This window comes from Mercenaria mercenaria, chromosome 1, assembly GCF_021730395.1.
Source record: "Mercenaria mercenaria strain notata chromosome 1, MADL_Memer_1, whole genome shotgun sequence".
NCBI classification, from domain to species: Eukaryota; Metazoa; Mollusca; class Bivalvia; order Venerida; family Veneridae; genus Mercenaria; species Mercenaria mercenaria.
In genome coordinates, this window is record NC_069361.1 from 2,567,929 (window position 1) to 2,712,107 (window position 144,179).

The 144,179-nt window shown below is 34.9% G+C and overlaps 3 protein-coding genes across 8 annotated transcripts; 1 reads left to right on the forward strand and 2 right to left on the reverse strand.

Moving 5' to 3' along the window:
- Nucleotides 1-15,561: 15,561 nt before the first annotated feature.
- Nucleotides 15,562-59,273, reverse strand: LOC123545171 (solute carrier organic anion transporter family member 4A1-like). 5 transcript variants are annotated; one of them, XM_045331500.2, is made up of 14 exons: nt 59,124-59,273; nt 38,474-38,595; nt 37,333-37,487; nt 36,720-36,893; nt 36,189-36,404; nt 35,365-35,467; nt 35,007-35,128; nt 34,415-34,533; nt 33,867-34,005; nt 32,916-33,111; nt 19,914-20,061; nt 19,075-19,256; nt 18,498-18,562; nt 15,562-17,901 (listed from the first exon to the last, which is right to left on the reverse strand). In XM_045331500.2, the coding sequence occupies exons 1-14, from the start codon at nt 59,133-59,135 to the stop codon at nt 17,618-17,620; spliced, it is 2,037 nt and encodes a 678-aa protein (XP_045187435.2). In that variant the 5' UTR covers nt 59,136-59,273; the 3' UTR covers nt 15,562-17,617. The 5 variants fall into 5 exon arrangements, with proteins under 5 accessions (XP_045187435.2, XP_045187433.2, XP_045187436.2 ...); XM_045331498.2 differs by lacking the exon at nt 59,124-59,273 and adding an exon at nt 52,378-52,506; XM_045331501.2 differs by lacking the exon at nt 59,124-59,273 and adding an exon at nt 52,272-52,420.
- A 509-nt stretch (nt 59,274-59,782) lies between these two features.
- LOC123545167 (zinc finger and BTB domain-containing protein 14-like) lies at nt 59,783-91,752 on the reverse strand. The gene is made up of 4 exons (XM_053538014.1): nt 91,710-91,752; nt 73,150-73,249; nt 68,724-68,880; nt 59,783-65,896 (listed from the first exon to the last, which is right to left on the reverse strand). Exons 2-4 carry the CDS (start codon nt 73,237-73,239, stop codon nt 64,776-64,778), a joined length of 1,368 nt encoding a protein of 455 aa, XP_053393989.1. The 5' UTR covers nt 73,240-73,249; nt 91,710-91,752; the 3' UTR covers nt 59,783-64,775.
- Nucleotides 91,753-106,439: 14,687 nt separating this feature from the next.
- On the forward strand, nt 106,440-113,208 carry LOC123544576 (uncharacterized). Of its 2 annotated transcripts, XM_045330650.2 has the most exons (3): nt 106,440-106,871; nt 108,068-108,203; nt 109,234-113,208. In XM_045330650.2, the coding sequence occupies exons 2-3, from the start codon at nt 108,195-108,197 to the stop codon at nt 110,635-110,637; spliced, it is 1,413 nt and encodes a 470-aa protein (XP_045186585.2). In that variant the 5' UTR covers nt 106,440-106,871; nt 108,068-108,194; the 3' UTR covers nt 110,638-113,208. The 2 variants fall into 2 exon arrangements, with proteins under 2 accessions (XP_045186585.2, XP_045186586.2); XM_045330651.2 differs by lacking the exon at nt 108,068-108,203.
- The last annotated feature ends 30,971 nt before the right edge of the window (nt 113,209-144,179 follow it).

The window sequence follows — 144,179 nt, forward strand, 5'->3', positions numbered from 1 at the left end:
ACGAAGAAGTTGAGTTTATACAGACCGGAATAGAAATTCTTGTTGAAAACATTGTTGACTTTTTGCACGATGAAAACTTTTGTCTAGATAATGGCACTAAACAAGAAGGGAAGTCGTTGATGGAAGTCTATTTTCCGACAAAAATCGAGAGTGAGCTTGATAAGCTTTTATATGGAAGAATTCCAAACATTAGGAGTCCTGTTATCCCTGTTGGGAGTTTTTATGAAGAAACAAAGAATAACTATCCAGATGAGTTTGATTTCATTTTTTTCTTTACTGCTTAAGAAAAGCACCAACTGTTCTACCGAACTATGACTTTTTGAATATATTTCGAATACTAACAGAGAAACATGCAGCGTTTTTGCATTACACTTCTGTAGGAACTGCAGACGCCATGAGAAAACTGAAATTTGTTCAAATAATGAAAGAACATGGCCCAGCCATCAAATTACAGTTTCTTTACGAAACTGATACTGGAGAAAAAAGAGAAATATATGCAGATATAGTTCCAGCGATAAAGATAATCCCCAGCAATCTTAGAAAGGTCGTTAACGAATGGTGCGGTCTTCAACCATTTCGTAAAAAGATATGCGGTACAGGAAGTGTTTTGTATACACACAATGGAATAAACTTTTCATTTACTGAAACTGAGTTACATTTTATGCGAAATATGTTATCGTCAAATCATATCAAACTGTACAGGATTCTCAAATATATCATAAATGGGCATGGTGATGACGACAGTGACGAGTTTGTTTATAATGGAGTCAGACTAGGTGTTTCCTCTTACATAATCAAAGTTACAATCATCTTTCATCATTATGAATGCACTAACCCTGACAAGGCAGACATAGGAACGTGTTTACTACAGGTGTTAGATAAAATGAGTAATTTTCAATATACACCTACATTACTTGGCACGGGTCACGTACATATGAACGTTTTTACAGTAGAACGTTTAGTATATAATTTAAGAAATCTTTTAGAGCTAGTGCAAAATTTAGAGTTTCCCTATGATTATAGTGATTTCAAAAGTATAGAATCTGTATCAAAGATATTTCTAGGCTTAAATTTGCAAGGGTCACAGAAGATATTTTGGCCTGGGTTTTTTTGAAAGCACTATTATTCTGCACTCTCCAATGTTAGGTTTTGACAGAATCTTGTTTGGTTGCAGCAAAATAAATTATTGTATTTTATAATATCCATAAAGTAACCCCGCTGTCGGTAAACTAACCAAATATCTAGAGAATAACAATTTCACAAAAGAGCTAAATACTAATATCAGTGCTAGGGATCAGTGCTTGGTCCAAAGAACTATATCATGTACACTAAACCCGTGGGTGCCATATGCAGACGTCATGGACTTCTTCATCATTTCTACGCTGATGACTCTCAATTATACCTATCTTTTAAGCCGATAGAGGCTGTGGCCAGAAGTGAAGCTTTGCGCCGCATTGAGAGCTGTCTGACTGAAATTGTCTCGTGGATGAATTCCAACATGCTGAAGCTCAATGCTGACAAAACTGAGGTAATGCTATTGACATCAAAGCGTAACTCCAAGTACATTGATGACGTTTCTGTGAAGGTCGGTGATTCTGTGATAAAATCCACGAAATGTGTTAGGAATCTTGGAGCAGTATTTGACAGCGGTATGGATATGGAACAACAAGTCAACTCGGTGTGCCGGGCTGGATATGCACAACTTCGCAGAATAGGTCACATCAGACGGTATCTTACCAGTGATGCCACAAAAACCCTTATAAACAGCCTGGTTACTTCACGGTTAGACTACTGTAATGCCTTGTTAAGTGGTATACCAAACAGCACACTTAACAAGTTGCAACATGTCCAGAACACTGCAGCTCGCGTAATCACTAAGACGCCCCGTCGCAATCATATAACACCGGTTCTGAAGGAGCTTCACTGGTTGCCAGTGAAATACAGGGTGCAGTACAAGGTTCTGACCCACACCTTTAAGGCGTTACACAATCAGTCCCCTGCCTATATTAGGGATATGCTAGAAGTGTATAAACCGGTCAGGACCCTAAGATCGCAAGACACGCTGTCACTGGTTATGCCAAAATCTAATACCATGATGTATGGCAATCGCAGCTTTTCGTGCACTGCTCCAAAGCTTTGGAACTCTCTTCCTGTCAAAATCAGGGAAGCTGACACGCTAGCTGCTTTCAAAAGCCTGCTCAAAACCCACTTTTTTGTACAATATTTTGTTAACTGACCGATACATTTATTTTTTTTTTTTTTTTTTTTTTTTTTTTTTTTTTATCTTGTTTTTTTTTTAAATTATACTTGTTTTCATTCATGATTTTTGTTAATGTGGAATGCATTATCTTTGTATACGTATTTGTTTGTATTTTTGCAATTTATTCTGTAAAGCACTTTTGAACGTGTACAAGTGCATGAAAAGAGTGCTATATAAATGTGGTATAATAATAATAATAATAATAATATCTATATACATATATATGCACAAAAATTACCCCTATGAGTGAGTATAAGTCCTTTCGAAGATTACAAGTGACGATTTTAGGTACAACTTGCTGATGTCCTTTGTTTTCACAAAGTTAAACGCCACATAATCCTTTTTTTCTGATAGAACTTTATTTCTGTGACATCTATTACATAATAAAAAATATGTCGCTTACAGATATAAAATATCTGAATGAATTAGCCATCCTCTGATTCAGTCATGTGTATTTAGTTTACAAACTTCGTCCCAGGTCCACACAGTATATTCTTTAAACAATGGAATTGGTATAAAAAGCTTTACCGAAGTTGCCTGCGAGAATGTAGCATTCTCCCTGGCAAAAGTCTTTTGAATTAGGACAGTTAGTTTGTCATTTGTCATATTATGCAGTAAAGTATATACAAAGTAGAAAAATCGAATGTACTTACTGAAGATACCTTGTAATTATTAATTTTAAACTTATCCAGGATTTCGTTTAGGTAACGTTGATACATGACAGGTCGTAGATTTTTCTCGATTCTTCCTTCCATTTACAATTTTTGTTATCTTTGCCAAGTTATCCCAAAGATTATTGTTTGTAAACATGTATATTTTCTTATACGTATGGTGGCTGATTTCTTCAATTTCGTGTTAGCGTATTTGCGGGGCGAACACACGACACATTCTACGCGAAAACTCTACGTTTAGGGGGCGCCGACACGACTAATTTATCTGTCGAGTTTTTCGTATTGGCGGGTACGAATATGTCGTGTTGGCGCCCTTTATCTGTCGTGCTGTTGTATTGTTGTGATTTCGCCCGCCGACACGAAAACACGACAAATATTTTTTTATATCTTATTTGTCGAGTTTTCGAGTTTTTTCGTGTTTTCGCCAGCCGACAAGAAAACACGACAAATACTTTCCAAAAATCGTAGAGTTATTCTGAAGCCAGTGGAAGAGGATTTGAGAAGCATCAGAATTTATTTATATTCACTAAAGCTGCATTAAGAGATTTGAGATTATAAACAGTACATAGATATGTCAGTTGTTTATTTAACGTTTTAAGAGTACGAAGTGTATGTATGATTAGAAAAATAATTTTGTATATGCGAGGGTCTCGAGGAAAATGAGTTGCCTTCAAATAAGATTTTATAATTATGATATAATTGTTCTTATAAAACACTAAACGTATGGCAGGGCGCACATACAACCAGATCATTGCAATTCTGCATTGTCGTCATGGGATTAATATCAGGTATATCGAATTTTTATCATGCAGTTTTATAATTATGCTAATATCCTCCATATGCACTGTATGGTAACTACAACGGTAGCCGTGTGTTTGGATTTGTCCAAACAAAACACAACGTAACGTCATGTAAGTTCTTGAAGATATTTACTACGTTTCGTTACCAAATTCTGTTCAGTAACACTGGTAATGTCAAAATAAGTAATTACCGGACTGACATTTCGATCGAAATCGTATTTAGCGTAGAAATATCTTATAAACTCATGGAAATTGTTCCATGTCGCGTCAGTTGTTCCAAAATTTCATTTTTTTGGCAGGATTTTCGAAGGAAAATCCGGCTTGTACGTAGATTAGGTCTGTCCAGGCGGATGGACGGGCGGGTGGATGTGCGGATAGATGGAATAATGAGTTTCATGTTAACCTATTTCGTTCATTCAACTTTATATGTATGTTGGTCTTGATGTGTACCTGACCCCCATTGATTTCAGGATCAAATGTCAAGTTCACAGGGATATAAACATTGAAAATGTTGTGGGTTTTTTTTACTTTTATTTTTTTTACATCAATTTATGTTTTTAATTTCATTTTCTACCCGTCCATTTCTTGTTTTTCCCTTTTCCTTCAATATTTCTTATTAATTTGGGGGTTAATTATTGTATGCTACTATTAGAACTTCAACTCATTATAACCTAATTCGGAAAACCCGGCCAAAACGCCGTTATGCATTAGCTGCTTGTATTATCTATAAAACAAACTATTTGGACTAAATGGATGTAAATATACTTTATGATAACCTCAATTGTAAGCATGCATAAACTGTGATATGTAGAAAGCACATAAAATTCAAAAGGACACAACAGTGTCTTGAAAAAAATAATGGAACGGTTTGGATAACAAGTGTACACCGGTTTGGATGTCTTAAGGTGGAATGCGCCCCAAATTTTTTTTGCCGAATATTGTCCTGAAATTTATACTGTACAAAATTCAGGATATATGCGATTGAGTTCCGGTTTTACTTTGTCGCCATATTGTTCGTGTTTTTTTGCTATTGTGTCACAAACATGGTCCCTGACGTCAGTTTTTGTGCAACGCCCAGCTCCGAGTGTTTTCGGCATTTTTCCTTTCCTGCGCTCTGAATGTCATTTAAATGAACAATACAAAATAATGTTCATTTTGCATACAGAAAATACAACTAAATGGTACAAAATTCAGCGAAATAAGATTTACACTTAGGACGTCAAAGACGATATTGTGACGTCAGAACGGAAAAACGGCTATAAATTTTGCCTTAAAAGCCAGTTCATAAAAAATCGGCTCGATAAAAAAATAACGTATAATTTTGGTATGTTGTTTCGCAATGTGTGTACGTCTAGTAGACACATAAATACCTATAGGGATCACCGACTTCATTTTTTCGCAATATGATATAACTTTACCCCCACCCCAACATAGTTTGAGGCTATATGACGTTAGAGTTAATTAGAACGTGTTTTCGGCTTACACAACTCACGTTCGTGTTAAAAACGAGATGTATTTATTATAAGAAATGTTCACGATACATCCGATTTGAACTGCAGATGCCATGTACTAGTGAAAGAAAACAACTCTGACAAAATGTATATCCTGCACTATTGTCCGTAAGTATTTGACCTGGCTTTCATTAATCTCCGCTAATATTTTCCGGCGTTTTCGTTACTGTACGCAATATTGTATCCTGAAAAGATTCATTGGTACATAAATAACCTTTATAGTTAACCGTCTGACTTCCACGCACGTTACCACGGGTTCGAAATTACCTCAGACCATTTTTTAAATTCAATGTAATATAGAGTTACCGTATTTGCTTTTATTCTTACAATATCTTTTGCAACGACTTTCACGAAATTTAACTGTTTTCTCTTGTGGCATATTTTGGGAGTATTTGTCTTTTTGTTTAAGATACCTTTAAAGATTTTTATTCGACACTTACTACAAAATATATTGAATACAAGCGTATTTCTTTCAATAAATGAACCATACAAAATGAATAGATAAGTATATCAATTTTCCGTCCGGTAAAATTTGGAGATAAAATTTTAAAAAATGTGTTAGACTGAGGACTAAAACCCACAACCCGGAGATTGATGGCTAATCGTTTTGTCTCCGCAGCAACTTGCACATGCGATTATTTTTTAATCATCAAGAATACTTACGCAGTAGTTATTTCTCTGTTGAGGACCAGGTCAATACTTACGGACAATATCCACTTTTTACTATCCATTGGTTATTCCTATTGATGTTTTCAAAATGCAGATTCAAAGCTTAAGACTAGATGTCATTTCTCTTACTACCCTTCTTAGTCTAATGCAAAATGCAAAATGCAAAATGCTAACTTAGCTTTGTAAAAAAAGCTAGTATGCGGTCAATTGACGATCTAATTTCATAAAAAAATGGTACTTTACATGTTTGAAATATTTAGAAATTTCGTTCATATGTAATTTTATGATATGAGGGTTTGCCTGATTCTACCAGAAATATTTATCGACGCATGTCGGACTGTTGCACCATTTCCCATGTATAATCAGCACGAAAATAGTATACCAGATCCTTTATCTTATATGAAATTAATATTTTTACACGGATTAATTTATTGTGAATCATGAAACAAATTCTACCAATTTAGACATCAATCCCCACATCTTATTCATGCGAGATTACGAGTTGAGAGAAGAGTCTGTTCTATACGCAAAATGCTAAGCAACTGGTATCATTTTTTCACATCCTTGGTAAACGACCAGCGATCAAAGTCCCGACCTTCCGCACGAGAAAGACAAAGAGACAAAGACAGTGATGTCATAGTAAGGCAGTTTAGCTAGTCCATCTAATAGACTTTATTCTTTAAAGATAGATCTTCAGATGACGATAAAGTATTGCAGCTGGTCAGACGCAGAGAATCTATTCTTGAGACAGTGTCTTTTTATAACAATAAAGCACTGTAGGACCACATTTGTAACAAATCGCATTTGTAACAGATTTTGTACGTATCCGATCGCATTTGTAACAGGTAAAATGTGTTACGAATGTGTTTGTCCAACATGGGGGTTGACATGAGAAGCACATATGTATCATGTTGAGTTTTATACTGCAAATGTTCAATCAGTTGGTTGTCATCGCAACATGATTAAATGACTGCCATAAGCACCATCAACAGTCAGCGTCGTCGTCGTCGACGTCAAAAAGTCATAAAATTAGCCGCATCATGAGAAAATGGGCGTCGGGAATCTTCGAGGCTTTGCAACCAGTGTGGGTCCAGATCAGCCTGTGCATCCGCGCAGTCTGATCATAGAACACTCCGTTCGTTGTTATTTCAAAGAAGGTTTATTCTACCTGCATATGAAGTTTTCTGACCCTAATTCAGATGCATAAATGCCAGGTCAGGCTTAATATACAGTTTCCGGAAATTCACAAAAAATTTACGAATGCCAATTTTCCCGTGACTTGGCTCAATTTTATTATCATTTCTGCGTCCACTGTCACTACCACTATAATATGACTACAACTTCAGCTACTTCTACTGTTACCCCGACTAGCTGAAATGAAGACCCATACGCTCAGGTCACTGGTTCGAATCCGGTGGCGACATACATTTGTAGCTATCTTCCGTTATCCAGAGCTGTCTCATGTTGGGTGACAAACAGGAAGTTGCTATGTCCTGGGACAAATTATATACAATTTGTCATGGACGGAGTCGTTAGCCTTAAGTCTAGGAGGGTCCGACCTTGTGCATGCTGCGAACTAATGTCTATGAGATTTTAAGAAAATACACCTTAGTTTTTAATTACCCTCACACCACTGAGCTCGCTTGTAAGGAAATAGGCCTTCGTTTATTATAATCCCGCGGTGAAATAGCGGAGTTTGTGCGTTCGTGCAGATATATATAGGTTCTTGTCCTGGTATAACTTGCCCATGCATTGTCAGATTTTCAAATTGTTTGGTACAAATGATCAGCACGGACAGAAGGTTTGTTGCGATCATGATCCATGTTGCTATATCCAAGCTCATGGTCACAGCTTTGAACTTAGATTTGTTTTGTTATTTTGTTGCAATATATACGTTTGTGTCCGGATCATAACTCGCTTTAGTCAGATTTCAAAATACCTTGGTACAAATAACCACCATTTATTGACAATCTGTAGTGATCATATTACACCTATTACTGCAAACGACTCAAATTTTGGCACCCTGTGGAATTATTTTGATGAATATTATGTTTGTTTGTTGGATTCAGAGCGCTTGTTTTCAACAGTATTTAGGTAATACAGTTTAGGGCAGTTAATCTTACCGTTGATCCTACAACGGACCAGTCCAAAATAATGATGATGATTATGATGATGATGATGATGAAATAATGATAATAATGTCAAAAATATCAAAAATATCAAAATCAGTACAACAGTATCTTTATGTTAGTAACAGACAACTTCCCAGCTTGAAACAGCACCGATAGGCGAAAATCGCAACAGATACGTGTAGTTATCACCCGGTCTCGAACGTGTATCCCACGACACTCTAGTCGATGGTTAGTTCCTCCCATTAATATTAATTGAAATTATACCCTGGCTCATATACGAGTTTACACTCATACAATCGTTTACGGGTCTGGTAAAACGCACCGATACACGTAAAGTCTTAACTGGGTGGATGAGAGACACAATACCTCTGGAAATTCCGGCCCTGACTGGGAATTCAACAGGCTCCGCCGGTTTCGTAATCTGCAAAACTATCCACTGCACCATCCTCACCGATGGAGTTACTTGTGCCACTCCTATAGAGATACAAAATAAGAGTGTTTCCATATGAATATATGAATGCAGTCACCAGGCCAGGCAAGAAAACTCTCTTACTCACTCTATGTCGTGAGTAAATCAATTATTCACTAATTTCATGTTCCTAACTACAAAAACAACAAACAAAAAATATAGGATACAGGTCTTAGTATTTGACAGCATTGCAATGTACAAAAATACGAATATATTTGTCTTGCAAATGTCAGATGGTACGATGTTGTGCGATGTGGTGATGAGCAATCAGATGTACATGAAAATCTAAACTGTAAAAATGTGTTTTCTTTTAGGTCCCGAATGAAACAAATGTAATAACTCGAACTCATCTAATCTGGAATAGTTAAACAGCATATAAGATGGCCATTCTGGTCTCTCAGCTCAGCTTCGTTGAACAATCACAAAATAAGAAAAATGTGCAGTGTGTAAAACATAACATTCTTTCTAGGTAAAATCAAAATAAAATGAAAACTATAGCTCAAAAGAGGATAACGGCAATTTCCATTTGATAACGAAAGAATAACATTGCATGGGAAAAAACAGCATAAAATATATTGATATAGAATTAAATGCGTACTTGTGAATGTTACTTTTCTAAATGTGGATACCGAGTCTGGCATGAAGAATTCAAATTCTCATATAATGTTAAATGTATATCGGCCTTTAAAGTTCTAGTAATACATGAATACTCAACAGTAATAATTATCAAGGAACTGTTCATGTCTAAAGACCCTTGAAATATAAAGTACGTAACTGTGAACCTTATTTTCTATCAGAACATAAAAGAGACGTAATGTCTGACCTGAGGAATCTCTCTAGAACTAAATTATTACTCTTATTTAAATCACAGTCAAAAAGTCAAATCTGCCTTTAATATTCGAATACTGCTACAAGCCATCAGCAATAACTATTAAGAAACTTGAAATGTCTGTAAGGGTGGGTCGGAGGGAATAAACAAATAATCAAAATATTTGTTATGCTGTCAAATATTCAACCTCGAGTGAAGAATTATATAGTGCACTGAAAACATGAGAAAATCGTGAATTGCAAGCAGAAAACGCGGTAAAATAACTACCGGGAACTGGAGACAAAAATAGTTAGCAGACGATGAAAACGTGAATAATTTAATTTAGTAAATACACGGGGGAGGAAATGTTACACGAAGGATGGAGTTCTACTGATAACCTGTCATGTTTTCTTCTGATAACTGTTATGGAGTTCCTGGAAAACGTTACAGTGTTCTTCTGACATCTGTATGACAAAACAAGGAATCGGTCGGCAAAATGATAATTATCAATCTTTATAAAGAGAGAATGGGATGTAAAACTAAAGTTTGATGATCAAGGTTGCTTAATGTTTTGTGCTGTGCGTCAGAAAAAAACTGTTAAGACTAATAATCAGCGCCACTTCATTGAAATCAAGATATTTTGAGTAAAATATCGAAATCGTTTGCTTATTTATACATATTTATCTACTCATTCACGTTCTTCATCCTCCCCACACGCAATATCCTAATTTTAGTGCAAGGATGCAAACATTAACCACTATCTAACAATTTTATGCCCGAGTTTTCAAATGTTACGGAGTTCAAGTGATAACTCTGAAGATGTCACAAAGTTCTTATGCTAACTTTTGTTACTGCCAGGGTGTTTCTTGAGCTATGTTAAGATATTTTTAGCTAATTTTATTATCAAGAAAGGGTGTTAATCATGTTGTAGTGTAATATTTTTATCCAAGGTACAGTATTTTGGTTATATGATGTATGGTATGTGTGTTTTTGAGTTAAAATGATAACGTTTTAGTGTTATATCTTTAATTCGAACTAGATGTTACTTTTAACGGGACTGTGTACGCTCATAATGATGATCTAGCAAACTATTCCTCTTACTTTAAATATTTCCCAGTAAACTCAAAATTCACTTCTGTTCATCTTATAGCATTTTGGCAAACGCAAAGGTCGTTTTTGGTGAAGGATTGATATAGATAGCACTTTATAATTCACATAAATATGCATTATGATATTCTTTAAGACAAAAAAATATGCATGTATGAGGATGACAAACCCCTTTTTGGTACTCAGTATTTACTTATAAAATTCTATTATATGAAGGATTAGAAGAATTATGATGGTAAAGTTATAATTATGTTACTGATAATATATAGCATTATTATTATCATTATTACATTATTTATGCAAAACTATTGATATGAATACAACTGTATACATAGTATGCGAAAGCGTTCGGATTAAGGTCTATAATTTAATGAAAATGGTCATGCGATAAACTTTAACAAAATCGCATACACACAATTATACTTGATAAATTATATGAATATTGTCATGTACATTTGAAGCTATAATTTTGGTGTGTTTTAGTATAATTTTTGTCGCCGTTTACATATTAGTTATTGTACGACTTTTGTTGATTATGGAGTATAATCTACTGTCGCGTGGCAAATTATGGTCCCTAATCAACAGATATCATACAATAACAATTTTAATTTAGAATCATTTCCTTCTTGTCATAACATGGTCATGCATGAAAAGACGCTGATAGAACGAACAATATAATTTACTGCATTTGTTACCTTTTTTCGTATTTTACTATATATATGTCATTATACTGAACATAGTTTTAAACTTTACAAAAGACTCATATCATACATTATATAACCACAATACTGTGCCTTGGATAAATATCTTACATTAGAACATGATTAACACCCTTTCTAAATAATAAAATTAGCTAAAAAGTATCTTAACTTAGCTCAAGAAACACCCTGGCAGTAACAAAAGTTATCATAAGAACTCTGTGACATCTTCAGAGTTATCACCTGAACTCCGTAACATTTGAAAAATCGGGCATAAAATTGTTAGGTAGTGGTTTATGTTTGCAGTTTTGCACTCAAATTAGGCTATTGCGTGTGTTGATGATTAAGAACGTGAATGAGTAGGTTAATATGTATGAATAAGCAAACGAGTTCGATATATTACTCAAAACGTCTTGATTTCAATGAAGTGGCGCTGATTATTAGACTAAACAGTTTTCTTCTGGCGCATAGCACAAAACATTAGGCAACCTTGATCATCAGTCTTTAGTTTTACACCCCATTCTCATTTTTTAAAGATTGATAATTACCATTTCGTCGACCGATACCTTGTTTTGTCATACAGATATCAGAAGAAGTCTGTAACGTTTTCCAGGAACTCCGTAACAGTTATCAGAAGAAAACATGACAGGTTATCAGAAGAACTCCATCCTTCGTGTAACACTTCCTCCCCCGTGTGAAATATAATCCAATAAAGTTCACGTCGGGGTTATTCATTTGATGTATCCATTGTCGTCAGTATAAGTTTTTTTTTTTTTATTTTTGATGTTCAAAGCAATGCGAATTGACAAAAATAAACAAAACGATAACGAAAAACATATCTTGCAGCGAACCCGCGCACGCCGACGATACATGATCAGAACAATAGCCATGAACAGTCTTCGAATAGTCAAGCTAGTTACTATTTAAAAGTATACATAAACGTATTTATGACCAGTTATGGGAGAAATCAACAAGCATAGAATGTGGTTTAATGGTCATGAAATGACCTTGTTTATTTTTACAGAGAAAAACATATAACATGTTTATTGTATGACAAACAGGTTTCTGAATTTTTTTTACCAAGGAAAATAAATTTATAAAAGTAAATAAAGTAAATAAAAAGTGGAGGTTTCTTTAGAAATGACACTGACCAAATGGAAGCTTGGGATATCTCTCTAACTGAATTTGATTAAGTGTGGAGATGGGGTAGGTGGTGGGTAAAATCAGAAATTCCTTTGTGTTTATGCAAATGACATGTGACAAATGGTGCAATACGGTTGTTTTTGAAAGGAACCGAGATCTTATAGATATATAAGTTGTGTGCAAGTTTAGTAAAAATAAACAAAAAATGTGGTCTCTATTGCGTTCACAAGACTAAAATCAGTAATAATTGCCATCTCTGGGGCAATAACTCCAAGACGAATAAGGTGATATGGCTGGCTTTTGAAAGGAACCGAGATATCATAGATATATACAGGTTCTGTGCAAGTTTTGTCAAAATCAAATAATAAATGTTGTCTCTATCGTATTCACAAGAAAAATGTGAACGGACGGACGGTCGGACGACGTACAAAGGATGATCACAAAACCTCACTTTGTCACTTCGTATAAGTGAGCTAAAACATGTTACAAATGTGTTTCAGATGTAAAAATGCAATTTTTTTATTCATTTTTCCGATTGAAAATGACATGTGACAAATGTGATCAGATGTCACATCAAAAATCGGCATCGATCACATTTGTCTCAAAAATTGTTACAAATGTGCTTGATTTCTGTTACATGTGCGATCTCATTTGTAACACCTGTTACAAATACGATCTGTTACGAATGTGGTCCTACAAAGCACAACTGCTGGTCCGATGCAAATAATTCATTTATTAGCGGGAACCTTTTGATCAAGTGCAGTTACAAACACTTAGTAATAAATACTAGAAAATATGTTATAAAACCCTCACCAGTTGCAGCGGAGTACGGAGATTTAGTAAAAGCCATATCTGTTTCTCCGGATGCCCTGGATTTAGAAACTGTAGTTTCGTGTTCACAATCTGAACACTTAAATTTAAATAATCGTAAGTTATATCAAGGAAATGTCGTTTACTTGATTTACACCCTTCTTTAAATATCTCAATAAGATATTTCATATCTACAATTCTTCTTTTCGGAACATGTCCGTAATCACCTGAATGTTTCAACTTATTACATGTTTTTTTTTAAAAAAAGAAAAAGAAAATCGACTTTTTCTTTTACACTTTCCTAGCAAGTCTCACCACTTCATGTCGATTCATTTCATGAATTAATTCCCAATGTACCGTATATACATGCAGCTTCGCATACTTTTTAATTATTTTTTTTTTAAATAAACGACGATTAAACGTGTCATTTCTTAATGGGGTTGGGGTAAAATATCGTCAAATATTGAAAAATATAAGTCGGTGACCCCTAAGTATTTATGTGTCTACCAGATGTACACACATTGCGAAATAACATACCAAAATTATACGTTGTTTTATCGAGCCGAGTTTTTATAAAACTGGATTTAAAGGCAAAATTTGTAACAAAACTTGATGCGAGTTTTTCCGTTCTGACGTCACAATACCGTCTCTGACGTCCCAAGCTTAATTCTTATTTCGCTGAATTTTGTACCAGGTAAGTTGTATTTTCTGTATGCAAAATGAACATTATTTTGTATTTTTCATTGATATGACATTCAGAGCGCAGGAAAGGGAAAATGCCGAAAACACTCGGAGCTGGGCGTTGCATAGACTGGCTCCCGTCCCTATGTTTGTTCTTATTTAAATATATATGTTTATTCATTAAGAGGGAAGTAACTCCAGCAGGTTGTTTCTACATTGACATTTTTTATTGCCCCTGGCCCCGAACATAGGTATGGTTCAGCCATCAGATAAAATGCGCTATTTTAGAGGCTTAAGATTTTCTTATTTTGCTTACAGTATCTATATAAAAAAAAATAACCATGCAGCCAGGGAGCCAGGCTAGGCGTTGCACAAAAAGTGACGTCAGGGGCCATGTTTGTAACACAATAGCAGAAAACACGAACAATATGGCGACAAAGTAAAACCGGAGCTCAATCGCATATATCTTGAATTTTGTAAAATATAAATTTCAGGACGAAATTTCGCAAAAAAAAAAAAAAAAAAAAATAGGGCGCATTCCACCTTAATCTCTTTGAATGTTTTGCAGTTTGGACTAACATATTTAACTGCTAATTTTAAAATAATGTTTCTATTAAAGTAATGTTTTCATATTTTCAAAATATGTCTTCCAGCAAACCAAGCATGGCCTTAAATTATTTATATTAGATTATTCTTAATGTGGGACTTAATAGAACTGATAGGATATGAAGAAAGTGTAGCTTCAACGTTGTCGAATCTGAATATCACTTTTTATTGACTTGTTCAAAGTATAGCCATATTCGCACTAAATTTTTACCAAATACATCGTGGCCAAATATTAACCTTTTCAATAGACTGATTTCTTCTATACTTCAAAAACTGGGAAAGTGAAGAAGCTTTGTGTTGAATTGTATAATTTATATAAGGTGACCACAATTATATTTGATAGATTGTCTAGATATATTGTTAAATATCTTCATGTATGTGCACATTGTGATTAAGATGTAGATTTTTTTTCTGTTCATTAGCCAAAGGCAAGTTATTGTCGATTTTTGCTAATAAATGTGCTGTTGTTGTTGTTGTTGTGGTTTTTATTATTTTTAATGTACATTGTATATGCTTATAAAATAGGGATGTATAATTCAAAGAAATACACTCATATGTTGATCAATATGAATGCTAATATGAATGCTAATTTTTCTAGTGTATTTAATCAAACTGATATTACTGCTAACAATAATGAAACCAATCTTTTCCAGAATTTTTGAAATGAGTATGTATACACATATCCTTGCTGATGACCGTGTCGCGTGTTCACAAAGCAGTCTTCGGTCTCAGCTGAGTTTGAGCTTGAAATTTTATTATCAACTTTAACATTTCAAGACTTAATTCCAATTGAAACTGACCATCAATACTGAAAAGTCATTTGAAAATAGTTATTAACTTAAAAGTTTGTTTTAAACATGCTATTTAGATATAAATGACAAATAAAGATTCATTATCAAACTCAGCTGAGACTGAAAATGTTTTGTGAACATGGAGCCAGAACAAAATGTGTCAAAACTAAGCATTGACAAGTGATCAATGCATGCTGAGGATTGTTTCAATTCGCTACACATTGACACACACCTTGCTTTCCCATACAGTGATAGTATATATTAGCTAACAATAAAATCATCAAGAGGGCGCAACCCGAGTGAAATAATTGGTATTACGCATCTAAACGACAAACAATGATTTTAATCACGCGCTAATCACTATTTCGATTCTAACACGTTATCAAGAAGAAGAAGAAGAAGAAGAAGAAGAAGAAGATTTTATTCAAGACTTGAGCTGAAAGCTCCTCATCTAAACATACAATATATCAAATATATAAGGTCAAACTATACAACAAATAAGTATCCACACATTCAAAAAATAAACATTCAAAACGAGAGTAACAGTTCATAAATTACAAAGCTTCAAAGCATTAATAACTATTTCATGTTCTATCATTTAAGAAATTGTCTCTAATTTTCAAGGCACAATGTATATAACATGCGAGTTTATTTACCACTTTTGCGTTAATTGATGAGATCAGATGTATAATTTTTTGCATACTATGGTGCTGAAAATAATATTTAGCAATATAACGCTTTCTGATTGTTTTATATTTCGGACACACAATTATAAAATGATATTCGTCTTCTATGTCATTACTTCCACATACTTCACAAGTTCTTTCAGATCTGTCAATTCTATACCGACCATATCTACCTGTCTCAATACGAAGTCTATGAGCACAAAGCCTAAACTTTGTTAATAATTGTCTATATAGTCGATTTTGCACAACACTTAAGTATTCCTCATAACCAAAATTTTCTTTAACATATTTATACACAAATAGAACACTATTTTCATTCACCCCATGTTTCCAGTTCTGTATAAAACTATCAACAAGACGCTGTTTAAAGTCAGAAATAAATACATTTACGGTAACATTATATGGATAATCCCATACATAACCAAAACCGTTTGTAGTAAGCATATCTTTAACATTAGATAACCAGTTTATCTTGCCACTAAGCAGATCATTTTTTAACATAAAATACACATTTTGTAAACCAATATTTAACTATACGAACAAAGCTATTTATATACAATGGAAAGCGACCTAGTTCCCCATAAATTCCAACATTACTTGTAGAGATTTTTACATTCAACAACTTTTTGCAAAATTTTAAATGTATTCTTTCGATGTCTTTACATTTAGTATATCCCCACACTTCTGAGGAATAATTTAAAATAGATGTTACAAAAGAATCAAATAGGCTACACATCGTCTTAGGTGTAAAATTAAATTCTCTAGTATTACAGAATAAAGTGTTCATAGCTTTCAACGATTTCCCAACAAGCATCTGCATATTTGAGTTAAAATTACCATAAGAGTCAAATACCACACCTAAATAATTAAAACTGTCAACTATTTCGAGTCTTTTACCATCATATGACCACACTTCATTATTACGAACTCTTCCACGACGTCTGAAAACCATCACTTTTGTTTTGTCCGTATTCACTTGTAAACTCCAACGGTTACAATATATACACAAGTCATTAAGGCTTTGTTGTAAATCATCAACATCATTTGAGAAAAGAACCATATCATCTGCGTAAAGAAACATTATAAGAGTAACATCATCAAAATTTAAACCACTTCCGGGTCTAGACCCAATATATAGTTCAAAGTCTTCTATAAACATAGACCATAGTAACGGTGAACAAATCTCGCCCTGCTTTAAGCCTACAATTGTTTCCATAAAATCTGAGTATTTATTACAATGTCTTACTCGACAACGGACATGTTCATACATAGATCTAACTATTTGTAACATTTTCCCACTAATTCCTAGTTTGTACATTTTAAACCATAATGCATTTCGGTAGACACTGTCAAAACACTTTTTCATATCTATAAAGGTTGCGTACAAACGTTTGCCATTACTTAAGGAATTTTGAATTAAACCGAACAGTCTAAAGATGGCATCAGTTGTTGAATATCCCTTTTTAAAACCAAATTGCGAATCAGATATTATGTTATATTTAGAGCACCATTTTGACATTCTAGTATTTAATATGGATGTGAACACTTTTGCGATCACGCTCACTAACGTTATCCCTCTATCAAGGAGGACAATTATGTACGTCCTTGACGATATCAATCAAATATGTGCCTGATTTCTGCTGATTTCTTATCCAGCGCGCTGCTATGCCGTCTAACGCCATGATGTAATAATTCTGAACGAAAAATGATTTTACATACTTGAATGTATTATGTCTATATACATTTTTATTGAATAAAGATTGTCATTGTTTTCCTCACAATTTTGTAAAGGTGGCTTGTTCGTTAGAGATATTTGAAACGTGAGACACTTTTACAGTCTGATCGGTACTCTCCTTGGGCGGAGGCTTATAAACTATTGACGCTATCAGGAAAAGGAGAAATCCACACATCTTGAGGACCATAAACCACAGCATTATCCGAATACCCATCGTGCTTTTATCATAAACCCAGCACGAGCCTTGTGTGCCACATGTATCTTGCCATATCGTGCACGTGCTGTCTATGATGGCGCCAAGCAGGATAGGACCCGGGGTTGTTCCTGAAATCATAAATAGTAATAAAAGTCAACTTTGACCATATCAATTTCTTTTTCTGAATGGCCAGTTCCATCATCTTTAAAAATTTAATAGCTAAATACTTTATAGATCTAATTTGACTTCTTTTTAATGTAAATCACAATTACCGCCCGGATATTCTTAAACGCTAACAAAGGTAAAAAGAGGTCAGCTTGATACAGTCTGTTAGGTACACCATTTAATCATCGCTGTAACTCGATGGGACGTTTCATCCCTTTTTAAAAATGTTCAAAATGACGTTAAATGACCTGTTTAAACATAATTAGAATGAGGATTTCTGACTATTTTCTCGATAAAGGGTCTGTATAGCAGGATGGGTCACCATGACATATTTCATTCCATGATCGTTTTAAAATAACTAGATTCTCGCCGCCCTTAAATCTCGGTTGACATGAATAAGGGTTCATCAAAAATCATGACTTTGTAAGAAGAAAAATAAGAAGCAGCCGCTAACTTAGTATTTTCAGGAAAATAGAAAAATTGTCTTCATTTTGCACAGTAATACGAAAGCAGTGTGAGCCATGTTACTTACATTGAAAAATGATGTTACAATACATACCAACAAGTCTAACAAACAGAAGATTCACACCAATACCAACTGAACGCTGCTTATCTGGCACACATCTGTAACAATATTAGATCCGTCAAGTTTACTGAACAACAAAACAATACATGTAATAAAACAATGACAACAAAGAGGCACATCCCACGTGTAGCACAAGATTATACTATCACAGATCTGTATCATGATATAACTTTAAAAACATTTCTCAGATCTCTAGTCTCAATAGCTCAGAAAAGATGTTGCTTCTTAATTACTAGTTACGGCGTCGTGCCTGACACTGCCAGCCTTCAATAACAAAGCAAATATCATCTGAAAATAGCCACAACTAAACTTTTCCTAGGTGTATTACAGACTTAGGGAGCCCCTCTGATTCGGAACCTCTGGAAAGCAGAAATCCCAACAAAATGAACAATTTTCTTCATGAAAACGTTCATTCTATTCAAACTAACCCCCGCTCAACACTAAACGTTGTTCGTTAGAAAGGGGTTTCACTGTGCTGGTTTGTGTTATACTTAACTTTCATCCAAAAAGCATCACCAACATCTGCCATAAGTAAACAGAAATGTTTTACCTAAATAGTGCTGTTACACCTGGAGACATTGTCGCAAATGTAAGGATCATCACTACTAGGAACAGCACACAGAAAACCCAAACCCAGGCACATCTGCCAGAGCACAATCCCGGGGTCATACTATAATCGGAGGTGTAGTTAGTCATTGTGGTGCTTGTTAAACAGGAACAGTTGAAATAATCCTGAAATGTGGATTACGACTTTCTAAGATTTAGGAAATAGTATTTTGATTTATCTAACTAAGCCCTACGAAGAGGTTTCGTTGCTACATAAAAATCTGCTTGTTGCCATAGTTTTAAATTTTTCAAAAAGTGCATCTCGTGTTGACAAGGACCTTTTTAAGGAAATCTTACTACTGTGTGGACAGACGACACTATAAAGAATATGAACTTTATTTTTAACGTTTCAACCCCTTCCCCAGTCTAACTGGAAATTGTTACATGCAGATGGAAGACAATATGGAGATCACAAACGCCAATTTTTATCTATCAGTCAGTGATATATTTTAGTCCGTCCGTCTGTATGGATGTCAGTTACAAAATAAGATGTTTTGTTCAATAGATGCGTACTTTGCGGACATGTTTGTATTTTAATGGTTGCAATCAAAAACAATGTGATTCCTACAGCAATAAAATAGTTAATATACGCCAAAATATATCTTGCAATGAATCTGGTTAACAGATAGGCAGATAGAAAGCAACATAGAGTATAGGCAGGTCATGTTTTACATGTTATGTAATGACAGTCAAATATGTTTAGATAAAAAATTATATAGATCTTTGTTTTCTTAAATAAACAAACTTCATAATATGTTATTTAAACTTGCACAAACAACTCACTTTAACCCCATTCTGTGTATCAATCGACAAACATCCAGCATGACAAGGTGAAAAATATACTACATCCTGTACACAGACTGGTTCAAAACCTTCTGTTGAACAACCACAGTCCAGATTGCAACTCGATACCAGTCCAGACGCTGACTTCCTGTGAAAAATGACGAAGTTTTATAAAAACGAAGGCTATCAAAATGAAGAAATATGTAGTTCTTACTCGATACTTCGTAAAAGTGATAGTGTGCTTTTAAATGTGAAATTAAACAGAACAGTGAGAATAATTAGATATATGATTTACACGCATGCTCGGTATGTATTTGTCTTACTGCTACAAAAAGTTCTCATAATGACATCCCACCAGAAAAGTATTATCTTGGTGAAAAAGTCGCTCACAGTTGATCACAAATCGAACTATTTGAAACGTTGGCCAATTTTAAGATTAATCTCTTTCTTCTATCCAATTAAAAGGCAGAAACAATCAGTGAAGTCAAGCATGTATATTTTCAGACAAACCTTTGGAGTGCTAAAATGGTCTTTTCTTTAACTGCATATTTACTTTGTTTACAGACTAAAATAGACTGCAAATGTTTAAATGGATCTCATTGCATTGGGGCAATTCATATTAGGGGCAGCTGGTTTCTGTAAACAGATGGTATTTACCCTACGTTTGCCGGTTATATATACAAAAGCATCAACCAGCTACTAATCCTTATCGTCTTAATAGTGGGTTGTGAATGGTGAATTAGTTTTAAATCCTCCTGGATTTTCTGAAACTGGGTTTTTATGAATGGATAACCTCTCATAAAAAAGAAAAGTATCATCCTCAAATTTTTATGTCACTTTCATGGCGGCCATCTTGAAAAACAAAATGGCCGCCATTTTTGCTTTTAATACCTTCTAAATGTTGCAGAAGAAGGGTTTAAATGCATATATGCGCACAATGCTCTTGTTTTAATGATTTGTCTAAGCTCAGATACAATGCCAATTTTTTATCAACATTTTAGGTCATTTCAGCCATTTTTTATTTCAAAATGGCCGCCATTTGCTTCGAAGGACCCTGTTTTTCCATTATTTTTCGAACAATGCATCTTGAATAAACAAAAGGTTAGTTTTGGCTTGGTATAAATGCTAATTTATGATATGTGGTATATTCAAGATTTTTAAAACTGTGTGACAATAGTTTTACATCACTATGTAACTGCTGTAATTTACGCTACAAGAATCTATGTTACACAAATATGAGTTTTTGTTTTAAAAGAAAATTTTACAACTAGTGTCATAACTGTGTTATTCTGTGCAGGATTCATTACCTTTGTTTGAAAGCATATTTTCTAGTACAGTTACAATGTACATACTACTGCATCATGTAATGTCCGTGAAAATAATACGTTACCAAATTATTACAATAACATGAGTTACCAAATTATTATAGTACATGGCGATTTGTGAGGATATGGGCCGCCGTGAGAAAAAATATTAAAATATGTAGAGACCTATGCCACATTGTAGATTGAAGTAAGTTATTGTTATTTCCCATGTATCTCTTTCTGGACATGCAACTAGAAAAAGAGAAAATAAGAAAGGCAGAAAATGTATGACCGTGAAAAATTACAGATGGCAACGTCCTTGAAAACTATATATTTACTGAAGGTAATGTTCATTCTATTCATTCTAGCAGATAAAACACTTTTATGACATAGAAGATGGAATTTATTATGCTTAAAATTTTAAAAAATATCCAGGAAAGTACGAAAATGACTAAATAACGATATTAAGTGAGCAAATATTTGTTTAATGACGCAGTATGTTCGATTAAAATAAAAAAAAAAGTCTTACGTTTTACCTAAGGACATTTATAGTACTAAAGCCTAACAACTTGGGTCCTTCCAATGAACAGGATTTGGCCACTCCTCACATCCCTGAAGTATGTATTTTTAAAGTTCGCAGAGATGATCTTAGATTCTTAATTGCATGTAAAATCATATTAAGCTCGCTATATAGATAATTTAACCTCTTATACATGTCCAACTTCTAATTTATCTAATCATTTAATTTCGCGTCGAACTGCTATTTTACACAACGTGAAAAGGTACTGCGACTAAATTTAGGCTAATTCTGCTAAAACATTCTTAATCCGTATAAAGTCTTGCAAAATCTAGAAAAATTAAAATCCAATCCAATTCGGTAGTTTCATATGATTTCTTTGCTCTTTACACCTACTTACCAAATAATCTAATGAATGAGAAAGGAACTGTTTTTAAAAATTAATAAGATACACTTTTTGTACATTTAAGCCTTTTTCCATGTGAACCTGTGAGGCAGTATGTAAATCCCTCTCCTTTTTTGAACAACATTTATGTCCGGTTAGGGAATGCAATTCTTGGAGAGGTAATTAATATTTTGTGAGAACTATCTCTACCTAGCTTGACACAGACTTTTTCGAATGAATTAGGAAACATTATACAGGGTCAGGTGCGATTTCTTTATTAACAATAATGCATTCGTCATGATGTTTTTAAATACGGACAATCCGTTGTTGCCCAAATAATTGATATTTTTATGCCGGGGAGGTGCAGTTATTAAATGAAACTAACAATGCAAAGACTACAGTACTGCATCGCATGTGATTGACATATCTCTATATCAAAAATCATTTCAGTTCACAGATTTACTCGATTTTTTTCTCTGTTTAAATGGGGATGTTGCCCATACAAAATTTTGAAATATATCAGCCCAAGTAAGTATCTAGTATTAGATACCTGGTTTGCTGCACAATAGCTTTATAGGTTAGTGTAGGCGTACATTTATTAGCGCGGCAAAGAATTAGCGCAAACGCAATTTTTGATGAAATATCTAATTAATGCGTGGACGTGAATTAGCGCTCCCGTTAATTTCTAATTTTAGCGCTGTCCGAGATGAGGCTCTCGGAGATTTACGGAGATTCACGAAGATTTTCGGAAATAAACTTAACCGTCGGCAATTTTTATGTAATGTGTTTCTGCTGTAATTATTGTAATACGAATCTGACTGTTGACCCTATGTACCAATTATGACTTTAAGGTAGTGTGCCGTGATGATACTTGTATTTTTTCAATGATACTTTCAACTGTGCTGTAGCTTTATGTTTACGTACAGTATATAAAGTATAATGGGTCTATGACAAAACAGCGACAGACAAAACATCGACATGACAAAACGCCGACGCGACAATTGAACAATGCGACAAAAGATCGATATGTCGCATAGTGTCGTGTCGGCATTTTGTCGCATTTATGGTCGAAAATAATTTTGATCATACGATTATCATTCATAAGCATTTACGTGCTCTAATGCCCTAAATGATCCGAGTATTGAACATCTTTACAATAAATTGACCGAAAATAATTTTATTATCATAATTAATAATTCATAACTTTGATCATACGATTATAATTTATAAGTATTTAAGTTCTTGTAGAATTAGTCTAAGAGCATGTATAATCGAACGATGAAATGCTCCAAGTATTGGCTTTCTTTATCGTCGCAATAGAATGAATATAATCATGTACAAAAAGAGTGAAAACACTTTCATCTTCGTCCATAGTGATGGAGTTCGTTACTTCACAAAAAAAGAAAGTTACAACTTGTGTTTGATGGATATATTTTTAATAAGGACAGAAGTCGTAAGGATAAAGTAGTAAAAACGTATTGGCGATGTATCATACAAGAATGTTCAGGTTAAGCTGTAACCATCGGGGAACCACCGAATACCGAAGATGCTCGAGGAACAAAACGCTATACCATCATAGAGGCCCTTAGAATTACCAATATCTAATAAACAAACTGAAAAAGAAAGCAAGAACTTACTCTTAAAGTAATTCATAGCGGCAATAAGCACGTTATTATTGTAATTTTTTATACGCGATCCGTTTCAGGCCTGTACCACCATAAATAACCGAACATGAGCGAATATGGGTTTTTTAAATGTGTATTATATATTTTTGGATTAAATTGATCATAGACATCAAAATACATGGACGATCATTTCTGAATACATAATATTTTTATAAGTATACTAACTGAATTACATCTGCTGAAAGTTTTTACCTGTGAGATTCGTGTTCGTGGACTGAAATAAAAACATTGCAAACTTTGGGCTTAACAAGCTATCAAAGAACAATAAGTGAAGGCAAAAAAAACAAACTAAAAAGGTATATATATATATAACTGCACTTGAAAAAAGACAACGCCGATTATTATGAAATGAATACCTTCCTAGGAGATATAAACAGGTGTTACAAGGAAGTTACTTGAAGGTTATCTATCAATCATGACATGATGACCAAAATTAACGACGTTTGAGACAATGTGGCGCGGCGTTAGTGAAATTCTATAGTTTAACTACAGGAAGTATTCGGTGGTTATTTTTTGACAACTCGTATAAACGGTTATGGCGTTGATTTATAACAATAACTCTTAGGCTAATGTTTCCATCTAAATAATCAAATAGTTAAAAGCGATAGTATTGTATACAGGATTGTCAAATTATCTCTGTTTTATTGTTTTATGCTTTAGTTCATAATTACTAATATATACAGTTCAACAACTTATGAATGACAAATACATCGGTTTTAACGGTACAATGAAAATCAATCTATTTATATAAAGTTTGCTATGATCAAAGGAAATCGCACAACTTGAGTCGATACATTCTCGCATACCAGAGGTCTACCGTGGTTCCCCGGGATTTTGACGAACATCTGATGGATGAGAATGGAGTCGATACTGACATTTATAATCCACTAAATAGACGTTTTGTTGTTTTGCCAATATCTTAAACCTTACCGAAATAATGTCTTGAATTTTGCAGAGTAAGGGAACGTATATGTTTTTTTTGTCATACTTCAATTAATTGGAATGAATTTAAACCATATTGCTAACATTTTTCATTATTGACTAAATTACAATTATCTTACGAATATGAACATACAGAAATGCAGAAATGAGCCGTGATCTGTAACATAGAATGATATTATTTGACACGAAACTTGTCTAGTATGACCTAGTAAGTCCAAACTAAGCTCTTTGTCATCAAAATTGAGTTGTTGTCACATAAAAGATATCAGTGTTGCACTTAATCGAACTGGTATTAACTGTGTAAGTTTGGTCAGTACCTGACAACAGTTTTCACAACTGCACATTTTAATATCACCACCCATTAATTGAACATTAACCGTAAATGTTCGAGTCTTGATCTTGATTGTCTGAAGATTTAGACCGAACCTTGCAGATATGTGTAAAAATTTCAAAGTAATTTAACCCTTGAAAATGAAGAAAAAGTGTAAATAAAACATATGTCGATGTTTGTGTCGATGTTTTTTGTCGAGCTTTTGTCGCGTTCGCGTTTTCTAATGTCGGCGTTTTGAAATGTCGATGTTTTGTCTGTCGATGTTTTGTCGCGCTCCCAGTATAATATTGCCTACGTAACTGTATTGTCTTCATGTATTTAATTATAATAATCTGCGTGCTTTATATTCTGTATACTAGTTATAATTTTTATATATATTGTGTAAAAATAGTTATAAAAACGAGATTATCACACATCCCCTTTGTCCTACATGCATTGTGTCTTAATACAAACGTTCACACCTTTCCGTAAACGAGCGACTGCAACAACGGACATGCCCGAAGGTGATACGGAAATCGATAACAACTTGATCAAATGAGAAAAAAACACACAAACTACAAGCTTAAATATTTTATTTTGCATGATCATATATTTAAAATAATAATATGAACAATAAACAGGAATATCATACGAACCTTAAAATATTAGCAAGCAGTGTAACTAGTGCAAACTCTCAAGAGTATTTATTTGATCTTTAATAAAATAATTATGAACTATGTGTCTTGCTAGTTTACGTGCATTCTTATCTTTTCATTATAAGAATTATAAGAATACTTAAAGTTATTTCACACAAACATTTATTTAACTTAAAAAAAAGAGAAAAAAAAAAACCTTTTGAAGAGCGATCCTACCGGACAATAGTAAATACCAAATCTCTGTCTAAATTTCGGGAATCAATGTCGACAGCTGTGCCAGTGGCACAGATCAGAATTTAGTCGTATGTTTCCCCGTTTCAATTGGCAATACATTGGAAAAAAAGATCTGCCATATACCAGTAATTGCATTGTATGAACAGATACAGCTCAGGACATTAACCGCGAAAAAGGGATTTTTTTTATATAAGTCGCAAAACAAACTGATGGTTGATAAAAAGTGCTACAAAAGTTCAACTTAAAGAGAAACAATTAATCAAAGGCATGAAATTACAAGTTCGAAAGAAATGCATTAACAGTTCTAGATAAAAAAAGGAAGTATTGAAATGAATTTATCCGTTGATGGTACGTACGGGCATAATTCACAGACAAGTAAAAAATCTCGATAACTTTATGGTACAGTATGTTGATGGTCATACTTAAATGTCAAAGTATAAATTGTATGAAATAAACCGTAAAAAGAACATCTAAGGCAGCAAGAATGTAACCGAGAAGAATATAGTAGACGATTTTGGCGGAGTCTATTTTTAGATTATGAATATTTAGTAATTCGATTCTACAATATGACATGTAGATTAGGAGTTAGATAATTTGAAACTATTATGTTTTTGGAGGTCTGTTTATACAGCTGTATTCACTAAAGATTGACTTAAGATGCGTAAAAACATTGGCAAGAGGTTATTCTAATGGTATGATGAGTACAACTTTGTTCTTACATACAAATTAATTTTAAACAAGTTAATATGATAATAATAAAATAAAAAACGCATTTCACTTCATTTAATATACTGAAATGAATGTCAGTTTGTAAGCACTTTAAAAATATATTTTTTTTCCATGCTTTCTATTTTTTAAGATAATAGTTAGTTTCATGTACATGATGTTATGCTCGCCTAATATACATGATTCTGTGTATTTATATTGTTTAATGTCCAGTTCTTATGTAAAATTAAAGAATAATATAGTGTTGATCATATTTCATATACTATGCCAAAGAATTTAAAACACTTTTTTTATAGCTCTTTGACTATGCAAATAAAGAATAAATACGTAATGTGTTCTTTTTTTCGTTCCGTATTTTACATTATGAAAAACAGAATTAAGCCATTGATGACTTATTTCTGTTGCTTGTTTACCGGTACTCAAATTGGTTGTAAAATAAATCACCTTCCCACTACGTTATTACAGGAGATCTCTAATCTTAATTCTTGTTTTATTATGATCGCTCCTGATATGATAAGCGGAGATAGCCGACCTAACGATCTAAAAATATCCGATAGTGATGATATTAGCTGACGGTCGAAGGAGACAACAAGGTATACGTTGATCTCATAAAAGGAAGATAATAGATCGATTTTTGCCCAATTCTTCAGTATGATGCCTTTGATGATACCCTTAAATCCATTACCTGCTCAGTCAAGTGTGACATGTTCACCATAAGTGTTCCTTCTCTTGAGAAGGAACAAAAATAAAATGTTTTACCTAACCCGCATTTTTTTGAAGATACTGTGCATTCAGCCTTTGTCAGCGGATGTACACTTCCTCTTTTATGTGTCTAACATAAAAGTGAACAACGCCTGATAGTCGTTAATAAACTGGTATGAAGCTGCTTTTATATATTTCTGCTTTCCGATTCGTCGTATCTTAAATATGTTCTTCTTTCTGCAACGGCATGATAACATGCGTAATGGTTTGTAAACAAGCTCTAAGTCCCTTGAAAGTATGAATAAATTAATCAAAGTAACAGAAGACTTGGTTTGACAGAGTTTGTTCATGACAGGTTTAGAAAGGAAGATGAAATACCCCTTGCACCCCAGCACCTGCTTTAGCGGAAATGAACTCCAGAATGTTAAAGGAACAGAGGGTTTTTTTTATATAATTATTTACCACATCATTTTTGTGTTTCATATAACGTGCCTTTAGATATCCTTGCGTGAAAAAGACATTCAGCTGTCAGGGCTTAATTTTATGTATACTGTTCTATAACATCGGAATATGGTTGGGATATAAGTGTGAGTATTTTTGCCAGCCTAACGTTTTAAACATACCAGCATTGTTTTGCAGGCCTTGCTGCACTACATTTCTTTATTTTTACGTTTTGATCTTGCTGTCTATGTGCTTTACTTTGATCATGTATTTATCATGTTCTAAAGCTGCAGTGTTATAGTTTTAAGTTTAATGAAAGAAAGATGATGAAAAGATTTCTTCATCAGTACAATCTGCCCCTGATGCCCTTCCTTCTGCAATAAGCTGACTGTAATCGCGGAAAGCCCAAAACATTTGAATGTAGGGGTAATAAATAATACTGTGTGTAGATAGCTTTGTTATTGCGGGGCTGATGACGAATTAAGTAAAACACTCTTAGTGTTGCTGTCAAGTTTGAATAAAATTAACCAGTAATTTTGAGTAATTAAAAGACTTCCATGAATTTAACACTTGCATTAAGTTAAAAACTTCTGTATAACTTCTACTGGCATAATTGTATTGATCATGTTTAAATCTGATCAAGATAAAATTGCAAACAATACATGTAATTTGTACAATTTGTATAATTAGAGCATAGACAACTGCTTGTACCGACATTGATATGTGCTGAATGTTCGTCAAATTCCTTTTCTTCGGTACTTATCTAAAGCAGATATTGATCTAAATCAGATATTGGTAACTTATATTCCCTTATTGTATGTTATATTTCTTTTAACTTTCGGTGATAATCATGTTTCAAATTCAACACCATAAAAATAGTTAAAAACATTTCATAACAAGAGGCAGAAGCGATGTATAAATGCATTGTGTGGGTGGGGTAGAAAAAAGTCTTCAGATAAATTAAAAAAAAGTTTTTTTTCTGGTAAAATGTAAATTTCATTTGAAATGTCACATTGGTTGGTTTAATGACATGATATCCGATATTATAAGCAATTTTCAGCAGTATTCACTTTCGTAATCGGTTGCCATATTGATAACGTCATTTTCAGATCCAGTCGCGGTCTCTAGAAGAGATACATACATATTATATTATGTCTTAGACCAAGGAATAATTTGGTATATGTGGCCATTCTTCTCAACTACTTTTGAGTGGGGTAATAAATGGCAGTGGACCATTTTATTTGATACCATTTGACACCTTCACTGACTAAAACTTACGAAGAAATAATTTGTATAACTTTCATACATGCCAATTTTAGCGAAATTTGGTCATACTTTTACATTCTCATTAATAATCATAAATATGTTAATTAGTTAATTTACATAAAATAACTAGAAAGGAGAGGGTAATGGTTTAGGAACATTTTGATATTCTTTAGGTTCTTATATACCTAAAATTGACCAAGACATGATTGCACAATGGATTTTCGTGTTCAGGGGTCAATTTCTTACCACACCCACTAATGGTTGAACTCAAGCCTGCTATCTGCTAGATATGACCATAAAAAGATAAAATATCAAGAGTGTCTTACCTTTCATTTGATACCATTTGACTACTTCATTGACTAAAACTTACCAAGAAATAATTTGTATAACTTTAATATAATTAAGTCCAATTTGTATGCGAAATTTAGTCATATTTTTTACATACTCATTAATACTCATTATATATGCTGATTAGTTAATTTACATAAAGCTACTTGAAAGGGAAGGACAATGGCTTAGGAACATTTTGATACCTGTTGGGTTCTTATATACCTTAAATTGACTAAGTTAAGTTGACACAATGAATTTTCGTGTTCAGGGGTCAATTTCTTACCCCACCCACTTATGATTAAACTAAACGCTATGTATCTGCTAAATATGCCCATAACACGGGTATGAAACGTTGCCTGCGGCACAAAATGTGCCGCGCTGAAATGAAGGCATCGCGCTTCCGACGGCGCAGGCATTGCGCAGGATGTTTACAAAAATAACGAGCACGGTGAGTAAAATTGAATGTTTTTGGTTATTGTCTTGTTACAGTAAACACATTTTAGAAATCGGGGAATGCAGCGGGATTTAGTTATGTCTTGCCGACAAATCCATGCCCAGTTTGTGAAGAAATGTGTAATATTGTTATTTTGCGCGTGTTTTTTTATCGGATACAGTAACGTGAAAATTACAAAAGCAGTGAATATTCCGAGTCATTTCACATCCTGCAGAAAAAGGAATGATGCATTTCTGTAGTATATTATAAAAAGACATGATATCTGATCGATTGAGATAAAATACATGTCAAGGAAAAGGCATATTCCCTCGTTCTGCCGACTTTTCAGTCCAGTGCCGAAGGCATCTCGATGGTGCCGCAGACATCGCGAGGGGCGCAGTCATCTTGAATACTATTGTAGTCAGTAGTACGTGTAATTTCGACCACCTAACATGTATTAAAGTACAAAAAAAATCAATAACAATGTTGTTCCTCCAGTTATTGTGTAAGACAAATCTTCTGAATCCGAACTTTATAATATTAATAGCTATTTTAAGAAGTTTGCAGTATTCTTTCTCGCTGTTTTGGGGAATGGGGCCAGGTCGATTCCAGTTGGGAAAATCACGTCATTTTATATCGAACTGGGATTATTTTCTCCTAAAATAACAATATTCAATTACCAAACATTGCCATTAGTAACAATCATTGATGCTTACTTCAAACCAAGGTACGAAAACCAGCATTAGAGCACAAAAACTGTCATAACTTTGTCATTTTTCAGCCAGTTTTGATGTTTTAGTTTCAGCATCAAGTATTGTTGTTTTTATTTTCTTTACAGTTTTGGCGTACTATTTTGATTAGCGATGAGCTGAGTTCCCCCACCCCAACCCTAACAAAAAAGAAAGAAAGAAGAAAAAAAAAAGAAATGGCGAAAAAATCAGTTTTGGTTTTCCGAAGAAAAGGAACTAAACAAGACAAATTAAAAACAACGTAAAACACGAAACTTCCCTTACAACGATACTATTCAGAAAATTTATGTGGAAAAGAAGCAAATTATGAAGTTAACGATTGTTAAGTATCTTGTTAATTTTATATTTTCAGATGAATGTGCATTCAGTGTATATTAAAAGGGAAAAGAAAATCATTCAGAACTCCTTATCGTCAGACGTAAACTTTATGTGTACAGTCAGTGCACAGACCTAAATCATATTTGAACGACAAAGAGTGAGTAAAGTACGTTAATATTTTTGTAGAATTTCAGAACAAGTTAAGACCCATTTTGGACCCATTTTTCGAAAGATCTCAACTTCATTGGTTCTTTTCCACACAAAACTTGGGAACAGTAATTTTAAATATTCTTCGTTCGTATTTAAATATCTTGACCTAACAGTAAATTTGGTGCTGATGTACTGTTACAGAAAAAATGGCTCGAGATGAGCAAAAGAAGTTTCACGTTTTTACGATTTTTTGTTTGTTTTTGCGTTCCTTTTTTTTTTTGGAACGCTGGAACGCAATAACAGCGATTCTCACTTTTTTTTTTTTGGGGGGGGGGGGGGGGGGGAAGATGGAGAGGGATTCAGCTCACCGCTTATAAAAAGTACGCCCGAACTGTAAAGAAAAAACACTCGATGCTGAAACAAAAACAACAAAATTGGTTGAAAAATGACAAATGTTATGACAGTTTTTGTGCTCCAATGCTGGTTTTCATACCTTGCTTTGAACTAAGTATCAATAATTGTTACAAATGGAAATGTTTGGTAACTGAATATTGTTATTTTAGGAGAAATAATCCCAGTTCGATATAAAATGACGTGATTTTCTCAACTGGAAGGGATCTGGCCCCATCCCCCAAAACAGCGAGGAAAAATATTGCAAACTTCTTAAAATAGCTATTAATATTACAAAGTTCAGGTTCAGAAAAATTTGTCTTACACAATAACTGGAGGAACAATACTGTTATTGATTTTAATACATGTTAGGTGGTCGAAATTACACGTACTACTGACTACAATAGTATTCAAGATGACTGCGCCCCTCGCGATGCCTGCGGCATCATCGAGATGCCTGCGGCACTGGACTGAAAAGTCGGCAGAACGAGGGGATATGCCTTTTCCTTGACATGTATTTTATCTCAATCGATCAGATATCATGTCTTTTTATGATATACTACAGAAATGCATCATTCCTTTTTCTGCAGGATGTGAAATGACTCGGAATATTCACTGCTTTGGTAATTTTCATGTTACTGTATCTGATGAAAAACACGCGCAAAATAACAATATTACATATTTCTTCACAAACTGGGCATGGATTTGTCGGCAAGACATAACTAAATCCCGCTGCATTCCCCGATTTCTAAAAAGTGTTTACTGTAACAAGACAATAACCAAAAACATTCAATTTTACTCCCCGTGCTCGTTATTTTTGTAAACATCCTGCGCAATGCCTGCGCCGTCGGAAACGCGATGCCTTCATTTTAGTGCGGCACATTTTGTGCCGCAGGCAACGTTTCATACCCGTGCATAAACAGATAAAATATTAAAACAACATTGTCTTACCTTTCATTTGGTACAATTTGACTTCTTCACTGACTATAACGTACCAAGAACTAATTTGTATAACTTTAATATTTGTCCATTTTTTGTGAAATTTGGTCATATTTTTTACATACTCATTAATATTCATAAATATGCAAATTAGTTAATTTAAATAATGTAATTGAAAAGGGAAGGACATTGCTTTAGAAACATTTTGATACTGTTTTGGTTCCTATATACCTAAAATTGACCAAGATATATAGTTCTCTTTGGTTATATCACCGAATTCTATGGCGGCCATTTTGAATTCAAGATGGCCGCCAAAATATTGAGATGAAAATTTGAGGATGATACATTTTTTGAAGTAGAAGTTTCATAGAACAAAATAAACCCACTTTAAAAAAATCTAGGACGATTTAAAACTTGACCCCAAATTTTAACCATTGAAAACCCACTATAAAACCAGTCACTAAAAGTTAAAAAAATATATTCAAACGTCCAGACGTAAGTTAAGCTTGTTGTATCAGTACCTACTCTACTATGTATGCATGGTCCAAACCCGCAAACGGGTCACTGGAACAGTGCGCCAGTAAGAACGGACCAAAACAGAATGCTGCGAGCATAAATCCTGCACACATCCGAATGATTCCACGGCACTTGAGTTGGAACTTTTTCACAAGATATCCTCCTAGCAACATCCCACCTCCTGACCCAGGAATAGTTATTATGCCTACAGATAGATAATAACCATTTTATTAGGACATTTTGGAAGGCACACTTTTAATGACAAATGCTATTTGCCAATTACCTAAAACCAATAATCGAATGTAATAAGGTAATTTTAAGTGATTAATTCAAAATACAAAATGTGGAACAAAATAACGCCAAATACTTATTGCTGAGTGCTTATTTCAATAAAGAGCTGGATATACCATAAGATGAATGCATCCTTGAAATAGCCATTGGCTTTCTCATTTAGATTTTATTTTTTTGTAAATAGTGTCAGTTCCATGTTCGTTTGACCGACAGAACATGCTATTGCTTCGAATCGGACTGGTAGAACATTATATTGCGTTTTCAAAAGACATGTAATTGAAACATTACATTCATTAGTTAAAAGACACTGACCGATAACTCATAATGTTTTAGAATTTGGCGATTAGCATTCCTCATTTTGCAATCAGCATTAAATATTTTATATTTGGCGTCCGACATCTAGCATTTCGTATATTAATCATTTAGAATAGCGCACTGGCCTACCATACGCACCGTCCTTCTATAGTAAAAGAATAGCATTTTCATCTTATATAATTTGCGCGTATTACATGCTTGAAAGATAACAGTATGTAAAGTATTTAAACGAGAATTGTAATATTTTATATTTAAACATCATAGGATATTTCTGATGGTGTAGTTAAGTTATAAAAGTGTCCATGTTAGAAACATTTATAAAGTGTCCTACAACATAACCCAAACTAACTTTACCCATGACTGTGCCTGCCCACGTAATGTCAACATTAAACTTTTCTTGTATCAGTTTGGCGCCAAATGTTGCCATCCCCCCTATGATCAGGGCCTCCACTGCTGCACCGCAACATATAAACACGTACGTCGGATTTGTAACCTGTGGGAGTAGCCAGAGAAATATTTCTAAAATGTGCTTTGCTTAACTTTTTGTGAAATGTAACATGAAATGGAAAAATAAGTCCATTCGTTTCACTAAGAACGTTCTCCGCTATTAAACTGCTATGATGGCGTGAAGACAACGAAAGTAGAATATAGATAAAATCCAGATTCTGTGTACAGTTGAAGACAGTCACAGTATGCTTTCCTTGACTTATACATTGCGCATGCGCATAGCATATATTATAGACTTTCATATTTAAAGGAATAGAGGCAAGCTGTCTTTGACACCTAACAATTCCGGTAAATTACGTGTATTTACGAAAGACGTTTAAGTCCATTAATCATATTTGGTATTTTGGTAAAAAATCAACTTCAGTTGCTGCAACATAATCTTGTAGAGATCTTACCAGCAACCATACAGATCTCGGAAAGTCTTTCCAACTTTTTCCAAAGTTCGCCTGAGCTGTTATTTCGTCTCCGCCACCATGAGCTTCCACTGCACGTTGTATTTGTACCTCTGTATAACCTGCATTTTATATTATAAACACTATAGTAAGACTTCATGATATGAGCCGTGCCATGAGAAAAACAACATAGTGGGTTTACGACAAGCATGGACCCGCGCAGTCTGGTCAGGATCCATGCTGTTCGCTAACAGTTTCTCTAATTACAATAGGCTTTGAAAGTAAACAGCATGGATCCTTACCAGACTGCGCGGATGCGCAGGCTGATCTGGATCCATGCTGGTCGCAAACCTACTATGTTGGTTTTCTCATGTCACGGCTCATGTATATAATAACCAAAAGTGTTATTTGAAGATGCATCATCTGGCGTCGTGCAATTATCTGTTGTAAACAATAACTTGAATACTGACATTATATAAAATTTGGTTGATCGGAAATATTTTATTTGAACAGCTCCCCCACACATACAGATCGGCCGACTATACATCGACTGGTCTAGAGTCTAGCAGAGCGCTTATACACAACTATAACTTACTCGGGAGTCTCCGTGGGTATCCGTATAACGGCATCACCACGACCAGGAAGCCTAGCAGAGCTATAAGTGGAGCTATCCACCATGCTCCAACCCACTGTGGGTCCATAGGGGTTAGAGGAACACTGAAACAGTATAAGATATTCTAAATAATATTTTTAATAAATGAATAAAATGGGAAACAATATGAACCATTTTGGTTTTTGTTGTAAACGTCAGTGCTTATTAAAAATAAAGTTGTGATTTCTTTACAGACCTAATATTTATCCAACATGATTTGAATGGGAAACTCTTAATTAAAGATTTAAAGTTTGAGAACATCATTTTACTAGAATTGCATGCATAAATGAGCAGCGAGTACCTTGCTGGATCCACTTTATTGATATCAACGAAAAGACTTAAAGTTTGACCTCCAACAACGTAACCAATGGCAACACCGACCGCTGCGGCACAAAATGTCCAACCTGAATTATATCAATGCATTGTTCATACATACAGAAATAACAAACATTGTACAAAATATCATTTAAAAAGGTATGATATGATCCCCGTCGAAAAGACTGATCATTTAAACTGTCGACTGTTGCCCTGCAACAAAAGTCTGCTAATGGATGGGACAGAACATTTTGTCACATTTGCTGCAATAAGAACAATATTTTTATTATCAGAACCGGCATATACTCCAAATGATCTACCATCTAGGAATCAGGTCTCATGGAAAAAAATCCTGTATTTTTGAATGGTTTCTACAAATCTTTCTTTTGTGACTGGCGGACAGGCAGGCAGAACGGCGGCCTAACAGAGAGAAAAAGGGAATAAAATAAAATGATTTGTATATATGTAAGAAGAAAACCTCTTACTCTTTATAGATATGACAGAATCCACCATTTATGACTGACAGAAGAACATATCGATGATGGAACCGATACAAGTAGACAAACGGAAAAATATGATAATGTACATTTTTATTTTCCTTTTTACAGAATTTTATGAAACAATTTCTTGTAATATTTAAGTCATATACATATACTGTAATCAAAATTTTCGTCCGATTTTAACTCGCTTTTTTCATCATAATATAAAAGACCAATGGTTAAACACTGGCGACACTCTTGTAACAAGGACATTATCATTTAGATGTTGGCAACAATCCTGAACCCAGAATAGTACATTATATATACTTACTTATGTAGAAAGCAGTCAGTTTAGCCTTGCAATTTTCATCTATATATGAAAGACCAATAGTAAACATTGGCGACGCTCCTATACCCAGCAGAATGTTGCCAATCATCAGTAGAGCGTATGACATTGTATAGCTCTCCGGCACATAGTCCACACCCAAGGAGCCGCAGCTACCTGTTGTATTGCTCCCTATTTTGCACGTGTTCTCTGTGGCGTTCTCTGTGCATGTGGGGAGATACAGTGTGAATATTTTGTAAACAAGCTTCAACAAGTGTAAGAGTATTGTATGTCACTCCATGCTAAATGTTTAAAGATACCTATGCCAGTGTTATGCTTTTATAGGACTCCGTGTTTTTCCACAATATCAAGACTCGGGAATGCGATGTGCGATGGAAAGGACTAAGATAATGCAAGAAAGTCTGAAAATTAAATGAGTTTGAAACAAGTTATAACAGATAAAGGTTTGTAAAACATATACGTGCATGTTTCCTTTCCAGCTGACAATAAATATTTAACAAAGTCATTTAACATTACCTGTAGACAACGTGTAGTGATAGTTGTTCCCAATGAAATGTGGTAATGAGAAGACGAGACAACCAGCTGCCATGATGAGTACACCTGTACCTATCAGTCTGGGTTTGTGACGCTGCTCACCGAAATATCCAACCAACACAGAACAAATAATTGACCCGAAATCATTGCTGCTTGCTGATATAAACAATACACTATTGTTAACATTTTAAGCAAGACGTACATTGGCATTAATTTATTCTGGTTTGTAAGAAAATAGTTTCACTCTGTTGCAAAAGACACGACTGAGACAAACATAGTCATGACTGTACAAAACTTTTCAAATTCACAGCCTTACTTACAACACCCGTTTACTTTTCAAATTTCATCAACTAAGCTTTTCCAAACTCATTTTAGATTTGCAATTCTCGTTACAACTTGTTACAGTTCATTACAGACTTTGTCATTGCAAGATTAGCCGACTTACATGCTGCATAACTTATCTATCTAATTAGACTTCGCGAATCGCATTGACTATATATAAATTTGTAAAGCTGGAAGCTTAAACTTGTATCTACATGTACATCATAGAACACGGGTATGAAATAAAATAGACGATACCGGGTCTGGAACTAACCTATTAAGCCAGATTTAGAGCTTGGCAGGGAGTAACGTTTCTCGAGCGCGACGAGCACAACGTTAATCACACCATTCACAATAAATCCTTCGAAAAAATTGAAGACGCACTGCCAAATCACGTGACATCGGATATTGTTCATGCACTGGAGACAACTGAAAGGTTTAAATTAGAGACTTTGCCATATACACTGACAGCAGCGTATCAAATAGGGCATTTAGCCTCGACAATATGTATTATTTTTAATATTGTAGCATTTTACAGTAATTGACGCCAAACAAAGGTATGACGAGTTATCAGAAAAGTGGGTGATTCGAGATTTATACTATAAGATTCTTTCACTGGTTGTAGGTGCAGATAGGAATATCCGGCCTCGAGGGTAACTGTTTAGGCGGTAACGAGGCTCCCTGCCGAGTTACCGCCTAAACAGTTACCCGAGAGCCGGATATTTCTATCTGCACCTATAACCAGTGAAAGAATCTTTTTCTTGCATACCGATTTAAAGAAATAATAATAAAAATTAAATCAATCGAACGGCTTTCTTTTTAGAACTATTTCTTATGGCAGTGTATTTAAACAAAGCGCGGGAAACCAAAATCCGTAAACAGGAAAGACGTCATGACGTTTCAAAACAAACAACAATGTTTAGTTCCGGTTTTGTTTTATCAGTTGCAGCGTAACGTTATGAATTTTTGAAAAAATAACGTGATTTGAATAGAGAAATATACTATCAGGAACCAATAGGAACTGACAAGGTAATGAATTTTTATTCCGTTTTTTAAATAAAACATAAATTACTACATAAATCTTCTATATATATATATATATGTAGTACATTATACGTCATTTACAGCACGAGAGTCATCTTACACACCCCGGGGTGTAAGATGGATTTTTCCAGCACCGGTGAAGATACCGGAAATCCCCGTCTGGTATGCAAGAAAACGTTATCGAGAAAGTAAATTGAAATAACGAATATGTATTGGTCAAGTCATAGACAGCTGCCATTACAAATATTCCTCAACATTTAAAAGTGTCATATTCCTCCGCACCTCCTCAAGTGAATGGACCAGTACCTGCTTGTTTGATAACTATGCGACGCTTCCGGCAAGAAAATGGAATTATAACTAGACGTTCTAACCTTGGTTTGAAAGCCAAACATCCATATTTCTCGTCCGCAACATCTTCTTGTTTCTTTATCTCACCTTCTCGCGTGTCTTCCATCTCAGCTACTGTACCTGGTACTTGTTCAAGAAATGGGTCCTACAAAGAGCAGAATAATACACTAAACTTGCCTTTAATTAAGTAAATCAATTTATGTCTTATGTAACAAGTTAATTATACCGAAATCGAATAAACTAATAAAACGTAATATCAAGCTCTTCCTTTTTATCACTATCATAATGATAATCATCTTCATCCTCGCAATGATCACAGTCTCCGACCAGCGGTGCAAAGAAATTCCTTTTTCTTAATTCACTCTCTAATATTTCTGCATCACTGACGGTTTACAAATAAATGCTCCACGTCCTTTGAATTATCATCTGTATTAATAAGGTAAATATTTAGCCAATTACCTAAAAGACTGTAAATATAGATTTCTTTGTTACCTTCACTCTGCAAGAGTCCATGGTATGTTATGCATGCATATATGCAGTTAACATAAAGTAATTATTTAAAGTACAATACATGCAACAACTTTAGCTATACAGATATTAATATACCATAAATACATTTAGCATTCTCAGTATTTACAATATAAACAATGGCATGAGAATATTGAAGAACACATTCAATAACAGTTGGCAAATATCAACTTGCATAATTTTGCAAAATGAGTCGGAAAAACTTACACCACTGACCCAGTAACTTGCCGAAGCGAAATACAAGTTAGATGGGCTGTGGGCAGTGGTCAAACATCCCACAAAGAAATTTCACAAGTACTAATACATTGTACTGTGGGCAGCTCGTTGATTTAAAATGTTTGAATGTATACACAAATGTCTTTGAATATATCGACAATGTAACGAGACTACATTATAATTTCACAAATTGAAAGTAAAGCAAAATTTACATTATATAATCATACAGAAATCTAAAGCGCCTTAATTACTGACAATATGTAAGCATTCCACAGATTCGTTTTCAGACAAATGTTGTGGTATACCAGAAATAAGATAACTCAATAAATGTTGTCATACCGTATTGACCAAATATTTTTGTCCACATTGTTTCCTTTTACACAGAGTTCATACAACAAAATAACACTGTATAAATTGCAAATTACATATCCAGTAAGTCATTACCGTATCCTACCAGCAGTGCGAAGGAATTCTTTTTTCTTAATTCACTAGCAAACGTTCCTGCATCACTGAACTGAAATGACGCGGTTTATAAATTCAATGCACCGCGTCCTTTGAATTATTACCTGAATGGATAGGTAAATATTTAGCCAAGTACCTAAAAGACACTGCAAATAACACCATATTTTTATGTATGCATGGATAAATAAAATTTGCATATATTGACTTACAATTCATGTACATAATGTATGATGAACTTGTGATACATGTATATATTCAGACAATCGGACATTGACAGGCGGAGATAAGACTTGATGACCAGTTTGACCAGCGGCAAAATTTGTGCGAAATTTGTCCGCAACTGGGGGATAAACGACAAAAGAACGAAATTCTGCAACTTTTGTTTTAAACTTCTATAACAGTCAGAAGACCCTCATCGATGTGGGTTCAAGCCTCACTCGGGCGTTGAATTCTTTATGTGAGGAAGCCACCAAGCTGGCTTTCAGAAGGCCGATGGTTCTACCAAGATGCCCGCTTGTGATGAAATAATGCACGGAGGGGCACCTGGGCTCTTCTTCCATCATCAAAGCTGGAAAGTCGCTATATGACCTAAAGTGTGTCGGTACGACGTTTCAAAACCGAACAAAAAAACAAACAAAACAAACAGAAAAGCTGATTTGTAATAGTTTTATAGATTATTCAAAGAAAGTAATACTTAATATTATAGTTGTATATACATTATTGTTCAAATGTAACGTAGCGTGGCCATTCAATACAACAAACATAACTTTTTAACCAGTTTTATTTATCATAGCAACAGTCTTTAATATTCAAACATAACATTTTTAGCTAGATATTATTAAGTAAAGGTGACCTTATCAATCTAGCATCTATAACCCATCTTTCTCTCTAACTCTCAATCTAACTCCTCTGACTCTAGATAATTATATTTCAGCATATATATTTAATTAAGCAGTCTAGCCGCTATGTAAAAATACACAATTCGTCGTGCCTTTTTCCTTAACATATCTAACTTTGATCCCGGAAGTAAATGATATAAACAACTAAGTATACCTGTTTATTTGACAATTCAGCTTTTCAATTTAGATTCAAGTATTATAGTTTATCATCTTTCTACGTAGCATATTAAACAATGACTTATAGAATATACAATATTCCGAACCTTTCAAACCTGTTACATTACAAATCCCTTCATTTCTTCCACAAACAAATAATAAAAAAAGATTAATAGTAAATCTAAGCTATAACAAATCCTTAATGTTGATCGTTTAGAAATGTTGCCGAGGGTTCGCCAGGTATAATTTTAGTAAACATAATTAGCTTTTGAATGCACGACTTAAACAGTTGGGTAATTTTACACATACATATTAAAAGACAATTTAAAGTACATAATATTACAGATAGATACAATTTCTCAGTATTTAGGCATGTCCGTCCTTTAATGAAGAAAGAAAAAAATATATACCACTGAAATATTACCGTAGGCCAAATATTATTAAATTTAGAGAACTACTGTCAACTACCGACACGCAGCTCCTGACCAGATTGAGTATTTTTGTGAAAAAAATTATTCGCCGGTTCTCAAGAACCTAAATTTTATTTATGACTTGATATTTTTACAGAATCGTTATACTGTTATTGTCATGTAAGCTTCTACTTTATATGTAAAATAATGATGTTTAATTGGTTAAATATGGCCATGAAAAACACAAGTGGCTGATGTAATATTATTAATACATTGTATTTCATTTGAGTCACATCCATTTAGATGAATCATTTTACATAAACGTATAAAATACTGTACATAAAATATAATGTAAATGACCACTCTAGCAAGTACAAGATACTTTACACAAATACGTCACCATTTTGACATATCAAACATAATAATTATGATTTACAATAATTCGGCGAAGTCCCAGTTAAATAGACTAAATATAATGTGAATTAACAATTATTGTTCTCGAAGTATTAAATTCTCTCATTCATTATTAGATATTATTATGCAAAAGTATTAACTAACCTTGCAATTAACCGGATTAACCTCATTCCAACAGAGCCACGCGTATTTTGTTTGTAAATTCATTGACGGGTTACTCTAGGTCAGAGTAGCCAGTCAACTGAAACCGCGAAATTGGTCACGTGATGTGTCAATCAATCAGAAAGGCGGGCTACTCAATATTATGCAAATACGGTAAATTGACAATGTATGTTACTAACATTTTGAAATACGAAACACAGCTGTTATTGTTGTTGATTTCTTTTTTTTTGTTGTTGTATTTACTTTTTGCTATAGATATTATGCTGTCCTCTAGTAGTAGCCTAGTGTTATGATGTAACACTAGTACTTCATTCACTATTCATTTACTTATTCAGTCCAAGATCATATCTCATTTAAAATATTGTACATAGTCTTAAGAAACAAAAAGTTTTTTTAGTTGATTAATGACGATGAGGAATAACAAATTGAAATTTATTTTGATCTGATCTGTTTCAAGGAAAGTTCTCTTTTTGCCTACCTGTAACAAAAATTATAAATAGTAGCTGAAAAGTAAGTGCACTGACCCATTAATATCTTAAGAAAATTATGTATTACTAAAGGACTTCTAAATTGAATTAACATAGATATTCATTTCTGTTGATTTAAAATGTGTGATCACCATCCCCACATCCACGTTGATCTGTATCCACCTATGTGTATATATATATGTATATTTGTTCACATGTTATTACAAAATGTATGTTTTGTAATCTGTGTTTATCAAATAAAAGATCTGTTCTGTTCTGTTCTGTTCTGTTCTGGCATCAGAATAGTTAGTGCAAGCATAATACAAATATAATCGAGGAATTTCTTAAAACGTGATGATTTCTTTCATACAAATAAAGTGCATTATATATCTTTTTGATCATTCGTCTGTAGTTTTACAATATTATAACATTATACATTGAAATTAAACAGTATTCCATTTGCGAGTCACATCTGTCTATATTTTCACGATTACATGTATATAACAGAATATAGATATGATATATATAACTGTGCAGTATCACGTTTGTCAGATAAGCGTCTGTTTATTTCGTTTTTCATTCATTTTGTGGAAATTCCGTCTTTCTGATGCATCTATCAGAGCTTGTCATACATATAAAACATAATTGGTTCTGAAATTAGAAAGCAAAATTACATATCTGGTTTCAAATACTACATGTACATGTTTATAGATATCAACAGCCATAAAATCACATCTTCTATAGATACGATATATCTTTTGAAACATGCTAATATTTTAAAATTAAATACGCGGACTTGTATAAAGTACAGATTAACGATCAAGGTATTTTTATGCCTTGAACATGTATTTTTTAATTGCGCTCATGGTAGAAGTGTATACGCCGAAAGTCGGATATCTAAAGCACACATTTAAAAATACTGAATATTCTTTCAAAAGTACAAATTCTGAAAGACTTGTATCTAGAGTATACATTTTATGAATACATTTGTATGCACTGAAAACATTTTATTTATTTATTTTTTATAAATTTCCTTTCTTTCTTTTAAATATTCAAATGAAATAAACAATAAATGATACAAGGTTTAAACAAATCTGCCTCCAACATCAGCCAGTTCTCTGCAGAGTACAATCATCAATTGTCCGCAAGTGGTACCAAGTCTGCTGTTTCGCGTTGTTCACATCGGCGTCCCATAGTTCCGTAATAATTCTCTGTTGTGATTGAATTCTATATGCACACATCTTGTTGCGGAGTAGCGGAGCAGGTCGTGGGATCCTGAATTTGCTAATCACTAAAATTGTCTAAAATACTTCCAGTTATATAGTTTCAAATTGTTGAATCATTGCAGTTTTCAGCTAGGGCAAAATAAAGTCTTTATATCAGCTGGGTAAAATAGTCTTCATAATCAATTGAATTGCAAACTGCGTCGGGTATTTTCAATAAGAATTGCATGGGGAATAAAAGTATAATACTCTGACGAGAATCTGACATCGTGTAAATATATCTGTTGCTAAAATGTTTCTTTTTTCTTTGTTGTTTTCTACACAGAATTCCAGATTTTTTATTCATTTTAACATTTTTCGTAAATTCTGTCTTAACAAAGTTTCTTTAATTGTAGATGGAGAGAAAGATTGATATATCATTATAGCTCGAGGTTATTTTTCGTTGATTGTTGTATTATTCATGATTTTATCTTTTATCACTTCGGCGTTCCACCAGGAAGTTGCTGATATAGTTGACTGATAATAAGTCCTTGAGGGCTGTTATTGTTACGCAGTTTCTCATTGGTCAATATCGTGCGTTCAACCGTGAATTTGTCAGTTCCCTTTTGCATATGTAGTAGAAACTGTTAGCTAACTGGCATTGTCTTCTTGCTTGTATTGTGTGCAGACGTGTTTTAGAAATTTTGTTTGAAATTTAATTTAATTTCCACGGTGACCGTAATACGAGCACTCAGGTATAATAAAAGGATATAACAATGGACAGGAGGAATGATTACACGTATTCAAGTTATTATAAGGTAAGTACTTTATATGTTTATCTTTTAACTGATATAAATTGTTTTAAATATAAAATACTCTAACATTTAATTTGCATTTGCAAACAGACTTATATTTTATGAATTATTTCGCTAAAATTATTCGGGCAAGTGAATTTGATACATAGTTAAATTAATAACAATTTTTATACTGGTTGCCGCATTTTTCTTTTTATTTCACAGCATTTGTGACCATGTTTACTTTATTAATTTAAAATTAGAACAATATAACTTTAAAATGAATACTTTAAGGAAATGAACTTTGAAACATGTATATTTGATACAAAAAATAGAATTAATACGATTACAGCAATTTATTCATTTTGTGGAAATGTATCGCGGTAAATGTGCTTTAACTATAATTGCTAGTAAAATAATGTGCTTGTTCTCACAAAAAAGGTATGAGAACACTAAATCTAAATCAAAATAAAAGTAATTACGTTTTTGTAAGCCTTACTTATTCGGCTTATTCTAGGATATATTATTAAATTGTTGTTATGCTTCTAATTTTTAGTCGTATCTGCATTTTACTATTAAGAAAATTTACGTGTAAAAATTTCAAATATCATTAGATACTGGCAAAGCGTACGTGCTTTTAATAAAACATACATCTCGTATAGAAACTTCAAATGGGTTGAATATAACTATTTCTTTTTCTTAATCTAAACTAAAATCTTCAGAAATACGTTTAAACAGGTGCTAGGAGATATTTACCATGACACCGGATTTTGTAACAGGTGCGTGTGTAAACCTTTCATGACACCGGTTTCTGGAACAGGTGCGTAGAGAAATTTATCATGACACCGGTTTCTGAAACAGGTGCGTGGAGAAATCTATCATGACACCAGTAAATGTAAACAGGTGCGTGGAGAAACTTATCGTGACACCGGTTTTAATACTCTACAGACTGCAGCTGACATTTAATTGCAGAAACAAAACACAAAATATACATTAAAATGTTAGCCAGGCAATTTATTTTTACTTTATTGTAAACATTAATCAATAACCATTATTGTAAATCTCACATTATGACTGTTTTCATGCGTCTAACAATACTAAAATATGCTTAAACTAGTGAACCTCACGGTATAATTGTTCTCACAGGTCTCAGAACACTAAATGATTTGACATTAAAATATTCTGATAACAATAATTACAAATGTGAATAACAGCATAGATATTCTGTTCTAAACAGAATTAAAGAAAAAAATGTTACTTTATGGTTGTATCATGTATTTTTTTTACTAGCCTTTTACTATGCAGAAAATATAACTTTGTGCATTAGGAATTTAACCAACACCGAACAATTATAATAATAAATGTATGAACAATAGCTTTAATTGAAGATATTTACAAAAACAATACAGTGTATATGAATATACACCTTGGTGAAGTCATTTGGATTTATCAACGTCATCATATAGCGCTACTTTTCTTACCAATCTCTTGTGTATCATGTTATGCTATAAATTAGCAAAGTATTCTCTAAGATAGGACCTTCGTTTAAGCCCTGAAACAATGTCTAACAGTTATGGTCTAAAACAATGTCTTTAGCAGACCTTGCATCATGTCATTTTTGTTTTTTTCATTCTCAGCCATTTGATTTAACATCATATTTTTGCTTTTTTCACTCTCAGCCATGTGACTTAATATCATTTGCAGATATTTTTGTTTGTCATCAGTATCATGTTTCATAACAAGATTAGGTGTCTTTGTGTGTCTTGTAACATTTTCAATAGCCATGTTACTTTGATTATTTTCAGACTCGTTTGACAAAGACTGTGTATCCATGTCATCTGTCTCTATGGACTGATCAGAATGCGAAGCACCTGATTCCATACGGGATTCATTATCAAGGTAATTGTTTTCTTTTGTATTGTTACCCATACTAGCTGAACTTTCGCCAGTATTGCTTGCTTTTTGTTCAGTTTCTGTGGCATTTTGTTCCCTACTCTGTTCTCTTAAATGTTTTCTTAACTGAGCTAAAGGAATGTTATCTTCTGAGGAAGAATTTTCACGTTCTTGACGGACCCTATTTGTGCTTTTAGGCATTTTAACTTTTCTGATTTTGTTTGATATTTCAGTATCAGAAACATCAGATTCATCATTACTGCTTGAGCTAGAATCATCAGGAGGTATTACATAATTAACCCTTCGTCTTGGATAACCTTTGACAGCTTTGCGTTCGGGCCATTCAGCAATGTCAGCAAGCCTTATCTGATCTGCATGTACTTGAACAACAGAATTGTCAAGCTGGTTCTTAATAAGGTATGTAACTGGACCTTTTTGTTCAAGAATTCTGTAATGCGATTTCCAGCGATCTTCAAGCTTGTTTTTTCTTTGATAGTTCTTATAATAGACAGGATCATTTATTTCGAACTTAATGTCTTTTGCTTTTTTGTCTACTTGTGCCTTATGTTTTCGTTTCGAGCGTTTTAAATGTCTAAAAGCAGTAAGGAAACTTGCATGTTGTTCTTGAAGAACTATCTTGTGAAACTCTTCGCCATGGTATTTAGCTCTAGGCTTTAGCAAATTATCAATAGGTAAAATCGGGTCTCTGTTGTAAACTAAATAGAAAGGTGTGAACTTTGAACTTGAAGAAACATTGTGACGTATGCCTGCTAAAGACATATTAAGATGGAGGTCCCATTCACGTGTATTACCTTGAATTCTTTTAGCTAAAATATCATGCAGAACTCTGTGCATTCGTTCTTGCTTTGCATTACTTTCAGGGTGGTATGCTGTACATGATACATTGTCAATGTTTAATTCTTTCAGAACTTCCCTAAAGGCAGAACTCGTAAATTCTGACCCTCGGTCATGAATTATCTGGAGAGGACATCCATATCTAGGATATATCTCGTTCAAAAGTAAGTCAATAACTGTATTTGTACTTTTATCAGGAGCCGCGAAAGCTTCTGGAAAACCACTGAACATGTCAACAAAACAAATGATGTAACGATTGCCGCTAAGTGTTTTCTCATAAGGACCACATATGTCTATTGAAACAATAGCAAATGGAAATGGTGCAATATTTGTTTCTCTTAAGGGCGCTTTAACCTTTGTCAAATTTCTAGACTGGCAATCAACACAAGTTGTTACATATCTATGAAGTTCTTTAAACATATTTGGCCAGTAGTACTTTGTTTTTATAGTTGAAAACATACGCTGTGTACCAGGGTGACCATTGTTGTGATATTCTGTTATAACTAATGATTTCAAATGACTAGGAACATATAGTCTCATAACTGGTTCCTCATCTGGGTTCGAAATATAGTAAAGAATATTGTCTACTTCTAAATACTTCTTGAATTCAGCCTTATTTGGGTCACCATGCTTAAGTTGCATTTTCATCTGAACAATTGCAGGATCCTTATCTTGTTCTAATCTCATATCTAAATCTGCAAATGCTTGGACAGTTTCTACTAAAGAATCTTCTTTTTGATACTCTTTATTAGCTACTTCTTTCGGGTTTAAGTTGTTAGAGTTTATAACATTTATACTTTTAACTTCATATTTGTCAGAAACTTTGTAGGTATTGTCGTTAATATCTGGTTCGATTTCCTGCTCACTTTCTGTTTGTTTATTTTCAGATTCTGGTGGCCGTGAAAAGAAATCAGCAATAACATTTGCCTTTCCTGGAAGATACTCTATCCTACAGTTGTAACCACTAATAGACAATGCCCATAACTGAATTTTCTTGTTTTGCATTGGACTTTTTAATAAATACTGAAGCGGAGAATGGTCGCATTTGATTGTAAATTCAGCATTGTGTAAAAAGAAATCTAGACGTTGCAAAGAATAAATATGGCATATGCCTCTTTCTCAATAGTGCTGTATTTCTTTTGTGTTAGTTTATGAGACAGAAAGTATATAGGCCTTTCTTTATTTTCATCTGATTCTAGTGAATTACACGCTTGAGTTAAGCACGCTGCCACATGACTATCGCTGGCATCGGTATACAGTGTATACGGCTTGTTTGGATCTGGGTAAGATAAGAAAGGAATAGCTGTTAATTGTTCTTTAATTTTCTCAAAACTTTTCTGACATTCTTCTCTCCAAATAAATGGAGACTTTTTCCTTGTAAGGTTTATAAGAGGTTCTACTATTTCTGAAAATGAGGGGATGAACCGTCTATAGAATGAGGAAGCCCCGATTATTTTTCGAATTTCACGCACATTTTTTGGAACCGGAAGTGACCTAATAGCTTTAACTTTATCAGGATTTGGTCTGATGCCATCTTCATCTATGACAAATCCTAAGTATTCGGTTTTAGGCTGCATGAATTGACACTTTTTCAACTTAAGTTTAAGCTCTCTTAACCTTTGAAAAATAATGTCTAAGTGGCGTTTATGTTCTTCTAATGTTTTACTGAATTTTAAGACAGTCATCTAAATATGCCACAGCAAAATCTAATCCCTCTAGGACTTTAGACATTAATTCCTGGAACACCACCCGGGGCATTAACTAATCCGAAGCACATAACGTTAAATTCGAATAGACCCCTGAATGTGGTAAATGCAGTTTTTTCTTTATCTTTTTCATCAATCGGTATTTGCCAAAATCCTGAGCGACAGTCTAGGGTAGTAAAGTATTTTGAATCACCTAAAAGAGCCAATATATCATCGATATGAGGTAGAGGATATGCTGTGGGTCTCACCAGGGCGTTGATCCTCCTAAAGTCTATACAAAATCTGGTACTATTGTCGTTTTTCTTTTTAACCAGCACAACAGGACTTGCATAAGGGCTTTGAGAAGGTCTTATTACGTTAGCCTTAAGCATTTCATATATAGCATCACTCATAATTTTTCTGTCATTTAATGGCACTCTATATGGTCGCTGTTTTATCGGTTCATGTTCTACAGTAGGAATTTTCATTGTAATCGTATCTGTCTGTGACAATTCTGAGTCATTATTCGCAAAAACGTCCCTTTTTGTTTGAACTAATTTTTCTACATACTGAAAGTGTTCTTTTGGTGCTATTATATCTTTTGTATTTCTATTTGATTTTTCACCCTTAATGTGTGATAATTTATTGACATCAGACATAGAAGCTATATATTTTTCATCAATTTGTTCAACAGTTGCGACAGCACATCCTTTTCTTAGTTTAATTGTTCTATTTGTAGAATTTACTAACATAACAGGAAACCTACGATGTTTTCGTAATTTTATGACTGAATTAGCTACCATTAAACCAGGTTCTGTACTAAGATAACCATCTTCAACACTCTTTAATTCATATGTTTTAAAAATCTTTAGTTTAGAGTCTTTTCTTAATTGTCCTGAACAAATATGCACTGTCTGAGGTTTAATTACAGTATCTTTTTGCAACCTAACTACTGAAGCAATATGTACATCTTCTTGTAATGTGACATAGCTATTTTTAACTCTCATTGATAAAAGATCAAAATAAATTCTGCATTTGTTCTGAATGAGAAAGTCCCTTCCAAGTATTGCTTTTCTATTCATATTTGAGACCACATAGAATTTATATTCTATTTTTTCTCCACCTATTCGAAAAATAAGATTGGTGTATCTATCTACATGCAGAGAATTACCATTTACAGACTGTAATGAAACTTTATGATTTTTAAATAGTTTTGGCTTCCTATTTAATGATTCATATGTCCTCCTATTAATTAACGAGACTTCTGCTCCAGAGTCTACTAATGCCCTAATCTTCTGTTTCCCTATTCTTATTGTACAAGAGTTTGGATTTCCTGCTAGCGCTATAAAATACGTTGATAAATCATTTTTCCTACCATCGACTTCTTTATGACAGGAAGATCTTAGTTTAAAGGCCTAAATATGTTTCTTTTAGGTCTCAATACACTTCTACATTCTCTCATAAAATGTCCTAATTTCCCACAATTCCAGCAATCAATTTATTTTTTCCAATTGTAATTGTTTTGAAATTTACTTTGGCTTAATTTCTGCATATGTCTAGTGGCTTTCTTTCGTAATAATACTGCATGAACATATTTCTGACGTGTCCTACATTGCTTGACATTATGACCTAGCCTTCGGCAATATTGACAACGAATTTGTGGCTGAATATGATCTAACTCTTTAGCTTTTTGACAAGTTTCTGAAACATTTTGCTGGCTAGTAACATTTCCGAATCGTAAATTAAACCGATCTCTTAAATTTTGTTCATTCATAGCTGACGTAACTGCAGCCTGTAAAGTTTTCAGACAATTTTCTGTTAATCCATCAATAAAATGACCTATTAACTGTTTCTGAATAATTGCTAAATTAACGGTATGATTTTGACCTTGATCCTGATTTTCATAGGCATCTTCTGCCAGAGTTAATAATCTTTCAGCATAGACATTTACATTTTCATCAGGTTTTTGTTTTATACTTTGCAAAAGAAATAAAGCATGCTGTGAGTCATGTACTGTTGAAAATCTAGTAAATAAAGCATTTTTCAAAGCAGCCCAAGTACAATCTTGATTTCCGTTCATAAATCTATGTATAAAATCTGACACTGGCCCTGTTGCAGTCTGATAGTAAATTAATTTCTTTCTTTCATCATTTAAATCATTTAAAATAGAATATTTTTCTATTGATTTTACCCACGACTTAAAATCTTCAGATTTACCATCAAATTTTGAAATCATATGTTGTACGCTCTGAGTTCCTATTGCGGTGGAAACATTTTTTAATTGAATAGCCAAATCTTGAAAAATTTGCTGAATAGAAGCGTTGTCTGCCATTTAAAATAAATTATTTAACAAGCAAATAGAATAGACAGTTTTCTAATCTTGTTTCTCGGCGTGATCATCTAGTGGTATTGCGTACTTCATCGTAGTGCCCTGACAACATTCCAAAGGTCCATCCTGGTCTGCGGCTCCAGAAACGCGCATTGTAACGTAGCGTGGCCATTCAATACAACAAACATAACTTTTTAACCAGTTTTATTTATCATAGCAACAGTCTTTAATATTCAAACATAACATTTTTAGCTAGATATTATTAAGTAAAGGTGACCTTATCAATCTAGCATCTATAACCCATCTTTCTCTCTAACTCTCAATCTAACTCCTCTGACTCTAGATAATTATATTTCAGCATATATATTTAATTAAGCAGTCTAGCCGCTATGTAAAATTACACAATTCGTCGTGCCTTTTTCCTTAACATATCTAACTTTGATCCCGGAAGTAAATGATATAAACAACTAAGTATACCTGTTTAACCCTTGGGCTACATGTTTTGTGACAAGTTTGACAATTCAGCTTTTCAATTTAGATTCAAGTATTATAGTTTATCATCTTTCTACGTAGCATATTAAACAATGACTTATAGAATATACAATATTCCGAACCTTTCAAACCTGTTACATTACACAAATTTGTATAAATACTAAGAGAGTGTAAGCGTTTATTTTCATTAAGAGTTATATAACACGGATATGTGCATCCTGCATGCAACGTACCGAGTGTGGAATTATGCTTAACCAATGCATCACTTAATTTCATCAAAAAATTACTTCCTTGTGATTTCTGACATTAACCTGTTTTAATAAGACGTTGACGTCGCCGGTTTTCTTTTCGAGTTTCTTGTTGCATATAATGAAATGTGAAAACGAAACATACAGAATCTGTAGCTTCCATCTTTGACTAAAAAATCTTGGAAAGTTACAAAATATAAATGACTTACGTGACATTTGACACCGAGAAAAAAATGTAAAAGTACTTCAAACGAGATATGGGTCCGACAGGTGGGCGGGGGATATGTTTTATCATAAACTACTATGAAATAGTTACTCATTTCTGGATTTGGCGCATACAAAGTACTTTCTACATGGGTGGATAGGATGTGCATAATCTTTTTGAAAGGTAACTGCCACATTTGTAAATGTGCGCATAGCTGCAGTGTGCTGAATGGGACTCATTAACTCCCTGAGGCCGATATCGTAACATATCTGCTGCATGGAGATAAGAATTACCACCTAACGTCGAAGAACATTTTCTGATCTTATCACAATCTCACGCACATGCAGTCAATTGAAATCATGCAGGGAATCATGGGTGATTAAAATAAATTAAAATAAACTTACAAAATCTTCAAAGTTTGAAAAAATATTTTTATATCCTATTTCATCCGTAACCTATATCCAAATAGAAAAATATTTTAACTTCGAAATATTTACAATTTTAACGAACCTTCTGCGTTGAAAACATTTGAACGTTTCTGGTTCGCTTACTTTTCACATGTAAAGGCATTGAAATCCAATAAATAGAAATACAATATTTACAAAGAACATTTACATAATCATACTAAAAATTGACACCCGTTTTTGTGTGAATATCGATCATGGTTAAATTTGGTGTGTACACAAACGTTTTATGACACGTACTGAGACAGTTAAGTTGTAATATTTACATTTACCTTTATAAAATACAAAAACAACGTGACTACATAAACATATGTCACGTTGTTTTTGTATTTTATAAAATATGTTTTGTTGTGTTCATGTTTTTCAGTTTGTATTGTATTCGATGTAAGTGTACGAATATTTCAGCCTTCTAAAGCTTAACTTTTTCCGACCATTCATTTAACTGATAATGGAATTTCAACGTCTGAATCATCATCGGACGGAACTAATATGTCAAAAGCTGCATGGTAATGAATATTTTCTTTATTTTAAGAAAGATTTTTGGCAGACGACATTATTTTACTCCTTTGAAATACAGTATGAACGAAACACAGTGGATTTCGTCTTTACATGGCCGCATAATTGCAAACACTTATTTTAACAAGGGAACTAATTAGCACTAATTATAACATCTAAGAAATAATACCCAGTATGCAAAAATAATTTTGCTTTTGCCAAGATTATCAAAAATTAACAAGTACATATCACAATCAGCATGATCTCGGTGCCGCGACTATACTCGTCAATCGCCGTCCTGGGGAGTCCTGATAACGCGCGTATAGTCGGAAATCGACGCTACGGGGGTAGAAAAAATTGCGCCTATAGTCGCATTTCGGCCCCAGGGAGTTAATGAGACAGGTGTATATATTTTGCTGAATTTTAATTTGTATATGCCTCGTATATGTCCATTTCCATGTCCGTTGTTAAATGACTGTTTTCACTGAATAGTATGAAAACATTTTATTAACTTTATGTGATTTTTGATAGATAATTTAGTCTTCAAAAATCTCTTTACCAGAAAAAAGAAACGTTACTTCTTCGTCAAGTAGGTGTCCGTTCATAGTTTATGCTGCACGAGACCAAATACACAGCAGTGAATAGGCACCCCAATTACGGTGGATATCTACCCGATATCGTATGTACTCTGATTTTTACGTTATAGATTATGTTCTCAGATTCCAAAGTCATGGGTTCTCCAAAATATCATAACGCTGCTATCCTTAGATGTCAGTGTCTCATTGTTTAATTATACTACATTCTAGAGTTAACCTATCAAGTGTTCTGGACTCTGAGCAAATAATATAGGTTCTAACATCAATGTTGTACTATCAAAACAAACACATTTCAAATAATCGCAAACTGAAAGTTGGACTGATGCTGTCAGATTTCTTTTTTATTTTTAAAGTTGAACAAAATTTATTTCATTTGTTTCAATGTCATGTCCAAATATATAAAAGCATCCGTTCGTTATGATACAAAATCAAAGGCTGGACTTGATTGAACATTTCATTTTCAACTTTTAACTAGAACTGTCACAGGAGTGACTCATACCCCCACTATACGGTCTTGTCACAGAAGAATGGCAACCATAAGAAATCTTAACAAGAGGGCCATGATGGCCCTATATCGCTCACCTGTTATCATTGCACTTGAGGACAAGAAGGTCCTCAGAAAAAACATCTAAGTCCAAAGGACAGGAACAACAAAGGGAAGAAATTAAACCAAAAAGAAAAAAAAATCTTACAAGGTATAGGTATGTCATATACACCTAAAAATTTGAGGTACCATCCATGTTGTACCACAGAAAAGTGGTCTCGGTTTTTCCCTACGGCCAATAATAAAAAAGTTACTAAAAATAAGCTATTTATAGTAATGTAAAAGGGAAGTAATTAAAAAAAAATATTGTAAGTGAACAAAAGAAGGATCTGCCAAATAAATCTGTTGACATAAATGAAATTTCAGATCAGTATCTTCATTAGTTATGGAGATATACCCATTTTAATTTGAAATAAAGGGAGGTAATTTGACATAAAATCAGTCCATAGTTATCTACCCTGATTGTCTCAGTCCAACTAATAACAATAATGAAACTTCAAATAAGTCCTATAAGTACTTACTGATATAAATCCATTTTGATTACAATCAGGGGAGGTAATCAGATATAAAATAACTCTGGAACCTACGATTGGATCTGATTTGTCATTGAATCCAAGATTTATTGTTGTTGAAGATATTTTGGAAGTTTGTATCAAATTAAAACCATAAATGAAGTCTCTATATGGCTGCAAAGCCAAAATAGCCAATTTTGGACCTTTAAGGGGCCATAAATCTGGAACCCATGATGGAATCTCGCCAGTTCAAAAAAGGAAGCAAGATCTTGTGGTGATACAAGTTGTGTGCAAGTTTGGTTAAAATCAAATCATAAATGAAGCTGCTATTGTGCAGACAAGGTCAAAATAGCTAATTTTGGCCCTTTCAGGGGCCATAACTCTGGAACCCATTATGGGATCTGGCCGGTTCAAAAAAGGAACCGAGATCTTATGGTGACACAAGTTTTGTGCAAGTTTGATTAAATTCAAATCATAAATGAAGCTGCTATTGTGCAGACAAGGTCAAAAAAGCTAATTCTGGCTGTATCAGGGGCCATAACTCTGGAACCCATGATGGAATCTCGCCAGTTCAAGAAAGGAACCAAGATCTTATGGTGATACAAGTTGTGTACAAGTTTGGTTAAAATAAAATCATAAATGAAGTTGCTATAGTGCAGACAAGGTCAAAATAGGTAATTCTGGCCCTTTCAGGGGCCATAACTCTGGAACCCATAATGGAATCTGGCCAGTTTAAAAAAGGAACGAAGATCTTATGGTGATACAAGTTGTGTGCAAGTTTGGTTAAAATCAAATCATAAATAAAGCTGCTACTGTGCAGACAAGGTCAAAATAGCTAATTTTGGCCCTTTCAGGGGCCATAACTCTGGAACCCATAAAGGGATCTGGCCAGTTCAAGAAAGGAACCGAGATCTTATGATGATACAAGTTGTGTGCAAGTTTGGTTAAAATAAAATCATAAATGAAACCACTATCGTGCAGACAAGAAACTGTTGACGGACGGACTGACGGACGCACGGACACACGACGGACGAAGGGTGATCACAAAAGCTCACCTTGTCACTATGTGACAGGTGAGCTAAAAATACTTCGTCTTTGGAGTATTTCATCCTGGGCTTTCACATATAAGTAAAAAAAATTCTCTAATATTAGAGATACACTAAAAGTGAATACAAAAAAGTGTCTAACCAACCCATGTTACCGCAGAAAAATGTATTTACTTTTTACATAGGACTTATAACAAGAGGGCCATGATGGCCCTATATCGCTCACCTGTTATCATTGCACTTGAGGACAAGAAGGTCCTCAGAAAAAATATCTAAGTCCAAAGGACAGGAACAACAAAGGGAAGAAATTAAACCAAAAAGAAAGAAAAACTTACAAGGTACAGATATGTCAAAATACACCTAAACATTGGAGGTATCATCCATGTTGTACCACAGAAAAGTGGTCTCGGTTTTTCCCTACGGCCAATAATAAAAAAGTTACTAAAAACAAGCTATTAATAGTAACGTAAAAGGGAAGTAATTAAAAAAAATGATTGTAAGTTAACAAAAGAAGGATCTGCCAAATAAATCTGTTGACATAAATGAAATTTCAAATCAGTATCTTCATTAGTTACGGAGATATACCCATTTTAATTTGAAATAAAGGGAGGTAATTTGACATAAAATCAGTCCATAGTTATCTACCCTGATTGTCTCAGTCCAACTAATAACAATAATGAAATGAATGAGTCCTATAAGTACTTACTGATATAAATCGAGTTTGATTACAATCAGGGGAGGTAATCAGATATAAAATAAAACAGGGGCCATAACTCTGGAACCTGTAATGGGATCTGGCCAGTTAAAAAAAACCGAGATCTTATGGTGATACAAGTTGTGTGCAAGTTTGGTTAAAATAAAATCATAAATGAAACCACTATCGTGCAGACAAGAAATTGTTGATGGACGGACGCACGGACGCACGAGACGGACGAACGGACGGACTGACGACAGACGACAGATGAAGGGTGATCACAAAAGCTCACCTTGTCACTATGTGACAGGTGAGCTAATAAAAAAGTTAGAAAAATACCTAAAATATTGAAAATCTAAAAATAGGATTTCTAAAAATAGGCTAATTCCTGGAATTTAAGGGGAAGAAACTCAGTACAAAAGTTAAAAAAAGGTTACTTCCCTTTGGCTCTAAGCCAATCACAATGAGATATAGTGAAAATACATCAAAATTAACCTTAAATTCTAGGTAAAAGGGAACACAATTCAAGAAAAATTGGTGTCAGAGTTATGCACCTTGTGTCACATGATGTGGGTGATGAGGTGGGACATCTATTTTAAGTCTGAATCAAATCCATTCAGTAGTAACTGAGATATAGTGAAAATACATCAAAATTAACCTTAAATTCTAAGTAAAAAGGGGCATAATTAATGAAAAATTGGTGTCAGAGTTATGCACCTTGTGTCACATGATGTGGGTGATGAGGTGGAACATTTATTTTAAGTTTGAATCAAATCCACTTTGTAATAACTGAGATAAAGTGAAAATACATCAAAATCAACCTTAAATTTAAAGTAAAAGGGAATAATTCATAAAAAAAATTACATCAGAGTTAAGCACCTTGTGTCACATGATCTGGGTGATGAGGTTAATATTAAGTTTGAATCAAATCCATTTAGTAATAACTGAGATATAGTGAAAATACATCAAAATTAACCTTAAATTCTAAGTAAAAGGGGACATAATTAATGAAAAATTTGTGTCAGAGTTATGCACCTTGTGTCACATGATGTGGGTGATGAGGTGGAACATCTATTTTAAGTTTGAATCAAATCTATTCAGTAGTAACTGAGATATATTGAAAATACATCAAAATCAACCTTAAATTCTAAGTAAAAAGGGGCATAATTCATAAGAGTTAAGAGTTAAGCACCTTATGTCACATGATCTGGGTGATGAGGTTTATTTTAAGTTTGAATCAAATCCATTTAGTAATAACTGAGATATAGTGAAAATACATCAAAATTAACCTTTAATTCTAAGTAAAAGGGGACATAATTCATGAAAACTTTGTGTCAGAGTTATGCACCTTGTGTCACATGATGCGGGTGATAAGGTGGAACATGAATTTTAAGTTTGAATCAAATCCATTTGGTAATAACTGAGATAATAGATTTCGGGACGGGACAGACGGGACGGGACGCGACAAAACTGACTCCTATATACCCCCCTCAAACATGTTTGGTGGGGGTATAATTATATTACAAGTATCATGCAAGCTAATTGCTCATACAAGCTTTTTTTTTCTCTCTTTGGAACCATAAGATATGGCCTGTTCTTTGGAACCATAAGAGATGGCCCGTTGATGCTGTCAGATTTCAAATAAGATGTGTATACATGTTTATAATTTTTCATTACCCTCACTATATAGATAAATATGTTAGAAAAAAACAGCTGTAACAAGCATTGTGAAAAGAAAAAGAAAACCAAAACACAAAATTTGTTTCTAAACAAATAAACCACTCTAGGAAGGTCCTGGATCAACTGAAATACCCTGTGGTATAGAGTTATCCTCCTACATATGTCACAAGTACATGTCTTTCAGCAAGACTTTAATTATTTGTCAATCTTCCATATCAAAAGAACCAGGTTTAACTGCATCAAAAACACCAACACTGATCTCATCAATGACACCAGCACCGATCTCATCAAAGGAACCAACATTGATCTCATCAAAGACACCATTACTGATCTCATCTAAGGCAGCAGCTGTGATCTCATCAAAAACGCCAGCACTGATCTCATCAAAGGCACCAACACTGACCTCATCAATGACACCAGCACTGATCTCATCTAAAACATCAGCATTGATTTCATCAAAGGCTCCAACATTGATCTCATCTAAAACATCAGCATTGATATCATCAAAGGCACCAACATTGATCTCATCCATGGCACCCAACACTGATCTCATCAAAAACACCTGCATTGATCTCATCAAAGGCACCAATATTGATCTCATCAAAAACACCAGAACTGATCTCATCTAAGGCAATAGCATTGATCTCATTAGACACCAGCACTCATCTAATCTAAGGCAATAGCATGGATTTCATCAAAGGCACCAACATTGATCTCACCTAAAACATCAGCACTGATCTCATGAAAGGCATCAACATTGATCTCATCTAAAACATCAGCATTAATCTCATCAAAGGCAGCAACATTGATCTCATCAAAAACATCTGTATTGATCTCACCAAAGGCACCAACATTGATCTCATCAAAGACACCAGCACTGATCTCATCTAAGGCAACAGCATTGATCTCATCAGACACCTGCACTGATCACATCTAAGGCAACAGCATTGATCTCATCTAAACAGCATTCATCTCATCAAAGGCAGCAACATTGATCTCATCAAAAACACCTGCATTGATCTCATCAAAGGCACCAACATTGATCTCATCAAAGACACCAGCACTGATCTCATCTAAGGCAACATCACTGATCTCATCAGACACCTGCACTGATCTCATCTAAGGCAACAACATTGATCTCATCACTCAGACACCAGCACTGTACTCATCAAAGGCACCAGCACTGATCTCACAGATGTCTCATATAAATGTGTAAAAACTGAACCTGTTCTTCCATTCTTTAGTTTCCTTCAGAATTTTTTTTAATTCCTAGGTCCTACAGTTCAGATGCAATGCTTATCTGCACATTTAGAAGTTTTTTCCCCCAAGGTTAAAGAATGGTATCTCTCACATATGTACATCTTCCCATAGTATTATTTGCAGCAGATTTAATCTTATGATTACTTATCATAGATAACTGGTTTAAATTCTTTGATAACCACAATATTTATCACATTTTATCTTTTCAGACTGACTGTTACCACTGTTAAAGATTACATGTGTCTTAAACATGGCCCCTTTTTTCGTTGACAGCGGACACCTGGATTGTTTGATATTTTATATCACCTTGTTTACTTTGTTAAATAAATAACTTTGAGACAATTATATATGTACAAAGTCCAAGTTTCATATGCAGTCTAGTCTAGTAAAAATGATACCTATGTTTATGGGTTACAGGTAATTTGTAGTACTAAGGAATCCCCTACATTTTGTTGGAAACTGTTCCCTGTCATTCTGTTTTTTGTTTAAAATGCTTCATTCAAAATGGCTGCCATAATGTTTTGCCAGTCCATACAAAAAGGTAAGCAGATTCTAATACTATCTAACAGGCTACATGTGATTAAGCTCTGTAAAAGGAGGTACAATTAATGTAAGTATTGGACGCTTCAGTCAACTGTTTATTTCAGACTTTTATTTTACTATACTTTTATATGTTTAATAGATAACATTGACAGTGCTAGAATTCTAAATCTCGAAGAAGACTCTGAAAGGTTTTAAAAGAAGCAAATACAGAGGTTATTATATAATGAAGCATTACCCTCTTGCATGCAAGCTGACACTCGTTATTCTATAATAGAGTTATAATTTTCTTTTTGAAACAAAATATTAAAGTTTGTGTAGACTGTATAATGAAATAAAGCAACACATCGGCCTAGAGACTTTTTAAGATATGAAACAAATACAAGAATGAATTTTTTTCAACAATTTATACACAATCTCATTCGTATTTATACTGTCCTTGAAAAAAAGGACTACAAACAATACAACTGATAATGACTAGATATAAAAATGTACAGTTTCAAAACACATCATAACCAAAAATCTATTTCATGATAAATTATAATTTATTATGACACATATAATATACATCTAACTGATAAAAATTCAATAAATAATTCATAGCATATTACTCTAAATTATTTTAAACTCAACTAGAATTGTCCATTAGACACGAATGCCCCGACATACTGCGCCATCCCCTAAATAAAGTTTTTAATACAGACCATCTTCACATGAAGGATGTTCAACTAAAAGTTTGAGGCAAATTGTATTCAGATAAGATTGTGCATCTGAGCGAAGTGTATGAGCAATTGAACACACCAAATTTCTCCACTATGGCATATTTTGTCAAATTCAGAAAAGGCAATAATTATTGAAAAACAATAGCCACAAAAATGTCCATTATTTATGGTCATCTTCACATCAAGGTCCTACATCTGTGAAACTTTCAAGAGCATCCTTTCAATAGTGTTTAATGAGTTGGACACACAAGAGTTTTCTCTATATTCTATATAGCAAAACTATCAAAGGGCCATAACATAAAAATAGTTACAGAAAAAATCCTTCCTTTATGGTCATTTGCACAGCAAGCTTGTTCATCTGTGAAAGTTTGATGCAAATCAGGCTTATAATGTGGGAGGAGTTGGACACACAAAATTTTTCCGTATTTGTGGATTTCGATAAGTCTTGCACTAAATGGCAATGTGTGAACCAATTTCAAAGTCCAAAAAGGGCCATTATTCAGCCGAAATAGTTGTCAGAGTTATGTAGTCTTGCCTACAGATGGAAATCATGATGATAAACAAGTGTTCAATGTTAAAAAGCCATATGTCAAATAGTTTTGACAAAACGTGGACTTGTATGAAATCAGAACCAATTTCCAAGTCCAAAAAGGGCAATAATTCAGCCAAAATATATGACAAGAGTTATGTACTCTTTCCTACAGATAGAGACTATTATACTGAACAAGTGATAAAAGTTTCAAAGCCATATGTCAAACACTTTACACAAAATATGGACTGGTACGAAAAACTTAACCAAGATTTCTAAGTCAAAAGGGGCCATAATTCAGCCAAAATCCTTGATGAAGTTATGTACTATTGCCTATAACTGGACATGGTGATGGTAAACAGGTGTTTAAAGTTTCAAAGCTTTATCTTCAAAGACTTTGTCAAAATATGAACTGGTACGAAAAACTTAACCCAGATTTCTAAGTCAAAAAGAGCCATAATTCAGCCAAAATCCTTGGTGGAGTTATGTGCTCTTGCCTATAACTGGACATGGTGATGGTAAACAAGTCTTGAAAGTTTCAAAGCTTTATCTCAAGAGACGTTGTCAAAATATGAACTGGTATGAAAAATTTAACCAAAATTTCTAAGTCGAAAGGGGCCATAATTCAGCCAAAATCCTTGACAGAGTATGTACTCTTGCCTATAACTGGACATGGTGATGGTAAACAATTGTTGAAAATTTCGAAGCTTTATCTCAAAAGACTTTGTCAAAATATGAACTGGTACGAAAAACTTAACCATGATTTCTAAGTCAAAAGGGGCCATAATTCTGCAAAAATCCCTGATGGAGTTATGTGCTCTTGCCTATAACTGGCCATGGTGATGGTAAACAAGTGTTGAAAGTTTCAAAGCTTTATCTCAAAAGACTTTGTCAAAATGTGGACTGGTACGAAAAATTTAACCATGGTGTGACGCCGACGCCGTGGTGAGTAGGATAGCTCTACTTATTCTTCGAAAAAGTCTAGCTAAAAACTGTAACATAAAAACATCTTTCCTTTATGGTCATCTGCACATCAAGCTTGTTCATCTGTGAAAGTCTGAAGCAAATCTGGCTGATAAAGTTTGAGGAGTTGGACACACAAGATTTCCGGATGTACATACAGATGGACCGATGTACGGAAAGCAGCAACGCTATATGCTCCCCAACATAAATGCGGGGGGCATAAAAAGGCTATCTATATCAAAAACATAAAATTGGAAATTGTCATTTTTGCCTATAGCATAAAATCGTTAACTTAAGACATACACAGTTAGACTTGTTAATATAGAAGTAACAAATCATAAAACATTTTGGCAATGTGCAGTGAGTGGGAGCTTATACATTTGTCAAGGTTAACTAAATCTATCTTCACAACAAGAGCTGTCGGAGGACAGCAACGCTCGACTATTCAACAGCCTTGTCGCTTGAATGAATAAGAAAGTCGAAAAAGGGGCATAATTTAGTAAAAAAGTAAAATAGGGTTATGGAACCTGCATAGTGCTTATCAGCTCATGACAGTGGACAAGTGTATGAAGTTTCAATCCATTCCCATTAGTGGGTACTGAGATACCAGCTTACATATAAGAATTTAACCCAAAAACTCCTAAGTTCAAAAAGGGGCATAATTTTGTAAAATGCAAAGTTGAGTTATTGACCCTTTGCACTGCATGTCATATCATGACAGTGAACTAGTGTGTGAAGTTTCAATCCTTTCCCATTAGTGGATACTGAGATACTAGCTTACATACAAAAACTTAACCAAAAATTTCTATGCTGAAAAAGGGGCATCATTTTGTAAAAAAGCAAAATAAAGTTATGGGACCTGCTTTGTGCATGTCAGTTCATGACAGTGAACAAGTGTGTGAAGTTTCAATCCATTCCCATTAGTGAGTACTGAGATACCAGCTTACATACAAAACCTTAACCAAAAAATTCTAAGTCGAAAAAGGGGCATAATTTTGTAAAAAAGCAAAATAGAGTTATGGAACCTGTGCAATGTAAGTCAGTTTATCACAGTAAATAAGTGTGTGAAGTTTCAATCCATTCCCACAAGTGGTTACTGAGATACCAGCTTACATACAAAACCTTAACCAAAAATTTTTAAGTCAAAAAAGGGGCATAATTTTGTAAAAAAGCAAAACAGAGTTCTGGAACCTGTGCAGTGTAAGTCAGTTTATCACAGTGAATAAGTGTGTGAAGTTTCAATCCATTCCCACAAGTGGTTGCTGAGATACCAGCTTACATACAAAAACTTAACCAAATCGGGACGCGGACGCCGATGCGGACGCGGACGCCGACGCATGGGCGAGTCCAATAGCTCTACTATTCTATGAATAGTCGAGCTAAAAATGTAGGTGTTTTTTTTTTGCCTCCAACTATTTACAATTAAATTAAAGAATATATATGGCACACAATGAAACAGGAACATTTTAGTAATCCCAAAGAAAAATCTTGAGATATCTAGTAGGACAGGTTTTTGTTGCTTTATATTTCTTTTTATGGCAGTTATTGTGTACCTAAATGCCAATTAACAGCCAAGATTAGGCAGAAAATACCCAAATTTACATTTTGTCTATTAAATATGTAATGCCACCTGTACAAAATATAATAAGTTTATAGAACAAAAAAGAAAAAAAACACAACACAACATTCATAATTACCTTTACTTTATAAATATCATACTTATAAACTGTGCTACTAATTATATATCTCTGATCAATTTGTATCACCCTATTTGTAACAGAACAAATGCCAAACCATTTAAATATGTGTATCATGTGTATGGGAAATATTAAACACAAATGCGCCTCAAATCTAAGATAAACTCTACATGACCTCAAATGAACCAGAAATTAACATTATCTAAATGGTCAGCTGGAATGCTGTGATGTAACTATGGGCTTGAATACCTTAACATCAATAGATCTAATATAATCTACATGGTCAGTCTGCATGGAGACAGGCTAACTTAGGACTTGTTGACAATTCATACACAATATTCATGAATGGAACTTTTTGGAAGCGCATGAACATTTATTTTTCATGTGATCAGGAGTAAATTAAAGATTCTATGATTATCAGAAATACACTTTAACTTTAGTACTGGGTAAACCAGCCCCCAAAAAATCAAATTCAATTTTAAGCTCTAAAGATTTTTTTTCATATGCCTATCAGGTGCTCACTCCAATAAATACATTCAAATAACAACAGAAAATTTAAGTCAGTTGGAGAAATATACAAAAATCACATTGTCTAAATCACTTAAATTACAAAATTCAGATAAGAACTGTGATAAGTATAGATTTAACAACTCTGTTTATAGCAGTTTATCAACTGATATCTGGTATATTACTGGTAATAATATTAAATCACATTTTTTCAAAACTTTTTCAACACATAAATGAAATAGCAATACAAGCCGATTATATCTTATTAAAATTTAATGTTTCCTTATTATATCTTGGTTGTGAATCCAAGTATCCTCAGTGATACAAGGGCAGTTGACTAGACACCATCAGTTTTATACCCGCTTTACAGATACTTTTCACCACTATGGTAATTCATCTACTAAAAAAACATTAACTTCCATCTATAGGTGTACAACTCTTAAAGTATTTCCCTATGAAATTATTAAATTGATGAAATATTATTTTAATTTAAACCTTCAAATTAAAATCCACAAAATCAAACCAAGATACAACCATTCAGGCAAATGCCAAAAATATCATGCTAATGAAATGAAAAAAAATTCATGCCCATAAAATAAAACAAGTAATGTTTTTAAAGTTTTTAGAAGCCAGTTTGCTTAATTATCATTTTTATGCGACTAATTTCCTTCAGTTGTTTCACTATCGATAGTGTCTGAGCCAGCAGCATTATCTGGAATGATTTGGTTTGAAGTGTCACTCTCCTGAGGATTTTCTGTTTTAATCTCTTCACTCATTTTATGCTCTTCACTCGGTTCTGATTTCATTACGTGGTGAGGTGATCCATGTTGACTCTGGAACATCTGTTGCTGACTATCAATGAAAGCACTGTCTGCCTGCTGGCTCAGTTCCTGCATTTTTGACAAGCCTGTGTAAAACTGTTGTTTATATTGAGGTACTGTTGGCGGAAGTTTATGCACGCCCCTCTCATGCTGCTTCAGATTTGAACTATGAGCAAATTCTTTCCCACATAAAAAACACTTAAAAGGTTTCTCGCCAGTATGTGTACGCACGTGAACACGTAAATTTGTTTTCTCACGGAATGTCTTTTCACAGAAATCACATTTATACATCCTAAACTGACGTGGCAATGCTTGTCCACTACCTCTATTAAATTCTCCATTGTTATAACTAACATTTGACCCCAAAGTCGTATTCAAAGTGTGTAGATTTTCATTCATTTTCTTTGAAAAACCTTGATTTCTGTCTGCACTATATAGTTTAGATATACTGCCGTAGTTTAAGTCGGACAGATGTGAGTTCATCTCATACATGTTATCAGTGTCTAAGTGACCAGCGTCTGTGGAGCAGACAGTACCACTATTCTGTTCAACCTTGACTATAGACAAGTCAAGGTTATTCTTACCATAGTCAAGGTCATTTTTACTAAAGTCAAGGTCAGATTTATTCTGCTCATTCACTGCATAAGAACCTAATGGGTAATGTTTTTCTTGCAATGAATTGTCAGTTAAATCATTCCTCATGATTTCCTGGCCGACAGTTTGATTCAGTTTTTGAAGATAATCTGAAGTTGCCCTGCTCAGGTCTGGTAGAAGCCCTACAATGTTTCGCTGTGTTGCAGAACTACTGTACGATGTATCTTCACATCCAAGTTTAGCGGCTTTTGATGAAGATCTGTTTAAGCTGCTATCACTTGAGACACTGAGTTTTCTCTTTTGCTTTGGCAGTGAAGCATCCTTTGTGTTATTTTCATTCAAATCATCCGAAGCTGATAGGTTCTCTGAAGATAGATATAATAGAATACCTATATTGAATACAACAAAATGAAGTTAACTGTACATTTAAATGCAAATACTGGTATGGTATGTATGTCTTTCTTATGTTTGATACAATATATTGCTGAAAAATTCATTAAACATAAGCTGAAAGAGGTCACAAACTGGAATATTTAATTAATGGTCAACTGTAAAATTTCCTGATGTGACTTTATTGTTTGTACTAAATGCCACATAAAATACATAATGCATGTATAAATATGTTCTTTTTTTCTAGTTCAAACATCATTTCAGAAAGCTATATTGTGTAAATAACAAAATAGCCAAATTTCTATATGTGTAGCCAACTGTCTTATATGCAATTAACAGACACATTTACAAAAGTGACAAAAAAATAACCACTGAAAAAAGAGCTGTCAGACGAGACAGTGCAATCAACTACTTTAGTTTAAACATATTTTATTTCAAACATATGTGCATACTACAATTTACAATATTGTTATCATACATGTTGAAAAAGGATTAGATCCTAAAGCTAAGCTTATAAAGGTCTTCTCCTACAGGTTAACTACTTTGACTCTGGATATCAAAAATGGACATATCTGAAGCAAAAAGAGCTTGACTACTCTTACAATACTGTTTTTACAGAAGAAACAAAACATTTTTTTGTGTGAAGCGCCTGAATTGGAAAGCTAAATATAACTAAATAAAGGAAGTTTAGGGCTATAGGTGTTCCCCCACCTTCATCCAAGGAAAAAAATTCATGCACAATTACACTTCATGGACCTTATGATATATGATGTGGGTGAGAATACTACAGATCAAATTGCCCTTTCGCATTTTTTTTTAATCGATGACTTTTACCGTTACGTCACAAAAGCAGCGATGATGAAGCTATTTTTGGATCTCATCTATACAGGTAACTCCGCCTTTCCTATACGAGTGAAAAAACACACTGAATGAACTTTACACTGGCTGCATGACCGAGAATTTTACAAGATAAAATGCCTATTATGGGTTGGAACGGATGTTTAACTGGAATGTAACAGATGTACACCGGAATGTAACAGATGTACACCGGAATGTTACAGATGTACACCGGAATGTAACAGATGTACACCGGAATGTAACAGATGTACTAATCTTCATTTCAAATACCACAATGGACACTACGTCTAGGTAGCGTGGATGTGAAAAAAGACCCCCTCTTGTACATTACAGTCATTTTTCTACCTAAATTCCAGTACCTTTTGCTGCAGACTTTTCTTTTAAATAATGTATCTCGTGTTTAGCTTTCACAATTATTATAAAACGTGACTGACTTGTGGTGTTCAGGGTTCGAATTTAGCCAGATTTTTTACTTGCATTTTTTCGCAAGTGGTATTTTTTTTAACTTGCTAAATGAAAAAAAACAATTTGCATTTAATGATTTTCCGCGACTTGTCACTTTATTACATCATTAACACAAACATCCACGTGACGAGTCAAGCCAATCGTATCTGCCCTATGTAAATAGTAACTTATTATTACCAAAAAAAAACCACCGAATGCGGTAAACGTCATCAAAATTAGCGCAGGTACTTGTCAGCAGTTGAAAAGACATGCGCACGGGACATGTATCGAGTGTAAACTTCTGTTTACGACGAAAGATGAAAGAGTGCTCCGAAATTCGTCCTGCAAATGACAATGCGCTGCAATGACCGCGAGTTGTTAAAGAAAGAACAGTGTAAGATCGAGACGACCGTTAGAAATGCACATTATTCAGCCAAAAATTTTCACTCGCAAAAAAATGCTGATGTCTGAAATCTCACCTCGCAGTTTGAAATTTGCACTCGCATTTCGCGAGTATGCGAGCTTAAATTCGAACCCTGGTGTTGTTGGATTCGCTCATCATTGATTGAAGGGCATAAGTTCGATTCCCGAAACCAATCATGCCTTTTCAGTTGAAAAAAGTCGGTAATTTCTTACGGAATATGTGAGTCTTAGTCTAACTAATTTGACGCGATTCTAGGAAACAGTTACGAGTTATTTTCTCCACTTGAAAGAAATTCTCATTGCTGGATTTGGGTTAAAATGCTGATTTTGTTGCGAATATGAGATAAATTCAAAGAAAACTTACGTGTATCAAAAGGGGGATTCAATTCCTCATTAATTTATGTAAAAAATATAATTCCCCAAAATATTAAATTTCTGGAGATATCATAACAAACAAAAAAACACTGTTTTCATATAAACGTAGTTGAAATATTCTATATTCTACTTTTTAGAAAACATTATCATTACTACTTTACAGCGTGACGTCAAGATAAAGAAAAAAATGACGCATTCAACTCTTTCACGACAAGGTAAATGAATAATTTATTGCAGATTGGACGGGGTAAACCTGTCAGGATTACTTCATAAATAGCTTCAGCTTCACCGCTTTGTGACGTAAACGTGCAACTTTATTGATTTCAAAAAAGTTTGAAGGAGCAATTTAATCTGCAAACAGTAGTATGGAAAAGTTATTATATTATTATATGCTTAAGTTTGAATCAATTCTCAAGTAGTATTAAAGATACAGTAAAAGTGTATCAAAACTTTGAACAAAAACTCTTAGTAAAATGGAATCATAATTCATAAAATTACTAATATTGGTGCCTGTGATCTTATGTCATGTAATGTGGATGATGATGAGGAACAACTATTTAAAGTCAAATCCATCAGGTAATAACAAAGATATAGAGAAAGTGCATCAAAACTAATATGAAGCTTGTACAATGAAGATGGGGCGAGTAGGATAGCTCTCTATATACTTTCTAGAAAAGAGTAAAAGTAGCATAAATTATATACTTCTCAAGCAGAATCCAAGGAACTTTGACTTGATTGCCTGTTCTTTCTCCAGGAAGATTTTACCATACTCTGAGCCAAGATGTGATAATGTGCCCTCTGTAATGTTTGCTGACAGAACCACTGTTTCCTCACCTGTATGCTCACTCAGCTGCTCTACCTACAGTAGAATAAAACACGATTTTGCCTTCATTGAAATCAAAGAAATGGAAATTGAGCTTTAAAGTTTCTCAAGAAAAAAAAGGACCCAAATGCTGAAATCACACATGTAATACTTAAACTAATTTACAAGAGAAACAGTTGTAGATTATCAAAAGTAACTTTATAAGTTGAAACTGACTTGCTTGTTATGGCGTGGTCACACTACACGTAGTTAATCGTAGTAAGGAATGATCGAAGTTGATCGTAGTTGATCGTACTAAGCGTAGTTACACGTAGATAATCGTAGTCAAACGTAGTAATGATCGTAGTTCGAACTTATGATTTGTCCGTAGTAAGCAAATAATTTTTCGACATGTTCAAAATCTGACTACTATTAACTACGATGTTTTGACCCTACTGTGACCATAGTTTGAACGTAGTTGATCTTAGTTAAACGTACTTGATCGTACTTAACAGTAGTGTGTATCGTTTTTGATCGTAGTACAAGAAAAACACATCGACAGTATGGTTCAACTACGATCAACTAGGACTCCACTACGGCTAAACTAAACTAGGGCTCCACTGCGGCTAAACGCTTTTCCGTAGCTCAGCGTTGGTGATCGTAATTTGTCGTAGTTGTTCGTACTTCGATCGTAGTATATACGTAGTGTAACGTAGTAACTCGTGGTAAGACGTAGTGATACTCTAGTTAACCCTACCCGATTTACTCGTAGTTGAACATAGTTGTTCGTACTTACACGTACTTCAACGTACGACAAACTACGTTTAAAATGAACTACGACCACCTACGTGCGTGAACGTAAATGTGACCATTGCTTAAGGCATCAACTGTTTCATGTACCTAATCTGTGGCATGGATTTTCATAAATTTTTGCTTTGTTATGCACTGTCTAGATACAAGTTGTATACCATTTTAAATGTTTCCAGGAGTAGTTGTTTGAATTTTAAAGATACCTAGAATTATCTCAGTATTATGGCCAAAAATAATATCTTCCCTGCCTACAAATTTGACCAAATCACTATCTAATTTTTTTCTTTAAAATATCTACATGGAGATGTTGCTTCTATTCTTACTATGATATCCTGAAAATTTTATAACAATCTATAAAAAATATAGACACCATTTAGATTTTATTACTTTTTGGTATCATAAATGGCTGAAGTTTTCAATGAAACAGGAGGGCCATAGATCTCACATCTGAGTTTTACAGCCTGTCTGGACAGTTCTGGCAGTAGGTCATGCAAGGAAAATATCTGCAAAATTATTTTGAAAAAGAGACAGTGTTTTCTAACAGCTCCAGTTTAATAACTACGGATAGGTTGTGTGTGTGAAGGGTGTGGGTAACGGTGTTGGGGGAGGGTTAAGAATGATCAATACAAAATAGTACTAAGAGACAAGATCAAAAAAAGTATTGTTTTTTTTGTGGGGGGAGGTGTAAGTTGGCAGGGGGAATGATGACCTGTTAGAGACAATATCAACCATATCAAGAAACTAGTGGGACGACCGTATTTTTTAACAAAACAAAATGATCTGAAGGAATTTAGTAGAGGTTCACTTAAGGAACATTGCTAAATCAGGCCACTGGTTTCAGAGATTTTCAAACTTTTCCACGATTCCATATAGGGAAAACATGCCCCGGAATTAGGTAGAGAGTCAACCAAAGAAACATTGCTTAGGAAATGATTTCAAAATCTGGTTACAGAAGTTTTGAATTTTTCCTTTGGGTTGCCATGGCAACCAGAATTCTGCATGGATGACCTAGATTTGAAGAAATCTAAAAGGGGACCACCCAAGGAACATTCCTATGGAAGTTTGGTTGAAAGTGGTTTCATGGCGTAGGAAATGTTCCTTAACGAAGATGTAGGCAACATCCGGATGACAGAAATTCAAAGATCCAAAAGTTTTGTTTAAATTTCCTACTATCACCCGTGGAGGTCTTAAGGTTGAGTATTCTATTTCTATAGAAAAACAAAGGATTGACCGTGTTACAGAACAAGAGATTCAATAAGCAGCGCAAACATTTATTCACATATAATCATTTTCTAATGCAAAGTTTTATCTGGGCTTATTATGGCTAGTTTTAGTACATTCTGTTATCAAAGAAATATCTCAACTATATCTGGGCATGAATTTGATACAATTAAATTTTAAATGCACTTAAAAATTTTGAGTAATGGCTGAAGATTATACCAGCATACTTAAGGATTGTTCATTCTGACTATACATTCACCTACATGATACAACACTAAGACTGAATTTGTTTGGCATAAGTAACAAGAGCTGTCGGAGGACAGCAAAGCTTGACTATTCAACAGCCTTGTCAATGAATGAATAAAAGTCGAAAAAGGGACATAATTTTATAAAAATGCAAAACAGGCTTATGGAACCTGCACAGTGCTTATCAGCTCATGACAGTGGACAAGTGTGTGAAGTTTCAATCCATTCCCAATAGTGGGTACGGTCCGCTTACATACAAAAATTAACCAAAAACTGCTAAGTTGAAAAAGGGGCATAATTTTGTAAAAATGCAAAGAAGAGTTATTGAACCTTTGCACTGCATGTCATATCAGTTTCAATCCATTCCCATTAATGGATACTGAGATACCAGCTTACATACAAAAACTTAACCAGAAACCGCTAAGTGGAGAAAGGGGCATAATTTTGAAACAAGAGCTGTCAGTGGACAGCACGCTCGACTATTCTCAGTGCTTGATAGTATAATATAAGCAATAAGTAAAACTTTAACATTACAATAATCATATTCTAAGTCGAAAAGGGGCCATAATTCAGTCAAAATGCTTGACAGAGTTGCCTCTTCCTTTTTACAGACTGGGGTCATGATGGTAAACAAGTATGCAAAATATGAAAGCAATATCTCAATGGACTTTGAAAATATTTGGGGTGGTACGCAAACTTTAACATTTATTCTAAGTCGAAAAGGGGTCATAATTCAGTCAAAATGCTTGATAGAGTTGCCTCCTCCTTTTAACCAACTGGGGTCATGATGGTAAACAAGTATGCAAAATATGAAAGCAATATCTCAATGGACTTTGAAAATATTTGGAGTGGTACGCAAACTTTAACATTTATTCTAAGTCGAAAAGGGGCCATAATTCAGTCAAAATGCTTGATAGAGTTGCCTCCTCCTTTTAACCAACTGAGGTCATGATGGTAAACAAGTATGCAAAATATGAAAGCAATATCTCAATGGACTTTGAAAATATTTGGGGTGGTACACAAACTTTAACATTGATTCTAAGTCGAAAAGGGGCCATAATTCAGACAAAGTGCTTGATAGAGTTGCCTCCTCCTTTTTACAGACTGGGGTCATGATGGTAAACAAGTATGCAAAATATGAAAGCAATATCTCAATGGACTTTGAAAATATTTGGGGTGGTACGCAAACTTTAACATATATTCTAACTCGAAAAGGGGCTATAATTCAGTCAAAATGCTTGATAGGTTTGCCTCCTCCTTTTTACAGACTGGGGTCATAATGGTAAACAAGTATGCAAAATATGAAAGCAATATCTCAATGAACTTTGAAAATATTTGTGGTGGTACGCAAACTTTAACATTTGTGTGACGCTCATGCTCACGCCGATGCTGGGGCGAGTAGGATAGCTCCCCTATTCTTCGAATAGTCGAGCTAAAAATGCAAAGTAGAGTTATGGGACCAGCACAGTGCATGTCAGATCATGACAGTGAACAGGTGTGTGAAATTTCAGTCCATTCCCATTAGAGGGTACTGAGATACTGTGAAATCATTAATATTCGTGGGGGACTAATTTTCGTGGATTTCGTGGTTGAGTCAATCCACAAAATTTAATCCTAACGAACAAGTAAAATTCCCATTCATTTTATGTTCAACTGTTGAAATCCACGAATTCATATGCCCACGAAATTGCCATTTTGACCAAAACCATAAAATTTCATGCCCAGGAAATTAAATGATTTTACAGTACCAGCTTACATACAAAACATTAACCAAAAATTTCTAAGTCAAAAAAAGGGGCATAATTTTGTAAAAAAGGAAAATAGAGTTATGGAACCTGTGCAATGTAAGTCAGTTAATCACAGTGAATAAGTGTGTGAAGTTTCAATCCATTCCCACATGTGGTTACTGAGATACCAGCTTACATACAAAAACTTAACCAAATCCAGATGCGGACACACGGGTGCGCCCAATAGCTCTACCTATTCTTTGAATAATTCAGTCGAGCTAAAAACTGAAAAATTTCCTAAGAGAAGACTGCACGATCTTACCAGCATTTGAATCTGTTGTCTTAGTACCGCCTTCAGTATAGCCTTGTATCCTGGGAGATCCTGGAGTTCTTCTGTATTCATAATTATCATCAGCAAAAGCCTGAAATAAAAGCCATGTAAAATTGTATTTTTGTTCAGTTTAAAAGTAACTTCTTTTGATGGTACATGAGTAACAGTCTGATTCATCAGAGTTTCCCAAAGTTTCTTCCTTATTTGCTGGAAAATATTACAATTTATATATCATTATAAAGCAGTGGCAGAAGGAACCTTCTTGAACTCTGACATTATATTTTATCATTTTCATTTTATAAACAACTACATGTGTGTCCATACCCCACTATTGCCCCTGTTTACTTCCACTGCTGACTAACTTTTAAATAACCTCATTTTACTTTATTTTGTGTGAGTGCACTGGGGTCAGGAAGGGGGACCAGTGTACTGTGTGTGTGCTTTTAAATCTCACGAAAAATGGCTGGTCCATAACTTTATATGCTTGATAATATGCCTATAAAGTTTCATGACTCTAGGTCAAATTCTTTTTATTTTTTGAGATATGCATGGCACAACCTTTATTTAATCTTTATCATACAGTCAAGGACCATAACTCTGGTCCAACTGAGTAAAGTCCCAAATAAAACCTCAGGTGCACAACTTCACATGCTGATAAATTCTTAATGAGTTTCAGATATTTTTCGAAACACATGCCGAACAAATTTCTAGGCCCTTCTATGTATGTTTTAATAAGGCAACGGCTGTCACTCTGGTCTTACTGAATCAAACCCCAAACAATGCCCCAGGTGCACAACTTCACATGCTAAATAACAATGCTATCATGTTTGATGACTCTAGGTCACATATTTGTTGTGATATGCACAACACAAATTTGGACGGATGGACAACCTACCAATTACATATTTAATAGTTTCAGGCAAGAAGATTTTTAAAGATTTTCCTATATAAGTCTATGTAAAACTTGGGACCCCTCGATGGGGTTTCTTTTCACCTGAAGGGCATAATTTGAATTATCTTCGTAGAGGAGCATTAGGCTATGCAACATACCAAATATCAAAAGTGCAGACCTTGCAGTTTCAGATAAGAAGATTTTTAATGTTTTTTCCTAAACAAGTCTACCTAAAACTTGGGACCCCCGGCCAAGGGCTCCTTTAAATCCCAGGGGCATAATTTGAATAATGTTCATAGAGGACCTCTTGAAGATGTCACACGCCAAATATTGAGGCTCTACGCCAGGCAGTTTTGGACAAGATTTTTTTCCCAGTTTTTCCTTTCAGTTGCCATGGCAACCATAGTTCTCTGTGGAATTCAATTCTATGAATAATTTTGAAAGGAAGCCACACCAGGATCATTTCTGTGAAGTTTGGACTAAATCTGCCCAGCGGTTTTGAAGGAGATCTTTTTAGAAATTGTTGACGAATGCACGAAGGACATCGAGCAGTCACAAAAGCTTACCATGTGCCTTTGGCACAGGTGAGCTAAAAACAGTTACATGTGTATTTAGTTCTTCTTTTTGATTGCGGGTTTATCCCGCTACCAAAGTTAAGTGTATTTCTGACAATCATGTAGCATCTTTATTTGATTCCAAATCACATCCAAAGGAATTTGTTCATGTGCTACACAAAGCAGTCCCATTCATGAACAATGCGGATGAATTATCAATGATCAAGCAGTTCTTATTCATCCTCTATCCATTCACACTGGCCATTTAGATTATATAAGATCTGTCAATGATTAGGTATTCCAGTCCATGGTTACATCACTGACTTCCAGCTGTTCATGCAAGGTCAGGCAGAGTTTATCTTAGATATGAGGCACATTAGTATTTGTTTCTTATACATCAATTTCTTTTTAAATGCCAATCTATAAATATACATGTAACATGTATATTTATAGACTGGCATTTAAAAAGAAAATAACTCTAGCAAAACCCGCAACCACCAGACATCTCAAGGCTTTGATTTTTGTCTGTCATATTGTGGATCCAAAATCTGTCAACTTCTCCCTAAAATCAAAGCCTATCTTAAGCCCTGATTTTGCAATTTCTGCAATAAGCCATTACTAAATTAGTCTTATGCAATGATAAATTTCACAAGTGACTGATTCTTAATGTGGAAAAACGCGCATTTTTCAAGTTATAATTTATTTATTTATTTATTTGGGTTTTACGGCGCACCAACACAGTATACCGGTAGGTTATATGGCGCCAAACAGGACTACAAATTTTGGTTCCACATCTCATTTACATCGAAATAAAAACATGAGGTATGGAATCAAAATTTGCATACCTGCTGGAATCATAGAGTTACTGCAAAACCAAGTGTTAAGACCCTATTAGTCGCCTCTTACGATCATGCAAGGGTAAGGCAGTGGTTCCAATTCTTTTCATACACAGATCGTCCCAGAACCACATGGTAAAAAACCAGCTGAAATAGATATGTTTGTAAAAAGGGTGGAGGAAATTATAGCTTTAAACCCAATATACCAAACGCTTCTTGTTATCAGTAGAAATAATAATTTTTCAAATATGACTTTTCTTATTTTGACTGGGGCAGTCTTTTTAAAAATAGTCAAACTGCATGCAGGAGTTGCTTCCCTTCAGCTACAGAAATCTCAACCTATAGGTAAGAGAGCTCACTGTGCAGAAGATTGACAAAAAGAACTATTATTTCAATAGTCTGATTTCTTTATTTCTAAAGAATCAACTTCAAATACTTATCCTGCATTATCGTTTATTTAATACATTTAAATGCACAGCAAACGAAAATTCCTTTTATAAAACATTCACCAAAAACACACCAAAAACACACTATGTGCAGTAAAATGCGCAAAATGCCACTTTAAATGATTTATCACAAAATACTCATTACAGTATTACTGCTGCATCTAATAAAAGCATATGTCTAGGGGTACAGATCCGTACCTCCAGAATATTATTCTAAAGGCATGGATCCGTATCTCAAGACAAGCCTGTTAGGGATTGTCTAGGGGTACGAACCTCCTTTTCCCAGATGTTGTGTGTTATTTACATCTTTAATTTTGTTGCAAATTAACTAACAAATAAAATTTAACCAATATTCACCTAAAACTTGAATCTAAATGGTTTTATGGCTACCAGCATTTACCCAGTTGTTAACATTCTAACTGAGGAACACCAATAAATCACAGGGAATCAAACTGGCACAAAACAGATTAGCCAAAATGATGTTTAATTATGTTTTAACAGACCATTTTTTTTTTAATATTAATTAGGGTATTAATGTTCACATTTGGTGACCATTATGAGACACTTGGAAAGATCACACGAACAGTTCCTTCTGCTCCTGTTAGTTAACTGATTATAAAACAAATTGTTCTGTACCAATTGTTTGTTGTGAAATAAAACATGCATAACTGCATGTGCCTTTTCATATCGTTAAGTTTGTTTATATCAATCTATTTGAGTTTTTTTCACTGACTTTCAAATATAAATTGTTTTAGGTTTCATAGGTACAGTCTTGTTTGAAAAAGTTGAAAGAAAAGTAAAAAAAAAAAAAAATTTGGGGAACTTTAACTTTGAAATAATATTGGGGAAAAACCCATACTATTGCCACTGGGACTGGGGCCCAATTTCAGTTTACGTAAATAGCGATAATAGCTGTTGATTATTTCTTGTGCACATCAAATCTTTTTAAAAATGTATGTTCATTGAAAGTTTTAGATTTTTGTCGGTTATATTCGGATGCACATTGTCCTGTAACCCTTTCACTCAGTATCAAAAGTACTCAGTGTAAAGATAATATAATACAAAAAGTTCCAACCATTAAACTTTGGGATAATGCAAAATCTAATTGTTTCATATGTACCAGTAATATCGATATAATGAAAGTACAGTCGATACAGAGTAAGTTGCAAGAACTAGAAGAGAATAACTCGTTTAACCAAGAAATGGCGGATGATGTGGTTGCATCCCTTTCAGATTTGTTTCTAAAGACATCACAAGAATCTTTTGGTTTTCATCCGGTTAATTTTACAGAAAATAATAATAACGATAAGTCGGGAATTTGGTTTGGACCACAGTGTAAAAAAGCAAGAAGGGACTTCCATAGGGCTAAATACTTGTATAAATTATGTAAAACTGATCATAATAAAACAAATTTGAAGATAAAATGCGAAAATTATAACAAGAGGGCCATGATGGCCCTATATCGCTCACCTGTTATCATTGCACTTGAGGACAAGAAGGTCCTCAGAAAAAATATCTAAGTCCAAAGGACAGGAACAACAAAGGGAAGAAATTAAACCAAAAAGAAAACAAGAGGGCCATGATGGCCCTATATCGCTCACCTGTTATCATTGCACTTGAGGACAAGAAGGTCCTCAGAAAAAATATCTAAGCCCAAAGGACAGGAATAACAAAGGGAAGAAATTTAACCAAAAAGAAAAAAAAAATCTTACAAGGTATAGATATGTTAAAATACACCTAAAAATTGGAGGTACCATCCATGTGGTACCACAGAAAACTGGTCTCGTGTTTTCCATACGGCCAATAATAAAAAAGTTACTAAAAATAAGCTATTTATAGTAACGTAAAAGGGAAGTAAATTAAAAAAAATATTGTAAGTGGACAAAAGAAGGATCTGCCAAATAAATCTGTTGACATAAATGAAATTTCAGATCAGTATCTTCAGTAGTTATGGAGATATAACAATTTTAATTTGAAATAAAGGGAAGTAATTTGACATAAAATCAGTCCATAGTTATCTACCCTGATTGTCTCAGTCCAACTAATAACAATAATGAAATTTCAAATAAGTCCTGTAAGTACTTACTGATATAAATCCATTTTGATTCCAATCAGGGGAGGTAATCAGATATAAAATAACTCTGGAACCTATGATTGGATCTGATTTGTCATGGAATCCAAGATTTATTGTTGCTGAAGATATTTTGGAAGTTTGTATCAAATAAAACCATAAATGAAGTCTCTATATGGCTGCAAAAGCCAAAATAGCCAATTTTGGACCTTTAAGGGGCCATAACTCTGGAACCCATGATGGAATCTGGCCAGCTGAAGAAAGGAAGCAAGATCTTGTGGTGATACAAGTTGTGTGCAAGTTTGGTTAAAATCAAATCATAAATGAATCTGCTGTTGTGCAGACAAGGTCAAAATAGCTAATTCTGGCCCTTTCAGGGGCCATAACTCTATAACCCATTAAAGGATCTGGCCGGTTCAAGAAAGGAACAAACATCTTATGGTGACACAAGTTTTGTGCAAGTTTGATTAAATTCAAATCATAAATGAAGCTGCTACTGTGCAGACAAGGTCAAAATAGCTAATTCCGGCCCTTTCAGGGGCCATCACTCTGGAACCCATTGTGGAATCTCGCCAGTTCAAAAAAGGAACCGAGATCTTATGGTGATACAAGTTGTGTGCAATTTTGGTTAAAATAAAATCATAAATGAAGCTGCTATTGTGCAGACAAGGTCAAAATAGCAAATTCTGGCCCTTTCAGGGGCCATAACTCTGGAACCCATAATGGAATCTGGCCAGTTCAAGAAAGGAACCAAGATCTTATGGTGATACAAGTTGTGTGCCAGTTTGGTAAAAATCAAATCATGAATAAAGCTGCTATTGTGCAGACAAGGTCAAAATAGCTAATTTTGGCCCTTTCAGGGGCCATAACTCTGGAACCCATAATGGGATCTGGCCAGTTCAAGAAAGTAACCGTGATCTTATGGTGATACAAGTTGTGTGCAAGTTTGGTTAAAACAAGAGCTAGTCGAACACGAAATGCCCCCCTTGATGCATTTAGTAATTGCACAAGGAACAAATTATATGCTCACTTATGCATGTGGTTCAAATTTGAAGGCTGCAGCTTGAAAAATGTGAAAGCAGGTCACTAGGTCAAAATCAAGGTCAAATTTTATTTCGGATCACAAAACTATGCAAGTGATCCAAATTTGAAGCCTGGACCTTCAGAAATGTGAAAGTAGGTCACTAGGTCAATCTCAATCAAAGTAAATTTCAGTACACAAAACTATGCTTGTGGTTCAAATTTGAAGGCTGTGTCAAATTTTATTTTGGAACAAAAAACTATGCATGTGGTACAAATTTGAAGTCTGTACCTTCAAAAATGTGAAAGTAGGTCACTAGGTCAATAACAAGGTCAAAGTTTGTTTCAGTACACAAACCTATGCATGTGGTCCAAATTTGAAGGCTGTAGCTAAAGAAATGTTAAAGTAGGTCACTAGGTCAAGATCAAGGTCAACTCATGTCAAGGTTCATCTTGCCACTCAAAACTATACATGTGGTCCAAATTTGAATGATGTAAGTTATGGACATGAAGATTCTAAGTTTTTCCCTATATAAGTCTATATGAACCATGTGACCCCTGAGGCGGGGCCTATTTGACCCTAGAGGGATAATTTGAACAACCTTGGTAGAGAACCACTAGATGATGCTACATTACAAAATATCAAAGCCATAGTCTTTGTGGTTTGGACAAGAAGATTTTCAAAGTTTTTCCCTATATAAGTCTATGTAAACCATGTGACCCCCAGGGCGGGGATATATTTGACCCTTGGGGAAAAATTTGAACAATCTTAGTAGAGGACCACTAGATGATGTCATATACAAAATATCAAAGCCCTAGGCCCTGTGGTTTTGGACAAGAGGTTTTTCAAATTTTTTTCCTATATAAGTCTATATAAACCATGTGACCCCCGGGATGGGGCTATATATGACCCCAGGGAAATAATCTGAACAATTTTGGTAGAGGACCACTAGATTTTGCTACATACCCAATATCAAAGCCCTAGGCCCTATGGTTTTGGACAAGAAGAAACTGTTTAACTGTTCCTGGCCAATGCGACCTTGACCTTTGACCTAATGACCTCAAAATCAATAGGAGACATCTGCTGGTCATGGCCAATCTAACTATCAATTTTCCTGAAACTAGGCCCAAGCGTTCTAGAGTTATTGCTCGGAAAACATTTAACTGTTCCTGTTCACTGTGACCTTGACCTTTGACATACTGACCTCAAAATCAATAGGGGTCATCTGCTGGTCATGACCAACCTGCCTATCAATTTTCGTGACCCTAGGCTGAAGCGTTCTTGAGTTATCATCCGGAAATCGTTTAATTGTTCAGGGTCACTGTGACCTTGACCTTTAACATACTAACCTCAAAATCAATAGGGGTCATCTGCTGGTGATGACGAACCTCCCTATCAACTTTCATGATCCTAGGCCCAAGCGTTCTTGAGTTACCATCCGGAAACCGTTTTACTATTCAGGGTCACTGTGACCTTGACCTTTGACACACAGACCTCAAAATCAATAGGGGTCATCTGCTGGTGATGACCAACCTCCCTATCAACTTTCATGATCCTAGGCCCAAGCGTTCTTGAGTTACCATCCAGAAACGGATTGGTCTACATTCCGACCGACCGACATCTGCAAAACAATATACCCCTCCTTCTTTGAAGGGGGGCATAATAAAATCATAAATGAAACCACTATCGTGCAGACAAGAAATTGTTGACGGACGGACGGACGCACGCACGCACGGACGACGGGTGATCACAAAAGCTCACCTTGTCACTATGTGACAGGTAAGCTAAAAAAAATTCTTACAAGGTACAGATATGTCAAAATACACCTAAAAATTGGAGGTACCATCCATGTTGTACCACAGAAAAGTTGTCTCGGTTTTTCCCTACGGCCAATAATAAAAAAAGTTACTAAAAACAAGCTATTTATAGTAACGTAAAAGGGAAGTAATTAAAAAAAAATGATTGTAAGTTAACAAAAGAAGGATCTGCCAAATAAATCTGTTGACATAAATGAAATTTCAGATCAGTTTCTTCATTAGTTACGGAGATATACCCATTTTAATTTGAAATAAAGGGAGGTAATTTGACATAAATCAGTCCATAGTTATCTACCCTCATTGGCTCAGTCCAACTAATGACAATAATGAAATTTCGAGTAAGCCCTATAAGTACTTACTGATATAAATCCATTTTGATTACAATCAGGGGAGGTAATCAGATATAAAATAACTCTGGAACCTACGAATGGATCTGATTTGTCATGGAATCCAAGATTTATTGTTGTTGAAGATATTTTGGAAGTTTGTATCAAATAAAACCATAAATGAAGTCTCTATATGGCTGCAAAAGCCAAAATAGCCAATTTTGGACCTTTAAGGGGCCATAACTCTGGAACCCATGAAGGAATCTGGCCAGTTCAAAAAAAGGAACCAAGATCTTGTGATGATACAAGTTTTGTGCAAGTTTGGTTAAAATCAAATCATAAATGAAGCTGCTATTGTGCAGACAAGGTCAAAATAGCTAATTTTGGCCCTTTCAGGGGCCATAACTCTGGAATCCATTATGGGATCTGGTCGGTTCAAGAAAGGAACAAACATCTTATGGTGACACAAGTTTTGTGCAAGTTTGATTAAATTCAAATCATAAATGAAGCTGCTATTGTGCAGACAAGGTCAAAATAGCTAATTCTGGCCCTTTCAGGGGCCATCACTCTGGAACCCATAAAGGAATCTGACCAGTTCAAGAAAGGAACCAAGATCATATGGTGATATAAGTTGTGTGCAAGTTTGGTTAAATTCAAATCATAAATGAAGCTGCTATTGTCCAGACAAGGTCAAAATAGCTAATTCTGGCCCTTTTAGGGGCCATAACTCTGGAACCCATAATGGAATCTGACCAGTTCATGAAAGGAATCGAGATCTTATGGTGATACAAGTTGTGTGCCAGTTTGGTAAAAATCAAATTATAAATAAAGCTGCTATTGTGCAGACAAGGTCAAAATAGCTAATTTTGGCCCTTTCAGGGGCCATAACTCTGGAACCTGTAATGGGATCTGGCCAGGTCAAGAAACGAACTGAGATCTTATGGTGATACAAGTTGTGTGCAAGTTTGGTTAAAGTAAAATCATAAATGAAACCACAATCTTACAGACAAGAAATTGTTGATGCACGGACACATGAGACGGACAGATGGACTGACGACGGACGAAGGGTGATCACAAAAGCTCACCTTGTCACTATGTGACAGGTGAGCTAAAAACACCATGAAATTTCATTATAATAAACTACAAAATACAAATGTTGATAAACTACGCAAAATGTGTAGACTCTGATAGTAATTAACTATTTTAAGTTTCAATTCAATAGCTTTGATAATTATAACAGAGATATTTGACTTTATCAAAAATTTTAATCAACGCTGATGCTGGGGCGAGTGCAATAGCTGTACTTTTTCTTCGGTGCCTCAATGATGCTAATTTGTACGCTACACTGTACGTACTTCAATGGCGCTTCTGACTATACTTCACTGGTGCTTCTAACTAGGTACTTCAGCTGTGCCTCATCCTAATTTCTGTTGACGCTTCTTTGTACGTACTTCAATGGCGCTTCTGAAGGGGTACTTCAGTGACACTTCTGACTAGGTACTTCAGCTGCACCTCATCTTAATTTGCACACTGAAGTACATTTGAAGCACTTATTTACATATTTCAGACGGGGACTTCAAATGCGCTCCTGCATTTCTTGGCTTAAGTAAATATCTGCTGTAGATGAGAAGCGCTTTAGAAGCAGGGGGCTTCAAAAGTACTTCTTTGATACTCCAGGGGGAAGCTTCATTTGTACTTCAAATATGCTTCAGATGCGCTCCTTTTGTGGCTGGAATAATTACAATATTAAATATTTTAATCTAGTGAAAGATATATACCCTTTCCTGGAAGATCTGCCAAAATATGGAAATGATTTTTTGAATAATAAAGTAACTAGAAAATGCTTTTGTAAAAAAGCGCATGTCTCCCCCAATGCAAAGTCCTATAGGCAAGAAGTCAATAGGGGTCAGGAGTGAAAGTCAAAGAGACACTGATGGTTGGCTGCAATAGGGATCATCTACTTGGCATGTCCAGTCTTCCCGCTAAATTTCAACACTCTTGGCCTAGTGGTTCTCAAGTCACTGTTCAGGCTCCTGTGACCTTGACCTTTGATCAAGTGACCTCAAAATAAATAGGGGTCATCTACTCTGCATGTCCAATCATCCTATTAAGTTTCAACATTGTAGGTCAAGTGGTTCTCAAGTTATTGATCGGAACTGGTTATCAATGTTCAGGCCCCTGTGACCTTGACCTTTAACGGAGTGACCCCAAAAACAATAGGGGTCATTTACTCTGCATGAACAATCATCCTATGAAGTTTCAACATTGTAGGTCAAGTGGTTATCAAGTTATTGATTGGAAATGGTTTTCCATGTTCAGGTCCCTGTGGCCTTGACCTTTAACAGAGTGACCCCAAAATCGTTAGGGGTCATCTACTCTGCATGACCAATCATCCTATGAAGTTTCATCATTCTGGATCAAGTGGTTCTCAAGTTACTGACCGGAAATGGTTTTCAATGTTCAGGCCCCTGTGACCTTCACCTTTCACAGAGTGACCCCAAAATCGTTAGGGGTCATCTACTCTGCATGACCAATCATCCTATTAAGTTTCATCATTCTGGGTCAAGTGGTTCTCAAGTTACTGACCGGAAATGCTTTTCAATGTTCAGGCCCCTGTGACCTTGACCTTTAATGGATTGACCCCAAAATCGATAGGGGTCATCTACTTTGCATGTACAATCATCCTATGAAGTTTCAACATTCTGGGTCAAGTGGTTCTCTAATTATTGATCGGAAATGGTTATCCATGTTCAGGCCCCTGTGACCTTGACCTTTGACGGAGTGACCCCAAAATCAATAGGGGTCATCTACTCTTCATGACCAATCATCCTATGAAGTTTCAACATTCTGGGTCAAGTTGTTCTCTAGTTATTGATCAGAAATGCTTTTCAATGTTCAGGCCCCTGTGACCTTGACCTTTGACTGAGTGACCCCAAAATCAAAAGGGGTCATCTACTCTTCATGACCAATCATCCTATGAAGTTTCAACATTCTTGGTCAAGTGGTTCTCTAGTTATTGATCGGAAATGGTTTTCAATGTTCAGGCCCCTACAGAGTGACCCATAAAAGAATAGGGGTCGTCTACTCCAGCAGCCCTACAACCCTATAAAGTTTGAAGGTTCTAGGTCAAATGGTTCTCCAGTTATTGCTCGGAAATGAAGTGTGACGTATGGACGGATGGACGGAAGGACGGACGGACGGACAGGGCAAAAACAATATGTCTCCTGGGGGAGACATAATTACTGTCAAAAACATGTTCTGGAATGTGTTCATAAAATTCGCACAATTAAGCTTACAATGCCCAAACTCATGGAGTAAATTTCGCTCCTTATCTGTCTGGTACAACAGTATGTTTAAAGTTGGAAGAACAAGTATTTGTTTTCCGAGATTTGTAAGAAATGGCATTATTTTAGTTAATGATTTCTTAGATGGAAATGGAAATTTCTTGTCCTTTAATGACTTTATTAATATGCATAACATAAAACACAATTGGTGTCAGTATTTGGAATGTGTCGGATTTAGGCAATGTTACTCTATGTAGAGTTATGATATTTTATCAAGTTTAGGTAGTTCCATATTAAACATTGTTAATGTAGTCTTTGCAAAAGCCATAGAGCTTGTATGTTATTATATTTATATGATTTATGGAATAAAATATATGCCCATAAAAACAAGAGCTGTCCGTAAGACAGCCAAGCTCGACTATTCGAAATATTGTCCCAGAAGCAGGAAAATATTACCCAAAAAGGTTAAATATCAAAAGAGTTTTAAGTTTAAAAGGGGACATAATTTGACCAAAATGCATATCAGAGTTATGGGACTTGATGCTATCAACTAGTTTTATAACCCCGAAGGCACATGTGAAGTTTCAATTCAATATCTGCATTAGTTTTGGAGATAGTAACTTGCATGTAAAACTTTAACCAGAATTTTCTAAGTCCAAAAGGGGGAATAATTTGCCCAAAATACATGTCAGAGTTATGGGACTTGACCCAATGAGGTTGGTAAATGATCTAGAAAAAGAACAAGAGCTGTCAGTGGACAGCGCGCTCGACTATTCTCAGTGCTTGATAGTATAATATAAGCAATGAGTAAAACTTTAACATTACAATAAGCATATTCTAAGTCGAAAAGGGGCCATAATTCAGTCAAAATGCTTGATAGAGTTGCCTCCTCCTTTTTACAGACTGGGGTCATGATGGTAAACAAGTATGCAAAATATGAAAGCAATATCTCAATGGACTTTGAAAATATTTGGGGTGGTACGCAAACTTTAACATTTATTCTAAGTTGAAAAGTGGCCATAATTCAGTCAAAATGCTTGATAGAGTTGCCTCCTCCTTTTTACAGACTGGGGTCATGATGGTAAACAAGTATGCAAAATATGAAAGCAATATCTCAATGGACTTTGAAAATATTTGGGGTGGTACGCAAACTTTAACATTTGTGTGACCCTCACGCCGACGCCAGGGCGAGTAGGATAGCTCCCCTATTCTTCGAATAGTCGAGCTAAAAAATAAGTTTCAAATCTATATGCCTTTTAGTAATAGCTGTATGTACTTGCACGCAAAACTTTAACCAGGATTTTCAAGTCCAAAAGGGGGCATAATTTGGCCAAAATGAAGGTCAGAGTTATGGGACTTGCTGCTATCAACTAGTTTTATAACCCCGAAGACACATGTAAAGTTTCAATTAAATATCTGCATTAGTTTTGGAGATAGTAACTTGCATGTAAAACTTTAACCAGATTTTTCTAAGTCCAAAAGAGGGCATAATTTGCTCAAAATACATGTCAGAGTTATGGAACTTGACCCAGTGAGGGTGGTAATTGACCAAGAAAAAGAAAAAATAAGTTTCAAAGCTATAATGCCTTTGAATGATAGCTGTATGTACTTGCATGCAAAAACTTAACCAAGGTGTGACGCCCTCGCCGACGCCAGGGTGAGTAGTATATAGCTAGACTATTCTTCGAATAGTAGAGCTAAAAATAAAAAAAATATTTTTTTAGAATTGATTCTTCTATCTTGGACGATATAAGTCATAAAGCAATGAGATCCATTTTTAAACAGACAAATGTAATGAAATACTTGCCAAGAGAAATTTAAACTGGTGAAATCAAGGGACCAGATCTCCTTTTGAATGTTCCTACAGTTTTCTAAATGACAAGCATGCATTCTGATAAAAGACAAGGATATATAAAAGTGTAGTAAAAGTTTCACGGAGACAGCATAAAATTAGACACCACTGAGGGTACCTCGTTTGTGCATGTTATAGCGACATCATTATGATAATGACAGCTAAAAATACAGTTTCTACAGAAGTATCAGTGTTGTGCAATTTCGATTCAACCAATATCCGTATTGTACAAAGAATTGGAGAATTTTTAGTCATGGTGTGCGAAACCGGGTACAAATATGTCTGAATAATGGGACACTTTATTGCTATATTGGAGAGCTACCAGTGGTGAGCAGTTATCACATGAAGAATAACCTAGTACATAAATAAAGAGCCATGTATCTACTCTTCTGCCTGAAAATGCAAAATAATAAATTGCTTCCACATATTTCAGTTTATTTCACGAAGTGTGTAAAAGGTGTGCGAAACCAGGTACACTGACTCTACATTAAAAAAATCTTTCAATATTGTTTTATAAAATGTAATGACTGACACAAAATAAATTGACAAACACTTGTAAATTATCATTTTAAATGTATAATCTTTCTTCCTTCACAATATTTGACAAATAATTCTAAGGTGGTCAATTAAAATTCACAATATGTTTAACAAGAGCTGTCTGTAAGACAGCCAAGCTCGACTATTCGAAATATTGTCCCACAAGCAGGAAAATTTTACCCAAAATGTTAAATATCAAAAGAGTTTTAAGTTCAAAAGGGGGCATAATTTGACCAAAAATGCATATCAGAGTTATGGGACTTGCTGCTATCAACTAGTTTTATAGCCCCGAAGACACATGTGAAGTTTAAATTCAATATCTGCATTAGTTTTGGAGATAGTAACTTGCATGTAAAACCTTAACCAGATTTGTCTAAGTCCAAAGGGGGGCATAATTTGCTCAAAATACATGTCAGAGTTATGGGACTTGACCCAGTGAGGTTGGTTACTGACCTAGAAAAAGAAAAAATAAGGTTCAAATCTATATGCCTTTTAGTAATAGCTGTATGTACTTGCACGCAAAACTTTAAAAAGAATTTTATAAGTCCAAAAGGGGGCATAATTTGGCCAAAATGAAGGTCAGAGTTATGGGACTTGCTGCTATCAACTAGTTTTATTACCCCAAAGACACATGTGAAGTTTCAATTCAATATCTGCATTAGTTTTGGAGATAGTAACTTGCATGTAAAACTTTAACCAAAATTTTCTAAGTCCAAAAGGGGGCATAATTTGCTCAAAATACATGTCAGAGTTATGGAACTTGACCCAGTGAGGTTGGTAATTGACCTAGAAAAAGAATAAACAAGTTTCAAAGCTATATGCCTTTAAATGATAGCTGTATGTACTTGCATGCAAAAACTTAACCAAGGTGTGATGCCGACGCCGACACCAGGGTGAGTAGAATAGCTAGACTATTCTTTGAATAGTCGAGCTAAAAATGAGTTATAAATTAGATTTAGAATACTGGAATAATAAATAAATCTGTTTAATAATGAGTTATTAACTACAATACCTTAATAATAAATAAATATGTTTAAAAATGAGTTATTAATTAAAATATGTACTTTAATAATAAATAAATCTAAAAAAAAAAAGCAAATTTGAATTTCACAACATTTTGAACCAGCATTCATTCTTAAAACATCTACAAAAGAATTACAATCTATTGGGAAAATGTCAATGATTAGGCTAAATATTCTGTGTTGAGAACCTACAAAAATACACAATTAACTTTTATTTCTTTAACCATTTTAACAGTTTCAATCTATTTCATTTACCATCAACAGTGGATTAATATTGCACATTGCTACAAGCATAACTTTTAATTATCAATTACTCAGAATAAGTGTGACATACACTTTCTATTTAATCAAATCAATTATAACTTGAATAATCAATATTGCCTGCACAACAGATATCTATAGCATATAAATAAAGGAGGTGTAAAGTCCTAGGGTGTAAAGACCTGGAGGAGTAAAGTCCAAGGGTGTATTGTCCCAGAGGTGTAATGTCTAGATACCCATTATTTGCGGTCTTTATTGCATAATCGGCAAACAACGCTCCCCATTTTTTAATTTTCTTTTGCTGCTGCACCTTTACATATCTTGTAGAATCCAAACTACTTCCACACTGGTGGTATAGTCAGGGTTTTCCCTTGGAAATTTTGATAGGGGGTCATTATGACCCCTTCATATTTGACTTTGAGGGTCATTTTCAATTTCAAGGGGTCATTTTTTTTAAGTTTTAAAAAAATGAATAAAATGGTATTGAAATCTATATAAAAAATCCAAAAGTAAACAGTGTGTTTATGATAAATTAACTTGCAATGTACTGTAAAGAACAAAAAGAAATACGAGTACATCAACAAATTAATTTTTTACACTTTTTTTGAAATCAGACAGTAATTGCAACCTTTTGAGTGCATCTGCGTGATGGAGGGATCTTTCGACAAGTTTTGTGACGAAATTTTTGTCTAAGTGTAGTGTTGCAAAGCTTTTGCAGCCTGATATGAAAGGTTTGTTTTGAATCTTTGATACATGGCCAGCATTTTATTTCGAAGTGATGACATATGATATATATGAATGTTTACATTTTCGGTCGAGGACCTTTCAACAGAGTTTTCCTCCATGCAGATGACAAGAAAAACGTAATCTTTTGTTGATGCACCATTTTGTTGAATGGTTTACCGTATAAAGAGACGTCAATATCGAGCCGATAATTAAATTTTAACCTAGAACGCAGTCTACCTTTACTACTTCATACCTACGCACGAATCAGTACTTACTTACAATATTGGGTATGAAAACTCGTGTCGCCGTAATTTCGGCCGGTAGTTGAGTTGAGTCGGTCAACAATGATGCGTTCAGAATTATTTCGAGGGTCATTTTGAAAATCAGTGTGCTAAAACGCACAAAAATGTGCGTCAAGGAAAACCCTGCAAATGAAAACAGATATTGCCTAGACGCTTACTTAGATATCCGATAATTACTTTTGTATAAAGCGACAAGGGTCTACAAGCAGTCAAGTGATTATCGGTAAATTAACTGCCCCAAAGGAGTTTTTAAAGAGAAAAGGACAGTTTGAGCGAATTCCCCGATTTTCGAACGTGATCGCGAAAATATTCGAGTGCCATGATTTTCTACTCACATTTTTTTATTCTTACTCGAATTTCGCGAGTTAGCGTCCCTGAATATACCATTTTCCTAGACCTGCTTATGACTGGCACAGAAATACTAGTTGTTCCTGAATCTTTCTACCTTTAATAGATACACTGTATATAGCCTGTTATGCTGTAGTTTCGATCCCCTTAACACTTCATTCTGCGCATGCGCATTAACAAAGACATGTGCGAGGGTCAAAATTAGGTCAAAGTATATTTTGGGCATTCCTCCAAAGATATAAATAGCTTAAAACACAAAGAAATATAAAATATATAAATTATGCATACATAAAACCAACCATGTCATCGGTCTGAATCACTAAAAAGCTTTCTTGTTAATTCGCACCCTCTGAATGCATATGTGTAGAAAGTCTTGTTTAATGTGAAAAATTAGTATTTACCGCACAGTTCACTTTGTTCATTCCACCCTGAAGCCACTTGTATGTAGAATTGTAAAATAACAATGTACAAACTGGAAAGTGTAACTTTTTAAAAACACATGTCAACTGGATGATTAGTTTCTGGACGAAGAAATTAGTTTTAGGCACTGCAGCCTTATTTCGTTTGACCCTCTATAAGACACCAATTAGTTGGTTGAAAAATCAAAAATACTGGCATTATGCAACAAAATGTATTATTAAATAAGATTCAAAGCAAAATCAAAAATTTAGAGTCAAAATAGCAGGTGCGCGGACAATTGCATGACCCAACAACCCGCGAAATCGTCGGCCGCTCGCCTCATTTTGCATTAAAAATGGCAGACCAGTAAATATGAATTTAACGGTAAAATACGGGGTTTTTGAAAGGGAAGCAACTACCGGCTGAAAAATCAATACACACCTGCAAGAGTCGGTTGCGTGGAAGAAAGTTTAGCGAATATTAAATGGAAACTACAACGATTTAATGGCAAATAATCGGGAATTTAGATGAAATTAAGGTCAAATATATACTGTGGCAACCATTTGTTTGATGATTTATCTGCTTGTTGCGCATGCTGAGTGATAAATTCGCGTTTTACGCTTAGGTGAATCTTCGACGTATCGAACGTTACCGGTACTTGGCTGATGTCAGATGCGTCATTTCGGAAAATGCTAAGGGATCGAAACCACAGGAAGGGTCGAATTGACAAGAAGTACAGTCAACTCGCCAATAGAGAATCACTGCCAATAGCGGGTCACTTGGAAATAAAATGTGAATCTCTCTTAAACATATTAGAGTACACAATGTTTAAGTATCCAGTTATATAAACTTATCATTTAGCAATTATTAGACAAAAGAAGATGGATCTAATCTAATGAGTTTGAGTTCCATGAGTAGATAACTCTTGCAACCATGTTTCCTGACTTGGATTTTAGCACTCTTGAATTCTTCAAAGTAGAATATTTTTGAGCATACCTCACAATTTCTTAGATAAAACCACACAAATTTGGTACCATTTTGAAGAGTGAAACACACACTTTCATAGGAATAATATGATTATGAATTTTAGATTGACTTCCATGAAAAAAAGTGCCATCAAACAGAGGCGGCCATTCAGCCAATAGAGAATCACCCATTTCAGGGATAATCAAAAGGTTGTTTATTTTGCTTAAAAATACAAATCAAAGGTTGATTTGATGTTGTACTGGTTTGAACTGGCAAATCTAGATAAATGAATAAGGTTCTGTGAATCAATATTTTGATTTTAGTTTTAAATATAGGTGGTGCTAATTATGCATAGAAATACAACTGTGAAAACTAGTGCTATATTCTTTGACTTAATATCTCCTGTTTGAAATATAAACATACTGTCTCTCATTATATTCTGTCTTGAAATGTTTATTTCTAATACCATAGTCATGTTTTGTCAGAAAAAGACTATTTTAAATGGATAGAAAATATGATAAACTAGGTGACCCCCTATTGGCAAAAGTGACCCCCTATTGGTAAATCAGACAGGTATAAACATTTCATCATAACTTCAGACATAAAAGAATGAATAAAATAAATCAAACATTTAAATGAATGCAAGCAATAGTTTTAAGTGTTAGTAGGTTTAGATATCAGGGAAGTCTAAACATTCTTCACTATATGCTAAAAGTTTAGATAGTGACCCGCTATTGGCGAGTTATCTGTAGGCATACAGAATGATTATAATGAAGAAAATATATTAGAAATATCTATGATACATCTCTACATCTACATGATACTTCCAACAATCATTAGCGATTATGACTTATACTGCCAACACTGTCTTAAAAATAAGAAATATGTTACTTTTTACTTTTCTCAAATTTTGCAGGAATACTCCTTGAACGAGAGCTTATCTTACAAGGGAAATAATCAGGTTATTGGTCAGAGACCACCAATTGTTTTCCCATAGACTTACATTGTAACATTATGGCGTGTACGGCCTTCCATACATCGAAACATGTATATCTAATTACAAGTTTTTCAAGAACTATCTTAGTTCTACCAAAATATCGGACGAAAAACATATGAATAGTGATACTTTATTTAAGTAATTTTCGTGTGAATGAGATGACCCCCTGTTTACATCATTGACATGGCGGGAGAAATTCGTTTGATAAAACCTTTTTTCAATACACATAAAATGTAGCAAATTTTGTCAAAATGTATAATAAAATACTGTAAATGCAGTGAAAAAATATCAATTTTGAAAAAATAATCACTTCCTGGTTTTGTTTACATCACTGACCAATCAGAACGCACAGACGTTACCTTATTCCCAGGTATACACTTACCTCATTCCCAGTAAGTTCCCTGTACTTTTTGGAATTGGTGGTCTCTGACCTATAAATAAATCCCGGCCCTACCCGGACCGGCCGAAACCACGGAAATAGCCGATACCGATTTTTTGCAGGGGCCAGTTTCGCATTTGGCCCGGTACGTTTTTTAAATAAAATAGACATATGTACTTTACAGGCATATATATTCAACTGGTTATTTATGATGTTTATAGAACTAAGGATTCCTGCGTACGAGTGATTATTGTGTAAAATAAATATGTGCATGTATCGATTTTCCTAGCTCCATGTAGACGGCCGGGTCTAAAACTTTACCTGAGGTAACGGAAGTCAGACGAATTGGAAACGGTCCTCCATCCATCCAGCTTCAGCTCAAATTTGCGGAAAAAGTAAACGGTTATGTGATACTTTTCTTCCCACCATTATTTTCGTCTGGCCACATGCTTTAAAAATATGCATGTGTTTTAGGTCAGTCATTTGCAGATAATACGGTACAGGTCGCACAAGGAGTGCATTTTGGGCCATTTTTGTCTAAAAATTTAGTGTCCTGAAACCTGCGTTTTACTCGTTTTTATCACAGGAGAAACAGAATCGGCAGACTGAAAATGTCACATAATGAAGTGCTATGTCTATGCGAGACATTCGCTCAACAATTGCCTTGAATATGTCGAAACTGGATTTTTTATGATTTTTTTCGCACTGGTATCAGCGCAGAGTTGTGGAGTTTTCAAATTTACTGTCCCTTGCCCCCTTAGGCTGTGGTTGGTGCGCCTGTGATATATTACAGACTCCGGTATATACCGGATTAACTAAATTTGAACAGAAATATCTTAAATGTATATATTTTGTAACCATGGTGATTCTAACCGTAACCTTTAGTCAGTATATTATGCATATTATACACTAAATGCGCGAGGACATGCAAAAAAATGAGTATTTTTGCTGTGCGTTCCATTTGATAATAATTCCGCGCTTGCGCAGAACGGCTGCACCAACTCTGCAATGAGAAACATTCGATTGCTTACGGAAGGAAGGCTAATATAATTACGAATGATATCATGTCGATATCAACTTAGATATTTAGAATTTAGAAAAAAAAAAACACTGGACTTTATGATGTCCGCGAGGTATTTCTTTGATGAATGAGTTAAGACTGCGTATTCTTTCTGGTTGCAAAAACGTCTTTATATTATTTGTAAACTTATACACAGGAAGTCGTTATAGATAGCGTTGTTTTCTATTGCAAGGACGAGCCTTCTAATTAGTTTCTGAAATTTTGTATCGTTTTCATAATATACTATATATCATAATCACGTTTTGTGCAAAAAGTTGTTATATTTTGAAGAAAGGAATTCTTAGCGGGCCTCATAAAGTTCAGTGTTTTCTTAGTTGTTTTTTTTTTCTTCTGTAGTTTAACTTCCACAATGTCGGTAATGAAATGACGGACATCGAAAAAAAGCTTGGTCTATTAATCCACAATTTACTTTATAAACACACACACACACAGTCAAAAAAGAATTATCGTTTCACATGTACATTCCCAAGGCCTAAATAATTCTTTGTGTCCGGTAACATGCCTAAAAAAATAGATAGTAAGTAGGCAGTTTTTTAAAATTCTTTTTTTTATTCAGTGAGACTTTCCGGAAATTATTTTTGTGTCAAAAAGAAAAAATGAATACGAATAATTTCTAATATCACTGACAATTTTTAAAGCATAGAATGAGCAGTTTTTTAAACTTTTAATTAAAAATAAAAAAAAATAAAAATCTCAAAGACCAAAAAACAATTAGGGTCTGGTCAAAAATTTAGGATAGGTCGGGATACCGATTACGCACGAAGAATGCAGCGTTGAATATTGAGAAGTATTACACACAGTACCCTATACTTTTATCCTCATTGCCATAGTATAACACACAATTTCAGTCATATAAACTATCACTTCATTAATTTCTACATGGAAATCATACCGTTATGACTATATATTTCCCAATCTGACTAAAGTACTTGATCTTCTAAACGAAGATCTGAGAACGACCCATTCACATACGTCTTCTGTATATTTTGGATTTCCAGTATTGCTATTTTTATTTTAACCAATCAGACGACTTGTTCGAATGCCAAAGAGTAAGAAAAATATGCAGTTATTTCAGGGCTCGAACCCGGGACCCCTCGTTTACAAAGCAAGTGGCCTACCGACTGAGCTAACCGGTCATCTGACACAATACGACTTAAGAATTGTAAATATTAAAAGTCAAGGCTACAGGTAGATTTGCAAAATGTTGTAAGCTAGGCTCTGATTGGCTAGCGAAAGGGTCTTCAGAACGAGGCCATGAATAGGTCGTTCTCAGATCCTATGCGTAGCGTAATAGGATATGTACTTTAGTCAGATTGATATATTTCCGTGTCATTACACTTCAAAGCACTTACTCAACCCTACATCACTCCATCGAGGGAGGGGTTAGTATAAAGAAACCAAATTTCAATTCCAGCCGCCTTCTTCTTATGCCCTTACACTCATCTCCCAAAATTTATTGCAGAAAAAAATACATCAATCAAAATTAATCATGCCATGAATTTCCCAGTCCAATACTTCCACTTTATATTTCCCGCAGTAGTGCACTATGACAAGTCTATATCTGCATGTAGTTCTCGTGCGGCTAACAGTGTGTAACATTATTAACCGTTAATAAGTAGGCTATAGTATTTATACGACTTTACAACTATGCTTTGCACGGAATGTCACAGGTCAGAGGGTTAGGTAGACTGGCTGTTCTAATCACTATAACCTGGCGCTGAGTTAACAAACTGTAGGGAATCTAAAATGATAATATATTTATGGCATGTAACGCGCTAAATGATTATAAATACGTCCTACACCTTAATACGTTTGAAATACGGTAATACCTCGATTTCTTTAAAATAAAAAAGTGGAAAACCACAGGTCACCCAACACGACATAAACGAAAATGTTGCAGGTTCGGTTTGATTGACGGTAGTGGAAGTGCAAGCCCTCTAGCCCCGAGATGAGCAAAACTAAACATTTTTACACATGTTATAAGTACCAGAAAGTAATTTAGAAACCTAGGATATACATGTGTGCATATTGCCTTTTGTTTGAATAAACTGTCTGTCTGTCTGTCTCTCTGTCTCTGTCTCTGTCTCTCTCTCTTTATCTATCTATCTATCTATCTGTGCAATAAATACTCAGAACCAGTGAATATTTAATTACTAATATCGTCTGCACAATTCCTTTATCATTGTTTCGTGATATAGATTTTATATTTCAGCCTTAACACCTGTCACAAGACTTTTGTCTCTGTATAATTATTTACTTGATGGTTTCCAATAACGTAGTGATTCATTTCACTGAAACTGTTTTGAAGTTTTGAAAGGAAAACGATTGTGATACAAAAAACATGCAACAGATGGCAAATAATAACTTGGTCTAGACATCAATATAATGCTTACAACATTTTCCTAACTGCAATATTTAAAAGATAGGTGAAGAATGAAATAAGAATCTGTTGAAATAGCTTTATCATTTTGTCTCTTTTTAAATTGTGCATAAGTCAAAGTTTGCCCTCAGCAGTCTGATCAGTTCATAGGCATTCTAGAGTATTTACTGCAAGGTACTTTGCATATATTCTGTTGTAACACGTATGAACACATGTATACTTTATTTAAGAAGTGAGGAAGTGAACTACAGAAAAAAAAACAACTAAGAAAACACCGAACTTTATGAGGCCCGCGAGGAGTTCCTTTCTTCAAAATATAACAACTTTTTGCACAAAACGTGATTATGATATAGTATATTATGATAACGATACAAAATTTCAGAAACTAATTAGAAGGCTCGTCCTTGCAATAGAAAACAACGCTATCTATAACGACTTCCTGTGTATAAGTTTACAAATAATATAAAGACGTTTTTGCAACCAGAAAGAATACGCAGTCTTAACTCATTCATCAAAGAAATACCTCGCGGGCATCATAAGGTCCAGTGTTTTTTTTCTAAATTCTAAATATCTAAGTTGATTACGACACGATATCATTCGTAATTATATTAGCCTTCCTTCCGTAAGTTTCCGGTGGTTTCCGTACAATTGGTATCGGCTATTTCCGTGGTTTCGGCCGGTCCGGGCTGGGCCGGGTTTTATAATAACCAAATAATCATGAAATAACCCCAAAGAAGATAAATGATACCAAAAGGGCTAAACACGACTACTCATATTTCCATTAGAAAACAAGTTAAATGGTTTATCGCGGCCAGAAATTTGTACAAACCGGACAGAAGTTGCGAAATTGTCATTTGTGCAGGAAAGAAGCGTTTACCATAATGTCCAGTACTGGACAGGTATAGTGACCATGCACGGACACAGCCAATTTTCTCAGAGGGGGTCCGATCCCCTGCCCCCCCCCCCCCCCCCTGGAAATTTTGAAATCTAGCACTTCATTTTTTGCATTCTGGGACAGTTTTATGGACTAACCTGTTAAATTTGGGAAAATGATAAAATCAAGCTTTCTTGAAGGTAAAATTCTTAGTTTCTTTTAGATAAATAATATGAATTATGTCGGGGTCGTATGTAGCAGCAGCCGCATATACTTTACATGCAGTCCTAATGTTGTCTTTTTCGAAAAACATTTTCTTTCCTTCTTGTCTTCTTTCCTTTTTTAAAGATTTTCCAGAGGGGGTCCGGACCCCCGGGCCCCCCCCCCCCCCCTCTGGATCCACGCATGGTGACATATCATGCTTTCTGTTTATGCAGGTAAACTTGTGTTTGGTTAAATTTCAACAGAGCACAATTGTCTGCCCGCGATCAATTAACGATCTGGAATCTTTTGTATATGTAGAGTTAATCGGCTCGGAAAAATTGATTGATTCCAAACACTAAGATACATAAGCTTATCGTAGGGTTAACACTGGCATGTTTAATTGTATATAAAATATGTGTTTTATTGTATATAAAATATGCATGCTTAACATTTATAATCAAGGCCTTCGAAGGGTTTGTCGACTGATTTATCACGGTTCAGAGTTCAGATGTGCCATGGCGTAGGAGCTGGGGCGGCGCCCGCCGCCCAAATATTTCGTGTAGCGGCGAAATGCCGAACTCGTAAATTTTTGAAAAAGGCCAGAAAACATAATTGAGAATAATACAGCGGTCTTCCCTTGCCAATTGTCAATTTATCATAAACTGCATCGGCGACATGTGCACAGAATCTTGTATCGCTGGCACCTTGCTAGATCACCATGGTGACAGGGTATTGCATGTACAAAATCGATAATCCACAATTCTCCAGGGTCGCTGTATTTTCACATATTACAGATTATAGGCGATACATTTAACGAAAGTCAGTAGTATAGGCAGCTCTTTGGGCCCACGACTGCGCAGGCGCGGCGGCCATCTTGAATATATGACGTCATGCGCAGCGGCCATACTGAATTCTATGTTTAGAATGACATCATCTTTCTATTTTAAGAATGACCTCACTTTGCTATTTATATCTCCCTGAAGTATATAGAGCTGACTTATATACACAATTTAGGGCGTGATCGTGCACATCGAGGGTCAGGTGCTCAGCCCTAGACGGGGTCATAACACGAAAACAAAAACTATACATTAATTATGTTTAATTAATAATCATATAGATTTATCTATAACCTAACTGAATAAATACATTGTATGGTAAAGAAATAACTTATTAATGATAAGCAAAATATGTATCACATTTGTAATTAAAACATTAATCTTTATTTAAGATAGCTACGTTAGAAGTAATGTTAACTGAAAATAAAGTATTTCATTTTTGTCGACGATGTTTTCTCCTTGGCGTCTACTGATAAAATGACTCCAACCCTAAGCGTATTATCCCTAAATGCGCATGCTCAGACCTATTTTTTACAACGACTTCATAAGCTATATTTAGATTAGATCATGAGAGAATCAAACGTGATCATGGTCAGAATGTCTAGCGTGTGTTGATGTAAGGCCGGATGGCCGGACAATAAGAAGTTAACATGTCAAAGTTAATCCCTTTAAAGTCGGCACAATGTTTGGCATGTATTTATTTAAGAGCGGATGCGTTAACAATAGCCTATTCAACTGTCAAAGTTAACCCCTTTAAAGTCGCCGCCACAAGGTCTAGCGTCTATTGACTTATGGACGGATGCATTAACAAAGGCCTATTGATCTGTCCAAGTTAATCCGTGTATTGAGTACAGGAAGGGAGGCGACATCATCTCTGGGTCACATATAAACCGAAGTGCCTCTTTCATACCATCAATAATATGATGTCAAAGAAAATTTTGATAGTTTTCTAAAAAATTGCCAACATTTTCAATGACCATCTAGAGTTTTAGAACCAGTAAGGTTCTTTTTGAGAAGGTTGCTAAAATCATCAAAAATAAGACGTTTTAGGGTCCAGTTTTACATTTTTGGTATCTGACATTTTTGAGAAGCCTGTAGGGTACACTTTACCATAACCTAGGTGCCAACCGGAAATGAAGTCATTAAATTGCAAAGTCAGCGTACAGGGTCGGGACCAGTACCGTTAGAAAGATATTTTCGAGTAGGTTCGGAAAATATGTACTATTATGGGCCTATCTCTATCCGTTTTCCAGGATATCGAGGATAAAACCGGAATCATTCATCCGGAAACACCGGCTTCACGCCTTTATTATTAAACCTAGTCATGTTGGGTATCTAACCGAAGGTCTCGACGAATACTTATAAGTTGGTACACTCAAACTGGAAGTGAGATCAATCACGCTTAAAATTCACATTTTCTGCGCGTTGCTAGACTCGAACCTGGTCAAGTGAGGTATCGTAGGAAAGGTCTCGTCAAGGAGATTCGAAAAATGTATACTTTGATAATCGTGTTTCAAAAAGGAACCAAATAATGAGCCAAAATCACTCAAGCGTTCAAACCCGGTTAACTCCTTCATAATTGAACTAAAGCTAGGCATGTAGGGTATCTAACCAAAGGTCTCGATAAGTACTATAAGACAATAAACTTAAACCGGAAGTCAAATCACTCATGCGAGAAATACGTCAAAGTAAGCTTACCTGATCCTTACACTTTGATAACCAAACATGCAGTGAATGAATTTACAGGGAGAAATATAATAAATAGAGCCAAAGCAACGTTCTGATTAGTCAGTATAGCTTATACCAATGCTCTGATTGGCTAGTGATATGACGCATTCTGATTGGTTCAAAAGATTTAATTCTCAAAGAAAGGCTAGCTTACTTGTAAAAACTTGTCAGTCATTTGTTTGGATAAAGCAGTTCCAAACTGGAATGTATATTTTTAACCGGCCAATCAGAATTAATAGGAATGACGATTGTTACTACAAATATCCCAAATGAAAAGTATATAACAGCGCTTTCATCAGACAAAATCATTCTGACCTCAGAACTGAAATCATGGAAAATAGCTCGGGAGTATTCGAGAATTTGATAAATTTATTCGCTGCTGACCTAAAGGAAGTGTGTCCAGTACATCACAAAGTATGGAATTATGAAGCGCTTTTCAGTAAAGTGCATCTTGGGATTTCCACAGACACTTTTGTAGAATTATTTACAGCCTATATAAGAAACAGGACGAATTCAAATATAGACCTCCATCATTCACACTGGTGATCCATATAGGGACATGTGGGACAGTTTGCCTGACGGTCATTATATGGTGGATATGGAATGCGCAATACGCGACTTTCTGGAAGCGAAAGGGTGTCTCTATGTTAAGTACAAGAACATAACAAAAACAAGAATAGAGTTCGATATGAATTTCTCTACATGGATATATATGCTCCGACAATACATTAGCAAATACCATCCGAAAATAGAACTCAAGTGATGCGATCATAGCTTGCAACCAAATTCCTATTGCCCCTGTAACATCAGTACGGAACCTGAAGGACCCAAAAATATCTACAAAGATGTATTTACTATGTTGTGTGATCATCATGCAAACAGCAATTGGTAGATAAGAGCATTTTAAAGCGTGTCTGACTTGAACTTGTTGCTGAATTGTGTTGATCAATTACACGAAATTTGTATGAAAAACAGGCTAAAGAGTCAGTTTTAAATAGTATAAATGATGGATGTGCTACCATTGGATCTCTGTGGAAAAATACTTTCTGACTGTGTAGTAAGATCATTCATACCATTATATTACATGTTGGACTATGAGCCGTATAAAATGGCTCTTGGCAAAATAACAGCACAACATTTTCCCCACGGATGCATAAAACAGTGGTTAAAGCAAAAGAGCACTTTTAGATCTTTTAAAGACTCTTTGATCTATATGATTCGGTTTCATAAGATGAATTTCAATATTAAGGCAATCAGTGAAAGTGACTGGATGACGTATATTCCTGAGAATGAGGAAATAGCGCTTTATGTCAAAGATGTGATACGAGGAGGTGGTCAAAAATTTCAATACGATTGGTTTCCAGTCTAAGGGAATAATAACAAACATAATCTAATTTTACTTACGAAATCTGTAGATATCATTGATGCAATCCTTCATTTAGAATTGCGAGAGACGCATATTGAGAAGTATGATACCACTTTGTGAAAACGATGTTGAATAAATAAAATACAATAACCAGATATGTTGTTTTATTTGTGTATACCACCATGGTTACCAACGCTTCATCATATATTTCTGTCAACTCAATTTAAAACGTATAGGTTATAAATAACAAAGACATATTGTTCTTTCAATCTTTTATTGCCAAAGCTTGTATCACTTATACAGACTACATGCATCAACTAAAATAAGACAAAATAAAGTCATCATTCAACTTCTTGCAATGCACATCAAACGGTTTTAAAATGTCCTTCATTTTTCGTCCAGATCATCGGTTTATAATGTAATACAAAATGTATAAATATTTGAAATGACGTATTGTCCCCTACGTATCTGAAGTTGATCCGCAGCACATATTTTCACAGGGTACTCTTTTAACATTTCCTTGAGTCCACAGTTATTCATTTTAAAATGTATAGGTGTTCCAATATGGAATGATATTTAGGTAAATATTACACAATGCCTGCTGACTGTTACAATTTACTCACTGACACTCCCATTGTGCTTACTGGTATAGTAATCATGCATGCTGGCACCTTTAACACGCTTGTTGACAATGATACCACGCTTGTTGACAATGATACCATGCTTGCTGACAATGATACCATGCTTACTGACAATGATACCATGCGTGCTGGAAGTTACAACTTCTTTGCTGCTTAGACCCTGATGTCTATATCATAATTTCATTTGGCAAAATGACAGTGCTGTGTACCGTATTGGAATATTTCAACATGCCGGGACTGTATATAAGCAACATTGCACAGTTACAATGCTCACAGAAGAAAATAAACGATGTGACCACACAATATGAAAGATGCAATCAGCCACTAAGCAAGTTGAAAGTAAGCATAATGCAAAGTGCAACATTGCACGTCACATTTTGATACCAGGGGGCGCAAGTTCGTAGTTTTCACGAAAGGTAACGGGAATATCCGGCCTATAACGGATTTTAATTAGCTCTTGGCTAAGTGTCAAAACAGTCATCACTGACTCAAGTTCATATTCTACATGTTCAAAATGACAGTTTAACACATTATTAGAAATCTGCAAAATTCTGTCCTTAACAGCCAGTTTAATTTGTGAAATCTCAGGAATTTCAAACTGTAAGTCTTCCATTTATATAACACGTCACTTGTAAATAAACGCAACATTAAAAATAAATAAAGTTAAGACAAATGGCGATTTGCAAAAAGGGGAAGTAACTATTGTTAGATCTCTATACATATTCGGATATCCTCGATAATCTTTCCGGCAAATAATTATTCAAAGTACGGACAAGGCAGTCTGAAAGACAGCTAAATCCCCCGCCACTGCTATGGATAGTGAAAGGGTAAACCTTTGACCTTTAGCTGTGACCTTGACCTTGAACTGACATGGCTGACTCATGAATTCTGCACAACGTCTTGATGAGGTGATTATTTGACCCAAGTTTCATAAAAATCCTTCAAGGGGTTTAGGAGATACAGAGCTCAAACCTTTGACCTTGAGTTGTGATCTTGACCTTGAGTTGACATGGCTGATTATTGTGTTCTTGATGAGGTGATCATTTGACCTAAGTTGGATGAAAATCCTTCAAGGGGTTTAGGAGATACAGAGTGGACACAAAATGGAAGGCTCAAACCTTTGACCCTAAGTTATGACCTTGAGCCGGCATGGCTGACTCATAAGTTCTGCACATCGTTTTGATGAGGTGATCATTTGACCCAAGTTTTATAAAAAATCCTTCAAGAGTTTTAAGAGATATAGAGTGGACACAAAATGGAAGGCTCAAACCTTTGACCTTGAGTTGTGACCTTGACCTTGAGCCAGCATGGCTGACTCATGAGTTCTGCACATCGCCTTGATGAGGTGATCATTTGACCCAAGTTTTATAAAATTCCTTCAAGGGGTTTAGGAGATATAGAGCGGACACAAAATGGAAGGCTCAAACCTTTGACCTTGAGTTGTGACCTTGACCTTGGGCGGACAAGGCTGACTCATGGGTTCTGCACATTGTCTTGATGAGATAATCATTTGACCCAAGTTTCATGAAAATCCTTCTAGGGGTTTAGGAGATATGGAGCGGACACAAAATGGAAGGCTCAAACCTTTGACCTTGAGTTGTGACCTTGACCTTGGGCGGACAAGGCTGACTCATGGGTTCTGCACATTGTCTTGATGAGATAATCATTTGACCCAAGTTTCATGAAAATCCTTCTAGGGGTTTAGGAGATATGGAGCGGACACGAAAGTGTTACGAAAAGACGGACGGAAAGACAGAAGGAAGGACGGAAGGACGGACGGAGACCATTCCTATAACCCCCCACCACTTGTGGCGGGGGATTAAAAAACACGACCACTTGAACATAGCGCCCCCTGTTATCAAAATGTGACATATACTTTTGAAATGACATTATGCTTACTCCTATTTTGTCTAGTGCCTGATTACATTTTCCTTACTGGTTGATCACTTCGTGAATTTTGTTCTTGGATGCACCAGATTAACCAGTATAACCATAGCATGTTGAAATATTCCAATACGGTACACGGCACTGTCATTTTGCCAAATGAAATTATGATATAAACATCAGGGTCTAAGCAGCAAAGAAGTTGTAACTTCCAGCACGCATGGTATCATTGTCAGCAAGCATGGTATCATTGTCAACAAGCGTGGTATCATTGTCAACAAGCGTGTTAAAGGTGCCAGCATGCATGATTACTATACCAGTAAGCACAATGGGAGTGTCAGTGAGTAAATTGTAACAGTCAGCAGGCATTGTATAATATTTACCTTAATATCATTCCATATTCCAATCCATAGTATCTTGGGTCATGCTTTCGCTATATTTCTTACGTCGTGGACTGTCCAGATCATGACTCATAGTTGTGTCCATTTTATCCCTATGTCGCTTCAGATCTCTATGCTTTCGTGACCGTCTTATTTCCGACCTAGCAATATCAACCGCTTGCGCTACGGGTGTCACAAGTTTTACTACTGGGAGATCTTCCCCTTTTTGTTCTTGTTTCATTGCTTCCCTTTCTTGTTCCTCTTTTAATTCGGCCATTTTTCTAAGATGAGCACCGCTACCTACTACGTAACGACCCTTATGATCTGGTCAAACGTATCCATCCCTCAAGTCTTTGAAGTGTTGATACCATTTTTCAGGGTTCGGTACATACGGTACCCGTATACTTCAATGGAACCCATTTTGGCGTGGTGAAAGTTAAAGCACGCCAATCCTTCTTACAACGTTCATTCTTCATCATCCGATTCTTGATCGTCATCAGCTTCTTTATTATCATCCATTGAATATTCTTCTTTGCTTTCAACTCAACAAAAAGGTCTTTTCTAAGTGCAATGGCTTGTCGAATATATTCTTTGACAGTCATGCTGTGCTGACTTCTTAGTTTCTTAGCCGACTGTAGAATCTGCTGCTGAGTAGGATCGTTTTGTAGCTCATAAAAGTCAATTAGAAATCGGGCATAATTTTGTCTCAGTCTCTTTCTTAATTGAGGCAATCTGTCATTAGCAGTGCGACGGAAAGCTTCTTCAAAAGTGAGCCCTTGTTTTGTATAGTTGTTAACTTTAGCTCTAAATTGTTCTTTAATAGATTGTCTGAGAGGATCCTGAAAACGCTTATCCCAAATCTCACGACGTGATCGCTCTTCTATAATCTCAACTTTTCTACGTTTACCGGGAGGTCCCTTGATCAAAGATCGTTTCTTTACAAAGCTTGTGTCATTATTCCTATTTTCTGTTTCATCATAACTATCATCATCATGATCATCATAATCCTCCTCCTCATCTTCATCCTTTTCATCATTTTTGTCAGATAAGTATCATCCTCCATTGAAATAGTCTTCTTGTTTATATTCATCATCTGTTAGTTTTGTCTTTTTTTGGATTGTTTGCCTCGAAAATGTTATCACGTAAATGGTGTTGTTCTGGGGTGCTCGATTTTATGTCTATTACCAAATAACCATGCGGTCTTGATGTCGCTCGTTCAAACCGTTTCAAAAAGATGTTACTAGACGAAGGGTAAATTCTTCTTGCCAATGTAGCTACTTGCTGTCTGTCAATAGGATTATTAAATAGCACCAGATACTGCGTATTCAAAGCGATATCCCTACAAGCTTTACCTTGAGGGAACAAATTTTGGGTGAGGTATACGACATAATAAAAAATTATGTGTTCCTGTGGTGACTGCCCTTGGTAAAGAGATCAGTAATTCTTTCATCGCATTTAGCTTCAGTCATCAAGTCGTCAAAGACCAGCAGGTTCCTTTAATTAACATTTATATATTGGGAATCATTCAAGTAGTCTGGAATACCGTGTACAAATTCGACCCCGGGGACTTCACGCTGAAGTTTTTATTGTCCGGCCATCCGGCCTTAAATCAACACACGCTAGGCATTCTGACCATGATCACGTTTGATTCACTCATGATCTTATCTAAATATAGCTTATGAAGTCATTGTGAAAAATAGGTCTGAGCATGCGCATTTAGGGATAATACACCTATGATTGGAGTCATTTGGTCAGTAGACGCCAAGGAGGAAACATCGACGACAAAAATGTAATACTTTATTTTCAGTTAACTTTACTTCTAACATAGCTATCTTAAATAAAGCTTAATGTTTTTAATTAAAAATGTGATACATATATTGCTTATCATTAATAAGTTCCTTGTTTACCATACAATGTATTTATTCATTTAGGTTATAGATAAATCTATATGATTTTTAATTGAACATTATTAATGTATATTTTTTGTTTTCATGTTATCTCCCGTCTAGGCTGAGCACCTGACCCTCAATGTGCGCGATCACGCCCTAAATTGTGGATATAAGTCAACTCTATATACTTCAGGGAGATATTATTAGCAAAGTGAGGCCATTCTTAAAATAGAAAGATGATGTCATTCTAAACATAGAATTCAATATGGCCGCTGCGCGTGACGTCATAGATTCAAGATGGCCGCCGCGCCTGCGCAGTCGTGGGGCCAAAGAGCTGCATATACTACTAAAGTCAATCGTATTTAATATCATACTGGTGAACAATGGTCAAATCGTCAATATGCCCCTGCGTGTAGGAATTGAACCACGGGGGCGTTAGCCCGAATGGGTAAATATCGAAGCATATGAACGATGAATCGTGGTAAATTAGACAACAAACCACAAGAAGACCTTGATTGTTTTCATTCTGATATGGTCATTGAAATAATTAAATAAAAGATTTTCTGCGATTCATTTATCAAAGTAGTAATAAACCGGACGTCATGTGGCAATTTGACGTTATAATTATCGTCATAATGTTCTCTTACCGGACCGCGCGTTGACAGAATATACAAAGCTAGACTTTTTTCTTTGTTTAACTGATAATCAAATCCAGCCATGTTAGACTGTACTATTTATATAATTTGTAGCCAATAACAATAAATAATTAACTACCAAACTGAATGTGTTCTTACAACAGGCTGAGACTCATGTTAAATTTTCTTGTTGAAAGATGATTGTAAGGTATTAACGAAAATGTAGATCTAATTGTTTTATATCAAATAGTCAGTACCCACTATCAGCAGTTGTGCCTGATCTACTCCCTATTGAATTTATGACTTAGTCATTTACAAATCTGTTAGTTTAACAATAACTGTCCACAACTACACATTACGATATTCAAGGATGATTACATTCATTGAATTCTGGCAACTTGAGTCAAAACGAGCATTAAGTCAGTCAAATGAGCGGTTAAAAATCGCTTTTGCATCAGGTAATGGGAAATAAAATTCTATGGGCTATTGAAAGATATCAGCAAAAATTGTTTGAGAAACATTTGATAAATATTTCTAAAGATTCTAAGTGAATAATCACACAGAGACGGATTATATGCTTGAAACAGTTTAAGAAGAGGATATAGCTAGTGTAGTAATATATATCAGAGGCAGTTACATGTAAGTGTTAATTCATAGAGTGCGGAGGTAAAGGAACGTGTAGAACTATCCTTATGATAAATATTTAGCTAAATCTATAAATACAGCATCCGTTACCATGTAAGCACTGGATACCGGATACATCTCGTTTTTAAAACCAGGTAGGTCATAAATGAAACTAACCAATTTTGATATATTTTAAGGCACTGACCTCCAGATCGTACCACAACAAAAAAGAAAGACAGTTTTTAGATATCAGAAAATTATTGCTATATTTTTCAAGAAGGCTTTGAAACTTACTGACAGATTATATGTTATGGAAAAACATAAGAAGAAGTTGTTTTTACTACTTTTTTCCATTCAAAATTGAAAAGCGTTTGTAACGGGGTACCGGAGGTAAACTGTTTTAATTATCAAGATTTATGTTTAACGATTGAAAAGTGTTAAGTGTATTCCTATGTGGTTTATTGGTCGAAACTTTTATTGCCGCTTCTGTCCAGGTCTGATTCCCGCCTTCGGCATATTTATATCTAGATTTGGCATTTTTTAAGAATGGCTCATGTTCTAATGTTCATAATATGACTAAACTTCAATATTAAAGAAAGATCATTTTTAGCCAAAATTTGGAGATCAGTACCTTTAAATGTATTTTGTCAGAACGATGATATTATATACATCTAATTAACAAAACAAATGTTGCTGTACATCCTGGCAAAAAAAAATAAGACGTTACAAAATAATTTGATTATAGAGGTTTATACCAGATCTTAATATAAATACAAGGGCGTAGACACTGAGAATAATAAATCCGCTTTGTTGACGCCTGTTTACAATTATTTTAAACACACACTTTAAACACAAGTTTTTAATTGTGTTCGTTTCATACCGGATTCAGGGAGGTGGTAGGGAGCGCACCCCACACCCCACAATCTGTCAAACATACGTTTTTGACGTTTTCCTATGCAGTTACAACCTAAAGGCATGCTTGCTTCGCTCGCACATGATTGATAAAATTATAAATATCAAGTGGTGCGATAATCTGAAGAATGTTTCTCGCATGCGTATTTAAAGATTTAATGCATTTTTTATTTATAAATTGCAGAGGAAATAGAAAAGAAATGTAATGAAATATTTTATAATGTTAAAGGGAAAGTACTAAAGCATGACTTTGTATGGTACTAAAGAAATATCGAATTTGAAGTACTCGCACTGAAAGTTAATACCAGTGTAAATCAATGCACAGAGCTGCGCTGCATATCCCAACTGCAACATAAGTATATCACTTTCATATTTAACTATAACAACAATAACCCACGGGTTTGCATTCTAAAAATCTACAATTGTTTATTACTTTTAGCTCTTTGTGGCGTAATGTGATATCTCCGACCTCGAGTGGATGTTAACGATTCTCATTAGGCTCAGTTATCACTCACCACAGCTGGATGAAAATTTGAATATGCCTTCCCCGTGATGATACCAACTGAATGACATTGGTACCTAACTCTTGCTTTCTTTTACATGAAATTATACTCCTTTTTACGTATTTATTCTTTCAACAATATTCTGGTCCTCACTTGATTCAAGTAAGTCTCTCAGTAGCTACACTAAATAAAACTTCACACACTCCTTTGTTATGGCAATGCCAATTTATTGACATAGATTCCATAAGTTTTTCTTTCATTTTGAAGAAATTATGCCTCATTATGCGCTTTATAATTTGTTTTTCTTTTTTCCAACAACATTCTGTTTGCGATTGTCAACGAGTCAGTAATCACACCATAAGTCAGTGACACTTCACACTTGCCTTTGTCATCATAATTCCAGTAGTATGAACTAAGTTTCATAATTGTTTACATCATTTTGATAAATTTACACTTTTACAGACATATTTGCATACAGAATTAAATGTATTTTTTTGTCTTTCTTGACATATTTTGTTATTCTCTGTTGTGAAAGCGAAAAAGGGAATAAAGAATTTCTGTTTATACATCGCATCTGTGTGTTTGCCTATCAATATGTCCCTCCCTCACATTCCTCCTGTCAAAAAGCAAATACACTTTTTTTTACTTTTACTTTCTTGCATTTCTTGATAGCGTCTCTTAAATTCGTCCCCCACCCGGGTTTACTTTACCAGTCCCACTTCAACCCCACGTTTACAGATTCTTTTACTTTTTAGTTTTTTGTATTATCTTGAAATTGTTTCTCAGTATCCAATCCCCCGCCCACATTATCGCACTGTCACGTAAGAAAATATTGTTTTTATTGTAACCTTCTTGTGTGTCTCTAAATATCCCTCGGATTTGCTCCTAATGTATTGGAAATGAAAATGATGCATGGAACTAATCTCTTGTAATCTATATATTAATCTTGTTTATGGAACTCTTTAATACTCGCTAAAAATATCGGTATCATAGTATTACTTAGTACACTAAGCTTAGGATATGTATCAACAGTTACACTTGCTGATGTGATTTACACGATTTATTATCGGTTCTAATTTGTTTGATCATTTTTCTATTGTAGAAGCTGGTTGAAAACTTTATCAAACAGGGAAGAATGGAAAAGTTTTGTAAAGATGTGATTGAAAAGTGCAGTCTGGATTATGAAAATGAACAGTTGAAAGATATGACTAATGCGTTGTCTCAACTGATAGATCGTTTTGCTGCATCCGTGCAAGGGCAAGGTCGGTGTAATATCGCTAAGTGTGGAAGTATGACAGAACAAACGAGAATTACAACAACTGGTATAGAGTACGATTACCTAACTGTGGTCGAGGGACCTACTTATTTCGGACATCCATGTGAACATTGCAAACTTGAAGGCTGCGTTCAGGTTTTTCGTGATTCTGGAAAGAAAGAAAAGCAAAACAGTGAAGAAGTGAAAGCTTACTTCCACAAAAGACTGATAGATACTATCAAACATAACTGTAGTAAAAATAACTGCACAGGCTGCCCGTACTGTACAGTCGAAACGAGATCCGGAACGTTGAGAGTTGTGTTGACAAAGGGTTTTGACATTTCAGTGTCAGATACAAAACTGAAATTTCACTGGATGCCACGCACAACTGATTTTGAAGGGATGAGAATGTGTCATATAGAGGAAGAGAAACTATACGAGTGCAAGATCATTCACTACAGAGTATCAGACAAGCGATTATGCTATATAAATCCATCTGAAAGGGAAAACGACGATGAAATGTTCAGTCCCGAGAATCCAGATAAAGAGGGATTTCCTTTGAAGTCCGACAGGGTGCCGATTGAAGCAGGATTGGAGATCGAGGTAGATTTTCATCCTGTTTTGCAGCTGGACCCGGGTATACAAAGAGCAAATTTCAATTTCGAATATCCACAGAAATGTTTTTTATTTCCAAAAAGTGCCAAAGATAAGTGTGGAGGATGGAAAATATCATTCTATGACACTGAATTGCAGGCTTTACAAGGAACATCAGTGACGCATAGACATGCTTACATGGTTTTGAAGTTTGTTTTAGAACAGCTTAAAGGCGGGGTAACAGGGTATATTTCTTCTTACTATCTTAAAACTGGCATTCTCCACCATATAAATGAATGTGGCAAAGCTCACAGTGTCAGTCAATGTGTAATTGACGTTCTAGAATATTTATCAAGATGTTTCGAAGCTCAAAACCTACCTAATTTTGTATCAGACAGAAACATTATAGAAACAAATGAGCACTTCTCCATTCCACAATGGCCGACATTTGCAAAATGTCATTGTGAATCTCTAGCATATGTTTTGCAAGTTGTGAGTGAAACACTGAGAGCAGATGAACACGGAGATATAGAGACACTTGTAAATAGATTTCGCATGATACGAGATTTTTTGTCAGATATCGCAGCTGTTGAATGCGATGATGTCGAAAATTTTAAATTTGAATTTGAAAAGAGGATGTGTTCAGTTAAGAAATGATACGTTCACAAGTGTTATTTATAGTAGAAAACCCATGTTTTGAGTTCTTATGCATAACAATATATCACGTAGGCCTAAGTGATATATTGTTTCGCATAAGAACGAAAAACGCGGTTGTTCTACGATAAATCACAATTGGGAACTTGTTATTTCGATTCTAACACGACACACTTGAAACAACAGTGTGAGAAATAAATGGTTACCACTTTTTACGACATAAATTACACTTCGTGTTACGCACATGGATTTGGCTGTTGAAATTTCCTCCATGTATTCTCCCCATTGCTTAAGGATTGCAGCAAATAGTATAGTCGATTAGTCTTAAATTATAATAAAAAGTTTTTGTTCCAACACTGAAATTTGTTTTATTAATAAATATTTTTCCAGCCCAGCCCTTTAAAAAATTCAGAGGTGGGCTGAAATGAAAACACAGACAACAAAAAATAATGCAGTCAAAATGCTTTTCAGTGGAATCCCACCGGGAATCTACTCGCCAACCCCGGTTGGTTATCATCGGGATCACACCGGAATTAATTTCCATTCCACTGAAATGATAACATCCCTCCGGGATTAAGTCATCCAACTGGGATCCCAGTTCGATTTTCTGTGGGGCTCTTAATCCTTTTCATGTAAAATATTAAAGTATGTCTCTCTACAAAATTGCTGTTTAAACTTAGCATGAGTTCTTAATTTACCCGTATTGTTATTACAAGGATATACTTTGGAACCTTTACTAAAATATTTTTCAGTCAAAGTACACAGCACAAACGTGTTCTGATGCTCTAGATCCTGGTTAAAAGCCTATTTGTAACTTATTAAGGACTCCATTATCCAGATATTTTTGAAGTCTAGTATTTAGAATGCAATTAAACACTTTAGAGAGACATGGCATTACTGATATACTGACAGTGACTTGCATCATAAGGATCACCACTCTTATGCAATGGTTTGATATAACCCACCTTCCATACTGACGGGTATACTCCACAGAACAAAATCTGGTTAAAAAATATCCTAATACATGGTAACAAAATAGTTTTACCTGCTTTAAGCATCTCATTACTAATAGAGTCTAGCCCAGCCGATTTTCTATTTTTAGACTATTAATGGTTTTTAAAATTTCATCCACAGTAATTATATAATCCAAGTCTGTAAAAGTTCTGTCTTGTTTAATATTTTCCAATAATTTACTAAATCTATTTTCTAAGTGTTTAAACTCCTTTTTTTATACTAAACAATCTAGAAAAAATGAGAAATTCAAGTCTCCGAACTAACATTCTTAGCTGGATCAGAACAGCTGTTTTCTATCCTTAATTCTTTAACTAAGCTACAGTATTCGTTGGGGTCATTTTCATGCATACCATCAAGTCTATCTATTATTGATTTCTTGAAAAAAGTGTATTTCTTTTTACAAAAACGAAAAACGTTTACATAGCTTTCTAAACTTATAAAAAGCACATTTAATTCTATATAGAACACATATTGGTTTTCAGAATATCGACGCCTCTTCTTTTAAAGTTCTCGACACATTTAATAGAGGTCGGAGTCGAACCATTTCTTGTTTTTTTTTTACTATTTCTTTGGCCTCTTTCTTTGAAGCACTTTATGACAAGCGGACAAAACAATATCATTAAACTGAATAACGTGTATATAGGTTATTCATGCCGTGAATTCCCGGTCAAAATTACCACTTTAGATTTTCGCAGTAGAGAACTGTGGTAAGTCTATATCTGCATGTAGTTTTCGTGTGGCTATCGGTGTGTAACATTAACGTATTCGCATTGACCGTTAATTATAGGCTATAGCATTTATTTTTATCCATCGGTATTTAACAAGTTAGAAGAGTTAAAGACCCACCAATACCTAGTGGTCTACTTTTCCTCCCACATGAACTTTGTGCAAATAATTCTGGTAATACTGGTATCATACAACTATTCTACAAGATGACAGGTGGACAAGCTCAGTCTGGTTTTTCATAACTTCATCTGCAAACTTACTCAGTCATTCTCTTCTCAGTATAGTTTTATAAAAAAAATAGAATAATAACTATCTTACACTGTATATAGAAACAGTGTGATCTAAACTCACCTTAATACATGAAGTACCGTGCATACTACTACATTAATTGAATAATATATTTAGTAATACATTGTCTTAGCCTTATATCTGTTACTGTCAAACTGTAATTAGACACTTGTTATTTCTCATTTCTCCATACAAAAATGTATAATTACAATTATGGAACAATCTGACTGAAGTACTTGATCTTCTAAACGAAGATACGAGAATGACCCATTCTTAATCGTCTTCTGCACATTTTTGATTTCCAGAATTGCTATTTTTTATTTTCGCAATTCTATTTTTTTATTTTAACCAATGAGACGATTTGTTCGAATGTCAAAGATTAAGGGACTCGAATCCGGGACCAGTCGCTTACAGATTTTTTATTCTTACAAAATGTAGTAAGTAAGCCTTCTGCCTGGCTAACGGAATGGTCGTCAGAACGAGGCTGTCAATAGCACGTCTTCAGATCCTAAGTATAGCGTAATAGGAGATGTACTTTAGTCAGACAGCATTATGGAAATACAAAAGGTTACAGTTAGTAAGTAGTGTGTCTTTAAGGTAACTTGACAATAGCCACTACTGACCTTGACATTTTAAAGGGATAAGTACAAATATATATAACTCTCAAAGTTAGAATTGAAGCTCAAGCAAGAGATGGCACTGTTAGTGACAAATGCCCCCGAGGTTTGTCCAAGAATGCTACAGTTCGATGCGTAAAATATGCCAGAATAGTTAAGGTATGACTAATTTTTCGACAAGAGAACAAATTTCTCCGAAGGTAACCTTGACCTTAGAGCTAGGGTCTGGGTCTTGAACATGACACACTAACTCATCATAGGGAAAATTGTGACAAATAATGTTTGATGATGGCAGAGTTATTGACTGGACAAGAAACATAAATGTTAGCTTTTTAATCTAAGTTTGACTTTGACTTTGAAACTAGAGATTTGGACTTGCGTCTGACACGTCATTTTAATATAGGGAACGTTTATGCCATGTAATTTTAAAATGTCTTCATCGGCAAAATAGGTATGGAACTGACAAGAAACACACCATGTAAACCGTTAACCTCTAATTGTGACATCGATCGTGGAGCTAGAGGTCTGGTTGTTATGCACGACACGTTTTCTCGTTATCGGGGAATATTTCTGCTAATTAATTTCGACATTTCTTGATTAATGACAGAGTTACGAACCGGATATGAAACATACCCTTTTAACCTTTCATTTGACTTCTAAGTGTAAACTTGATCTTGGAGCTAGGGGTCTTGGTCTTGCGCGTAATCATTTCGTGGGGTCGAATCTACGTGAGTTTTTTTCATGTTTTGTCCTTGTGTGTGTGTGTGTGTGTGTGTGTGTGTGTGTGTGTGTGTTTTTTTTCTTTTCGTTTTCATTTTCATTCCCATATTTTTGTTTCTTTCTTTGATGGTTTGTATTTGTATGTATGCCTTTATATAAAACAACAGTATGTTTATTATTTGCATGGCTTAAGGGGACGCATATTGCTACATTCACAGTTCATACAGAAATGCGGAAGGAGTGCATATTCAAGAAATCGATGGTGGGAAAATAAAAAACATCTTCTTAAACTGATATAATACTGATGGACACCTGTAATATTCAGTATTTTGTGGATAAGGATGTGGTACTATGAATGTAATAGGAAAACAGAGGTCTTTGTGAAAGTACATTCAACACAAAATATTAAGCTTTTGTATAAGGAAAAAACAGGTTTTTTACAATAACAGTGTTCCAAATAATGTTGAAGGGATGAGATTTTCTTTCTAACACACCAGGTTTGCTTAAACATGTAAAAATTTAACGCCACGTCATTTCAGCTCGGGATGGACGCCATATTTCTCATTGATAAAAATGTAAACAAAAAAAATCAGAGTGGGATTTGCATTGCAAGGGCATAATATGACATTCTACACAATGAATACCTTAGAACAGATATCTAAGATGCTACACAGGTCAGGCGGGTTAAATGCATAATGGCGATCACTTGAAATTCATCTTGAAAAGGTGGTTAATTTTAGTTTATTTACATGGTTTTTAATTTTCCCACGACTTCTCGGCGATTCACTGCAAATGTATTACTGCGCCGGACGAAAGGTAACTCTAATAAACAACGGGAGACAACTTAGGTGTCAGCACGTGTACGATTTTTAAAAAAAACACGTCGATGATTATAATTTCTTATCAAATAATGAATCCTATTCAGATATTCGTCTTTAATATTAGAAAATTATTAATTTCTGTGGACATTTGTCAAAAAATATTACTTACATTGGACTACTTTGCGCATCAAACTGGTTTCCGCTTCAGTTGTGAGGCACTTCCGTTATACATTTTGACAACAATAACAAAACACAAAATGAATCAATAAAGTCACTTATAAACCGACTGCTACTTAAATCAGTGTAAGTAAAGTTGTTGTTACAACATTATACATGTTCGTTACGTTATGAGATAAAGATTATCTTGAACTGCATAATCCATTAATTACGTTTAGATGATATTGCATTTACAACTTATTTGATCCCATTTTTTACGTGAATGACAGCATTCTCGTGCAACTCGTGCAAACAGAGTTATGAAAAGTATGGTGGAGAATTCAAGGACAAATTATAAATGACATTAAAGTGAGGATAACTGTATATTCGTCTAGTTTTGATCATTGACATGCCTGCTGTGTATTAGTAACTTTTGTGAACAAGATTAGAATGTTACTTTTGCACATATCGAGGGCTTAGAGCGAAACTGGTCTATCTGCTTCTATTTCTATATACAGATAGACCAGTTTCGCTCTAAGCCCTCGATATACACATTGATTGGACCTTTCAACCAAATTTCATACCTTATTTTAGGGATTTTTAAGACAATACATTTTCAAAAGTTTGTTGAATGTGTTTTGATATTTAAGTGCATTGTAGTTCATGAATACCAAGTTAAAAATTAATAATGGCAACATTTCTAGGCCCTTATTGTAAGCCACTACACTTCTGTAACGATAAATGTTTAATGTATTAAGGGGAATATACTCTTTTAGTTTTGGAATGTGGCATTCCTTCACCACCGTATCTTTTCTTATGCACTACTTTGTAAACAAACTAAATAATGTGTTTTAGCTTACATATGCGAAATGAAAAGCAAGACAGTGACCATATTTCACATTCTTTCTTTAAATTAGAATCTGTAGGACATTGATAAATGTTTGGACAAGGTGAAGCACTATTATTTTCGCACCAAAAAGTCTTAATTGTTGACTTTGAATGTACACAATAAGTCTTATGTGATTCAACAATAACTTTCTTGTTTCAGTTTTCTCATTTTTATTTTAGTGAGCAATCCTTTGTGTACTTATAACAGTTGAAACAGTATCCATTTCATATACCAAAACCTTGTACTTTTTTGCAGGTAGATTTTATCATACCCCACCTACTTTTTTCTAATTTCAAAGTATGCGTCCCCTTAAATGCATGCATTTAGTCAATATCATCTTTGATATAATGGTAAACTTTTCTAACCTGCCATATCGGCTTATGATACTTCTCTGTTGTGTTGTCACATAGTTCATGAAGGAATCTAAATGTTTACGAGAAAAAAAAATAATGTCGATGGTGAGTTTCGAACCCACACGGTAAAAGATTTGTTTAACATGGACTGTATGCTTTACCACCGAGCTAATTTGCAATTGGTACAAAATCTTAAAATATTTAGATTGTAACATGATTAATGACAACGAGGACAAAACAAATAGTAAATATTGCAGACTCGATTTGACTGATATTTGGTTTAATTTGTACGCTAGTCAGCAGTGTACATGTATTTAGATAATTTACAACCATGCTTTGCACGGAATGAATTTGCAACCATGCTTTGCACGGAGTGTCATGGATCAGAGGGATAGACTGGCCACATTCATCACTAAAACCCGGCAAACTGTATGAAATCTAAAGTGGTAGGATATTCATGGCATGTAGCTGGTCGTGTTAGAATGATAGTTAAATCGATCAGGACAACAATTTTATCAGCTAGTTATGTCTTTGTTCTTATCAAATTCCAACAGCAAGGTAACCGATAGTTGACTAATTTTTTGTGTGACTGTTTGCTTGACGTCCACATAATTATTTGCTGTAAATATGTGCATATTTGTGAGTCATTCTGGATATGTGTGTGTGTGTGTGTTTTGACACATTACTAGAATGGAAACTGTTTAGCTGTAAATCGTGTTCATGTATGAAATCGAAGACGCGAGGGTACCAGTAGCTCCATTGCTTGGCGCGCTCAGCATTAAAAGGGAAACTGGCCTCTTCTGTCATACCTTCGTTGATGAATGGAGGGGTGAGGGGGGTGAGTCTGATTTCTATTAATAAACTCGACATTTCATCTTTTCTATTCATAAACTCGACATGTAAAACGTCATTATGTCAACAAAGTGGGGCTGTATCCCCCCACCCATTCATCACTTCGTAGCGATGGATTCCACCCGGAATGAGGTGTCTAGAATGACTAATATAGAAGTTGAAGAACTTGTTTCACAATCGACATAAAATAGATTAGTGTAAACTAACTATAAACTAAATGGAGGATGGGTGGCAGAAGTCGTAGACTATTAGTTTGGCCATACTTTTACAAGGGCATGGATTCAGACAGCCTGAATAGGTACCCTGGGTAAAACTTATAAAATGTAAATGTTCATTTTCTATGAAGAAAAAAAGTTAAATGACACATTTTTATATAAATTGCATGTCTATCTTAAAAATGTGTCTGTGCTTTAGATCTAGACATATTTAGAAATATTAAATAATACACTACAACACTACCTGCCACTCAATGTTATAGTGTTTCTTCCATTAGACAGTTTTATCAAAACATTATTTACCGATGTTATCCCTGTTGCTTCTTTTATCAAGCTATCTTTTAGTGCAGTATAAATAACATTGACATGTAATACTTCAGTAATGTGATATAAATTCACTTCCTTCATTGAATAAAAAAGAAGAGTGAATGAGCTTTCTATGTAATACTATGGACATAGGGGATAATTTTCACTACCTTTCAAAGTGTCCCTTCTTCTCAGAAGAAAGAAAAAATTATTTGAAAAAATACTATTATACTAGGCCAAATGTTCTTAAATACAAAGAAATTTTGACAACAAATTCCAATTACCAGTTATCAAAACTTTGTAATTTTTTAAAAATATTATTGACACAGGTCAAAATAAGATACTAATTATATCAAACAATTTTATATCTTATGTATAGATCTATACATGATTATATGCACTGTATATCACTCATAACTCATCTATTCTTTCCTAGATCTATTTATTTTAATTATTGATGTCAATAAGCAAATATTGGTTTTATGTTAAACTTTTTATTAGATTTATCTAATTTTACTTTTTGAGTAAGTAGCTGTTCTAGTCTCTACCATGAGTAATCAAGTTTACACCTGCTTGTTTTTTTTTTTTTGTCTTTTTTTTTTATTTATTCTCTCTTTCTCCTCTAGATTCAAATTCCTAGTCCCATACTGGAAATGCTTTATTGTTTAATGATAGGGAATAACAAACTCACCTGCTGTGAATATTCCTTCATATAATATCAAGAGAATAAGAATGAGAGAAAAAAAATATATATCTATGAATCACACACTACTCATGACAATTATGCCAACCGAAGCGCAGATGTTGACACAGTTACACGTCAGGGTCAAAACTTCAGGGTCTATTTCAATAGAACTTTAAGTACTATATAGTCTTTTTCGGAAATTATAATTCGGTCACAGTATAGGTAATTTCAAATATTACCGTGATTGCGGGATAATTGTAGTAACATTTCCCCATCCCTTTCTTTTTTCTTTTTTTGTTGGTCCACTCACTCTTGCTTTATATATATATACATATATATTTTGTAATTTAATCATCTTTCTGAATGATTTACAAAACAACAACCATGATAAAATTATACATGCTATTTGACTTCGTACATGCTTATATCACCATGTCATGTTGAATTGAATTGAATATTATTTTTGCTTTGTATACTCATATCACTGTTATGTACAAGTTCCGAGGTAATAAAGGTATGTTCTGTTCTGTTCTGTTCTGTTCTGAGAAAAGAATATTTCATTTAAATGTTACAATCATATATTAACGATGTCATCTCTGCTGCAAACGAAAATTTAATTTAGTTCTTTTTCCTCATTTTATCCAGTTGGCTAATAGACATGTTTATATAAACTAGTCAGCAAGGAGGTACATGTATCATCGTTGCTTTTATTAACCGTCTAAGCAACATTTTATATATTATCAACGTAAAGCGACTTTAGGCTTTCCCTTTTAGATAGTCATCGTTGTTTTCCCCTTCTACCAACACCTTTTCTCTTGAAATGTACTTGATGCTGGATTTTTAAAGCAACCTTTCTGCTGTATTTTCGCATTTTCTATTGGCGGCGGGTATGACACTGGCGGTGTTTGATGTGCTCTTTGCTTTCAAAGATTCTACCCTACATTTGACTTTTCCTAGTTTGAAGAATGGTGCGTGTAAGATAAAAACTCTAACACTTCTATTTTATAACAATGGTTTTGTTAAAATTTATTGACAAAGAGAAAAGGAATTTTTCAAAGTGTACACTGTCAAGAAAAAAAAAACAAGCAGAAAAGGAGCAATATGTCTGTCTGAAATGGAGAACAAAATCAGTATTGTACAATAGTACGTGTACATATTATTTACTGATGTCCACTTATTTGTTATTTCCCAATATCAGTACATGTAACATCAAACTGTTTGTAAATGAGTGTATTGAAATACTTCATCCCAGCTCAAAACAAATATTTCATTCAGATATTTTTGCATGTCATGCTTATAAGTAACAACAATAATCACTGTTAATTTGGCGTTCAAAATGGTATGTCTAGACGTGTGAAACAATGTATGCTTATTGAATGCCTTGTCGATCATTGAGTAAACTGTATCAGCTATTGAGTGATCAGTAGCCCATTTTTCATTCATCTATTATAGAGCCATGTGTAATAACACAGAATGTGGTACTTCAGTAGTGTGATACCAGTTCACTTCTTTAAGTGAATACAAAGAAGAAGAGACATACAAAGAATATTTAATATAAGTTACCGATTTTTATCAAATTGGAAAACACTTGTCTTTAAAAAACAGAAAATACTTTCATTTGTTAACTGAAAAAATACAGAGTAAACGCAGACCGTTCCAAGGCAGTGCTCTTGTGTATTTGTCATTGTATTGCATTCATTTAAAAGTATATATGTATACTATGTTCATACTGTGTGTACGTGCTTGCTTTTTGCCATGTGGATTGGAGCGCTCTATTGATGTTTTTACATATTAGACATTTGTAATTGTTTTTTTTAATTATACGTAAATTAGTCACAGCTTTTGGTTATAGTTCATAACAAGAAAACCAGAATGATGGAAAACAAATTAACGTTGTGAAAAGATCCTTTGGAATCATAGAACGCAACTAAACAACATGATAACAGACTCTGTATGATTGAGTCCGGTCTGTTCATTAGAAGGTAATAAATGTGCAATATCTCTTACATCTCCTAAGCACATGCTAAGGTGGGATTCTATCATAATAAAAATGACCAAAAAACAGAAAATATACCAACACCTAGTTCAAGTACGGGGGACTTTTTACACTCGCCACACAGATCATTTTTGGAGACTACTATTGTGATAGTGAATAAAGTCTGTGAAAAGATCCATTGGAAGCATATGACGCGACCATGCAACATAATAGACTCAATTTGATTTAGTCTACTGATACTGTTCAAAGTCGCAGTGACAGAAAACGGAAGTGCACAGTAAAGAACGATAACAGCGTTATTTATGCCGTATGGCGGGTGTAAAAAAATCCTATGACTTTCAGTTAGAACCTCTGTAGATCGTTCAGCACAATATTTATGTTGCGTTAGAATTCAACACTGTGCATTATTGAAGGTTCCATGTGCATTGTCGTATGAATACTTCTGCGGCTGTCTATACATTATATTGTATAAATGTTGAGTTCAACGGAAAAAAATAAAAAAGAACTAAATAATTTATTAAGTAAGGAATACATGGAATATTATATTACAAATTGAGGGTGTATTAGTAGTATATTTATGACAAAGTTTGGACTAAGGTTATAAATGTCTCGCAAAAAAAGTTATTTTCCTTATTTTAACTAAAAGACAAGTTCAAGGGCCTGCTGTTACAAATACAGGTTTTATAATTATCTCCCAAAATGGTTTTAATGACAAATCATAGGAATAGCTTGAATCAAAATAAAGAACATGATAAAACTGAAGATATATTGCGAAAGAAGTTGAGATACATCAGGAATAGCATAACAGTTTATCAGAGACGGAATACGATCTTTCTCATTCAAGATGACGATCGTTGAAATCAGTTGGAAAGTACATAATCCAGCCGATAAAGTACGTTTACTTTTATGATTACCGATTTTAGTTAGAAGCGGGAGAAACGTAATTACCGACACAGAACAGATGTATATCTGAAAATTATGTTCGTATGTTATTTTGAAGATCAATGCAATAGAATAAAGACCTGAATGCTGATCGTTTTTCATAATCATTTACGTAACAACTCTTCACGTGAATGTGGTCATCAAAACGAAGACGCATTCATTTTTTCTTTAACTGTAAAAAAATTCATACTCTGAGAATCGTTTTGTTTCACGAGACACGTATATTTCATCCACTAAACCTACAAACAATTCTGTTTGGGAATGATCAATATACGGAAGATGAAAACACATTCATCTTTCTACACGTTCAAAAATATATAAAACATACAGGCAGATTCTAATGACATTTTCTTAAATATAAAAATGTCTAACTAATAGACAACACTTTGAAATGCTGGACAAGCCCCCCCCCCCCCCCCCCCCCCTTCCCCCCCCCCCCCCTCTCTGTCTCTCTCTCTCTGTCTGTCTCTCTCTCTCATCATTTAATTACAAATTATTTCTTAAATAATAACAGAACTTCTCATATTTATTTTGTTTTCCCCGCCTAGTTACTTTATGTTATTTCTGTTGGGAAGGGGCGTTTACTGATGTTGTAAGAACTTGTGGCCCGATCCATTTGCTTATTTTCTTGACTGTACATGTACATTTTTCTGATATTTGTTATTATAAATTTAAATAGTAATAGACATTTGCGAATTAAGTCTACGTGGACTGTGAACACCTAAGACGATCGATTTTTCACGGGGACCGTCTCAACATGAAAATTTTAATTTATGTTTGATAGGAAAACATTCCTATAATGATGGTAAGGTCTGACTTATTATGTCACCGAACAGGATAAGATTTGGATTTGTCTTTCCGTCCGTCTGTTCACCAGAGAAATGTTTTGTTATACATATTGCAAAAAGTATTTGATCTAGCGTCATAACACTTTTCTGAAATGTTCTTTAATATTATAAGCTTGGTATCTGCGTCAAAGTTGAAAAGATGAGCTAGTCTGATCGCAGTGTATCCGTATTCCATCGTCGTCGTCGCCCGACATGAAAAAATCTAAACAGGGTCAGCTGGGATCAAAATGTACGTCAGTAGGTAAATCATTGTGAAAACTGTGGAAAACGTAATAGCTTGCGTCTCCATTCCTTTGTTGTTATTATATGCCCGAGGGGACGTATTTTGGGATACCACATGTGTTCATCTGGCCGCCTGTCTGTCTGTGTGTCCGTCTGTCCGTTAGCAATTTCGTGTTGACTCCGCTCTGTAATTCATGAACCCCTTAAAGGATTTTAAACAAACTTGACAAATGTTCTCCACAACAAGACGACGTGCAGAGCGCCTGTATCAGGTCGCTCGCTTTAAGGTCAATGTCACACTTAGGTGTCAAGGTCATATGACTTTGTTTCATGTCCGCTCTGTAACTCTTGGTCTGTTTGAGGGATTTAAAAAAAAAACATTGCACAAATAAATGTCCACCACATCGAGACAAGGTCAATGTCACACTTAGGGGTGGGGTCAACGGTCATATAACTTTGTTTCTAGTGCAATGTGTAACTCTTGAACTGCTTTGAAGGATTTTAAAGAAACTTTGCACAAATGTTCACCACATTATGACGACGTGCAGAGCGCATAGCTCGCTTTAATACTTTTGGCGATATGTGTAGCATAACTTCTCTCTGATGGACAGAAACACGGAACAAGAGCTGTCCGTAAGACAGCGCGCTCGACTTTTCTCAGTGCTTGACTCTGAGTTAGAGCTTTGCCAGTTAAAAATTTCCGAGTTAAATCGGGACATAACTCTGTCAAAATTCAAATCAGAGTAACGGGGATTGTTTCTCCGCGTGTAAACTGTGATAGTAAAAAAGCATTTTAAGTTTAAAGTCAAAAGCTTTAATAGTAACAGAGATTCGACTCTATCAAATATTTTGACAAAAAATTCTAAGTAAAAAGGGGGCATAGTTCTGTCAAAATTCTAATCAGAGTTATGGGGTTTATTTTTCCTGGTGTAGACTTCGATAGTAAATAACTATTTTAAGTTTCAAGCCAATAGCTTTGATAGTAACAGAGCTATTTGACATTATCAAAGACTTAAACCAAAAATTCTTAGTTAAAAGGGGGCATAATTATATCCAAATTCAAATCAGAGTTATGGGAATTGTTTTTTCTGGTGAAGCCTTTGATGGTTAATAAGTATTTTAAGTTTCAAGTCAATAGCTTTGATAGTAACAGAGATATTTGACTTTATCAAAAACTTTAACCAAAAATTCTAAATTAAAAAGGGGAATAATTCTATCAAAATTCAAATCAGAGTAATGAAGATTGTTTTTCCTGGTGTAGACACCCTTTTAAGTTTCAAGTCAATAGCTTTGATAGTAACAGAGATTTTTACTTTATCAAAAATTTTAACCAGAAATTCTAAGACAAAAAGGGGCATAATTCTATCAAAATTCAATCAGAGTTATGGGGATTATTTCTCCTGGTGTAGACTTTGATAGTAAATAACTATTATAAGTTTTAAGTTAATAGTTTGGATAGTAACAGACATATTTGACTTTATCGAACACTTTAACCAACGGCGGCGCCGACGCCGGAGCGAGTGCAATAGCTCTACTTTTTCTTCGAAAAGTCGAGCTAAAAACAGGTACATCCGAATCTACCGCATAGTGATGATATAATAACCCAAACTAAATTGCCGTTATAAACTCTTTTTCTTACCGCACATAATATAATCAAATTATGTTGAGACGGTCCCCTTGAAAAAATCTACCGTCTTAGGTGTTTACAGTCCACGTAGACTTAATTCGCAAAGGTCTATTAAGAAACAAGTCAAATGGTTTATCGCGGCCAGAAATTTGTACAAACCGGACAGAAGTTGCGAAATTGTCCATGCACGGACACAGCCAATTTTCTCAGAGGGAGTCCGATCCCCTGCCACCCCCCCCTCCCACCCTGGAAATTTTGAAATTTAGCACCTCATTTTTTTGCATTATGGGGCAGTTTTATGGACTAACCTGTTAAATTTGGGAAAAAATGATAAAATCAAGCTTTCTTGAAGGTAAAATTCTTAGTTTCTTTTAGATAAATAATATGAATTATGTCGGGGTCGTATGTAGCTGCAGCCGCATATACTTTACATGCAGTCCTAATGTTGCCTTTTTCGAAAAACATTTTCTTTCCTTCTTGTCTTCATTCCTTTTTTAAAGATTTTCCAGAGGGGGTCCGGACCCCCGGTCCCCACCCCCTCTGGATCCGCGCATGGTGACATATCACGCTTTCTGTTTATGCAGGTAAACTTGTGTTTGGTTAAATTTCAACAGAGCACAATTGTCTGAACAGTGTACAAACTCATTACTGTTTTTTCAGGCAAGGGTGGAAAAAAAGTGGTAGAAAATGAAAGCAGTAACATTTTTATTAAAAATAAAAAATAAACAATGAGACAAACATTTCCAACATCTTTGGACGGTTCAAAAATCCCATGTTAAACATACGATAAAGCCCGAAACGCGTGGAAATGTTCCGAATGTAAATCGGGTGAAGTAAGCGCTCTACGTAGCTATGCGTCTAGATTGATTAAACTGGGCGAGTCTACTTACTTATTACTTGAGGATGAAAAAAAAACGTGTTTTTTAAATGCCAAGTGGGGAGAGGTGGGGGGGGGGGGACACGAGCCCCCTCGGTCCGGCCCTGGATCCTGGCCTGCATTATAACGGAAAAAGAACAACACCAAAACTTTATTTACGTCATTATGGACTTTGACTATTCAATTCAGGTTTTGTCTGAATACATCACAAAACCTGTATGAAAAAAATAACAAACAAATGAAAACGTGTGCAACAAAAGCTATGTTAGTCGTTAAATTGGCACATTTATAAAAACAAAAACAAAAAAACTGAGCAACAACATGGAGTTAAAAGTCAATCTAGCTAACTCTCTAGCGTGGCTGCTAAGACAGGATGCCCTGTATAATTTAGACAGATAACGAATTTGTATACGGAACGGGTTAACTCGGCATTTAAACGTCTACACTATCGTATCACATTTCAACATTTAAGATTTATTTTGGCCACAGTTTTATTTTGATAAGTGTGTTTGATATTTTGACAAAAGTAACAGAAATAATATGAAGACTGCACTTTTGCCCACTGTTCAGATAATTTCTCTGTTATCCCCTGTAACAAATTAGATGAAAGCGCATTCACTCAAAATATTGTATTCATAATTTTAATATGAGTCGAGGAATTTTTACTGGCCTATCAGAGAGCTGCATTTTAAGTACCTGCCACTTTCCGCTTGATAAAATGAAGTAATTTTACAATGAACATATAGTGGCTTAAGAAATTAATATCACCCTATTTCTGATATAAAATTCAGATATTTGACCATTCATGCCCTAGAGGATTCTAAAACTACAAAACGTAGAAGTTCCATATTATATATTGGTTTTAGTCTAAAAGGACATCGGACATTATGATAGGGATTTTGCCCAAATTTGAATGCCATCTTATGACTTTAATAACAGATAATGTTGTGTATTGGCTTCAAATACCCGTAAATGAGTAATATGGCTACCAAACTGTCACAAAAAAATAATTTCATTTTCTATTTGTTTCGTTGAAATTCTAGCATTTTGCGAGTAAGGGTCATATTTTCCGTAAAATGTGCAATGTCTATTTTCAGTGAAATAAGCATATGAATTTAAGGTACGCCTATTATAAAATGTTTTAAAACAATAATTACATTTTTACAATGCAGATTGTCAGTTTTATTTACATTTTTAAAAAATAACTGAAAAGCAAAAAATAAAAGTGGTACAAAACTTTTGATAACACAACTGTACTTAGTCCTTCCACCCGAGTGCCCATGATAACTGATGCATTGAGTTTGTTTTCTATACATCTACTGTTATACTGTATCGGCACATGCAGTACACATGTACAATACTGACCGGGCATTATAGTAAGAGTTACATACTATAATACATGCACTTTTATAATGGCCAGCAAAACAGATAAATGTGCTTTGTGTAACTCCAATACAAAAAAGAATAACAAGATAAAATTGGTGGAGAACACTGAGTGGCCCAGCTATCAATGGCACAGAACCTATCTAGCTAGTATCGACATTAATGTTTTACGATACTTCCATATTTGTAACTCTTGCATTTGCAAGTTATACAGAAAAAGAAAAAGGCTAGTTAGTTTCGCCAGTGGCATCGGGGTTGGGATTAATGTTGGCGACATCGGCGTTAGTTGCGGTGATGTCGGGTCACTTCTGTGGGTGCCAGTGTTAGTACTAGTGGCGTCGGTATTAGTTTGGAGGCGCTGGGGTTAGTTTAGAAGATGCCGGAATTGGTGGAGTTGAGGATGCTAGACCAAGTATTTCTTTGGTTAGAATTAATGCACAAATTGCCCCTAAACGCATTCCAGGTGCGTGATATTTTTTACAAAGGTTAAAAAAAGACATTTGCACAATTACCCCATAGCAGCTCGTGTAGATCTCTTGGTCAGGTTTAGGTTGTTGACACATACATCTAGTCGTATATGTCTAAGCCACTTGCTTGGTTCACGACTTGCGGCAGATGTAGTTGTCTCCAATCCTGATGAAACTGCATTGACAGATTTGGGATTGTCAAGAGGCAGCAGACCTGATTGTAGATTTCATAAGATATACATCACAAGATCAGTCTGCTTTCAAGCTTGACTTTCTAAGTCCATCATTTACAGATGAGGACTGCGCTTTAATGGACAGGGTGGACAAAGCAGCAGTTTGTTCCATGATGGGATACCTGCCAAGCGTTAAGTTTTGCGGCAACGGGACGAAACAATGTCATGTCATTTTCGGGGTTTTAAGCTGAAAACCAACCTCAGTTTTCAGAGATAGGAAATTGGTCGTAGGACACCTAAATGACCCAGAAAATGCACGACGAGTTGCGCTAGATCATTCAGATTGTAGCTGAAGACCTAGATAGGCATCTAGTGCCTTTGTATTTTGGGTTGAAAAACCATATAACCAGAGACGATGCCTTGAGTAAGCACATGACAGCTATTCTTCTCTCATATACGAAGGCAAAACTGTGTGTGATATGGGAGGGACATTCTTTATATCCAGAAAAGTATGACAATAAGTTTGCACGTCAAACTTATTCTGGTCATAAAGGTAGGCCCCTGTATAAGTTCATGTCTTTGGTCTTGCCCAGTGGATATGTTCTAGACTCTGTTGGACCATACCTCGCTAACTACAAGAAAAATTTGTTCCCGGCATAACCAAGCACATTTCTCTTTCACAATGATCTTACTGACTGGTTCCAGGAGGGAGATGTATGCATTCTGGATCGGGGTTTCCGTGAGGTTCTAGAAGTCTTTGAAGATCTCGGTCTAAAACCCAAAGATCCCGGCATTTCTTAAAGCAGGTATTGCCCAGCACAGTTTGACAGACGCCAACCAGAGTCGGTTAGTGACCAAGATCAGATGGGCTGTCGAGGCATACCATGGTTTAGAATGAAAAGTGGTTGTTTTTTGATCATGTGTTCACCACGATTTCAGGATATCCTTGGTTGCCTTAACGGGTCTTGACAGCTGCCACAAATGTGTACCGCCCGCCACTCATACAGACAAATGAGGATGATGCTGAGCTTGCGAGAGAAATGCTCCGTAAAGCAGAAGCCTCTCAACATGAACTTTTTGAGAAGGTCGAGAGAGGTCATCTTTCAAGTCGTGGGCGATGGACATCTGTGGACGCTGAGGATGTGTTTGCCGGGTTTCCCCACTAACGCAACAGCAAACTCCAAGCTTTGCATTTGGTGCTACCAGTTCAAGCCAGCAGTTATACAGTGAGCACCCTTTTCAGATGATGGAGAGTACAATTATAGATGTTCACTTGTTAGCCTGGTATGCTTCGATCTCGTTTTCAGTCCAGACATTCCAACGCAAAAGATATTCTGTTGGTTTAAAATACGAGATAGACAATGTCCAAGCTTGGTATTGCCAATGCAAGGTGGAAAGAGGACAGTTGGTTGCTGTGCTCACATAGCCATTAAATGTGGTATTTGGGGGATCGTCAGACACACTGACAAACGATAAACTTGCCAAGAAAACGGACAGGAATGTTTGGATGCACAACAAATTGAAGCATTCTGTTGAATTAAACTTTGAACAAAAAACTAGGAATAAAAATATAAAAAAAAAATTTAAAAGATATAAAACACAAAAAAAAAAAAATAAATAAATAACTTCCTCTGTTCTGGTGGCGTGCACGTCGCAGGGAAGGCATACAGTAAGTTAAATTATATGTATTTTAAGGGTAAATATCTTAATGATATATCAGCTTACTCCCAACTAACAACCAGAAGAATATCTTATATCACGCACACACCATTTTTAAAATTTATTTTCATTTCATAGAAACGCGGGTTTCTAAATATTTTGACTTTTTGTTCATATATATATACTGTAGTGTTTTCATGTTGAACTATTTAAAAAACGAATAAATTATCAATATTTAAGGTTTAAGAAATGCATGCAAAAATTTGTCAAAAATATTTAATGTAGCAATATTGTACTCACACCCTGTAGGTAGTTTTTTTCAATTTTGAACATTTTCCCACTGTGACCAAGCACCATTTTTGCAACACATGTATATAAAAAATTTTATTTACAAAGGCATGTAAAATATTTTATTGCGTCACTGGTGGGAAAGATGTTTAAACGGAAAATTTTTTTTGTTCACATTTCAATAGAAATGAAAAAGAGAAATGTCTACAAAGTCATCTTTTTTTTTCACAAACTTGTAAAATTTAGTCGAATGTATCAAGAAATGATCTTTAACTACCTTTATTATGCTATTTCAGAAGTCTAGCCCTTGGTCAGATTTTACTTAATTGGATAGGCAATCTGAATAGGAAAGTGTCCGAGGTCCTTTGAGATTCTTCAAAGGGAGAGTCTAAATAAAGTCCGAGTAAAATGTAACAATTACCAGTGAATTTTGTATAATATCACTTTGGTATAATTCTTAAATGTTTCGGTCATATTCAAGTTAAAAATTGATCGTAAACTGTGCCCTCATACAAGCGTTAGTGATGGATGAGGGGCATTATTTGAGTAAAGCCGGAGGCCGAGCATGTATGAACAGCAAGATGTTCTGCCGATACGGTTGAGAAGCGCGCTTTAAAGTTATTGAAAAACTGTATCACGTGACCGCCCTATTCACCGGAAGCGGTGAACAGCTGTAATCATAGTTTGAAGCAAATTTTTGTTGACGATTACAATACAAGTATGCAAGGGTTGGGAATCATACTTTACCATTATAATATATATAAAGGGCACAACACCTACTTTTTGCTCAAAACTGCTTCAGCGAAAGATAATTCTGATGGAATAACATTTCTAAAATAGAATTTATGAAAGTTTTTCTCATTACCCCAATCAGCAGTACTAAAAATAGTTTGCAAAGAGCATGTTCTATTGCTGCTGACACTAAAAGCTGAACGAAAGGAATGTGCCTTAAAGAAATCACTGTCTATCCCTGCTAATTCAAGCACTGTCTTAAGCCTTTCTGGCTATAGTACTTGTAGATACGTCTTTATAAGTCGCGTAAGAAACAAGGAGTTGTCTAGAATTTCTCAAATTTTCAGTCTGTTTTACATAATAAGTTAAAGTATGCATAACACACAAAGATTCATCGGGGGTAATTGTTCCAGTTTCAATACAAAATTATTAGGTCTACCTGACCTTGTTTTTTCAATAAATATGGAAAAATAACTGAATCTTACTTCACCAAAAGGGTACATGATCTAAATTCAAAGACCCCAAAGTTTGAGCTCTGGGAGCTGTTGTCAAAGCAATAAGTGCAGTGAGTTTAAAAGTCAACATTCTTAGATTTTAAAACCTCTAAAGGGGAAAAAAAATTTTAAGATATTTTAACACTACTGAAACATCCCATGTGAATTTTTTACCGACAGCCAGGTGGTTTTTTAAAATTAAATACTCCCCTTCTGAATCTGGGTATCAGAATACTTGAAAGAACACCAGGAGTTTCAAAGAAGGCAATGTCTGCAGTAACACACTTTTGTGTGTGTTGATTTTACTGTAAGAAGTACACTTTTCAGAAGAAAAAAGATAATTTACTACCTTACTTTCGTTGTTTGAAATGGATTGCAATGTTTTTTACGACACCAAATTTTACCAGAAATCTGAAGGCCAAATATACTGTTTCCTGGTTCCCCTTTTCGCCAGCCCTCGAGGATGATTCCAATAGGTGTGATGAAATTCTTGCACTTTGCAGCGATTCCCTGATTGACTGCACCGATCAAGGTGATCTGCTTTGCCAGAGGATGAACCTCTCCACTGGGGTGTCAGTCGCAACAAATCTTGATGTCTTGGTAGCCTGACAGGATAATCAATCAAAGTTGATAATATCAAGGGAATTAAGCTTGTGATTTCCATGAGGAAAAACAATAAATTTCTTTATCTACTTCATCTTGTATGATTTTATTTACCACTTTTCCCAACAAAAATTAAAAAGGGGGGAAAACGTAGGGCGAAAACTCTTTCCAAGACAAAGTAAAAGCATTGTTATGAAGGCTCCTGGTTCAGGAAACCATGTGACAAATGTTCCAAATGTTTATTCAAACCCGGATGCAACAAATCTATATCAGGTTGAAAAAAAAGTTTAATTAAAAGGACAAAAATGTCTTTTTTCAACTCCATTCTGTTGAATTTGAGAAGTTTTCTAGAATAGGGAAAACTGCCCCTAGAATTGTTTGAACCAGCGACATGAACTGAAAAAATAAAAATACTTCTTTCTAGACACCAAATCCAAAAACTGACATGCAGGTCTATCTAGTGATCTGATGCAATACCACCCATGTCTTTTATATAAGTAACTGCTGTGACATTATCACACTGGAAGAGTATATGAACATTCCTTTATTGGAAAACAAAGACTGCAAATCATGGAAGATTGTTAATTATTCTAAAAAGTTTATATGCTTTACACATTCAACACTATTCATCTTCCACTGCGACTTCACCAGAAAAACATCATAACAACCCCAGCCTAAATCGAGGCATCTGTGCTACATTGTATAGAAACTTTATCCGGTCTAATTGGCTTTCCATTTTTGAGGTGTATTTATTTATCCCCCAAAGCAACTCTTGTTTTCCAACAACTGAAAGGTACACTTTATTCTTGAAATTGAACTCTGAACCCAAACCTACAAGTTTGTCCCCTCTCTAAAGCTCTATAGTGCATAGGAGGGTTCTAAAACTGCATGAAAGGCGTTAATGATCATTCCAGTGAAGGATGCTAAATCTTGTACAACAACTTTTTCCCCTTTTAATAAAATTTTTGCTTTCATCAAGATTTTTTTGAACCTTATCTTCTGTTAAGAAGACTTTTAAAATTTAACTGAATCTAAAATAAAGCCAAAAAAGACAATTCTCTGTGTAGGAACAAGAACGGATTTTGATTCATTCAAAACAAACCCTAGAGAGGTCAATGTAGAACAAATTTTCAATGTGTTACCATGACACATTTCATAGATTTAATGCATATTCAAAGAGTGCTATATAAATTTAACACCTGACACCTTGATGTCTCAGCCAAGCATAGATTGGTTTTAATATTTTGGTAAAAACCCTAGGGCTGAAGATAAACCAAATGGGAGTTCAGTGAACATCCATAGAATTTATCCCATTCAAATTTTAAATATTTTTGGAAATCATCGTGTATGGGAACAGTAAAAATATGCATCAGTTAGATCTACTGAAGTAAATAATCATTTCTCTGCACAAGATCCAAAACAATTTTGAAATGTTCTTGTTTAAAATGCTCATATACCACGAATTAATTTAATTTTTTCAAGTTAATAATTGCCTAAACTTTCCATTGGCTTTAGAACAACAAAAATATTAAACATCTTGTCCTGGTTTCCATTCTGATTACAATTGCACCTTTCTCAGCCAAATTTTTAATTCATTTTGAAATAACTGGGGTTTTTCTGTTAATGAAACGGAAATCACATTTGGAACTGAATACTGGGGCTGGCTCTTGAATAAATTCTATTTCTAACCTGTTATTGTTTGAAGAATCAAGGATCATTTGTAAACTTTTTCCCATGTGTTCAGAATTTTTTTTAGGGCTACCTCCTTAGGTATTTCTGTTCAATTCTGTTCGTTTGGGGTGTTACTGTTGCACTTGGCTTTCCCCGACCTCTGCACAACGGGCCCATACATAGCTCTAGATTGCCACGGCTGGTAGTATGTATCTGTACTCTGTGGTGGTTTGAGGCTAGCCGCCATAAGGGTGGAAAACGACGATCCCTGTTTCCTCTGGGCCTCTACCCCCTAATTTAAAAAGGGCTTTCTAAAAATGATCTATCGAGAAGAAATAGAAATACCAGTATCACAATTTTTAATTTCTTAGCTATGTCGTCTCCGAACAAATTTCGATGAGATTTGGCGTACTTGACTGCACAGATTTCTATATTTTTCCTTTAAATTTTGGTCTCAATAGATACCTTCTACGAAGTGATAAGTGATACTGAACCTGACCAAAAAGGTCAAAAGCATCAGATTACAGTTCGTTTTGCATCAAACATTTTCGACATAACCTCTTTCAGTAAATCTACCCAAATTTTATTAATAGAGGGGAACACCTGTCGCAACCAAAATTTTGTATCTCAACTAGCATTCTATCATAACTTTTGGGCTTCTTATCGAGAATTTTCCAAATTTCTGAATTTATCAAAAGGGGGACACAACTTGTCACAATTTTGAGGGACGTTATATTTAGAATCATGTCCTCTACATCACACTGTGAGATACAAGCAGTATTGATTAAAGAGGCTAACGATGAAACAATTGGGTCACCCTTGACCACAGATTTTAGTTTTGGCATGGACCATTCAGTATCAGAAGGATCAGTGTTTTCTTTTGAATCACCCCCAAAAAATTGCATTTTAAAATATTTTTTGACATGTTTTTATCTTGTACAAAATTATCTTGGTTTTGCTGTAAGCAAATCAGAGTCTGAAAATCTCCGCATCTATTTGTACCCTTAAATTTGGTCTAGGTTGATTATAACTGTCAAATCGTCATAATCTGGCTGAAAAATGCTTCATCATCATAGTTTTCTGGGTGCATACCAGTGGACAAGCCCAGACCTAATTTTTTCTTCAAATTGCAACGTCCTCAGAGGACAAATTATCTAAATCTATCATATTACTTTTCTTAGATTTTTTCTTTGGGGGTTTGCTTTGGGTTTTGGATTTTGGTTTTTTTCTGTTTTTGAACACCTTTCTGATTTTGAACCCTTTCCGACTTTTACCCCTACGAGTGGGTTGAACAACCTCTTTATTTTTATTTTTGCTATTTTTGACACGGGTTCATCAACCTCGCATCCAAATTTTTACATTAGCACCCACGGGCGGGATATCCCTTATCTTCCAGCCCGAATTCCCTCTCTGATTCTGAGGGACTTTGGTCATGGCGGGGGGTCTAGTCCTCGCTTGAGCTCATATTTACAAGCTAATGATATTACTCGGGATACTACGTCCTCGAGTTTGCTCAAATAGTTTTTTTATAAATTGAATACTTACGATAGAAACCAATAAAACAACCCGAAAAATAAGAATTTTAGCAAAACACGTGAACGCGATGCTTCTCTCGCCAGCGCATAAAATCGAATGATTACAGCTGTTCACCGCTTCCGGTGCATGGAGCGGTCACGTGATACAGTTTTTCAATAACTTTAAAGCGCGCTTCTCAACCGTATCGGCAGAACATCTTGCTGTTCATACATGCGAGAGCTGAAGGCTTTATGAAAAATAATGAGAAAAAACGTATGTAGAAATATTTATAATATTGAAAGGGTTACTAAAATACTATTTATACTGAGTATTTATGGATGATCATTTTTCATGTATGTATGTGAATGTATATGTTCTTTATGTTTTTGTAAAGCACTTTTGAACTTACATATTTTGTATGAAAAGAGTGCTATATAACGTGAGGAAGCCATCCAGCTGGCTTACGGAAGGTCGGTGGTTCTACCCAGGTGCCCGCTCGTGATGAAATAGTGCACGGAGGGGCACCTGGGGTCTTCCTCCACCATTAAAGCTGGAAAGTCGCCATATGACCTAAAATTGTGTCGGTGCGACGTTAAACCCAACAAAATAAAATAAAATAGTGCTATATAAGTTAGGTATAATAATAAAAATAATAATAATAATTCTATTTGTCTTACATTTGCCATTTTGTAATTTTGTAATGTTTAATTTTATGTTTGCTTTTGTTTTCATTTTAGCAAAAAATGTTTTAGATGTGACCGGCATAGCAGAGGAGTATCAAGTTGACCTGCTTATCACTAGGTGTAAAAATGTGATGACTAAATGGCTGGAAAGTGAGCTTGCATATGTAAAAACAAATGCTATATCTGATACAACTCTTCGAGAACGGGCAGCTAACTGTCTTACAGTATTACACAAAGCCCTCGAATGCAGATACACTACCATGATTGACTATGCTATTACCATTATAAGCAAGTTTGGCTACGGTGTTTTCAGCGGAACGTTAAAACTTTACACTTCTGGTTCTTATGTTAGCAATGTCAATCAATATCGAAGTCTATATGCGCATTCACGGGAAAATTATATTCACGGCGACAGTACAGAAGGAGAATCGGAGTGCCAGAAGCTATTTTCCAAACTACCTGATAACATAAAATATAAATTGCTTGTAGAAAGGCTCATGACTTGTGACAATAACATAATGTAATTGAAAACATGACTGCTTACAATTACTGTTTTGTTTATCATTAAAAAATTAAAAAATGTTATCTTATGTTTGCAACGACAAAATTGATATTTTGTTTTTGTTTTCTTTTATAATGTAATTTAATTTTCTTTCTTTTTCTTAAAAATGATAAAGTGAGCACATAGTGCTCACTATGACTTTCCTTAGCACACAGAGCGAATGTGACTAACATCCGGCGTCAAACGAAAGCAAAAAATATAAGAAACTTCAAACAACATCTCCTAAGTCGTTCGTGCCATGAATATACTACCACTTTAGATTCCCTATAGTTTGTTAACTCAGTGCCGGGTTATAGTGATGAGTACAACCAGTCTATCTAGCCCTCAGACCCGTCACATTCCGTGCAAAGCATAGTTGTAAATACACGTACACTACTGACTAGGGCACAAATTAAATCAACTAGAACTAATGCGGCTTAATATATTATGTTATTTCCTAATTCGCTACGCACAAACGTAAATAAATTATTTATCCCATAATCAAAGTAAATCGAGGGAAGAAAGGAGAACAAATACATAAATGTATTTAAGGATTTGTTGTCTGCATTGTCATATATCCACATTGTTAACACATTTTAAGCTTTAACACAACACATCATGCATGAACTTTAATACTATTTTATCTTTAACTGAGCGAAAACTGCACATACGGTATTTATATACATTATACAAAAAAACTGAATAAACCTTCTTTATAATCATATCCTGTTCAACTGAACTTCAATCATATAAAATATCAATTTTCTTTAATTTTTTCACGGAAAACTTACATATATGAATATACTTTCCCAGTCAGTGTGCTGCGAGGCGGCTACTCAACCCTAACTCCGTCGTGGGAGGGGGAAGTAGAAAGATACCAAGTCTCAAGACCAGCTACCATCTTCTGGCGGCCTGACAACCCCCACCCCACAATTTTATTGCCGAAAAATATTATCCTCAGTGAAGATATTGTAGTCCATAGAAGTTCAATTGCTAGCCAAAAGCATGTACATTTTAAATGTATGTCTTCCGAACATATTATTTCATTAAGCTTATAATATACGAGTACCTATAAATTCATTTGAATTCATACAATGTATTTATATCTTAATGAGATATTAATACATCGATTTTGCACTTTTGGTAAAACACTGTCTCTATCTTTCTATCTTACAAGAAAAAGTAACTTTCTATTTTAAAGGATCTTTAAACGAGGCAAATGTATCGATCATGGTACGTCAGTCCATTGTAGAACAGTTCTCTATAAGCACCAATATAAAACACATATCCATCCCAAGAAATCGAGGCGACAATGTATCCAGAAGAACTCCTCAACTCTTGGAATTATCTGTAAAATATAAACCAAACTGTATTATTATCAACATCATTATCAAACTGTACCGATTTTACTTAAATCAGCTCTTACAATTAAGCCGAGCAAGTTAACCAAACACATCATAAAATACATGAGGAAAACTTTATGAAGTGCCATGTACTGTTAATTAATACTCATAATAACGTTAAAACTCGTATTACATTTGTTCATGGCGTGACTGTCATACTTTTATGAACATAAATATATAATTTATTTTTAGTTCCTAATTTCTTTCTTTTGATAATTGTTTTCTCCAATATTTCAAAATTTGCCAGGAGTTTGATGATTACAACTGAAACTATTATTGATTTTTCTAGTCCGGATTGGCTCCCTTTATGCATAGCTATTGTATATTTTCGTTTTAAATATTGAAATAAATGCCACTCCAACCGTGTACAAAATGGGCAACATGTATATCGACCAATTTTTTAATATCATTATTATCATTATTATTTGTTTTAACATTTGTATCTTTTCAAAACTTAAATATTTTATTGAAATTTGAAAAAGCTTCCAATTGGTGGACGGGAAGGGATCCAGTTTGTATACATGTAAGTAGTGTGATTTGTGTTTAGCAATGCAGACAACCTCGAATGACTTAACTGACTATTCAACTCAGCTATATACCAACTGAAATTTGCACGAAATAATCGTGCAACCAACACTTCAATAACATTTCAATACAGTAAAATCTCGATTACTTTAAACCTAGAATAAATACATTTATTTCCCAATTCGCTACGCTCAAACGTAAATAAATTATTTATCCCATAATCAAAGTAAATCGAGGGAAGAAAGGAGAACAAATACATAAATGTATTTTAGGATTTGTTGTCTGCATTGTCATATATCGAACAACAAAGAAGGAAAGGGATTACATTATAATTTTAATGCAAGATGCAACTATTGTTACACTTCCGATAAGTTTTAATCTTTTCTAAACCTAAATCGACCTCTTCACTATCACTGAACAATTGACATTCATACAGTAAATATCGACTTCATAGCCGTCATTATATTCATAAAATATATCAGAATATCCTAAAAGCACACAACACTTATATTTCCTGATGTAAGTAAAACCGGGATGTTCAAGAAAAACTTAAGTTGTTGAAATGGACTATTGATACACATGTAAATGCTGTTAAAAAGGTCAATGGTAAGTTGACAGTTTTTGTTGAAATATATATCTGATAGCTGACACATAGGAGAATGTTTTGGTTGATATCCATCTTACAGATTTTTTTGAAAATGAAGAGAAACAGAGGGAATTCTGTAAATTTCTTCTTATATGCAAATGAGCTGAAAATGTATTGAAATGACTAGATCAGAAGATTATGCCTTTCTAGTAATAGTGGAGCAGGATATTGCAAAAATACTTCAGTTGATGATACAAGCATCAAATTTACAGGACAGTAACTACCTGGCATGCGCTTTAACATAAGATCAAGGGCCACTTGAAATAATGTCGTTTCCAAGATGGCCGCTGCAAAAACAAAATGGCCGCCATTTTTATTTACTTTTCAGTACTTTATTTGAGGCAAGCATGTAATACATTAAAACGATAGCAGTTTTATGCCCCCAGCATCTACTGATGCGGGGGCATATAGTGATTGTCCTGTCCGTCCGTTCGTTCGTTCGTCCATCCGTTCGTCCGTCCGTTTATACGAGGTTAACCAAATGGGACCGTTTCGTCTTGCATCAATACCCCTTACTAGAATGACTTGATACTAATGAAGATGTAACCTGTGACCATTCCTCATCTTCAGACATCACCTGACCTCAGTTTGACTTTGACCTTGACCTCATTTTGGACTTAGGTTGCTTTATATGGGCCATCTCTTGGTTAACCAAATGGAACCGTTTCGTCTAGCATCAATACCCCTTACAAAAATGAATTGATACTAATACAGATGTAAACTGTGACCATTCCTCATCTTCAAACATCACCTGACCTCAGTTTGACCTTGACATCGTTTTGGACTTAGCTGCAAAATCTATCGACAAGGATGCCACTGGGGGCATCAAGCGTTTCTTGAACGCAATTCCTTGGTTTTATTTATACACTTTCGTTTCAGTTTAGAACAGAATACCAATCTTTAGTATTCATATTCTTTTAGTTTGTAATCAATTTTGTATGACTAAGCTCATGGCTTAGACATCTCAACACTTAAGTTTTTATAACTTGCAGTTTTGTTTTCGAACAATGGTAAAATCTGAAGCACACCAACCAATATAAGTTTTATATACATTACACTCAGATTACATTCAATGCAATAAATTAACATCGTTAGAAAATGCGTCTTATAAACCATGAGGGGATAAAGAAATAGGACAGCGTGAGCACTTGCACAGTCAAGAGCAACATTGTCTTATAATGCAAACCTTAAGAAACTATCTCTGTTGATTTACTATACCCATGAAACTATCGGAAATCGTGTTCTAACCGAAACAAAACAAAATATGCATATACTGCATTTAGTCATTTTCTTAACAGTTGCAACATCAATTTGCTGTGCATAACAGACCTAAGCGATGGCACTTGCAATTTCCAGTACAGGAAGTTCTTTTGCAGCCACACTTTTGAAGGACCTGGAAGCATTCAGCTATAACCGACAATTACATCCGATAAGGGATCCACACATTGTTCTGCTTCAACCATCCCCAGTTTGACGGAGGCGGCAGTTGCTGCATGGTAACAGCTGCTTTACCCCAGACATGGCCTGCCTGAAAAATTGCTCGCTTGATGAATTGTTTCAGAGCACCTTTTGTTGGTGGAATCGCATTATACGCTCTTTGTTTCCGGGCAAACAAATCAAGTCGAGCTTCATCCATCTTGCATGTCGTGCTTGATCGAGCATACAATATAACTAAAGAAAATTTCTAATGTATCCATTTCCTACTCAGTTATTGTGTATTTGGCAACACTGAGACTATAAAATACTTTGAACTGTAGCTGTTTCACAAACATTCCATTCCTGCCATGCAGATTTCTTGCCCTTGCCGACAAATGCAGAAACAGTGTCGCAACGGGTAAAAGCAAAAAACAATGGCAATGCCTTTGAGTAAGGACCAAGTAAGCAAGCCACAAAACATCAATACACTGCCATAGCAAGAACTAACTAATAATTGTAATTGTCCGGTTTCCTGTCAATGAGGCATGCTTTGCATGAACATATATACGATTATCGGCTTCTTCGTGATTTCATGGAGCAAGCGCATTTCTGTTTATATATAAATTGCAAACAATATCGGCACCTTTTGTTGCTATGATCATTTTGTTGGTTTGCACAGTTATCATTATACCCCGAGGTATCTAGGGGCTATTCTGGATTCCGGTCCGTCCGTCTGTACACGGAATTTGTCTGCGCTATTTCTCAGCAATTATTTGCCAGTTTATAATCAAACTTTGTAATTATTATCAGTACAAATCCAAGTTGCGCATGTGCGAAGCGGGTTCCATTTGGATGAATTTTCACTTAGTTATGGCCCTTTATTTTTCTTTCTTTATATGTATATGGAAAACTTCTGTCCGCGCTATTTCTCGGTCATCATATGCGAGACTTTTATCAAACCTTGCAAATTGAATTATTATTGGTACCAAGTCAAGTTGTACATGTGCAAAGCATGTTCCATTTAAATTATTTTTCACATAGTTATAGCCCTTTATTATTTTTTTCTATATATGTATATGAAAACAAAAAGTCTTATCTGTCATTGTATGCCAGACTGTTATCACACCTTGTTATTACTATTATCATTGGTACCAAGTGTAGTTATGCATGTGCAAAACATGTTCCATTTCAATGAATTTTTACTAAGTTTATTTGTTTCAAATACGAACAGAGTTACATTGGATTTTTTAACATACTTTATATGTTAAGTATAACTAGTTGATGACCCTTGGTGATATAATAAAATAAAAAAGTGGAAACCCACAGGTCTCCAAACACGACATAAACGAAAATGCTGCAGGCTTGATTTGATTTGTGGTTATGGAGCCTGGTATCACAGAAACTGTCAAAAGACAAGATTAAAAAGCAGATTACATGGTCCCTTGTCCATGACCTTGACCTACTGACTTATTTTCTTCTTTTTTTAAGATATTGCCATAAAATTCAAACCACTTCAAAACAAACATTTCAAAACTGACTTTCAGTGACCTTGATCTTGACCTACTTTCTTCTTTTTAAGGTACAGCAGTAAAGTTTGGAGATCTTATACAGTTTTGCACACCATTTTTTGTGCGTCTTTGTACACTTTCTCCCTGTACAATATACAAAGCAATGTATCATATTTTCAATAACCCTGTTCCTCTGACAATAAGCTGATGTCTGGGGGTATTCATCACCATTAGTGGTACGTCTTGTTTTATCCGCACGAAAACTAAATAATTTAGTTTTATTTTCAACGCATCTAAGAAAGCTATTCCATAGTTTAGGAGGTCTTCTATTAAACTCTTTTCGACATTATCAAGAGTTTGAAATAGAACATAAACAAAAGCACAGATACTTAAACTTACAATGATATATTCAAATTTGGTATCTGTTAATACAAAGTATGTACTGTTATAATTTGAAGGCCAAGGAACTATCCTATTACCGCCTTCAATATATATTTTAACATTTTGCTGTATGGGATACGACTTGTTTTCATTTTTTTTTATACATACACGTATTGAAGTTGTCACAGAACTCCATGCTAAGTTACATGACATTATGAACTATATCAGTGTGCCCTTGTAGTGTTTGTAGTTCATTTTATAGAATCATTACACATATCATTTAATTAAAGATTTTGTTTCAGCTGATAAGCAATGTTTCAGTATTGCCATGATTTTGAGACTGTTTCTCGGTGAAACAAAGCAAGAAATGAAGGATAGCACAGAGAAAAGATTGAAAAGAAGAGACGTCCATATAAACCATATTAGCTTATTTAAGGCCAATATCATAATAATATGCTTTCAGGTTTATCTGGGACCAGGATCTAATCAATAGTCGATGGTTATAGCACTGAAAGTAGAAAACTCAAACTTGGCCGTGATAAGAACGTTATCTAAAAGTCTGGCGGTCATTTTAAAGATGGCGACCTTCTTAAATGGGTCGATATTTGGAAAAGGCAACATAAAAAATAAAACTATCAGCTTATGGGAACAAATTGATAGGGAAAAACATGTTATATCCCAACAAATATGATATTTTAGAAACTTACAGATCCTGATTATATGAAAAATGCCCCAAGTCCGGCAGCCATTTTGAAATTTGGAGGCCATCTTGAAAATGGATGATTTTTAGGTGGCCCTCGACTGGGCCATATGAAGAACATTTAGTGTAAATTTCATACTTGTATCATCAAGTGAAGTATTTCCTTAGATTTTCTCACTAAGCTGCTCCACTATAAGTTTTTCCCTACCTTTGACGATAGTTATTAAAAAGTATAGATATCAACCTCTTTGCTGATATTAGTACCTAAAATTTTCAGCCTGTGAATAGCTGTGGAAATTTTGGACTTCCTTATTTTGAAGATATAAATAGATCTAAGCTATATTTAGACTAAAGTTTTTTTCGGACACGCCTTTTGGCTATCCCTGTACAGTATACAATTCTGGCTATCGGTGAACGGAATCGGTTGTGTACCACTAAATTAATCCCCCACTACGATAGGCTATGGGGGAGGGAAATTAATGTTCTCAGACTCTGTCTATCTGTCCTTACAATCTGTAACACTTTGATACTGATGATATAAAACAAATTCATGTGGCATTTTACTGTTTAGATATCCATGGCATGTAAAATATCAAACAAAGCCATATTGCTTTGTTCTATTTGTCTAGTATATTATTATTCAACGGGTCAATGATAGCCACAGTGAAATAACACTTTACTTTGTTTGATTTCACCAATATATAAGCGTATGACAGGCCATGGATAGCCACAGTGAAAGGGCACTTTACTTTGTTCGATGTGTCCAATATTTAAGTATATTACAGACCACGGATAGCCACAGTGAAATAACACTTTACTTTGTTTGATTTCACCAATATATTAGCGTATGACTGGCCATGGATAGCCACAGTTATAGGGCACTTTACTTTCTTCGATATGTCCAATATTTAAGTATATTACAGACCACGGATAGCCACAGTGAAATGACGCTTTACATTGTTCGATTTGTCCAATATATCATTATACAACAGACCACGGATACCAACAGTGAAATAACACTTTTCTTTGTTCTATTTGTCCAATATATTATTATACAACGGGTCAAGGATAGCCGCAGTGAAAGGGAACTTTACTGTGTTTGATTTCACCAATATATAAGCGTATGACAGGCCATGGATAGCCACAGTGAAAGGGCACTTTACTTTGTTCGATTTGTCCAATATTTAAGTATATTACAGACCACGGATAGCCACAGTGAAATAACACTTTACTTTGTACGATTGGGGCCTCCGTGGCCGAGTGGTTAGAGTCGTTGACTTCAAACCATTTGCCCCTCATCGATGTGGGTTCGAATCCTCATTTGGGGCGTAAAATTCTTCACGTGAGGAAGCCATCCAGCTGGCTTACGGAGGGGCGGTGGTTCTACCCAGGTGCCCGCTCGTGATGAAATGCACGGAGGGGCACCTGGGGTCTTCCTCCACCATTAAAGCTGGAAAGTCGCCATATGACCTAAAATTGTGTCGGTGCGACGTTAAACCCAACAAAATAAAATAAATATTGTCCAATATTAAGTATATTACAGACCACAGATAGCCACAGTGAAAGAACACTTTACTTTGTTCGATTTGTCCAATATATCATTATACAACAGACCAAGGATACCAACAGTAAAGTAACACTTTACTTTGTTTTATTTGTCCAATATATTATTATACAACAGGTCAAGGATAGCCACAGTGAAATAACACTTTACTTTGTTTGATTTCACCAATATATAAGCGTATGGCAGGCCATGGATAGCTACAGTGAAAGGGCACTTTACTTTGTTCGATTTGTCCAATATTTAAGTATATTACAGATCAGGGATAGCCACCGTGAAATGACGCTTTACATTGTTCGATTTGTCCAATATATCATTATACAACAGACCACGGATAGCCACAGTGAAAGGGCACTTTACTTTGTTCTATTTGTCCAATATATTTTTATACAACGGGCCAAGGATAGCCACAGTGAAATAACACTTTACTTTGTTTGATTTCACCAATATATAAGCGTATGACAGGCCATGGATAGCCACAGTGAAGGGGCACTTTATAATAGGTCAAGGATAGACACAGTGAAACTGTATATCACGTTCTTCTTAATAATCAATATATAGGTATATAACAAGCCAAGGATAGCCACATTGGAATAACATATCTCTTTGCCTTATATCGTCACTTATGATGTATATTACCGTCAAAGAATAGACACAGTGAAATGTTTTATGACTGTGCTCGTTGTGTCCAGTAAACTACAGGCCATGAATACCCGTAGAAAAATGACATATGACTTCATTTTATATCATTAATAGAGATGCATATCACAATATTGAAGCGTATTACAGGCCATATATAGAATATGAATTTATTGGATATCATCAATATCGAAGTATTTTACAGGCCACAGATAGACATAGTAAAACGCAATATGGCTTTGTTTGATATTTTACATGCCATGGATAGAAACGGTAAAATGCCACATGAATTTGTTTTATATCATCAGTATCAAAGCGTTACAGATTGTACGGACAGTTGGACAGAGAACATTGCTTTCCCTCCCCCATAGCCTGTCGTAGCGGGGAATTAACTAAACCTCAT

Excerpts from the sequence above, each read along its gene's own strand:
- LOC123545171 (XM_045331498.2), bottom strand. The coding sequence starts at position 52,437 with ATGCCTTTACATGTGAAAAGTAAGCGAACCAGAAACGTTCAAATGTTT. Across the intron at positions 35,468-36,188 it reads ACTGACTGCTTTCTACATAA|GTTGGACATTTTGTGCCGCA; the intron begins GTAAGTATATAT and ends GATATAATTCAG. Across the intron at positions 19,257-19,913 it reads ATACACAGAATGGGGTTAAA|GATTATTTCAACTGTTCCTG; the intron begins GTGAGTTGTTTG and ends TCCACATTTCAG.
- LOC123545167 (XM_053538014.1), bottom strand. The coding sequence starts at position 73,239 with ATGATAATTATGAATACAGAAGAACTCCAGGATCTCCCAGGATACAAG. Across the intron at positions 68,881-73,149 it reads GACAACAGATTCAAATGCTG|GTAGAGCAGCTGAGTGAGCA; the intron begins GTAAGATCGTGC and ends ATTCTACTGTAG. Across the intron at positions 65,897-68,723 it reads CCTTGGATTCTGCTTGAGAA|AGAACCTATCAGCTTCGGAT; the intron begins GTATATAATTTA and ends ATCTATCTTCAG.